This window comes from Parambassis ranga, chromosome 19, assembly GCF_900634625.1.
Source record: "Parambassis ranga chromosome 19, fParRan2.1, whole genome shotgun sequence".
NCBI classification, from domain to species: Eukaryota; Metazoa; Chordata; class Actinopteri; family Ambassidae; genus Parambassis; species Parambassis ranga.
The window spans coordinates 16,808,096-16,944,981 of NC_041039.1; the positions used below are offsets into that span (position 1 = coordinate 16,808,096).

The following is a 136,886-nucleotide window of genomic DNA, read 5'->3' on the forward strand; positions in this document are numbered from 1 at the left end:
CACAGTGGACCTGTGAATCCACGGCTCTGCTAAGAAATCATACATTTAGACAAAACCAACACTGTTCTGTTTTCACATTCTTTACACTTCTGTCAAAGGATGGAAGTGAAGAAGAATGAGGCCAACCGACTCTCAGCACTGTTCCCATGATTCTAAAAATGGATACATGGGAATAAATGCTATCACATTACACTTGAGTTATGAGTAGGAGTGTAGACAGAGTTGATAATTGTAGTTATGTGTTCCCTTGTGGCCACTACATGGCTTTGCCTGAGCCTCTGAATGTAACACGCTCACAGTCATCAGCTGCTAATCAAATAACAACCACACAAGCACAACGCACAAATAAAAACACCGACGACTGCATCAAACGATGCAGAAAACCACACTGTGTGTGTGTGTGTGTGTGTGTGTTTAAATCACACTTTTCCCGTCAGGTCTGGCTCTGACACAGCAGATCTAATGTGTGAAATATGTGGAACAAACTGGAAAAGCCTGAGGAGCCACTTCGACCATCCTGAGCAGACAGAGACCCGCTGCTTCTCACTGTATCGATCTGAGAGCACACGTGCGATCACAAACACACCTCGGCTGTGGAGCTAAGCTCTTCAGTGTGATGCTGCCCCCTGCAGGTCATGGACGCACAAGAGGCTTCACTTTTAATTTCTTGCAGAGGGAAAGAGCGTTCTACCCCCAAGGTATGGCGTTTTTAACCCTATCAAACACATGTAGGCTATTTTTCCCTCATTATATGAATGTTTTACAGAAGCTGCTACTGATCCAGCTTCCCCTGAAACAGTCCAGAGCCCTGCAGAGTCTGAACACAAGGCTCGCCATTTGTTGCAAATTTGACTTTTTTAGTGCCAGTAAATTTGTTCTAGTACCGGTAACTGTATTTTCACAGCAGTTGTCAAATCTTATTGATCTCCAGGTAAACAGCACCTCTAGTGGTGGCAAGAAGAACTATCCTCGTGTCTGCAAATGCATCCCACCACTAAAAAGTAATCTGAGTACAATAATAAAACATGTGTCTTCATTCAGAGTGTACACACCGATTTAACAAAAAGTGAAACCTTTATTTCAGATTTCAGTTTTTTACAAAAAACCCAACAGTGAACAGTTAAGTGCACACTGGAATGCTCGGTACAATGGACCCAGAGTGTCGTCATGATTGCTTGATATCAATGGTCGTCTAGTGCATAACGACAAGCAGCCACTGACAATGAATGACCCCACAGCCGCCTTCTCCAGGACCACAGGGCTGTTGGTGATAAAACAAGGTCGCCTGTGTGATGCCCCCCCCAGCTTCTCCCCAGTCCGTCCCCCCCCCCCCCCCCTATCATCCTTTACAGCAGCGCTCTCTACTCCTTGGCAACTGCAAATGGCTTCTCCACCTCGATTTTGCCACAGTCGTGGATGATGACATCTTTAAGAGGTTTGTCGCGGCCGTCGGTCTTTGTGTTCTCAACCTTTGACACCACATCCTGGAAGATAAAAGGAAGGACGTAAGTACGGCTCAGCAATGATGAACATGTTAGCTTAGATGTAGCTGCAGGGCAACATGACACATGATGCATTCCAAAGGAAATAGTTCAACGGTAGATGATGGATTGGGGGTAAGGCAGAAATGTGAGACTTGAGATATTTTACTATAAAACATGCCACTCACCATGCCCTCCAGGATTTTTCCAAAGACAACGTGTTTGCCATCAAGCCATGGAGTCTGAACGGTGGTGATAAAGAACTGGGAGCCGTTAGTGTCCTTGCCAGCATTTGCCATGCTGAGCCAGCCAGGGCCGTAGTGCTTCAGCTTGAAGTTCTCATCAGGGAAACGGTCTCCATAGATGCTCTTACCTTCATGTAGGAAAGATTCAAATGATCTGTACCATTCAAATCTCAGACATTAGCTCATAAAGTGCTGCTGCACCTGGTTTACATGTTGTAACTACTGCCACAGGTTCATCCACCAAACAAGTACAAACAGACATTTTTCCTAACACTTCACGAAGGGTTGAACTTGGCATATACGTTTTTAAATGTTGACAGCACAGGTTCTGACCTCCAGTGCCGTCTCCTCTGGTGAAGTCTCCACCCTGGATCATGAATTGCTTGATGACTCTGTGGAATTTGCTGCCCTTGTAGCCAAATCCTTTCTGTTGGGTTAAAAAAACAAATGATCAATAATAGTCATAACATCTGGAGTGACATTAGCCACAATAAATGGAAATAAATTGATTTTTTCCCACTCCCACCTCTCCGGTTGCCAGAGCAACAAAGTTATCAACTGTTTTGGGAACAGTTTTGCCGAACACACCGATGACAATCCTTCCAACTTCTTCATCTCCAATTTTAATGTCAAAGTACACCTACAACAGACCAACAAGGACGGAGTTAGAGATGAGGCAGCTCACATTTTAGGTTTGAACAGACAGGTCGGCATGTTGTAAACGTCTCCTGTGCTTGGTTATGTTGGGGGACTTATGGGGAACTTGCCACTTCCTTGTGATGCGTGATGTGTGATTCTTTGTGGACCTGAGCCAGGTGTAATGTGACTAAACCAACAGTACGTTGTAAGCAATACAATCCTCTGATGCACAGGTTTGACTGGACAATATTTGTTGCAGTGAAAGAAGAGTTGTTTCAACAGTCAGAGTCTCTTCCTACGTACTACCCCTGGATCTGCTAATGTCCACATCCACAGCTTCCTTCCCTGTGGACGTGGACAAACCCAGACACAACAAGGGCAGACAAACATGTGGGTCAGGCTGGATAAACCAGGGGGTAATCCGTGGTGTACTTTGAAGCTCAAAGACATGTGCACCAATTTATATATAAAAAACCCTGGGGCAATTCAAGACACATGAGCAGTTTACACAGTTAACAGCATAATAACTGCTGCTGTGTACCTGGAGCAATAATGGGAAACAGAATTAAAGCTAGCTCGTTCAGGCCCAGGCACTGATTTAGCAGCAGCTAGCTCTACATCGGCTGATTGGAGACAAATGAGCGTTCATAACATTCAGTCTCTGCTCTGTGCATTCATTGATACTGTAAAGATAACAACAAGGGCCATCTCTAGTATCCAACATTAGCCCTGGGCTAGCTAACGTTAGCTCAAAAAACGCAGAAGCCAAGTGTTCATATTCGGGGTTTGAGCAAAGGATGAAGGCCAAGCTGCTTGTGACGTGGCTTTACAAGCTGCAGCTCCCGGTTAGCATTAAGGGCTAGCTGTGAGGAAGAGGACCTGGTCTACAGTCTGCAGGCTAGCCGGGGAGCTAACACCTACCTTCGCTGTTACTTTGGGGCCTTTTTTCTTCTCGTCGGCGGATGAGCCATTCGGGAAAGCGAGAAAAAACAGTGATCCCACGATGACCGTGACGGCTACAAGGAACTTCATCCTTCTCTCACAAAGTCTGACCATCAACAAGCAAAAAGGATCAGCCCGAGGCGGCCTTAGCGACGAGCTAGCTTTATACGAGCCGGGGACAGAGCGCGGCTTCCGGGGTGGAGACTTGTGGCATCGGCGGCTCGAGACGCCAGCGGGGTGCTCTGCAGCGCCTCCACGACACAGGGGCGGGGCTTCACTGTGACGCACAGACGCACGGAACTCTGATTGGGTCACGTGTAGGAACGTTTCAGCCAATCAGGTGCAGACGCGTAACACCGTTTCGTGAAGAGACCCAGCCTGTCAGACTGTTCGAACTAACCAGACGTTCCTTATAGAGTTCTGACTGAGTACATGGCCATGACATGAACACCAAGACACAAAGATCGCTTCTGTTTTAAAGAGTGTTCGAGGCGTGTTTAAGTTGAACAGTTAAAATATCTGTTTTTAAGCCACATTTAAGCCCATTGACTTTAAAATGGGAAAAGTACCTTTCAAATACATTAAAAAGTTCCTGTCTTAATATTCTTTAAAAAAATCACCTGTGACAATAACAACAAGCTGAACACCTAGTGGTTAGAAAATACACCTCCGTCAGGCGTAGGATGGGCGAGCCTAGCTCAAAGCTAATTTTTATTAGCACTTCCACTACCCTTTATTGTGTTTGTACAAAGACAGCGTGAAATGTCAGCCCACCCCGTGGAAGAATAAAGCATCCATCAAATGTGCAAAATAAGCAGCCAAAGCACCTCCCTCCACACACATTTTAATGACAAACTACAGGTAAATGAAACTTGTCGACTGTTACAATAGTTAAAAAGACAAACTACAAGGTTAGAACAGATTGTACTTGCTAGAAGAAACAAAGGGGGGGTCAGAGTTGAAGGTTACATTCTGCAGGCACACCTGCCACGTTTACTAGTGCAAAGAATCAGCTCTGCTAACCAAACAAAACGCCTTTATGTCTCTCTGTATCTTGCATTAAGACTCCATAATATTGCATGCCTGTACTGGCCGTTTGAGGTATACAAACAACTTTGTTCTGACATTTTACATACGAGTGGCAAGCATGTCAAATAATGATCAATGAGGAAGCATAGTTTAGTTTCACGCCAGAATCAGGCACCCACTTTTTAGGATTTTCCAGAAGACCATGTTACATGATTACATCTTATAAGAAAGCAAACACATAGCCTGACCTACACCCACTTTCCATTTTACCTTAACTTTATTTGTAACAGAATCTTGAGCTGGCATCAGATTGTAAACCGAGTCTCACTGCATATTGGAGGCCTCATGACTCTAAATGTAACATTTCAATATTATGATTAAAAATAAAGAGTGCGGCTATGGAGGATCCAACCTTAAAACATCTGTAAAAGTCAAAGTGTTTCTGACAAAAACAGAGAAGACACAAAAGCTGTCACAGTCTAGTATCATCCTCTCTGGAGAGACTGTCAAGTATATATTTATGTCTACGTATGACGGTGAATAAGACACTGGAAAGTGTTGTAGGATAAGTATCTGCCTGGAACGCACCAACAGTTGAACATCAAGGTCAACACTACCACATGAGTCTGTTACAGAAGCTCAATGCTTCATTTCACGTTTGTTTGGCTCTGAAATGTGAATAAAATAACATCTGTGTTCATTTTCTCAAGGCACAGCATACTGGTGAAATATGCGGGTCAAAGTAACTTTGTTGAGCCGACAGAACTCTTTGGAGTCTGTGAAGATGGCTTTGAGCTGTGCCCGGTGCATAGAGTCAGGCTGCCCGCAGCTCGGTCAGATCCGCTGTCTCCTCAGTTTGTGTGTCTGCTGGAGTGTTAAAAGGAGGGAACCACTGAGAGACCGGAGGAGTCATCAGGCAGGAACTACCACCGCTGAAGATTTTTAGGAAGGCAGGCAGGAACTCCAGCCTAATGACCACAGCTGCAGGTGAGACGTTTCTCAGACGTCTCATTAAAGCGAGCCTCAGAAGGGCTGCTGTGTCTTTAACTCAGAGTAAACTAGTCCCTCTGCTGAGATGGCGTCCCCGAGCCCTACTGTCCGAAGCGGCTGTTTGCAGACCAGCACTGGTGTGAGGTGGAAAGTGACATTTCCGCGACGCCACACAGTAACGGGCTCTGCTGGGTTCAAGGACAGCCGCTCTCGGGGCTCGATGTAAGAACTGTAAAACTCCTGCGGGGCTTTGAGCTCCACTTTGCTAACATCCACCACCTGAACGCCACAGGCCTGGCTGCTGGCCACCCGTGCTCCTGCCATCACTGCTGCTGCTTGGTTCGCCCAGTGCCCCTCCACAGTAGCTAGGATGTGGTAAGCTAGCGTGTGGAAGTGAATGCGAGTGAGATCGGCTTCTGATGAGGCATCGCTGCGGCCATGCTGCTCCAGAACCCAGAGGAGGATGTCGCTAACCCGACCCACATCTGGGATGCCCTTCCAGGCAGGCACGTCCGCATGAGGCCCCTCTCCGGCCTGAGAGAGGAACAGCAGCTCCTGCTCGTTCAGCCCAATGGAGCTGACAATGGGCAAAACCTGCTAACAGGAAAGAGAAACAACACTTTAATTAAATACACAGGACTCCACAGGGACCTGAGCAAGTTGAGCACATTGTCGGCTCTTCAAAAGACGAGCGTCAAGTTCCCTGAAAAGAGGATAGGACAGTTTTCACCATGTACCTCCTGCATGATGCTGTTCATGTAGTCTTTGTCCGTCATGCTTGCCAGTTCCAGGTGGATGGGAACGTCTCTACGAATGTCAGATATGGCTGCCACAGCCTGAGCAGCAAAATGAAACAATTAACATGTCTTTCAAATTTGGAGTTGCCTTATGACCACATGGATGTTTTCTGACTTCAATAAAAGTGAAAACGTATCATACAGCTTATACAGTGAACTGGTTCATATCCACTGACCTCCTTTAGGCGCTCTTCCCACAGCTCTCTGCCCTGCCCCTCCATCATGTGGAGCCCCGACAGGACGACCAGCTCTGGCTGGAACTCCTCCAGACTCGCCACAAAAGCCTCCAGTGAGCTCATCTCCCCATTGGACACATCATGAGAGAAGATGAAGCGGTTGGCTTGAGGTGCCCGAGTTGAACCCCACTGTTCACCTGCAGACAAATACAGGAGCCCATTGAAACAACTGCACTGTGAATGAATGTGTCAGCTCCTCTGTACCTGCTTTATACTCCAGGATGAGGTGAAATTCATCTGTCTCCTGCAGCGACTCCGGGGGGACAACAATCTGCTCATCCAACAGCTCGTGCAGTTTGGGACCCACTGGCCCACACAGCAAAACCTGGTGCATACATGATATTTACACAATGTTTTTGGCATTTGGCATGTTTTTGAATGTAAAATTTGCAACAAATATGTGCTTTAATGAACTCAGGATATGACCATAAAACTGTGTTTAGATATGCTGGTGTACCATAAGATCAGGGTAGGTGGCGAGCTTCTGGCCAATCAAGGCAGCATTCCCTCCAACATACAGCTGGAAGCAGACAGAGTTTATTATGAGGAAGATCATTTCAAAGATAAAACAAGAACCAGTGAGCAGGCTTTACCTTGGCACCAGGGTACTCTGCTGCTGCTCGTGCAATCCTCTGAAACACCTCCTTGTCGCTGAAGAAGCGCTCTGCAGCCGCCCCTCGGCCCATGTAGTGGATGAAGGTTTCCTTCAAGTCCTCTTTGGAGTGCAACACTTCGTGATCCAGGCCAGTGCCAGGATCTATGGCCAAAGCCTGCAGCAGTCCTACTCCAGAGACGACCACGTCGACACAGGCATTCACCCTTACAAAGAAACGCCTGATTATTACCTAATTAGAGATTAAACTAATAACTTATATGTAACTGAATGAGATTTTGTACACACACAAGTGACCAGTGATCCTTGTGCATGTGCAACACAACTGATTTAACCTACTGCAGGCGGGTTAGCTCATGATTTATTACACAACATACACAACACCAATCACCATCACCATTAATGCACAAGCGTTTAATTCTAAAGACATTTAAGTAATCTACACAGGGGAGTGTGAAGAGTCTGGAGAACAGCGGTTCTCCACAGACCTGAGTCCCTGTATTTACACAGACATGTTCGCTCACAGCAATCAAACCACAACGGAGCGATGACATCCTCCTGTAATTTCCCCACATACATATTCTGTTTGATTCATCTCTAATTGAAGTACACCACACACATTTTTTTTCTTTTTAAATCATTTGTCAGTCTCTTGAGGGGGCTGTCCTTCAGGTGCAGCCCACCATCCTCTGCCACCTGAACCACTGATTCTGTGTGCTGGCTCTTCTGCAGCAGGCTGTAGACCTCCTATAGGCTGTCCTTCAGTCCTTCAGTCCTTCAGTATATCTCACTGACACTTCAAGCCATCTGAGCTGGGGCTGAGTCATGATACCACATTCCTTCTGTCTCTCCTCTCCATGTGCACACAGCAGAGTATCAACTTCAGCTGACAGTTTTGAAACTAAAATTGCATTGAAACAATCTGTGCAGCTCTGTAGACTCACCCTACTGCTACTTTGCTCCACTGCCGGGTCGGTAGAGTGATCAGAGCCTCCCAGGCTGTGGATATGACCTGCTCCAGGCTGCTCTGACTGCTCAGGCTCTGTGATGGTGTCGGGAGGTTTGGCAGGCTGATGTACTGCAGAATGTTCTCCGGCAGGTCTGGGCAGCCGTGGTAGAAATAGCCCACAGCAAGTGCCAGCAGAGCTGCTACAGAAGCCTTCCTCCACATGATGCCCCCACACACGCCTTCCTGCAACAAAGGACGTCCGTCAGTCCTCCCTCTCAAATGAACCATTGCCATTTGAATGATTGACTGGAGACTACCATTTATGACAGATTCCTGCAACTTAAGCAGCAGGTTATTGCCACATACTTTAGCTGTACCTATATCTATTCATGCTTAAATGACTCAAGTCAACACCAGACGGATACTAGTATGGATTGATTGGCATTAAATATTCACAGTGTGTTGGCAGTGGAAGCAAACTAAGCTGCAACAGTGCAACAGTGAACAATCAGAATGAATCTGATGGATGCTCACTCATTGGAACGTGTAAGCAACAACCCACAGGAGTCTGCATGCAGTTCACTGAATGACCACAGAGGTCATTAATAAGTTTTCTAACATGTAGAACCTTCAATGAAAGCAACTCATATGCAGACTCAACAGAAGTCAGAGGACATTTCAGAGACACTGCATAGTCCTACTGGACAAATAAAGAAGTTGGACACATTTTAAATAAGGAAAAGAGCATCATCCTGTTTTGGTATTTAAGGCTCATACTACACTGTAAGGAAGGAGCGCTGGGTGGTGCTGCCCTTCTGGGTGGTGCTGCCCTTTAAGCTGCAGTATAGGACCGTATGCAGGGGTTAAGTTACTGCTAACGTGGACACATTGCATTTGTTAGCCAACACGCTAGCACAAGCAAACAGGGTGTATCTCTGGCTACTCGAAGCTAATCTGAGAGCAGCAGGTAGCTTTATCCAGCTTATTTTAGCTCTCTGGAGGCAGCCGAGCAGCCGCTGCACAGTGAGCACATTTACAGCCGAAGCAGCTTCACACTGAGTTGTTAGCGGCACGTACCGGTACTGTGCAGGCTTCAAGTTAGTTATCAGAGGATCCTGAGTCCTGGTGAATCACATAAAGAGCACTCAGTCCGTGGAGCGGTGGATGGAGCTAGCTGAAGGAGCGAGAGTCGGTGCAGGTCACTGAAGAAGCGATGATTGGGGAAGAGCCGCGGCTTCACTCCGCCAGCAGGAGCAGCGGCTTCCGTCTACACACCCTGCGCATGCGCTGTTCCAGTGTACACGTCGCATTCACGTAATGTTTGTAACATGCGGAAAAAAATAAGAAAAACGAGCGCCGGTGGATTTGGGGACAGTTCACCTTCACAGGTTAATTCATGGTAATTCTAAAAACAAACATCGAGCCTCTGGTTCTAAAAGGTCCGCCTCTCATTTGTTTTAACACATGAACCCAAACAAACCACGTGTGAATTGGCAGCATTGACTGTTTTATTTCTGGTATTGTAATTTATTTTATCCATATGCTGGCAAAAAAACACATTTACAAATGTTCTGTGGCTCAATGTGGAACTGCATGTGGAACTAGAAGGGTGCTTTGAACTGTTACACCCTCATAAAGGCATTTTAACAGATGAGACCTGAACGCAGCAACATTCATGGTACAAACCGTTAAGAATGGGACCTTTCCTGCAAGTACAGTAAAACATTCTAACATATTGACTTGTCCATTAGACAGTGGAGCATTTCTCCTGTTCTATAGCACATATACCGCATTTATATACACATACAATGCTCCATGCTCTGATTGGTCAAAAGTTACATTAACGTCTGTAAACAAGTGGAAAAAAGTGTATAAAACAGTCCTTATATTGTAAGTACAAAATCAGTCACTATCTCTTTATTAAAAATACATCTAGTGCAACATCACTGACACAAACTGTGTGAGTCTACAAAGGTTTTGGTACTTGGTGTAAACATGATGAATGAAATGGCTGTGAGAACAATGAAGAAACAAAGCCCAGGCGATCCCTTTCAGTCCCACTGGGGTCAGTCATATAAAAACTGTCCTTTGTAAGCTGATGGCCAGTGTCTGTGATTCAGGCTTCCATAGAAGGAGCTGGGGTAGCCTCGGGCAGGGTGGGGGCAGTGAAGCTGACCCGGACGTCTCGAGGATAAAAACCCTGAAGCACCCCGTCCACCACGACATCTGGAAGATCTACAAGACAAAGGTGGTAATCTGTGTATTTTGTTTGTATTTACAGATCGACGCGAGGCAGACAACATGCACACACAAGATTGTTTAGTTCCTACTGAACTGCAAGGACTGAAACCCCCTGAATATGCTGCATATTTACTGCAAATATGCTCCTGTATATGTCACATTAGCAATTTAGTTGCAAGGGTGGAGTCTCTCCTAGGTGTGTTTGGACCACAGGGCTGTTGCATGTTGTGCATGTAAGAAGTCTGAGCTAGCAGTGGCTATGGGATGTATATGGGATGTTAGTGCAAGTGATTTAACTTTGTTTGTTGTTTTTTGAACTGATATAAAATGACTTTAACAGAATTATTTTTTTTCTGTTTCTAAATACTTCAGAATGACTTTAACACTGTTCAGTACCTGATGTGCCCTCTGACAGATAAGGATCCTGGAAGAATTCCAACACCCGCTGATGTGGTAAATGATAACTGAAGAAAACAAAAAAACAAGGTGTAATCCATCAGGCTCACGCAACAGCTGGAGTTTTTCCTGTGAAACAAGTGTTGCTGCAATCGGACGTAGTTTGGATTTTCCAGCAGTATGATCAGAAGGTGTGGCGCCTGCATGGTGGGGGCATAAAACAGGAGCAGGCTTGTCCTAGAGGAGAATGAGTCGACGCCTGGCCCTGAGCTGAGGAGCGGCTCTTAAGTGTGTCACACAGCAGCAACACGGTGCAGCCTCGCATCACCTGATGCAGAAGGACAGCGAATATTTCAGGAGCAGCTTCCTGTTCCTCAGCAGACACCTTTCATTCATTATTCCTGTTTCATTTAGAACAGCAGACGATGCAGAAGAAGACAAAAACATACAACCCTCTCTGTGACCCATGATCATACACTATATGGACAAAAGTATGTGGACAGCTTGCCACCATACATTTGCTGGCCTACATTTTTCTGCTCCCCTGTCCAGGTCATTAAGGATTCTTTAGTCTAATGATGGCTTTTCCACATCAAACTGAGAGGATCATCATGCTAAGTTCATATGCTCATGATATGCTCCTATCAGAAGAACAAGAACATTTTAGGACGTTTATCTGCAGAATGTCAGAATACATGGATTAGTTAATCCTGGACAATCAATCCATAATGCAAACAATCACCAGTCTGCAGCATTAAGAGTTCATCATTCAGAACTAAAAACCCACCAGCAGGCTTGTTGCACATTGTGTCCATTTACTTTTCTTATTACTTACTTAATATAAGTATATTGCAGATTTGTAAACAAGACCAAACACATAAAGAATGCAGTGGAGACCTTACTTGTAATCCTGACTGTCCAACTCACTGAGTGACCTGAAATTAGAGCACATAGATATGACATAAAACATACATATACAAACAATAAAAGCCTGTTTGAATGCCTCCTCCACTTACAGTACACTGTGCAGTTAGTTCACTGTATACTGTGGTTTACAGCCAATGCTGCTGCTGCTCCACCCCACTGTCAGACATCTTTCTAAAGTTTTATTATGCTGCAGCATTGCCCCCAATCCCAGAAATAGAGACCCTAAATATAGCACCATGACCAGCATCTCAGTCAGAGGCTTGGAGGACTTACTCCGTGCTGCTGATCTTGTTCCCTGTGTGGAAATGTCTGACATGGAGAAAGTCCAGCAGCACCTGTGGCACGTCTTCATTCTGATAGATGATGTCCTGGACAACAGAGGACAAATTGTATTCAAATCTGTACTAAGTTTTGTGACAGACGCTCCAGAGGAGGATGAAGTGTGTCCTCTGAGAACAGAGGGCTGCAGAGTCTGGCAGGAACAGACTGGCTGGAAAAAGGGAACGTAAACAACAACCAAGATGGCGTGTGAGCACTCGGAGTATGTAGTGTAGACATAATGTAGACAGTAATGTGACCTTGGTCCTCCTCTCAGATTTAGTCCTGTCTGGAAGTCACTAATGGCAACAACAGCACTCACAGTAGCAGAGTTAGGCGAGCCCGGCTGAAGAGAGATGTCCAATCAGAAGCATGCAGGAGAATCAGGTGAGCAGCTGCTCTCAGATCTACAGAGACCGACTCTGAGGTCAATCAGATCCACGACTGTTTTCTTTACTGGGATTTTTCTTTTTAGGTTAGATTTTTAAAGCAGTGTTTCGGATTAGTCGGCTGGTTTTAAAAAGCTTGGTTTCAGTTTAGTTTAATTTAGAGTCATTTTATAAAGGTAAAAATCTCAACATCACAGCTCACCATGTCATGTCATATTTTAGTAAACGTGTTGACCGAAGGACTTTTATGAAAATGTAATAGATGTTCATCTTCATAATGTTTCTTATCTCTCAGTGTACAGATAATTGGATGATATTTAACCACCAATATACACAAAGCACCGCTGGAACAGGCATGATTCGGTAATGCAAGTATCCTTTTCAGTGAGATCTGCTACCTGGATGTAATCTTCCAGCTCCTGCCTCCTCTGCTCTGCAGGTTTGGTCCTCAGATGTGGGCTCCTTTTGCTGGGAAAATCTGGAATCTGAATGATCTTCCTGAGCTGCAGATGTAAAGGAGAAAAACAACCTTCAAATCATCTGTAGTTTAAATGACCTGTATTTCAATTTAAATCATGATTTAGGACATGTACATACGTTTCTGTGGAGAGTCTGGAATTCACTCTGTCTTCTCAGCACGTAATGTTTCCTCTCATTAAACAAGACTTCTATTCTGAAGAGCTGAAAAGGGCGATACAGTTAGTTTAGATACAGGCTTCAGATGAACTTCAGTCATACCTCTCCCTTATGGGAGCCATGTTTGGGTGGATGAGTCTACACACAGGAAGTTGTCACTAGGATGCATAACTCCTCCACCAGGAGGAGGTGCAGGGCTTCAGACACCAGTCTGGTCTGTTGGACCTGGTCAGCTGATGCAGTCCTCTGCACCGATGTGTGAACCACATTATAAAGTCTGGGTTTACTGTGGTTTAAACCCCGTAAACCATCTAAGCAGTGGTTAGTTTGGACTCAGCTGTGTCAACAGCAGATTCTTCTGTGTGGTGCTTTCATGAAGATAAACAACATGCACTTATTGTAAGAGGGCATTCCTGTGGTGGTAAAAATCAGGAATTAAAACTGAGAAGTGCAAAGATAAAACAGAAAGGAAAATAAAGGGACTGTACCCGCGGAGGGGAACTGACAGCTCTAACTAAATAATCAGTGATGTGGACAACGAGCAGGATCTTGTGGAGCCGACTGAAAAGGAAGTGATGGAAATGTTCAGCCAGATTCCTCAGGCCAGTGTGAGCGCTCCTCTTTCTAACATGCACGTGTGAATTATTATTACAACTCCACAAAAGGTGACAACCACATACAGTTCGAATGTTCATCATTTCAGCATGATAGTAAACACCTTCCATTGAATCCAAAGGGGAGGGAGCGTGCAGCAGCCAGGACACCTTTCTGTAACCTGGAGCTCAGCTTCTCACAGCGCCATTTGGATTTTTCCTATAAGCTACTAGTGTATGTCATGGTGTAGAATGCACTCATCCATCCATTTTCCTAACCAGCTCGTCCTGTCAGGAGGGTGGGGTCTATCCTAGCTGTCAATGGGTGGGAGGCTAACCACTGCACCCCCATGCTGCCTCTGTTGTGCTTATGTTCAATCTGATTTGAGGTTTCTAACTTAAATTAATTGAGACTGAAAGTCCTAAAAACAACAAGCACATGCGAGCCTCAGGAACTATACCACAGCAAGTGGAGCGGATATCAGCAGAAAGGTAACATGGTGCATGACAAAGACAGCGAGGTAGTGAAACATTTAAAGAATAATACTCAGTGTGGGATAAAAGACGATTGGCGGTTAGGTTCCACAAAAACAGCAACAACACTATACAACCTGCAGTCACTTACTGAAGACACAACACTTTCTATCTGTGCTCAGTGTTCATACAACTGTTACAGAATCAACCCGACCCACAGGTGAAGTGATTAAAATCCGCTTCTGCATTAGTAAACCAGTTCAACCCTCGCTGCTTCAGCTTCCTGACCACAGCCAGGGAGCACAGAGGAACATGGCAGAAACAAGAAGAGGTGTACGAGCAGTCACACCGTGGAATTCTGTTTTTATCCTTCTGCTATTCAGAAACTTTTTGAATGAGTTCCTGTGACTGGTTCTGCATGTAAAAACAAATAGAAACCAAGTGCAAGCTACTGATGACCATATGACTTATAAGAAATATGAGTCAAAATACCTATTAAATGTAATAAATGGAAGGAAGAAACATCACAGTGTTGAAGATCATATAGATTATTATTTCTAGATTTTCACATGTTGTCTAATAAATAGGACTTCACTGAAGAAAGCCGAGCTGCTGATGTGAACTGTTCAAACTTTTATTAACCCCCTCTGTGTAACCAGCCGGATCTCCGTTCACTCTTCACGCAGGTCAGCAGGCACACCTGGCGTGACCGCGCTCACCTGGCGTGACCGCGCTCACCGGACAACACACGAGGTAAAATACGCGTCAACGAGCAAAATGCAGTTTTGAATCCTCAGTTAGTAAAGAGTTAATAGGTGAACAGAGCGTTGAAGTGCAGTGCCCTCACCTTTTTGGACTTTCCAGACTCATCCACTTCCCTCTCCATGGATGGGATCGACACTTCAATCATGGGGAAACCTTCCAGAACCATCAGACTCTGTGGTTCGACTGTTCTTTGAAACGGAAAGTTCGCTTCACACAGGTCTGTTCTCAGTACTCAGGAACTGAAAGAAAAAAGTATGTCCGCGTGTGTGTGTGTGTGTGTTGTTGCTCTCCGTCTCCTCCTCCCCGCGCCCCACCTACCTGCTAATTGGACAAAGCCAGCTGTCTGCGCATCCATGTATTTTAAAGGAGCAGTTCAGCTTTTATGGATGTAACAGAGTCCAGCGGGTTACCTGTCCCTCCACGGCCTGCTCACTAATTCACTGACAGGTTAGGTTTGTGGTCTAAAATGCGGCGTTCAAAGAATGTGGGAATAAAGGTGACTGCTCAGATCCATACAGACTTATCCATAGTTTCTGTCTCATAGGGGGCACTCATGAGACATCACGAGAATCGTGAAAATACTCCAAAGTCGGACAGCGGATTCTTTGTATTATTAATTATTAGAATGTTTTCGATTTAAATGATCAGAATGATACGTCATGACCTTTGACATGGAGAAAAAACACTCTTTGGAAAAGGTGATATCAAGGTTTGTGTGTCATAAAAAGAAAAAACAGTAAAGCACAAGACATATAAAAAATATGAAGTACAAAGGTGAAGAAGTCTAGACTTTAAAACCAACAGCCTTCACTAAACAAAAGTCACATGCCACTTTCAAATCCAGCTTCACTTCCTGCTGCTACTGAAAGTAAAACAAAGGGATGTAAACCCAGACCACAGCACACCACTGTACTCACATCCTCTGAGAATCCCTGCCAGACTCTCCATTCACGCCAAAACTGAAAATACATGATGCTGTAAATCTGTTTTTCCCATCATGGACAGATCATGTTTCATAAGTTTATCTCACACACAGTCACATGCTCTGCCTGTGACCCGTCATCATGGATTTATATCTTCCCTTGTTGCTCACTGTCACCGTGCTTGAATTAAGCAGTCAGATAAGCTGACCGAGGCCAGGATGTGTGACCCTATAGAGTCACAGATGGGGTTAAAAATAAGCCTGTCTGCATGTTGTCATCCTGACGGCTCATGTGAATCTTTGCCCTGCTGGTGAAGACTTATTGTGAGTGAACCCGTGCTGTCAGCAGACGGTGCACATTAACAAAGAGGAAGTCGGTCCAGTTAAAAACAGTTGACAGGTACATTTGTTATTAATGAAGCATGGATTGAGATTGTAATATCATATAAACTGATGCATCAGTGTGAAGCCAGCCAAAAGCTTCACAAATGATTCCCCTTGCAGTGCAATGTGAAGCCAAGTTTTCAGTTTGTCAGTAAATAGACATGCCAGCTGGTCTTGGGAGCGTGATGCAATTTGTCCGAGCTAGTGTGTGTGTGAGAGAGAATGAAAGAAAGCACTGTCATCCAGAATAACTGTGTTAGCTGATGCATTCTTGAGTTCTGCAGGGTTAGCCTCTACAAACTGAAGTCTAGTCCATCCTTATCATAAACTCTTCATGCACACCCAGAAAGATCCCATCTGAAGACCAACTCTGTGATTTAAGTTAACATATATGTTTTAACATTGTTAGTATAATTATCATCTTTATTTCTGTTTAACATTGGAGTAAATGCTTTAACTATATATTGAATGTGTAGGTTATAATAGTTTCACATGCTTGGCTGCTGAGCTTGTAGACAGTCACTCCTCATCACTACCACTGACCAGGATGTGTTCTGTTTCTGCAGAGTCAGCAGCTTCACAGCGAGTGCAGCATGGTGGACCATGGTTGGGAGTTCACCAACTGATTTTTCCACTATTCACACATTTCCCAATTCAAAAATCCATACTTCAAAATAACTGTGCCTGTGTGTCCAGGGTCCCCCCAGGGTGAAGCGATCTGTGGCTGCAAATACCGCCACCCGGTGTTGGGACTTTGGAACTGCAGCCATTGTAGTACAAAGACCTTTGGCCAGTCTCTGTGAAGACAATAGTCTAGTTGTGTAGGAAAATATAATTCTAAAAATATACTTTGTGCGAACAAATGTTTAATAGAAGCAGATCCTGCTGTGTGTGTTTGCACTGAAACTGACAATCATCCAGCTCATGGTATACATGTGTCCCCCTTTACTTCAGTGATGGCTGGAAAAGCTGACAAAGTGTCCACCTCCATCTGAAGGACCAGGGACTCAGTGGAGGACAACAATGTTGAGGACATTCGTCCTCTGGAAGTTTCAGCTGGTGTTCAAAGAGACAAGGAACTCAAATGAATTCTATCATCGTCATACGTGCAACGAGCCACAACAGGACAGAAGCCAATTCTGTCTGCACACAAAGAAACCCCAGCACACATGGTGTCTTATTGTGATTGTTGCATCTGTCCTGTGTCTCAGCATTGCCTGAAACAGGGTCAATGTTACACTTAGACTCAATGTGTGCATCTTCACCTCACTCAGCCGACCACAATTGCATCATCAATTACATCACAAAAAGTGAATCTGATTGGAGGAATATTTTGCAGATACTTTTGGACAAAACTTCATTTACAAACCAATCAGCTTCCTGGATTCTGAGAATTCAATGTTTGAAAAATTCATATTGTTCTGTCAACATAAGCGACTACATTTAGTCATACTTCTAATCTAATAAATCACTTCAGTGAGTTTTATATAGGTTTTTATTTTCCAAGCATAAAAACACTGAAAACCAGGTGAAAGGTGTTCACGGACTACAATCATGGCTGCTCAGCTACATCCAGGACTACAGTCCGTGCACAGATCACGTGACAACGGCCTTACCATTGCCCGGTGCCCCCCTCCCCTCTCTCACCCATCAGCCCCCCCTCCAGCGAGCATCATCTCTGGATAACGGCGGTGTGTGTGTGTGTGTGTGCGCCTTTAAGAGCCGTATATCCTGCTGCACTAAACCTCCATCGCTGCTCGGTGCGACCGTCTAAACCAAGATGTCCACCAGCTCCGCGTTCAACGATGAGAAAGGGGGCTCGTCTAGTGTCGGGGAGCCTGAATATGGCCACGATCCGGCGAGCGGAGGGATTTTCTCCTCCGACTACAAAAGGTACGGAGCCGCAGCTAAACGCCGTTTTCTCTCATTGAGGGGGGTACCGGGCGTAGCTTATGGCGGGGGGAGGTGCAGGTTTCTGTCCGTGAAAAATAGGAAGTGTGTTCGGTGGAACAAACACAGCACAGGAACTTTATTCCGTCAGGCCCGTGATTGGAGGCAGCGTCCGCGTTCAGTCTGTGGGCTCCGTGATTTCAGTAATGGCTGCCGGTGTAACGTCTTTAACACCTACATTTATGTATGTGTGTGTGTGTGTGTGTGAAGCAGTAAAAGCTTTTGAACGTGTGTGTACCTCCTGTGTGTGTGTGTATGTGTGTTCGGCTGAGGATGTAGAACGAAGGCCCGGTCAGGCCTGTGCTCCGGCTTTTCAGCACCACCACTGCCGGACAGCGGCAGCAGCAGCTCCATCCACAAACAGCGTGGGGGCAGCGTGGGCCTTCACTGGTTCACAGCAACACAGACAGACAGCAACACAGACAGTGTACCAGCAACACACACAGCAACACAGACAGACAGCAACACAGACAGCAACACAGACAGACAGTGTACCAGCAACACAGACAGTGTACCAGCAACACAGACAGCAACACAGACAGTGTACCAGCAACACAGACAAGTGTACCAGCAACACAGACAGACAGTGTACCAGCAACACAGACAGTGTACCAGCAACACACACAGCAACACAGACAGTGTACCAGCAACACAGACAGTGTACCAGCAACACAGACAGCAACACAGACGGTGTACCAGCAACACAGACAGTGTACCAGCAACACAGACAGCAACACAGACAGACAGTGTACCAGCAACACAGACAGTGTACCAGCAACACAGACAGCAACACAGACAGACAGTGTACCAGCAACACAGACAGTGTACCAGCAACATAGACAGTGTACCAGCAACATAGACAGTGTACCAGCAACACAGACAGACAGTGTACCAGCAGCCTGCAGCACAGACAGTGTACCAGCAACACACACAGACAGTGTACCAGCAAGACAGTGTACCAGCAACACAGACAGACAGTGTACCAGCAACACAGACAGACAGTGTACCAGCAACACAGCCAGACAGTGTACCAGCAACACAGACATCAACACAGACAGACAGTGACCAGCAACACAGACAGACAGTGTACCAGCAACACAGACAGACAGTGTACCAGCAACACAGACAGTGTACCAACAACACAGACAGCAACACAGACAGTGTACCAGCAACACAGACAGTGTACCAGCAACACAGACAGTGTACCAGCAACACAGAGTGTACCAACAACACAGCAGTGTACCAGCAACACAGACAGCAACACAGACAGTGTACCAGCAACACAGACAGTGTACCAGCAACACAGACAGTGTACCAGCAGCCTGTAACACAGACAGTGTACCAGCAGCCTGTAACACAGTGTACCAGCAACACAGACAGACAGTGTACCAGCAACACAGACAGTGTACCAGCAGCCTGTAAGACAGACAGTGTACCAGCAGCCTGTAACACAGACAGTGTACCAGCAACACAGACAGTGTACCAGCAGCCTGTAAGACAGACAGTGTACCAGCAGCCTGGAAAAGGGCTTCACATGTTCAATAGTTTGTTTCATCAATTCATAATTTAATCTTTAAAAATTGCTTGGAGCATTAAAGACATTTGCACTTTTGTGAGTGAGTTTTAATACCCCAGAGATGTGGGGTCGACCTGTGAATTGATTGTAATGTCATTGAAAGTACCACACATTTTTGAACCTCATATTCTTGTTAAATGTGCTGCTATGTCTTGTAACTTGAACAATCTATCCCCCGTCGTAGATTTATTTGATTTCATGCTTTATTATTTATAACAGAAAGATGGCAGCAGCAGCGCCCTGCAGATTTCTGTACTACACAACCTCTGCATGCATTTAAAGGTTTTTGTTGTAGAAAACTATCATTGTTTTGTGTGTGTGTGTGTTAGCTTGTTAGTTTCAAAACATATGTGAAAACATATATTTTTTTTGGTTATGTGTTTGGTATTAATTTGTCAGTTTTGGCTATAGTTTCTCAAAATGTTCCCAAGTGTCTCTCGTCAATAGAACCACTGGTGGTCCAGGTTGTCCTTACAGCTATGGAGCTGTTTTTGGCTAAATTCTGGTATTTTCCCATAGAAAAAACATAAAAAGTCCAATGTGGGATTGAAGTCTGTGTGATTCATAATACTTGAGTTTTGGTTATGTTGGTTCCTTTACTTACCATGAGACCTTTATTTTGGTGTTTGTTTGGTGAGCTGTAGGATTTGCCTTCTCCCCATGCTTACACCTCTGTTTAGAAATATTCCCTTGCTGCTTCATAACCCTCCAGCAGAGGGTGCTCTGTGTTCAAAGATGGCTGAATTTCAGGTTTTGTGACCTTTGGATCTGGAGAAAGAGGAGGCTGTGCCTGTATATTTGACATTACATTAGTCATTAGGTTATTTGTGGTTAAGTCTTTCATAGATTGTTTCCAGTGTGGGTTGGGCATTGTTGGTGTGCAGATTGCAGCAAAGCTGGATTAACTCATCTGTGTGTACACGACACATAAAACACCGACTTCTCTGTCGTCTCCTTGGTAACATGTCAGTTATGGAATGTTGCTTCAGTCATTGAACCATGTCAGTTTTCCTCATTATTATTGTTACCCTGAGGAGCTATGTCCTTAAGCATGGCCCCACTCTAATGGCATTAAGCCTTCACATATGTATATCTCCATAGTCCATAGTTATGTATTGTCAAAGCTGTATGAAGACAGACAACATGCGAGCTCTCCAAAAGACCAAAACACTGCCTCCTAGTGGCATGATACTACATTTATTATGCCAGTTGATGAGTTTTGTTGCCTTTAAGCTGGTTGTTTCTCTGTGCTAAGCTAATTAGGGATCTTTATTATCAGTGTAGTCATGGTAAGGGGAACACAGTAGTAGCTACCAGGCTTCTCTCTGTTGTGGGCCCAGCTGGGGATCAATATGAATTATCCAACTTTAGAATATGCTAGATGTTATTAATTCATAAACGTCTTTATATATTCTTTTTGAGACATCCTGTTAGTGTAGTCCTCCTTGATTTTGAAAGATCTGATACAACCGCACTGCACCCAAAAGCAGGAAAGAAATGTGTGAGAAGAGTAACAGAACTGCATCTTCTTTAGGATGTTTTAAGGAAAGCCTGTGACATTTAAACTGTCATTTATTACATTTTTAAAAATAGTTTGTGAAGCAGGTGCAGAGAGAAAATTTTATGCCAAAATTTGCATTTGTTTGAAGACAAATGTCTGGCAGCCCTCTTCATGACACCATGTTTTAAAAATCATATTAGTGTTTAGCAAAACGTCAACAAATTCTGACAGAGATGCTAGCGATCAAAGGAGCAGCATATGTGAACTGTGCTTCAAGGTAGTTATTTTAGTTCGAGCCAAAGAGAAATGAGTGGGAGAGAGAGTGAGAGAGAGAGAGAAATGTCCTCATCACGACACTGCCAAGAAAGCTGAGTCATGTAAGATGAGAAAAAAAACGAGGCACCACATAGAGTATTAAAAACGGACAACATAATATTTAAACGTAATGAGCAAGACCTGCGAGTCCAGGTGAAGGCAGATAAAGGAAGCTAAGATAGAGGGAGAGCTCACATGAATGAGGGAAGAGAGGTTTCTCACCACTAACGTGAGGAGTCAGAGCAGAGATGACAAGCGTGAAAGGCAGGTGGGAGGGGAAGTGAGGCGATAACGTGGCAAAAGATGGGAGAGGCTGTGTCATTGTTACAGAGCGGGGATCTAAATTTATGGACACACTGGGCACGCTCAGAGAGGCGGGTGCGGCAGCAACAGGAACCACATGAGCAGCGGGAGGAGTTGAGGCAGATAAAAGTCCACGCCCCTCTCTGCTGAGCATCCATTTACTGAGTGGCTGCTGCCTCACTGGATGTGCACAGACTCAGCAGTAACAGAAGAGGGAAAAAACCCATCTGGATTACAACACTCAGGCAGCAAAGTATATCAACCTTCCCACACTGGAGCATTCATGAAGAGCCATTGCTGTGCCAGTCGTGCAAGAAATATCCACATTGGATGTACCAAACCTCAGGGGGGGAGTATTTATAACAGAGAAGCTGCTCTTTCACGTGTAAAAACTATCTGAGGCACGCCAGGAGAATTTCCATTTAACAGCAGCGGCGAAGAATTTCTCAAGACGACCGCAGTGTGTACAATATTCTACAGGTTAAGACAATTCAAAGATGACCACCATGCAGAAGCTGCTGCAGCTGCCGGTGAACGCGGTAAACATTGTGAAGACGGTGCAGAGCCAGGTCCAAGGCCAGGAGGAGGACAAGAGCCCTGTTCTGACCCCTGATAGTGGGCCTCAGACCTGGTACAGCGCCCTCCAGCCGGATGAGCTGCGCCATCTTCGATCTGGAGGTACAGGTGGAGGAGGTGGTGGAGGAGGAGACCAAGAGGAACGAGCCCCACTGGAGGACGGTGGCGGAGGTGGTGGTGGAACTTTCCAAACCCAACCGCTGCGGTAGGATAATCTAGAACTTAATGATCCAACACCCAGCCTTTCAGTACCAGGTGTTATACATGGTAATAATTGTTAGTATCAGTAGAAATAAGGTGTTTTTCCACTGCAGGAACTACATGCCATTTCCAGATGGCCTGCACCTTTGTGCATGGTTCCACAAAACATGTAGTACATACTACTCTCTGAATGGCCTTGACAAACATTGGGGCGGGGCTTGGTGCTAATTAGTTAAACTCCCTTCCATTTAAACAATGCACATCAAGTGCAACCCTGACAACCAACAATCGGCAGGAAAATCTATCAAAGGATCAGTTCTAGTTTATTGAAACAGCCAGTGTTTACTCCCTGTTGTGGTTGGATGTGTTGTTTGATGTGGGAATTATCTGAATGGGACTGGTAGTCTAAGTAATAAGAGATGGAACAGAAATGGAAAACTGTACAGACCAGGAAGTAGCCTGTTACACTTCCAAAACAGAGAGTTTGCTTTACTATATGTCTCCATTGGTCCTTTATGCAATTTCCCCATTGTGGGACTAATAAAGGTTTCTTAATCTTATTCAGAGGCTGACCTGAGGACATTTCTGTTGGACTTTATCAAGCCCTAAAAAGGCCTTAGCCAGCAGGAACAGTGACTTTGTAGTGATATATACTAATCCATAACTTCTCTGCTCTTCCAATAAAACATGTTTCAGGATTCAGATCGACTGTAAAAACCAAAGTCCACAGGAGCTACTCTAATTAATTAGCCTGCAAACCTCTTAAATGAAAAGCTCTTCACAAGCATATGTGCTTCAAGAGAGAGATATAATTATACTTTTGAATTTTATTGGGTCATACCAAAAAGCTGCAGTCATTTATTTTCATTTCACATCTTGGGAGAAATACTGAGGAAGAGTTCTGGCTGGTTTTTGGAAGCACATTTTACATCTGTCACCGTGGAAAAACTCGAAGCGTCTCTCAGCTTATGTAAAACAGCCCATCCAGCTGCTTATGAATGCAAGCTGCAACTCTTTCCCTCGCCTCTGATTCATGCGAACACATCTTCATATCTTCTTCTTTTCATGTTACTGTTCAGTCCGTTCTCAGTGAGTAAATTGACGAATCTGAAGTTGTCATTGAACACTGGCCTACTTCCACATGGAGACTTTCTGCACACAGAGTGCTGCTGATCTCTTGGCTTTGGTGCCAGGTAACCTGACCGCCCCTGTACTCTGTTGTACCACAGCGGGTTGAATAATTCAGAGCTGTTTGTAAATTCAGCTGTTGTTCATCAGGACGGGACAAAAAAATCTAGAGAAATAAGAGAGCGAGTGTTGGTGTAGAATTACTGTGGAGCCTTCAGGCATGAACGGTATATAAACCCAGTCAGATGGTCATTTATCCTGTAGGTGCTCAAAATGGGGTTTATAATTCAGAGAAATGGTGCATTCAGTTTGTAAAAATACATCACAACCAAGCTGATAAACTGATAAACCTTTTTTTTCTGCTTTGGAATAATTTGTCCAATTCATAACTTTTCACTCATTCAGTCATTTATTCTTTGTCGTTTCTACCATGCCGTGGCAGATGGAAAACATCCCCTCCCTACCTTTCAGAGCCACGACTACTGACATGACATTTACTCCTGATAATACACTGGTCTGTGGCTGCAAACAACAGATAATCCTGCTTTGACAGCTTCAATGTTTGGCCGCAGCTACAGCAAATGTAATGAATGTTTTCAGGTCCAGATTTAATTAGATCTTCTAAAGGGTTGTTTGTCATCAAACAAGCCACATGAATCCCTGTCACTTTATTAATTAGTGAGGCTGATCAGGGTGGTTAATTAACACAAAAGCTGTAAATTTAAATTGCAGCTGTTGGTTGGGCAGTTTCTCTTCTCTTTCATTTTATTCTACGGTGTTGCTGTCACGGATGGAAGTTTGTTTACGTTGTTTAAGTCTTGGATAATTGATGGATGTATCTATTGAGGGTAACACTGGTCAGCATTTTTAGTTTTTCTGAAATATTTCAATAGCTGTTGCTGGTGGTTTGGCACAAATTTGTGGTACAAACATTTATGCTTCCCAGATGACAAATCCTAATGGCTACTGTTTAACCCTGACCTTTCCACCGTGTTTTCTATCATGCATCGAGTTGTATTTCCACTTAGCCAGCAAAATATCTCCGCATTGACTGACAAAAGGTTTGGTACAAACGTTCATGGTTCCATATGCATCCTCTACATTGATTTGCACATAATTTGGTACAAATTCTCAGGGTCCCCAGCGGAGGAATCTTAATTAATTTAATGATTTCCTGTGCCTTCTGCACTGGCCTTAATAGGTCACAATTTCACTCATCCTATTAAGTGTCATACCTTCCTCTACAGTGGTTGGCATTAAAATTGGTTCGGATGTTCATGGTTCCCAGAGGGTAAATCCTAATGAATTTACTGATATTCTGACTTTCCTGTCATGCAGGATGAATTTTAGATTTTCCATGAAATATCTCAGCATCCACTGCACTATTAGGTATAAAAATATGTTTTCATGGTTCCCAGCAGTTAAATCCTATTGACTTACAGTGGGGAAAAAAAGTATTTAGTCAGCCACCAATTGTGCAAGTTCTCCCACTTAAAAAGATGAGAGAGGCCTGTAATTTTCATCATATGTATACCTGAACTATGAGAGACAAAATAAGAAAAGAAAATGTAGAAAATCACATTGTAGGATTTTTAATGAATTAATTGGTAAATTCCTCAGTAAAAGAAGTATTTGGTCACCTACAAACAAGCAAGATTTCTGGCTCTCACAGACCTGTAACTTTTTCTTTAAGAGGCTCCTCTGTCCTCCACTCATTACCTGTATTAATGGCATCTGTTTGGAGTCGTTATCAGTATAAAAGACCTGTCCACAACCTCAAACAGTCACACTCCAAACTCCACTATGGCCAAGACCAAAGAGCTGTCAAAGGACACCAGAAACAAAATTGTAGACCTGCACCAGGCTGGGAAGACTGAATCTGCAATAGGTAAGCAGCTTGGTGTGAAGAAATCAACTGTGGGAGCAATTATTAGAAAATGGAAGACATACAAGACCACTGATAATCTCCCTCGATCTGGGGCTCCACGCAAGATATCACCCCGTGGGGTCAAAATGATCACCAGAACTGTGAGCAAAAATCCCAGAACCACACGGGGGGACCTAGTGAATGACCTCCGGAGAGCTGGGACCAAAGTAACAAAAGCTACCATCAGTAACACACTGCGCCGCCAGGGACTCAAATCCTGCAGTGCCAGACGTGTCCCCCTGCTTAAACCAGTACATATCCAGGCCGGTTTGAAGTTTGCTAGAGAGCATTTGGATGATCCAGAAGAGGATTGGGAGAATGTCATATGGTCAGATGAAACCAAAATAGAACTTTTTGGTAAAAACTCAACTTGTCGTGTTTGGAGGAGAAAGAATGCTGAGTTGCATCCGAAGAACACCATACCTACTGTGAAGCATGGGGGTGGAAACATCATGCTTTGGGGCTGTTTTTCTGCAAAGGGACCTGGACGACTGATCCGTGTAAATGAAAGAATGAATGGGGCCATGTATCGTGAGATTTTGAGTGAAAACCTCCTTCCATCAGCAAGGGCATTGAAGATGAAACGTGGCTGGGTCTTTCAACATGACAATGATCCCAAACACACCGCCCGGGCAACAAAGGAGTGGCTTCGTAAGAAGCATTTCAAGGTCCTGGAGTGGCCTAGCCAGTCTCCAGATCTCAACCCCATAGAAAATCTTTGGAGGGAGTTGAAAGTCCGTGTTACCCAGCGTCAGCCCCAAAACATTACTGCTCTAGAGGAGATCTGCATGGAGGAATGGGCCAAAATACCAGCAAAAGTGTGTGAAAACCTTGTGAGGACTTACAGAAAACGTTTGACCTCTGTCATTGCCAACAAAGGGTATATAACAAAGTATTGAGATGACATTTTGTTATTGACCAAATACTTATTTTCCACCATAATTTGCAAATAAATTCTTTAAAAATCCTACAATGTGATTTTCTGGATTTTTGTTTCTCATTTTGTCTCTCATAGTTGAGGTATACCTGTGATGAAAATTACAGGGCTCTCTCATCTTTTTAAATAGGAGAACTTGCACAATTGGTGGCTGACTAAATACTTTTTTTCCCCACTGTATATGATTCCTAAGCCTTTCTGTAGGTTAAGGAATCATTTAATCATTAGCAGAATATGTTTAATTTTTACCAAATATACAAGCATCCACTACATGGATTGCTACATTTGGTGATACAGCCAGTGCAGACATCCATGCTCACCAGAGGATACATCCTACTGATTTATCCATTATGTGTATTTGCATTGTTCTACAAAATATCCTACCAATGATTGCACAAAATTCTGTACGGACATTCATGCTTTCCAGAAGATCAATCTAAATCACCTAAATGATACCCCAGGTTTTTATGTAATCTATGACATTAGTGCTTATCACAGGGCAAGCTTTCATAACTTCGCTCTTTAACTTTCTATTTAGTGACAGAAACATGTTAAGTTCGTTCAAATAAACTACCATGTTGTAAATATAGTAAACAATATTAAAAATGTTGGCTTGCTAACATTAGCACATTGTTCCTGCTTCACATTGTTGATGCTGATAACCCCATTATAAATAAACACTAGCTGTGTTATATGCCTGTTTTAAAGCTGACATCAAAAGCATTGGATGGAGAAGGTTTCAGGCTGTGCTAAACAAACTTTGTTGATAAAAATGTTTAGAGCCATGACCAGGGGGTGCAACCCATCATCACAATTTCACAGGAATAAACCAGAGGGACTTTCATTTTCTGCTGCAAATCAGCGTTAGGGTTACTCATCCTCATGTCTGGGCTTTTTCGCTTTAGGCGACTTATTTTTGCAATTTATATGTTTATTTTATCGGTTTGTTTTTGGACACATCCTCGTATGTGTAACCAAGAAACCAGTGTCTGCTCACTGCCTGCATCCAAAAATAATCCCTACTGTCAGGTTTTATGTGATGCTCTTTGATAAATCTACGTTTTGAAGTGTGTGACAGAGTGAGCTACATCATTCTTCATTATTCTTGATGCAAGTAATTATTAACACTTTTATGCTTGACGGAGATGGAAACAGAGCCTTTTCTTGCACGTTAACGCTCGAGCGCACACAGACATTAAAATCAGGGCCGAGTCGTGATGGATTGTTATGCAGCTGCTTCCTCCTCCATTCACTGCTGACATATGACCAGAACAGATGAAATATATCATACCCCAGCAGCCTCCCACTCCTGCAGCACAGTGATGTCAAACTTCTGGCTGCAGTTGGATCACATAGTTTGGGAATTCATTTGTTTTGCTGGTCTGACCTCGCCTGGAAGTACACGTGGGATGCACTTTGTACAAAGAGTGGTCACAATCATTTTCACATACTACTTGTGATGAAGTCTTCTCACTCGTTTAATATTCACGGCCTGTTAAAGACAGTGTCATACCGCTGAATTAGGTTCTTAAACACAGTAGAGCTGTGGACTAAAACCAGAGTGAGTTTATCAAGCTATGGAGTGCGAAGGAAATGTTTTGATTCATGACTTAATGTCTTAATCAGTGCCTTCTTGTAAATTCAATGGAGACTATAAGGTTATGGCAAATAATGAGGATTTGTAGAAGGCTGCAACAGAATACGCTGCAAGTGACTGGATCTAACTTCAACCAATTAGAGCAACAAAGCACAACAAGCTGCTGAGGATCTATGACAGTTTGCATGTTGGTCGGCAGTTTCTGCCACTTAGAGAGAAGCTAGTACAGCTTAGTATAAAAGGAGAAGAAGGTTGCTCGAAGCAACGACACAAATCTAACGTGCACTTGGAAAAGGTTTAACTCTTTTTTTAAACACACATTTAGTTGGAGCCAACAAAGATTTTGACCCAAGGACGCAAGATTAACAACAGCACAGCAAAGATTTTAAATGCAGCACCAGGCCGGGCTCCTGGCTGACGACAGTCTGGCAGATTCATCTGTTATGAGGACCTGTTCCATGGGGGATAGCCCATTTTTCCCTGCGTCTGAACCCACCATCATCCACCTGTTTTGTAGCAGTGTATGAAAAGCATAAATCAGAGCCACAGTCCTCTGATCATAAGAGACTCTGGCTGAGGTCCTGATCACTGAGTCTTCATCTCTGGGCCTTTAATCCTGCACGGTAACAATGTTAGATACAGAAAATCACTTAACTTCTTTTTAATGTAATGTTTCCGTGGAAACTAGTTGGGGACAAATGTGAATCACAAACGCCTCTGAGACTCTCTGTTTGAATGAGTTGTGTGCTTCAGTCACTGTTATATCCTAAATAAACAAAAATAAATGTGAAGATTTTAGTGAACTAAAGATATATGTAGTGATTTCTCACTTGATGATTAAAATACAGAAAAAGATCACAATTTCTCTGAAAACCTCACTGATGATGAGTGTTTAACTATTCACTTAGCCCTCAGTCTGTTTTGGATTCAAGCAGCTGATCCTGAAATAATCTGCCTCTTCTGTGTAAATGCTGTTTTGCAGGTTTCTCCTGGCTGGAGTGGTAGAAAGTGTCAGTGTTGTTTATGTGTTTTTGTGGTGTGACGGGGTGGAGATGTCACTTTAGATTCAATCTCATGTTAGCTGGTGGTTCGTTGTACAACATGTTGTACAACAGTTCATTCTATTATTGCACTTATTTTATATTTTTATATGATGACATCAAGCACTTTCTTTAACTTTTACTTTTTGTATTTTTGTTTAATTGGGATGTAAAAATTCAATATATCGGCCGATGCATATATACATATGTATATATATATATATATATATATATTTTTTTTTTAAATATATTTTTCCTTGCATAAACACATGAACATGTGGCCTAGCTGAGAGTTGCTGGCTGGAGCTAGCAGAAGCTAACTGGGAGAACGGCTGGCTACGCAGTCTTCGCTGGCTGGTGTTCGCTACCGAGTGAATGGAAGTCAAGCAGCGTGTCTAGGCCGGGGCGGTGTTTCACCACTGGGGTGACTTTGATTAGCCTGCTAGCCCCCTTTTAGCAATGCGTGGCATTCTATGCTAAATAAGTAATTTTGTAAAATGAAATGTCTTGTTGTCAGAAATATTTGGACTCATTATTTGATTGATGTTTTTCACGTGACAAAGACAAACTTGCCACAGCTAGAATTGAGAGTTCAGTGTCCGTCTGAGATCTGTTGCCATAGAGCGCCATGTTAAAATGCTACAGCAGAAATAACCATTAACAGTTGTATGATCATCCAAACTTCAAACAAGTGACTTCTATTGACATATTTATAGCCCTGTATAAGAAACAAGCTTGTGTGATGCAGAAGAGAGTTCTGAGCCGCACTGTAAACAACATGTTTCTAATCAGGAGAAGCTGCCTTCACAGTTTCCAGTAATTATCTGTGAGAAGTCAGTTTGTTTTAGGGATTATGTCACTTGTCACAAAGTGTAATTTCAAAGGTTTCCATATTTTGCAAGCCAGCTTTGGTGCTTCAAAGAGAACTTCTGGGTCACATTTACAGACTTTGATACATTTTGAACCTTGAATGGAAATTGTATAACCGGTCGTATTTCTTGTTTCAGGCCTTCAGGGTCTTTTGCGGTTTTCTGTACTGCTGAAAAAATGAATAAGCCAAAAACAGCCAACTGTGAGCTCATTTTCTGCGTTTCCTACCTACAGACACGACGACTTAAAAGAAATGCTGGACAGCAACAAAGACTCCCTGAAGCTGGAGGCAATGAAGCGGATTGTGGCTGTGAGTATAAATAATGTTTGCTCTGTGATTTCACTGATCAGCAGGTGCGGCTGCACATCCTGAGTGAAGGGGCTAAGTCACAGAAATGTCAGCGTACACTCCGACTGTAAGAAAGGAAATACAGCTAAACACCTGTCATTTTGATGCCTTAATGCTCTGAAGCTATAAGACAAAGGCAGTGTCGGATAATGCTCGTATAACCTGAGCAGTCAGCTGTTAAATATTCATAATCTATGTGAGATTCTTCCCTCTGAAGCTCCACACCCATCTTTTATTTCATTATCCCTGTAGCACCGAGAAGGAAAACGAAGGGAAAAGCAGGAAAAAAGACTGAAATAAAACATTAAAAACTTCACACATCTTCCTGCCACCTCATTGTGCTTCTGGGCCTTTGTTTTCTCTGCAGATGATCGCCCGGGGTAAAAATGCATCAGATCTCTTCCCTGCTGTGGTGAAAAATGTGGCCTGTAAAAACATAGAGGTTTGTAATGAACCCAGTTTCATGTTGCTTCGTGTTTTTTTGTGTTGTTTTTATTTTTTACTTTGTAATGTATGTTTTATCTCATTATGCCTCATGGGGTGTAGCTTTATCTCACTGGAGCAAAATTGCAATTTTCCTCTCGTGTTTTTCAAGGTTTATATCATTGTTCTTTATCTCTTCACTGCAGTTTTATCTGAGAGAAAATAACTGAACTAATCTACATAATTTGGATTAATTTTTTTTTATGCATTTCCTCTCACTGCTCCTCCTCTTAGGTGAAGAAACTGGTCTATGTTTACTTGGTGCGTTATGCCGAGGAGCAGCAGGATCTCGCCCTGCTCTCCATTTCCACGTTTCAGCGAGGCTTGAAGGTACTGCAGCTTACATAAGTAACAGCACAATTAGAGAGAAAAAATCATGATCAACAGAAAATGTGTTATACTAACTTTGCTTTACTTGAGCACTAAGTTTTTTATGTTGTACATCAGCTTTTTAACTAATTCCAGACATCTCTCAATAGCAGCTTAGTATACTAGCTCCATGTTGTATCCAGCTCTGTTGTGCCCATCTTGATCATCTGTTTGCTGGAATTATACACCTCTAATGATGCTCATGAAATTCTTGTTCTGTTCATTTGCAGGATCCTAACCAGCTAATCAGAGCCAGCGCCCTGCGAGTCCTCTCTAGCATACGAGTCACAATCATCGTCCCGATAATGATGTTAGCAATCAAAGAAGCTGCCTCAGATATGTCTCCATACGTCAGGAAAACAGCTGCTCACGCAATCCCCAAACTGTACAGGTACTGCATCCACCATCAGAGCTGAAGCTCCTAAACACAATAATAGTTAAAAAACAGTCCGTCTGTAATTTTTGTTATATATTTTAAATAATAAATCAGAGTGCGGCTCTCCAGAGGTCTGATCCCCGGTCTGAGAACTGATAGAGCCAGGCTGGATGTTGCCTCTGTGAAATTGTTGCCCTGAAAGGTGGATCCCTCAAGAGCCCATTACTGCTTGAGGAGTGAAACCTATTTGTTTTATAGTTTTTATAATGATTTTCTGTTCAGTTTCTCCAATAGTGTCATGAATCTAAGTGATTTCTTTCCTTCTTTCTCTCTAAGTTTGGATCCTGAACAAAAAGACCAGCTGATCGAAGTCATAGAGAAACTCCTCGCCGACAAAACAACGGTGGGTTTTTTTCCTCTGTTCACTCCGTTGATTCAATATTTTCTCCAGCAGATTTTCTTTCAACAAAAACAAATACAATTTTAGACACCACAGAGTGCAGGACCAGCTGCTGTGCACAGCACCAGATTGCATTTGACGCTTCAGTTGTTTTAAGGCTTATCATTTGTTTAGCCAGTCACCCCTTTAACACAAGCTGCTTCTAAAACAACCAAAACAGGCTGAAGACTCCAGTCACTATTTACAAAGTTTCTTCCCAATTCAGGGTTAATAGTAGAACGTGAGTTTGTCATAATAATCTTCACTGAGTATGCAGGAATCTAATCCTGCTAAGTGTGTGTTGCAGCTGGTGGCAGGCAGTGTTGTTATGGCCTTTGAGGAGGTGTGTCCAGAGCGCATCGACCTGATCCACAAGAACTACAGGAAGCTGTGTAATCTGCTGATCGACGTGGAGGAGTGGGGCCAAGTCGTCATCATCAACATGCTGACCCGTTACGCCAGGACCCAGTTTCTTAACCCGAACATCAACGTGAGTAACAAACACAATACAGAGTAATGAAAATTAAAAAAACTGAAACACTAAGACAAAGAACAACATGACACACACAAACCACAAACTTCCAAACTATGGACTGGGAAAAACCGACTGGAAGATGAAGTGGTACTGATAAAGTGAAGGCCTGTTTAGTTTCCTCATTCTGATTGACACAAACTCAAGTAACTTATTGCTCTTTATTTATTTATTATATCAATTTCTATGCTTAGGGGTGGTGACGCTGAAACCATGCAACAATGTTATATAACATTATATGAATTTTCTTTAACCTCTGGTGACTTTTTGTGTAACACCTAATTAAGGTTAAGTCAGTGTCAATGTCAAATGTATTTATACTTTTATTCATATAGCATGATTAAAGCAACCCAAGCTGACCAATGAGTATGTTCATCATATTAACAAAAATATACACAAAGACAAGCACGCTGTAATCCACGATGTAATCCATATGCCAGGCCTTTGGGTGGAGCTGTAATGTTACCATAAACACACGCCGAAAACAGAAAAAGAGGACATGGGGCACGCACACAAAACTTGTGCGAAGTAAACAGAATAACATGGATCTAAGAACGTTATAGTTATGGTCCACTCGCTGCCGTGTTAGCAGAGGAACAGAAGCTTCTGTTGGAAAGGCAGAAACAAGCTCAGTAGTTTGTGGTGGAGTCGGTGCATGCGGGGTACGGCGTTTTCAAACGTGTCCACTCAGGGACCCTGAAGCCAAGATCACGGACACTGTCAAACATCCAAAATAAAGGGCGTTTTTAAGAGATAAAATAAAAATAAAATGCTTGCACTCACCAACAAGGATCTTCTCCACGGTGCCTGCTTATTTGAAAATAACATCCATCCTCCTTTCTTTTCTCAAGAAGACTTCCATGGCTCTGTTCACAGTGTATCTGTAGAAGCAGAAGCAGTGGACACGGGGATGTCACAGCCAGGCCGGCCAGTCCTTTCCTCTGCTGGGACAGGCTAGCTAGCTAGCACAGGGGTTAGCCGAGCTCTGCTCACGAGATCCAGCTTTTCGTGGAAAGTCCGTCTTGAAAATGGCGTCGAGTATATCTGCTACCAGATCTATCTGTTCTCCTCCGTCAGCCATCATGGAAAAACATAGCTATAGCATATAGCTGCTGGTATCGTTCCGATCTCCGGGTTTAGCTCTGATCAGAGCCGTAGACAGATGTTTACGGTACTCTGTCGCTCTGGTTCAGACATTTTGAAAAAGTGCCGCCCTTTAGGCTCGTGCGAGCCCTTATCCAATCACAGGACTCGTTCATGTCCGATTCAGCATAAGACCTTCTCGTTGGCCTTCGCTCTGGCCTTGGTGTCACTGACTCGAGATCTGATTGGCTAATGCAACTGACTGTGTCCGTGCACTTACAGCGCGCTGTGTTGATCCTGAACCTGACGACACAAGCTAGCTGAAATATGATTGGATAAAAACTCTACCATGACATCCAACACTGGAGGCAGCAAAACCAAGCATGTGGACATAATGTGTTTCTGAGCATGCTCCCTGCAGGCCTTGCTGGCCCTGATGGCCCCCCACCAGTGTGTTTACTCACTTTGTAGGTTGTTAAATGGAGCACATGTATAGACACTACTACTACTACTAAACTCACATCTGGTATATTATTCATTGTTTCATTCATAGTTGCAGCCAGGTTTATTTACTGTGTGTTGTCAGCAACAACTGTGTAAATCTGCATATAAAGTGCACATTGAGAGATGACTGTGTTACAATAGTGTAAAAGTACGTAGAACTTTTGTTTTGTTGGAATAATTATAGTTTTTCAGTCCTGCCATTGTGACAGTGGTACAATAAGTCTGTCATTGTTTTCCTTCCTTCTGTGTAGTTATCAGGTTTTTCAGACCTGTGGACTGATTTTCTTTCTCCACTAAATGAGCCATCATTGTTATGGCTGTAATTCAGACAGAGTTGGGTACTTTGCCTTCATTAATCATCTCTCCCCATGCAGGAGTCCTTGCTGGAGGAGGGAGGTGTCGGGGAGAAGACCTTCTATGGCTCAGATGAAGATGAGGATGAAGATGAGGATGAGAAGGAGAAGAAGGCAGAAGCCGCCGCCTTGGCCAAGAGGAAGCCCTATGTGATGGACCCGGACCACCGGCTGCTGCTGAGAAACACCAAACCCCTCCTTCAGAGCCGCAACGCAGCTGTAAGGCCACAGCACCTTTAAATTATACACACACCTACATCACCATATCACAGCACAGCTTATGACCTCCCTCCTATTGCCATGGCAAACATCAGAAATCCTCTTGTACATTGTTCTACTCTGAGCAGCAGGTTTACATGGGTCGATTAGGTCACATCACGACCTGTGTTGACGTCACCAAGCCTGCATCATTTAGGCATTTTAACAGTTAAGTGTCCTCAAGCAAGACACTTAATCAGAGCTGACCTCTCACTCTGAATGAGGACGAGTGACAATTTCCTCATAGGAAATTATAAAGCTTCACACTACATTAGTGCTGCCGTGGTCACCTTGGGCAGGCTGTTGAGTTCTATGCTAAAACAACCATTCATCAGCTTTGTGCTGTCTCTATGAAGCTGGTTTTCTTCTCTGTGGTGGAGCTAGCCTCAAATCTGCTGATGCATGTTGTGGAGACATTATCATGTAAACATTCAGGTAGTGACCATCTTTATGTATGTGTAGCTCTGCTGATTGAGTGCTCATAAACAAAGTCTGTCAATTGCAGGATTAGGATTATTTCTCAGACTTCTGGCTGAGAGCGGTAAAAAGGGAGCAAAGCTGTATTTGCCTAAGTTCTTTCATGCACATTCAGTACACAGGGAGAATAAATCAAACACATTCCACTACTGCTGCAACATGAGGGAGTATAAGGCAGCGACGCAGTGGTAATGGAGTGCTGGAAACGATGAATGTTCAGTGAAGAGTGCATTAGTGAAAAAGACTGCTATTTACTGTACTTTGTTTAAGATGCTCATTCTCTGCACACACAGGTGGTGATGGCTGTGGCTCAGCTGTATTTCCATCTTGCCCCTAAAGCAGAGGTTGGCGTGATCGCCAAGGCCCTGGTTCGCCTTCTGAGGAGCCACAGGTGAAACAAGTTGTCTCTTCGTATCATTATACCAGTGTATATACAAAAAAAACCAGGCCAGCCATATAAGGTCTAAAAGAACAAAAAGCAAGTTGGTGTGCCGCAGAAGAATACACAGCTGAAATGAGGGAGGAGAAATAATGACCATGAAACTCAGCAAAGTGGAAAACAGCATGACAACGCTGGAATGACAAGTGAGGGCAGTAAAACAAATCTGTGCAGCCCTGAAGCAGAACGGGAAATTAAACAGGGAGCTCGGTGGAGCTGAAGTAAACATGAAAGCATAAAGCATAAGGAGTGATGACAGCACATAGGTCGGCCTCGTGGCTGTAAGTCCTGCAGACTGTCGGCTCTTCTATTGAACAAGTGGGCTCATGGCTGTGGGTGTGTCTGTAATGGGATCATCATTCAGCAGCGACCAAACAGCAGCGTCTCTCTCTGTGTGTGTGTGTGTGTCTGTGTCTGTGTGTGTGTGTGTCTGTGTTTGTGTCTGTGTGTGTGTGTGTGTTTGTGTGTGTGTGTCTGTGTGTGTGTGTGTCTGTGTGTGTGTGTGTGTGTGTGTGTGTCTGTGTGTGTGTCCGTGTGTGTGTCTGTGTGTGTGTGTGTGTGTCTGTGTGTGTGTCTGTGTGTGGGGGGGGGGGATTTGTCAGAAATCATGGAATGTCAGAAATGTCAGAAAGTTGTGCGATATAGCCAGCAGTGCTGATGTAGCACTCTACATTTGTCTGATCTCTCCTGGCTGTGTGTCTCTTCAGTGAAGTCCAGTATGTCGTCCTCCAGAACGTGGCAACAATGACTATTAAAAGACGGGTGAGTTACACCGCGTGGTGTTTGTGTTGGTGTGTGTTAAATGATCCACACCGATGTTTTGTGTTTGTTCGTGCGTTACAGGGGATGTTCGAGCCGTACCTGAAGAGTTTCTACATCCGCTCCACAGACCCGACTCAGATCAAAGTCCTGAAGGTTGCTCTCTTGCTGTGTTTCTTGTAGTTTCTTGGAGTTTGCAGTGATCAGTCTGAACATTAAAGAACTTTTTTTTTGGTATTTGCAGCTGGAAGTTCTCACCAACCTGGCCAACGAGACGAACATTTCCACCATTCTAAGAGAATTTCAGGTACAAGAGAATAAAGGATGCTTTGAGGATGACTCTGATGGTCACTTCATGTGTATGTATTGTTTTGCTGAATCGGCAGACATACATCAAAAGCATGGACAAAGACTTTGTGGCTGCAACAATCCAGGCCATTGGTCGCTGTGCCACCAACATCGGCGAGGTGAGGGACACTTGTCTGAACGGGCTGGTGCAGCTGCTGTCCAACAGAGATGGTAAGAAGCTTCTCTTAGTGTGACACTCAGGATGCTTTTTGTGTTGAGTGTGTTCTTTTCTGAGCGACTGTTCCTCCTGTTGAACAGAGCTGGTGGTGGCCGAGTCTGTGGTTGTCATCAAGAAGCTGCTGCAGATGCAGCCGGAGAAGCACAGCGACATCATCAAACACATGGCGAAACTAACTGACAACATCCAGGTGAGAGCCTTCACTACTCACTGTGTAATTACAGCGCATGAGACGTAGCTAACATTCGTTCTGGTAATCAGTGTCACAGATGAGTGTGTTTACCTCCGGAGGCCTGTGTAAGAATAGAAATACTCACCCCACTCATTACATTTAACCTGTGCTCCTAGGTGCCGATGGCGCGGGCCAGTATCCTGTGGCTGATCGGAGAGTACTGCGAGCACGTACCTAAGATCGCCCCGGATGTTCTGAGGAAGATGGCCAAGTCCTTCACTAACGAGGAGGACATTGTCAAGTTACAGATAATCAACTTGGCTGCCAAGCTGTACCTCACCAACTCCAAACAGGTGTGACTGTTGTTCGTCACTGGTATACATATTTTTACACCATTTAAGTGCAGCTAATACATTACTGTATTAGTGTCAATAAGACATTAATACAGTAATGTCATGATGTTAAATATCTAACGAGTATTTTTATTCATTTAGCTTTTATGACTTAATGTGTAGCAACAATCTAGAGACCATAGTTGCTACATAGCTGCGCTGCTATTGCTACTCATAATACCATAGCAACCACCTTGCAGACCTCAATTTTATCATAGTAACTGCATAGCAACACTATGCCAAGTACATAGAATACCATAGCAACCACCTTACAACCAGCACCCTGGACTGATGTTATGTGGACCTTGTATGCTGTCCTTGCATCAGATGTGTGTATTTTCATGCTTCTCGTCCCCTTTTCTTATTCCTCCTCTCATTCCAGACTAAACTCTTGACGCAGTATGTTCTCAACTTGGCCAAATATGACCAGAACTATGACATCCGCGATCGGGCGCGCTTCATTCGCCAGCTCATTGTGCCCACCGAGAAGAGTGGAGCCTTGAGCAAGTATGCTAAGAAACTGTTCCTCGCCCTCAAACCTGCACCCGTCCTCGAGTCTCCATTTAAAGGTAGTGTGCACAGCCTGGGGAGCAGAGAAGAAGAAGTGGTTTCATCCCTGCAGAGTTTTATTTTTCTCTGTGTTTCCACAGATCGAGACCACTTCCAGTTGGGTTCATTGTCCCACCTGCTGAATGCCAAGGCAGGGGGCTACCAGGAGTTGCCCGACTGGCCTGAAGCCGCCCCTGATCCCTCCGTGCGCAACGTGGAGGTGAAGGAGTCTGTGCGTGCAGTGGGAACAGTAACACACAGAGACACAGGGGGCCCCCGGGCTCTCCAGGGGCCCCAAAAGATGGAGGGGAGCGAGGGTTGCTCCTTCCTCAGAGCAGTGCCTCAGAGGGGTTGGACAGAGTCGTCAGAGCCTCACATGCAATGCCACACTAACTCCAATATAACATTGATCCCTCTTTCATTGATCATCGTTCATTGACTTACAGCTCATTAACGTTGACAGTTCATCAGTAACATGCATCCTCTTTGGGCTCATCTGCTTCATCTGGATGCAGCTTAACAGCTTCATGGAGGAGAATGAATCCCAAAGGAGAAAAGAGGATTACTGTCTCATTATTAAGAGAAAAAGGCAGAGTGAAAATTTATATTTGAAAACACATGCAACATGTTGGTGGACTCAGACTCATCCTCTCTGCTGCACTTGCTTCTGTTTGGCAGCAGCTCACCCACCCCATCCAGTGAATCCGTTACTGTTGTCTGAGCCAATAGCACATGTGATACAGAGGGAACAGGTTTGAGAGCAGCAGGGCTTCAGTAATGGAAGTGTTCAGATGCAGCTGATGTTATGCATCTGTAGTCACTGCACAGAATTTAACCCTCTGAACCCCAAACAGTGTTAGGGCTTTTCTCACTGCGTGCAGTTATAAAGTTCCAGTCTTCTCTACTGCAGATCACTGGTTTTTGGAATGTCACAGTATTTTTTTGTCACAAATTTGTTGATTTTCCTTGTTTTGTTTCCAACCTGCCAGCAACTGTTGGGATTCGGAGGATTATAATCATTCCTTCAAATGTGTTAGACTGATCGTAGAGCCTGATCCCAGCTCTCTAGAGTCCCATCCTCTTCTTCTCCATCCCATTCACTCCCTGTGCCATCGGTTCATAAACAGCACGTTATAAATGAGACATAAAATCAAAACTTGAGTGTGTCTCTTACCTCAAGACTTGATTCTGCTGTCTATTGTCTGATTTTTAAGTCATAGGCACAATGTTCCATTTCATTATTAACTGTTTACTTGTGATGCAGATTTCAGGATGAGACCACAGGTGCATTTGATTTTGACTTGACTGGAGTTAGATCACAACGAGAGTTTAGCAACTGCAGCCTGCTTTAGAAGTAACTGCATCACTGTTCACCTGTGGATTTGAGACAACCAGTGCGTCACATGGCTGCTGCATCAGATTGATTTTCTGACAGCACACCTCATTACTGCAACTAGCTTTGCATTGCCTTTGTCTGGCTTTGCTTCTGTTCATGTGATCTGCCAGGGATCGGGTGACAGTCCAAGGCTATAGGTAACTGACAGAACCTTTTCCACACCCAGCTGAGCACACACAGCTCACAGAGCGTGTGGCTGGAGTTGGTGTACATAGATACAGGCTGGATTTGTGTTGCTGTTGATTGTTTAGCTCATATCTGTTTTGCAGCTTAAACATTTTTTTTTAACTTTCACCAAAGCAGGAAATTAGTCTAAAAGCCTTATAGTATTCTTTGAAAAACAGTCAAAAGTTGTAAGTATATTCTATTCTATTCTATTCTATTTGCACAGAGCAAACACAAGCGTCAGTGTGGCCCTTGAAGCTGCAGCTCGGTTGCTTTACTGGGTCATTATGAAGTCAAAGCGTCCATCACATCCACTCATGCTGTGGCTGTTGATGCTGTGTGGGTCAGTTCAGTCTCTGAAGCTTCCACATGTCTGACACACAGCTCTCTGCACATTATACACTTCCACAGACAGAGGAGGTCATAAACACCGGAGAGGGCCGGATCGGCTTGCTCGGAGACTGGAGAGAGGTGCCGGCTTCGCCACCTACAGGCTTGGGAGTGCAGTGCTGTTCCCTTTCTCTCTTCCAGTCTCTTTCTGGTTGTTAATCTCGATAAGATTTGCTCAGACATGAACCAGTGCACGTTAATTGGAGATATCTGCAAAATGACCGAGTTCTTCTCACGTAGCTTTCCAGTGCATCACATTGTCTTCATCTGCATTGACAGCTTTTGGACTTTTCCTCCATGTAGGTTGAAAAATGAAGAGAACTGATGCCGATGAAGACAGAGGTTATGTGATACAGTTTGTTTGTAGCACCTGAGTGGTCTCTGTGAAATTTGTGACTCATTTTGTGAACGTGTCACAAATACTGTGTGAGTTTGATGTGATTTATGTCCCTGCTGCTCCACCTCATCCATTATTTAAACCAGCTCCATGCTAACACACCATGCTGCCGGTAGAGCGTCACACTAAAATGCATTTCCATGTATTTTGTGATGTATCAGTAAATAGTGAATGTTAATTTTTTTTTTTTTACAGTATTATTTTTTACAGTTGAATATACAGTAGTATTAAGTTATATTGGAGTGCATCGATTACCTATTGTTTATTTTAGTCATAAGGCTAATATTACACTATAGAATGCTGTAATAAGGTTTGTTTTTGTCTCTGTGATTTCCCAAACTGTTCTCACACATTTCTTATTTGTAGACCCAGAAACCTTCCTGTGTCTGTTTCTATTGCTTTCCTGACTTTTTTCTAAAAAACCCTTTTCCTTCCTTTTCCTCATCTCCATCCCAATCTTTTCTTTTCTACGTCTGCCAGGTTTTTACGCTGCTTGAAAGAGTCACAACATTAACGAGTGTGAGTCAGTTTAGAGGCAAAGAGCCACACGTCCTTGAGCCTCAAACCCATATAGCCGCAAAAAACCCAAATGCTTTTTAACACCCTGCCTTTAAACGTAGCCGCCGTCCTGTGCTTAGCTCAGCCAAAGCTCCCCCTGAAACACAGCACCCTCTTCCTCGGTCTCTACCATTAAAGAAGTGATTCTTTTAGGATGTGCCGTCCTCCGACACGTCAAGATGCATTAGCAACCATGTTGGGTTTAAATGGGATTTGGAGATGTCCGCTCTCATTAGCAGATGGCTCTGGGTAATGAGTTTGGTCACAGAATGAAGAGTGTGGGCGGACGGCCGCTGCTCCTCGAAGACATCACTTCTCTTAATGGAACTGCTCCCTGGTTTAAATGGAAAACCATTTCTGCGACTGGTCATGAAGACAACACCTGGTGCTAACATCTATCTGTGCCAACAGATATGAGCATTAGGACTATTTTCTGTTCTCTGACTGTCAGATCTAAAAGCAGATCTGCAGCAGCGATGGCTGGCTTCATTCGGCTGCATCATGCCCAGGCAGAGGCATTCATGGCCATGCTACTGTAATCTGCCCACGTCTCTGTTTCTGTCTGAGGGAAGGTTTTATTGAGGCAGAGCTGACGGCTTTTTTTTTTTTTTTAATTTCAGGTGCCTGAATGGACCAAATGTAGCAGCCGTGAGAAGAGGAAGGAGAAGAAAGTGGAGAAGCCGTTCTACTCTGACTCAGAGGGAGAATCTGGGCCCACGGAGTCTGCAGACAGCGGTAACTGTGAAGGGCCGGCTGGCCCTGGTGGCACCATCCTGAACTCAATGAGTAGTGTCTGCCTCAGATGTGTGTGTGTGTGTGTGAGCAAGGCTGTCCCATTCTTTTGAAGAAGATACGTTTGGGAAGGGTGCAAAAAAGATGACGCACTTCCATGATGACAGCCACAGGTTTACACAGACCTGTGTATAATGGGGACCTGAGCTGCTCACCTTTGACTGGGACATCTTGTCTTCCTCAGAGTCAGACTCAGCCAGTGGCTCGGAAAGCGCCAGTGGCAGTGAGGAGAGCGGATCACGATCAGAAAGCGAAGAGAGCGAGGAGGCCTCAGAGTCTGAAGAAGAGGAGGAGGAAGAGGAGGAGAAGAAGAAGAAGAAACAGAAAGAAGTGAAGAAGACAGTACAAGAAAGTGAAAGGTGCCAATGCTCATCCTCCCTGAGCAAAGCTGACTGTTTCTCTTTGCATAGAATTAACTCTCCTTTGCTTTCACAGCGAGCAGAGCAGCGAAGAAGACAGGAAACATGAGAGGAAGAGTAAACCACGCAAGAGTGACACAGAGTCTGAATCAGATGAGGATGAGGAGAGCGAGTCTGAAAGCAGCCAGTCAGAGTCTGAGGACTCCGAGTCGGAGGCTGAGGTCAAAAAGAAAAAGAAGGTGTTGAATACAGAGAGCGGAGTGTTTTCTGACAGCATAATAATCAGTCATATTATTTATTAAAACATTTTGACCTTTTTTCAAATGCAGAACCACAGTAACATAAAAGCATGTTTCTGTCTGATCTCTTTTCAGGCATCTGAAGCTAAACCTCCCTCCAAACCTGTCAAAAAAGAAAGCAAGAAAGAGAAGAAAGAGATGTCTCTGCTCGACCTCGATGACTGTGAGTCTTCTCAGCTTCCTCCTAATATAATGCAGCTTTACAAACCAGCGCTGGTGTCTTTATTTCTGGAACTCACAGCAGGTGTCGTCAGCTAGCTCCGAGCAAGACGAGCAAACAGCAGATCATTTAATGAAAACTCTCTGACGCCTCTTTTCACAGTCGAACCTTCCCCCTCACCTCAAGTCACGCCCGTCAACACCTTCCTGTCCAACAGCCTTGTTACCGACCTGGAGGGGTTGTCTCTGTCCGACTCGGTTCTCGCACCAGCAGTAAGATTTTCACATCATCTTTATTCTCTGCAAAGAAAATCATGAGACGAACGGACGCATCTTCTCTTTCTACAGACCATCGCTCCGTCCAGCGCCCTGAAAAGCTACGAGCTCCTGCACCGGATCACAGGGGAGGGTCTGTCGGTGGAGTACTGCTTCAGCCGGCAGCCGTTCAGCCCTGACGCCAACATGGTGGCGGTGCAGATGCAGGTCACCAATAACGCCACTACCGACACCAAGAACCTGCACATAGAGGACGTGAAGCTGCAGTCAGGGATGAGGGTCAAAGAGTTCCCAGAGATAGGTGAGTGAGAGATGTGTGAATATATCTAATACCGTGTAAAAATCAAACGTATCTGAAGGCCTGTTTCGGCACGACACTCATTACAACATGTGATTGTGTTGGTGTATGTTCCGGTCGGCTCCCTGGCTGAGTGGCATTTCTTTGTGCTTTCTCAAACCTAAACTTACAAATTCTCTAAAAAGCAGTGTTAATTCATATCATATCATATCAACCATGTTCTCTCCTGAAGAGCAGGTTCGGTGCTCACTGTGGGCCGTCTCCATCTTGTTATCTTCTAATGAGGGGAGGGCCACATATACTTCCATAAGAAAAAGCACAGGGGCACATTTTCTTTTCATAAATAATAATATAAATTGGAGACCACGGGCACAGTATCTACCTTCATAAATATGCTCCTGTTTTCATCATGTACTGCTCGCTCCTCTGTCCTCTGTGTGTCCATGTCTGCTCTGAGTGTGTGCTGGTTGTTAAAACACTCTCCCGCACAGCAGCACAGATGATGTGAAGATATTTTTACAGAAGAAACCATTAGAAACTAAAAAGTTCTGAAAGTCGGGCAAGATCTGTGCTTTTTAAGAACAGATATTCCAGCTGCAGCACTGCAGCAGCATCTGAATGCCCCGTGGAGTTTCTGTGTGCTTCACTGTACAGTTCAGCATAGCCGCGCAGCATTTGTAGAAAGTTTGACTGCGTCTCTCCAGAGAGTAGATGGGATGATGCAGTACAGCAGCGTGGAAGAGACAAGGAGGGTTAGGAAGATGTTACGGGTGATGCCGTGCTGACAGCAGTGCACGGTCCGCGGGCCGCATTGAAGACGCAAGCGGGCCAGGTCTGGCCCGGGGGCCATACTTTGCCCAGGTCTGTTCTAAAGTATGTGAAAGGTAAAGACTGTTTTGGAAAATATAGATTGTCTCACCGTTGGAGTCTGTCTCTAGGGGCCATATGAGGGGGTTTTTGGCTTGTTAGCTTCATTTCCTCAGCTGCAGACTGCATGGTGGCTTTGACCTCAGAGGTTTTCAAAGTCTGACACTGTGGGCCTCACCTCAAGCGAAGCGTGCCCCTTTGTCTCCTACCTTATTTTACTTTCTTCATTTGACACCATGAAATCCTTGTTGCGTCATATTTTCAGCATCTATTGAGTCTGCATTTCATTCGATCACTTTTGTAAAACCGGCTCAGAGCTCGGTGATTCACATCACAGTCTGGATCCCAGGATGCATCATTAATCCCATAGATCAAAGAGGCAGAGAGCTGTGTGTGGATTTATTAATGTGTGTGTCACTCTAATCTTTTCTTTTCATCCCTGTGTGGACAGAGCTGCTGGCAGCAGGAGAGACGGCCACAGCTGTGATGGGCATTGATTTCTGTGACTCCACACAAGCAGCGAACTTCCAGCTGTGGTGAGATGGATTCTGTGTGTTAGAGAGCAGACTCCCCATGTGCTGCTTCCTGTGCTTCTGCAAGCTGCTTTGAACCCACTCCTTCCCCAGATCCACCTGCTGCTATTCCTGTATACACTTTCCATGTGTACATGTAGAATGGCATGGAGGTCCTAGAACACAGTTATATCACTGACTTCAGTTCAATCAGGAGAGACTCAGGGCTGACTGAGAGGGAATCTACTGCGATACAGCAAACTGGAATGTGCTCTGATGTTTTAGACACGATGACCACATCAGAAAGGAGAGGCCGCTAAAATCAGATCCCCCCCAATCAGGGCTTTAACCGGCATGGATCTGGGTTTGCCTGGGGAGGAGGAGTGCTGCCAGAGCAGCTGGAAGACAGCTGGAGAAGATACGAAAGAGTTTTCAATTTTTCCGCCAAGCCCTGATTGGCTAGGTGAGCGCCGGGCCAGCGGCTGAATGGTGAGGGAGGTGCTCTCTAACAATCACCTGGCCAGAGTGGGAGGGTAGAGAAAGGGAGAGAGAAAGAGAGGGAGAGAGAGAGAGAGAGAGAGAGAGAGAGAGAGAGAGAGAGAGAGGGGAGAGAGAGAGAGGGAGAGAGAGAGGGAGAGAGAGAGGAGAGAGAGGAGAGAGAGAGAGAGGGAGAGAGAGAGGGAGAGAGAGAGAGGGAGAGAGAGGGGAGAGCAAGAGAGAGGATGAGAGAGAGAGGCAAGAGGAGGAGGAGAGAGGGAGAGAGGAGAGAGAGAGAGGGGAGAGAGGAGAGAGAGGAGGGGGGAGGTGGAGGAGAGGGAGAGAGAGGAGAGGGGGAGAGACAGAGGAGAGAGAAAGGAGGAGGAGAGAGGGGAGGAGAGGAAGGAGAGGAGGAGAGAGGAGAGAGAGGGAGAGAGAGGAGAGGAGAGGAGAGGGGAGAGGAGGAGAGAGAGAGGGAGAGGAGAGAGAGAGAGGAGAGAGAGAGAAGAGAGAGAGGGAGGAGAGGAGAAGAGAGAGGAGAGAGAGAGGGAGGAGAGAGAGAGAGGGAGAGAGAGAGAGAGAGGGAGAGAGGAGAGAGAGCAAGAGAGAGAGAGAGGGGAGAGAGCAAGAGAGAGAGAGGGACTAGAAGGGGGGAGGTCAGAGAGGCAGAGGAGACGGCTGGAGGACGGCGTGCTGTAACCAGTGAAGAAGAGTCTTCCTGGTTGAACTTGCTGTAAGAGCTTGATTTTTTGGCCCGTAGTGATTCTGACTCTTCTTCTTTTTGCAGCACTCATGCCAGAAAATTCTTTGTGTCGATCCAGCCGCCGGTCGGGGAGTTGATGAGGCCCGTCTTCCTGACAGAGAACGAGTTCAAAAAGGAGCAAGGTGAGCGACACGCAGTGAAACAAGGGTTATATCTTCAGTGTCATGTCTGTAATCATAGAGCAGTACATGCACTCTGTTACAGGAAGTCTGAGTGTTACCTGACTGAGGGTAGCCTCAGTCTAAAGCTGGATCCATACTCCGCGAGACAAAGACATTTTTCCCCCCTGCAGACGTTACGCCCACAAAATGACGTCATTTTTTGTCTCTGACCGCCCGCTGATCCGCACTCTTGTGCACAGGGTCCGGGCCGAACTTTGTCTTTCAAGGCTGTGCGGCAACCATGCTGTGATTGGTCGGGATTTATTGTGGGCGTAATGAAAGTGGAGAAGCGCAAGAGCCTCTCCAGGTATATAGGTAGGTGTATAAACAGCACTGATTCAACAGATTTAGATAAGACCATACCGGTTTTGCATGATGAGCAATAAAAGAAAGAAAGAAAGGCAAGTAAGGGTGATTTGTCACCAATAACTCCAGACAGCCATTCACACATACTAGATGGTGACTGTTATTACCATTCTATATACTCCTATACCCGGGCATAACAGGCTCGTTAACAATGTCTGTATATCTTTGCTATTGTTACTTTTAATGTCGCATTTTCACAACTCATCGCCGGACATCTCACGCTGTTGCAGGCACCCTCTCTGTATAATGCCCTCTTGCCATGGCACACGTCCTTGTGGTGTGTTAAAAAACTCAGTAAAGTCTTTCCTTATAGTTTAGTGGGCGGGCCGTATGAGGAGTTCTGCACACACACGTCTCGCGGAGTATGGTACCTCAGTGCGGAAAAGACCTTTTTTTTTTATCTCTTACCACCCGTGGAGCGCGTTCTCCGCTCTTTGTCTCGCGGAGTATGGAACAGCCTTAACAGTCAGCAGTGATTTACACACCGACATGTGTGTGTCTGTCAGAGCAGCTACAGCCAGCATGTTTCTGTCTGCTGTTCATGTCCCATCTTGACTAACACTGAGCTCTGAGCTCTAACAAACCCACAGTGACTCGTGTCATATCCACGTTCCTCCCTCTGTACTGTCCCCACTAGAGAAGCTATTACACAACCTAGGTAAGTTGGCTTTGACAGATTTGTTCCCAGCCGTCTGTGTGCTCACCTACCTGCCTTAGAGCAAACCTCACACAGACCCCCCCCTCCCCTTGCTGACCCCCCCCCCCCCCCCCCCCCCGCTTTGGTTAGTTAGTGCACCTCCTGGTCTGATAGATAGATTCCCCCAGGCTAACCCGCCACTCACACTCTGCTGCTCCACCAGGAATGCCTGGAAATGCTCATCCACTGATCCCGACTCACTTCCAACACCATGTGAATGACAAAGAACCACAATCATGTGCTTTCCAGCTGCTGATGACCACTGAGCATGCTGGGAGTGTCACAGGGAATATTTTGGCTGGAGCCGTTTCTATTAAGTCTGGTTTAAAAGGTCAAAAGACATCCAGGTTGAAATCAAACACTTAAAGGTCGGGTAGGAGATTTCACTCTGATGCACTTTTTGTTAAATTAGTGTAACTTCTCTTTACAATCCGATAGCAACCGATTAGTTCGGCAGTTTCTCATTAAAATGAAGAATATGAATCATCTGAAGCTATAAAACATAAAAACATCAGCCAATCCTCCGGGTGGACCCTGTAGGAGTATTGTCTGGTTGTCACTCTCTTCCTGCTCTGTGCACCAGAGAGGTACTTGCATGATGGCCGAAGTCACAGACCGCAGCTCGTCTTCAGGTGATGGCGTCCATGTGATTGGAGGCGTGGCTTCGGGGTGAGCTCTGAGAGAAAGGGGCGTGTGTTTACTTTAAATCTGGCTGACTCTCACTGAGTTTTAAAACCTCCTCCCCTACCTTTAGAGCCAGTCATTCCCATCGACTGTGGATGAAGCTGGATGAATGCTCCATGCCATCATGCAGAGCAGGTTAGAGGCTCAGTGCGAGCTGTCGCCATCTTGGCCAAGTAAACATTTTTTTTTCTGAGGTCTACATGGATTGACTCACACCTGCCTCTAGTGGCCACTAAAGGAACTGCACTTTTTGGCCCTATTCCTCACTATCACTGCCCTGCCTGCTCTCTGCACTGCTCCAGCTGAAGTCAGTCACACTTGGTCATTTTTGATACTTTGAGCAAAGTTCACTGTCATTTCTATCCACTACTATTTTGGAAGGATGGCAGTGAAGTACAGCCAGTATCTGACAACTTACAACAACAAAAGAAGGACGAGAAACGTTGCAGGCAAAACAATTATATATTTGATTTGAGCCTGTGTCCAGATGTCTCTTTGATATTCTTTGACCACTTAAATTGTTGCTCCACGTCTGTGTTCAGTGGGACACATGAAGCATTTTATAGATAATCATGATTACATCAAGAGGACTGTAGATGAGGATGCTTATAGAAAGCTTTAGTGTTAAGTCATATGCACAGCACACACATGCCTAGAGCTGGCTCAACAACAGCAGGGTCTCCATATTGTAATCGGCTGCTTTGGTCTTTTTGCTGCTGTCAGAGTGAAAGTATGTTTCCTGTTCAACCATCCTGCAGGTCAGCTGATGGGTATGAATGAGATCACGGAGAAGCTCACTCTGGATGCCAAGTGCCGGAACGAACATGCCATCGTGCAGAGAGTGACCACCGCCGCCAACCTCAGCCGAGTGCCCTGTGGGTCGGACAAGGAGTGCAGGTGAGAGGACTGGAGCGAGACAAAAGCAGACATACACACTCAGCAGAAAACACGTGATGTTGCTGGTGTCTAGTGGTGAAGTGATCTGACAGACGCATGTGTGTCCCTCTGTATTCTGTGCTGCTTCATCTTTACTTCTGACCTTTGCTGCTTTGACTTCAGTCCTCCTGTTCCTCCTCCTGATCGTCCTGTCCACAGGTTTGCCGGCAGGACGGTGACCAGCAGCAGCTTGGTGCTAGTCACCGTGGCCACCAAAGAGGAAGGAGCCGCCCAGCTGACAGTCAACTGTGAGAAAATGGTGATCGGCACCATGCTGGTGAAGGACATCCTCCTGGCGCTAACACAGTGACGCGAGCTTTGAACTGGGCCCCTCCCGTCTCTCACGTGTCGTCCATGACTCATCGGTGTAGCATCTCCCTCTGCGTTTTCCTGCGTGTCAGTGAGGAGTTTCCAGAATGTGTTTGTGTTTTGTTTTTGAAATGCCACTGCTGTACAAAAACGACAGTTGGATAGGATTGAACCAGAAGTTGTTTTTATGCCACCATCCAAAAACACAACCTGGACCAAAAACCCACCTGAAGAAAAAATCACAAAAATCAGAAAGCAAATTTTCCATGTTTTTATTAATAGAATTTAAATGATGTCACACGTCCTGTTTAGCTTGTTAGTTACCTGCTTCCATACTATTTTAAGATTTAGATACTATATACATAGGAAACATAGAGACATGGGAAAGATTATGTAATCCCTCGAAAAGCTTTTCCCACGCCCCTTTCTTCAGGTCATTCCAGCATGATGTTTGAACTGAGATAACGACTACCTATATCTGAATTCTGTTCTGGCACAAGAAACATTGTTAATCAATAAGTCAGCGCTCCAGAGAGGAGGAGCTCATCTTCATCACAGGAAGTGGGGCGTCTATATAAACAACTGAAGATGTATAAGTATTACAACATGTAATACAGTACCACTATAAAGGTGTGTGTGTGTGTGTGGACGTGATGATACTGAATATTGACCCGTATGTAACACTTGATTTGAAATTGTTAAAATCAGCAGCCTTAAAGTGACATCAGAGCTCCACCAAATATTTACATTTAACCGTTATCTTTGCTATGAGATCAAAAACAAAGCAAATGAAAATAATCCAGAATAGAACATTTAAATTTAAGTTCCAACATCACAATGAAAATATTCCTACATTTTCTAGCTATTTTCTCAAGAACGTACCAATAACTCAACACCTTCAAAGTACGATGGCCAAGTCATTGTCCTTTAGGGACATGATTTAAAATGTGTATGCTGAACATGGAGCTAATGGAATTGCTAACATTTCTGTGTATAACACAACAAAGCTTCGGTAGCTTACGTGGTGTAAGAGCGGCATCTGTCTTCAGCTAATCTGTGTCAAGATAACAAGGATGGTGATTGGTTAAAAATCTCGGTTTAGGATTATAATGACGTCTTCCTGCCTCATATTCTTAAGCATCTTAAACAGTACCTGGTCCAGTAGCATTAATCCACCATTCAAATTCTTAGAAACATTAATCATGTAAACGTAGCATTCAGTCCGTGCTGATGATGTCGAACAGTTCCAACAAGTGTTCTTTGATTTGTGGGTTTTTTCATGGCTTTCTTTACAGGTCAGATGTCACATGACCTACTTTTTATTTATTTATTTATTTTGTTATCGTTGGCTCCAGCAGCTGCATGTTTCTTAACTTATGATCCGTGTATTTATGTTTTGGAAGATGTAACAACCTGCTCCCGAAGGACAGTGTTACAGTCAGATCTTCACTCTGGGCCTTTTTGTTCCTGTTGCTTTGTGTGTCGCCTGAGCACTCGCCTGACCCTGGTTCAGTCACTGCTGCACAGTCATGATGAAGAATGGAACCATCCAGTGAGAAATAGTCTGCTTGCACAAACATTCTAATTCATCTTTGGCTTCTTGTCCAAACATTCAAAGTACAGATCAGCATACCCTGTGTGTGGTTGTGAAATGTGGTCCTGAGATATTACAGGTTTATTTATTATACAAATAAAAATACAGATACAGAGCTGCGTGCCTTCTGTCTTCAATAAAAACCTGTTAACAGATGTTCACTGCTCATGTGAGGGCCTTGTTTTCAGCAGTGCTTGCAGACGTGTTGGCTCTGTGCCTGCTGGGGATCCAGAAAGGGGTATGTGGTTTTTAGGGGGGTGAACAAAGACCTGGAATGACTTTGGTACTGAAGGTGACAGTCCTGTGCCCTTTGTCTGTTTTAAAGTGATGCGGTGTCACTGGGGGATGGGCTCATTCATCAGAGGAGTGTAGGGCTAGTCTTTAATTGCAATTAAGTATTTTCATCAAATATTTGTAATCAATGATATCGGATTTTCAGACGTTAGTTTACTGGATCAATGAACCCAGAGGCAGGATTTCAAGAAACATGTCGCCACCACGCGGTGGAATCTTGCCATTACATATCTTGCCGTCTCCGTGCCTTGTAAACCAACCTTTTGAACAACCGAGACGCCCATTGGTCGATCAAAGACGTCACAACCACAACCACTTTCCTGATTGGTTGTTTGAAACCCCAACAGCCAGCACGCCTGTGCCACTTTATGACCGTTAGCTTTAAGCTAATTCCTGTGAGGAGAGACTGGCGACGATCAACAGGTCAGTGAGTGAATGCGCCATAGATGTGATTCATTACACTGAAGTCGTCATGAGTAAGTGTGTTAAGTCTTGACACACGCCCTCTGTATCTTATCCTACTCTTTCAGCTGACATCTAGACATCTAAAGCTAGACATCTTTTTGATGTCTAGCTTTGGCTAATTAGCTCAAACACCAGTTGTTTTTTAATTTTGCGCCTGCACGCGTGTTAGAGGAGCAGCAGGAACTTTCAGCGTGTGTTTCCTGCTCCTGTCCTCGCCTCTTTCCTCTCCTCTCTCCTCTCTTCAGCACATCGGTTTCAAACCTGGTGGCTCTGATCATTGGTGAAGTGACGCCGTGGGAGGCGTCGTGTCCAGCTGAAGCGAGATTATGTCGCTACGCAACCACCAATATGACGCTTATCACCGTTTCCTAAAACGTTTTTCTTGCTGGTGACGCGCGATCAGTAGACGAAGCAGTGCGCGTTATATAATATCAGTGATAAATACATCTTTGAATGAAACACGCCTCTGCTGATCGATTGTAGAGTCAGTTACCATGGTAACGAGCCACAAGCTCCAACGCTACATTCAGTTCATCGCTGGCCTTTAGCTAACGTCGTTAGGGACACGACCTGAGCCTCTGGTGTGCTCCGGGCCGGTCAGCTGTCCTCCCAGCACGTTAAAGAGGACGTGCTGAAGCCAAAGGTGTGTCCACAGGTGCTGGTAGCCCGATGAGCTCGTCCTGAGGTCGGTAATCAGACACTGACTGATGTGCGCAGTCAGTCGACGTCCTCCTCACGGCAGCAGCTGACTGTCTGAGGATCTGTTTGTGGTTAGTTTTATGTTCTATCGACGCCGCGGCTGCACTTAGCACGGTACTAATCCGCTTTGCACGTCTTATTTTAGGGATGGGAAAGCCTCCCGCGGTGATCCTCCAGCACCAGATGAGCGGCAGGTAGTGACGGTGCAGAAGCGATGCTTTGCTGCCCGGTACAATGAAGAAGATATTCAGCTTTACCAAGAAGAAGAAACACCTGTCAGGCACCCCTGACAACGGCAGTGTGCTTTCTGCTGGATATGAGCTGAAGGACAAGGACTTGGGGAAGGTCCACAAAGCTGCCTCAGCGGGGGACCTGTCCAAGCTGAAGCAGCTGGCCAAGAAGAATGATATTAACCAGCTCGACAAGGAGAACAGGTAAGGACCATCCAACCACCCGCTGCACACGGCTGGGATCAGTGACCATGAAACCTAATGCTGCAGTATTTTCACAGTGTTGCACATTTCTCAGTAATTAGCTTAAGTCTTTCTCAGGCACATGGTGTGTGTGTGTGTGTTGCATTCTTGTCGTCTTTGCCTGGTTGTTGTAAACTGTCTGTAGCAAGCTGCCACCTGTTTTAAGTACCAAGTTGTAAAATGTACATGACACCCTGCTGTTTTCTTTACTACTTATGTTTCAAGCAAAGATCGAGTTACATCTGCAGTTAGTCTGTGTCAGGAGGAAGAGGTGCAGCTGTTTTAGGACGATTTACAGAATGGACTTAAACTTGCTGCTTCTCATTCAGTCAGTGTTTATTCAGACGGAGATTAACTGATTAAAAACTGCATTAAGATTAAAAAGATGGATTAATTACATTCATCGCATGTCGAACTGACCAGGTTCATATTTAAAGAATTCTTTCTGAGGATCAGTGGAAGTCTGTTAATAAGAACAGAGGTGCTCTCACCTAAGAAAGTGTTCTCCATCTTCACAGAACTGCTCTACACATCGCCTGTGCTGGTGGCCATGTGGAGGTGGTGCAGTTCCTGGTGGAGAGCAAAGCCAAGCTTAACCTATGCGACAATCAGAATAGATCCGCCTTAATGAAGGTAATCCTGGAGGTGACACTGGACGACTCTCTGATTCTTAATGAAATCAAAGTCAAAGTTTCCCTGGTTTATTGTGCTTCCTTTCCCCGCTGTGATAGGCGGTGCAGGGCCAGCATGAGCAATGTGTCGGCGTACTGCTGGAGAATCATGCCGAGCCAAACCTGGTGGACATCAACGGCAACACAGCCCTGCACTTAGCAGCAAACATCCCGTCCATCTCCACCGCTGTCCTGCTGCTGCAGCATGAGGCGGAAATCAACGCCCCAAACAAGGTGGCGCTGATGTTCTGTCTGCTTGTTTCGTATGAGAGAGATGTGGTTATTCAAGCATTGTACAGATCATGTAGGATACAGAGACGTGTGTCTATGTTTCAGGAGGGCTTCACTCCCCTGACTGTAGCGGTCCGCGAGGATCACCTTGAGATGGCTGAGTTTCTCCTCAAGGAGTCAGCTGATGTAAATATACTGGACCAAGACCAACGGTCAGTCTAAACAGTGCCATGTTTGGTCATGTTATTATTGCCTGAGCTTATTGGCAGGTGGTCATGCTGCCAGTGATTTCTGCCTGCAGGTCTCCATTAATGATTGCTGCTGGCAATGGACAGATCAGCATGGTGCGGCTGCTCCTGCGGTTTGATGCTGACATCACTCTGAAGGACACCAAAGGATGGTCATCTGACGACTACGCAGTGATGAATGGGCATCATCCGTAAGCTGGCCTTTTTATTCAAGCACCTTTTTCTTCTGTAATTTTGTGCATATGTGGGAAACGTTTCTTATTCACATCCCTGCACACTGTCACCCTTCTGCTCTAAGGATTCTATATGATGAATTCTCTTGCAGTTGTTCCCTGCTGATCAACGAGCATGGCACCCAGAGGAAGGACGGGGCCTCGCTGTCACACCAAGGTCCAAGCAACAAGAAGACAAAGGTGTTGGGCAGCCCCTCCCAGGACGTGGAAGCGGGCTTCTCTTTGGGAGGACCAGCCACTGACAAAGATGGTGAGAACATTTCAGCACATTACAGTGGCTGAAAGTGAGCTTTGTACATGTTCGTTATTGACTGTGATTATTTTATTTATTCCTCATGCATAACCTCTTGACTGGATCTAGAGCATGGAACAAATGAAGCAGGGGGAGGTATTGCTTAGCTGAACATTCTGTTGTCAGTGAACATCATGAGCAGTAGTTCCCTGCTAATTTGCAGTTTCCCCGCTGCTCAGAGTCGCTCGTGCACCGTGCTTTTTCTGCTTTCTAACATGCGCCAACAACATGACTGTCCATTGTTGTTGTTACGTGTCCCACTGACAGGGATTTTGCTTTGTTGCAGATTTTGAAGACAATTCTCAGTCAGAGTCCCTCAGTCGGTGAGTTTCCTTCTGACAGCTTATTACAGATGAGTTCCCAGATATAAGAATTCTTCTTCCTTTCTCAGTGTTTCAAAAAGTGCTGGAGATGAATGGGCTTCATCAGAAGATGATGATGAATCTCTGTTAAATGAAAAGGTTGGTGCTCCTCATGTTTCTTAGTTTTGTCTACATTTTGTTTTCATAATAAATTAAGTGTGACGTCCTAATTTTCAGAAACCACTGAAGGTCAACCTGAGCAAGATGATTGCATCCAAGAAAGGAGAAGGTACCGATGGTCTTTTTCACTCATTAGTGTCTCCCCTTTTTAGTTTTCTGTTAGTTATGTTTCATCCCTACCTGCCCTGTAGCTCCTGCTCTACGTGACACGTCCCTGAGCGGAACAGAGTCTGACCCAGAGAGTGAAAATAGAGTCCAGAGAATCCCCTCCCTCCCGAAGGCGTTACCACCCAGCAAAGCACTGCAGCCCCCAGTACATCCCTCTCCTGTTTCCTTCCTTTCCAAAGCACCCCAGATGACCTCCTCTCCTCTTCCCAACTACAGAAAGGTAATGTAACTGTGTCCAAGCTCTGCATGTCAGTGACGTCTCTCTCTCCCTTTTCTTTTCTTTTCCGGTAATGTTTAAAACAAGCTGAGCGGGGGAAACTCTCAGAGCAGCCCTCCAGTAGTAAAACAAAGTCAGAGTCTCAAGAAGGAAGCTCAGACGCTGATGATTCTGAAGAGGAGGAAGAAGAAGATGAGGAGGAGGAAGACGAGGAAGACGAAGAAGATGATGATGATGATGATGAAGAGGATGAGGAAGAGGATGATGATGATGAAGACAGCGAAGAAGAGGAAGGGGAAGAGAATGAAGAAGATGATGAATCTGAGGAAGAGGAGGAGGATAAAGAACATGACGTGGCCACTGCTGACGTGAACACCGCTCAGTTTGAGGAAACACAGAAACCTGTTGATGCTCAGAATGTTCAGAGCGCTGAAGTACCAGGGACAGATGAGAAGGCAGAGACTGAAGGCGCCGTCATACATTCAGCATATCCAATGCCTGCAACTCTAGGTGTGGAGGAGGACTGTGTGGTCTCAGCCATTAGGGTAGAATCTAAATTTTCTGATGAAGACGACAGCCTTGGTCAAAACCGGGGTGGAGGCAGCAGGGATGGTACAGAGACACCTGGAAGTATAAAGGAGGAAGAGTCTAAGAAGGAAACAGGAGTTCATGATGATGATGATGATGATGACCCTTTGAGTTTAAAACAAGACAGCGGTGAAGCAGTGTGGAAGAACAGTGACAGCGAGGAGGATCCTCAGACAGGAAGATTTGGTCGCTGCGCTTTGGTCACTAACCAACGAAACGTGTTACCTGAGGTAGGTGTAGAAAATCCAGAGAGTCTGTCTGAGGCTGTGGATGATGCTGGATCACAGCAAGTGGCTTCCAAAGGTGAGAAACGCAGGTCTTCCTGGGGCTCTTCATTAGAGGACAGTGACGTGGACTTACCCAAAGACAACAAAGAAACAAGTCAGAGTCTCGATCACAAAAGTGACATCCCTCATTCAAAAGCCACAAAACCTGATCCACATGAAGCAGACCCAGACACCTCCTGGGACTCCTCATCACCAGTGGCTTCAAAAGGTGTCTCGCCTCAGAAAGTCATAGATGAACTCAGACTGAGCTCACCAAGCTCTCCTCAGTCCAAAAACAGAGTGTGTGCAGAAGAGTCAGACTGGGATTCCTCTGAAAAGGCAGCTTCCATCTGTAAAAATGACACGGGGTCACCAGTTCCTGAAGCAAGCCAAGAAAATAAGCCAAGTGTTGAGGGGTCAGACAAGTCAGGGGAGCCGTCTCCTGCAGTGTCACCAACACCCGAGGAGGCAACCACAGTCCAGATGCTACATAACGTCGATGTTCAAGCCATTGATCAGTCACCACAGAAGGAAGGAAAGGACTCGGACCAGGACGATGGTTGGGATGACGAAAGTGACGAGCAGATGATGAAGGCGGAGGATGTTGAAGTTGCAAAGTGTGCTGATGATGAGGTGGTTGAAGACGAAGCTAAAATAGATGAGGCTGACGGCGATGAAGACGATGACGTGGTCCCTGAATCCCTTATTGACAGAAATGAGGATGTGATGCCAGAGGAACAAACACTGGTGAATGTTACAAATTGCAGTCCCAGTAAGGATGACGAGACAAGTGACGACTCCGACAGCAAAGACCAGAAGCTGCAGTACGATGTAGTCAGCGCCGCAGTCAAAATGTCTGATGTGGGAAATGATTCCGATAAAAACGCACCATGGAACCAGCTGGACGATGAACACGAGGCTACTTTAACTGGATATGTGTCGCTTGAGCATAAGGCTGCAAATATATGTGACCCTGATCAAGATCTAAGGACGACGATGGATTCAAGCTCAGTCTCCAAAGATGCTGCTCATCACCATGAGTCTGATGAAGCGCTGCCTCAGACGGACATTGATGATGTGGATGTGGACTCGCCTGATGAGGCAGAAAACACAGACATAAAGCAGCCAGAGGTGAGGCGCAGTGAGGAGCCAGGCCTTCAGGTAAAACAGGCACAGTTCAAAGCTCAGTGTGTCCGATGATGCTGTAGAACAGAAGCTGCTCTGCAGCGTTGCTTCTGCTGGCAGCACTGTTGAACTTCTCAGCCTCATCCTTCGCTTAGTGCTTTGTTACATTTGAGACACATATTCAGCAAATAGGTTTTAAGGCACGATTTTATGTTTATACACAGAAAGGAGATTCCACTGAGGATGAGGATGATAATGAGGAGGAGGAGGAGGAGGGAGAAGTATCCGATGAGGAGGATGAACCTGAAGAAAGTGGAGAGTCTCTTGATGCTGTTCCCGAGGCAGAAATCTCCAAAGAGAAGAAAAGAGGTAATGTTTTATTTACTGAGCAGTAGGATGTGGTCCTTCACTTGTTACCTGGACGGTGGCCATAGCAACCATATGATGTGATGCTATTCCTCCGTGATGCTGCGATCTCAGTGATCTGAATCATTTTAACTTGTCTCCTAGATTTCTTGTCTGAGCTCGGCCTGGACAAAGGTGAAGAGGAGCAAGATTCATGGGACTCTGAGGTACAGCTGACACGTTTTGGAACAGTGTTCCATCAGATATTTGAAACAGCTTTTCAGAGGCTGGTGTTTCTGTTTTTTTTAGTCCAATTCTGATAATTATAATACACAAGAAGAGAAACATGCCCAGAATCAAGAAGAGTCTGCTGGAGAAGATGTTAAAGAAAGTAAGTACTGTTTTAATTATTGTTTTTTTATGCAGTCAAATCATCTCAGGCACCATTTCATGCTGCAGATACAGTGTGTTATTACACTCATTTGGTCTGTGAATGATGCTTTAAGCTTCCTGTTTTTGTCCAAATATAATGTGCAGTGCAATGTGATGGGCTCTTTCAACAATTTGTTACGTTTGTTTTGTAGATTTGTTTTATATTCCCTCGTTTTTAAGAGGGGAAGGAAGCGGTAGGATGGCAGTGCTAGAGCCTCGGAGGAGTGTAGGACTGCCAAGAGGCAGCCAGGGAGAGGGTATGACTCGTATAGGTCCAAAAAGCAGCATGTGAACCATACCAGCAGCCTGACCGTCACCCCATAACCCACAAGAGAATGCATGCGGCGTACACTGCTCCGTCATGCCTGCTACTCCCTTAGCCCCATCCTAAATAAGACTGTTTGTGTGTCAAAGGGTTTGGCTCCAATCATATTAATTCTGCAGATGTGCAGAGCGCCTGAGCATGTATGTTCATGCTGACTAACCACGTCTGCATGAGAATGCTTTTCACAGTGGACCATCCTCCATCATAATGTTAAGAACCTAAAACATAACTTCTGAAATATAACAGATGTCTTTATGCATTCCAGCTGGACCCAAGCGCTGTTCTGACAATGTAGGTGAACATGAGGATGAAGAAGAAACTCAACAGAAAGAGGTACCATCAGCCACGTGTGTCACAAGGAAGTGTGATCTGCTGCATGCACTGAAACACTTTTTCCCCTTTCAACTAGCCTGAAAAGACAAAGTGGGAGCCGCTTAGTGTTTTAAGCAAACTTGAAGAGACAGACCGAAAGACAGGTGAACAGCTCAAATAACAAAATTAAAGGCAAGGGAAGTGTTCGTATTAAGTGTTTGTTTGACTTTTACAGACTTGATGGAGGAGCTCGGCCTGGGTGATGTCGATGATCTTGAAGGTACGTTTTCTTTTCACTTCCTTCCTTTCACTTCTTTCACTTGGTGATCTTGGGGTTCTGACTGCTTTCCCCTGTGTTTGTTCTGGCTGTTCAACTGTTAAAGCTCACAGAGCAGGTCAGTGATGGGGAATGAACTGATGACTGTGTGTATGGGTAGCTGTAGTGTGTGATCTAGGTCTTCAGGTTAGTAGGTTGTGTCGCAACCTGTCCTTTTTCCTTTGGTAGGATATGATTGACCTCTGGCCCTCAGTGATGTTGGTGTCAGGTTTTTGTTGAGTGACCTTCAGCTTCTTGTGTTATGGTACAGATGCTTCAGACTGGGACTCCGCCAGCACAACCAGTAAGAGGACTCTGCCTGGCCGCAGAATGGCCTCCCCCGGGCTTGAGGAGTTCCCAGAGGGCTCCAGTTCACCTGTTAAAGAGCAGGATGAGGATGAGGCTCCTGAGGCCCCCCTAACACCTCGGAGGATCATCGGCTCTGAGGAGAGACCGCCCAGCACAGCCTCCCCACCTGTTCCCCATCCTCAGCCTCGTACGAGGAAGATACTGCTTCAGAAACCTGAAAGTGAGGAAGGTAAATATATTTACTGTGCATTAAGGTTCAGTTCAGAGACAGGATGCAGGTTCATTCTCTCTGATTTGACCTCATTCAGAATCGGACTGGGAACCAGACAAAACTGAGCTGCAGAATCAAGCTGAGCCTGCACCGAAGGTTCAGTCAGGTAAGCCTCAATGGCCTGTAGTGGGGAAATCACCTGGAAGTGTGGTATAGAGATGCTGCATGTTGAAAAGAATACAGTTAGAATGAGTGTGTCCTGAGTCAGTAGAAAACCAAGGTGGGGGCTATGTGGGAGGTGAGCGCCGTGCAGGCAAATGGAGGAGGAGGAGCTTCCAGGTGATTACTGCGCAGGCATGTAAGGGGCGTTGAGCTGAGCCAAAAGTTATCAGCCTGACCTTCAAGTGAACCCACTGACGGCATCTAGAAGGAAGGACGAGGATGAAGGGGGCTGCCCAGCAGCTAGAAGGGGGCTGTGTGGAGGGGCTTGTGCAGGCAGCTGGTGGAGGATCGCCAAGCAGGACGATTACCAGACTGACCTGTAAATAAACTTGTGAGGTGCATCCAGACTTTTTTATTGTTACTTCATGTTCAGGTGGCCTGGCTGCTGGGGCCAGAGAGGACCAGCTGAAGTGGAGGGAGAATTAAATACATAATGGGAGGAAGTGATGTAAGGATGCTGGACTGAAGGGAAAACAGGGCACCAGGTGTTTAGTAGCCCACCCCCAGAGAGGAGATGAGTTATGGTCCAGGAGGATCTTTAAAACCTTATAAAAGGGGAGATTTTCCTTTGTTCCTCATTTTCGCACCCGGTCACTGACTTTTTTTGCTGTGTCATTTTTTTGATCTGCAAAAAACGACTCTTCTCACTATGCTTTGGAATTTGCCTGTCTACAGTTGTCTTGTTGACTGACTTGGGAAGAACCAGAGTCGAGTTAAGAGCCATGCCTAAAAGATTTGACCACGACGGGCCCTTTAAGCAAGCATTCTGTTTACACATGAGCTCTATGTAATTCCCCTCTCTTGCTCTTAGGGTCCCCTGAGCACCTGATGGAAAAAGAAAGTGGCACAGAGGAGCAGCAACACAGGGTGAGTAATGCAGAGGAAACATCACTGGTGCTTTATTTGTGTCACACTCAAAAACACAAGGAAATGAGATGTATACAGTTATTTGTGGCGTTATTGTCGACCCCGCTGTGTCTTGGACAGCTGCATGTGCTGTACTCCTGTGGTTTAAACAAAACAATTAGTTGCTGTGTCATAAATCACAACATGCAACAAAGGACTAAGCAGCATTCTTGGAATTACAGTGTTTTCCAATATAAGCAGGGAGCAGCATCAGACTTTAGCATTAAGATGCTTCCATGTTTATTTGGATAAAAAGTCAAACTTGCTTTTGTTTTTGCATTCTTGTCCTGTTTTGTGTTTTTCTGTGTCCGCCATGCCATCAAAGGAGAAAGGTGATGCAGTAGATAGCCGTGGGTTAGATCTAAATTACTCTGGGCACAGAGGGTCTGACAGCGGAGCAAAGGAGCTGGAAGTTAGAGGCATTCCTGAAAACAGAGGTGAAGACATCCCATGGGAAAAACGCTACGAGAAACTTTGGGTAGAGGTGGAGAAAAAGGAGGCGAAATCCACCTTCAGGAATGTTGCTGAGGAATTAAAAGAGAAGTTTGGAGAGCTGTTTAAATCAAGACGTCCTGCAGAAAGTCTTACAGAGGAACAGGCCGCAGCTGGATCCACTGCTGCAGAAGAAGAGTCGAGTGATGATGAAGGGGAAGTGATTGTACGCCCTACAGCCAGAGCAAGGAGTGCTGTCCTTCTCACCATACCTGAGCAGAGAGAGTCTGGACTGGAGGACTCCGAGTCAACTGATGACTCCTTAAGTGAAGACAGGACGGCAGCTAGTAAGAGCCGTTTTCATGAGGAGCCAGATCTGCTCACAGATGGTGCTCTGTCTCCTTCACCTCGGGACACAGCAGTACATAAAGAGAGCGTGGACAATATTTATCCTTCTACCAGAGCGTTTTCCGAGGGTCGTGCTACACCCATTGGTATTGACCATAGCCTATTGTTGAGAGATGAGACCAAGCGACACGTGAATCCAGTCTTGAAGGACACAACTGCTAATCTGAGCCAAGCTGAAATAAACGAAGATGACTTCCAGGAGTTTACTCAAACTCGGCCCCCCTCACTCCGCAGACGGTCAGCTTCCATTCCAGGGGTTTCCGATGAAGAGCTGGAGGAGGACATGGAAAGGTTTGAATTTGAGGTAGGGATGCTGAAGGCCGTCTTCCTCGATTTGGAGAATGAAAAGGCCCGACTCCAGAAAGAGGTAGAGGATGGCCGCCCCTCACATACTTCCTTCTAGATTGCATCTAGACCTTTCTCTTTTTCTGGTTTCCTTCATGTACTGATTACCTTCTCTTGTTTTGAAGGGGCCAGCCCAGCCTCACATCATCCCTCTGTTAGAGTTTCCATTTCCACGTCCTAACACTTTTCTTTAGGTTCACTTTCATGTAGAGTTGGTTTTGCATGTGTTTTCTTCCATGTTCGTGTCACTTTCAGCATCCTTAAAGGTGCTTTATGTGAATATTTTATTTTGAAAGTTTAGCTGTTGCTGAACAGTTAGCTTGCACACGTCCCGCCTCATGTTTCTGCATCTGAACACTGGCCTCGTTGCTCTTATTGTGATCTTTAGTCCAGTGAGCTGGCTAAAGCTGGTTAAGCTCCAAAATGGAGGAGCACACCTGCAGAGACAGCTGAAGGGAAGTGGCACAGGCTGGTTAGCACCAGCTAGACTTTCAAAATAAAAGGCTTACTAAGCATCTTTAAAGAAACTGAATAATAAATAATATTTTCATTCCATTTCAGAAGCTTTGTCGCTGACATGCAGCTAAAAATATTTGCTGTACTGTCAGACACCTGTGTTCAGTCTTGTGTGTGTGTTGATGAGATTTATTTGTCATTTATCTTGCATGTATGTTGCATTCAACTATATGGTACAGTGTGTCTTCTAAGTTGCTGTTTGTAGTTGAAGTGGTGTCAGGGTTGCATGAATAGTAGCCTTCTTTGCATTGGAAAGAAGTGCCGGGTGGCATGCTGCGGCCTTTATGCTGAACAATGAGAGCCATGTGATGAGGACCGTTATTTTTTGGCCAGTTTTTTAAATGTTTGTGTGATGAAAGGAAGCAAAGCAGGTTTTTTTTGTTCTAATATTTTATGTCACAAATATAACTAAACATTAGTTATAGTCACAGCTCATCGTCCCCTTTCCTTAAGAGTCCAGGTTCATTTAGATATTATCTATTGATGCTTACTATTCATATTCAAAGTTCTGGGAATCCTGCATGAAGCATTGCAATGCATGGAATCATGCATTGTTGTAATTAAGTGAAAATACCATGTCACAGTGTCACCACACTAAGGTGTTAGGTCTCCAGAGGGAGGGGTGACACTAAATTATGCATGACTAAGTGTACAGGTATCTGCTCCAAAATGCAGCTTCAAAGGCTGGCCCAGACCCGTCACCAGCGTGAGGAAGGATCTCTCAAGTTCAGTTCAGTATTTCCCCTGGTCTTTTCAGGTTGTCAAGGAGACAAAGCCTGCAATGGAGGTGCAAGCCTCAGGTGTTTCCTGGGATACTGGTGAGGAGGCGTTGGAGGAAGTTGGTGCTGAGAAACCTGAGACCAGGCAAGAATGCCTGTCAAGTCAAGCTGAAGCCACTTACCAGGAACGGCAGCCTGTGGCCACCAGAAGGTAAGCACTGCACCTCCTTATCCTTAAAAACCTCACATCCACAGTCCACCTCACAGCAAGTGTATCATTTGAAACGCTTCCTTTTCTATTTTCTATTTTAATTCAACATTCAAAGAGTCCAGCCTACACTTAGTTTGAACTCATGCTGTGCCTCCAAAGGCCCCAGCATGCAGCTGTCACAGCTCACTGATGATCAGGTGTATTGCTCTCCATAGCACCAACAGGCCTCCAGTGCAATTGCATCTCCAGCAGCAGACCTGCAATAGGAACAATCAGGAGAAGCAAGATGCAAAGGAGCCCTCACAGCTGGAGCTGGTCAGAGGGGCCCGGTGCAGCAGAGCCCCTCAGACCAACACACATGTTAATGGAGATCCTCTGTCTGTGTTTGACGATAGCAGTTTAAGTGAAGTGTCGGACGATGAAGACAGGTATAAGCAGTATGCCGCTTTTGTCTCTGTTACTAACCCATGAAGTGCCTTCAGACTGAATGCAAAGTGAATTATACAGACAGCACAACATCAGAGGAGTGAGGAGGTGCAAGTATTCCTTATAGAAACTGGGAGGGCACGTCTTCATGCAAGTGAGAGGAAAGACGATGCAGAGACACAGGATCAACATGAAAAACAACTCATGTTTTTAGTTGTTGCATCAACCAGGGCTGAAATACACTTTACCTTTGGTCTGAACAAAGCTTTAAAACATTGGTGGTGGGCAATGATTCTTATACCCCCATTAAGATGCATGGCTAAAGTATACTGCATTATACCGCTGCACCAACAACTCCTCAGTGTCTCGGAGCTGAACAGTGTCCACACCGGTTCTCTAAATAACCCGTGTTTTCCCCTTCTCCCCCTTGTTTGCTGGGCTTTGGCTGCCAACCAGCGGACAGCGGAAAAGCAAGGTACATGCTGCAAATAATAACTGGAACCTCGTTCAGAATAAGGGGCCGAATAATGATATGTTTTGTTCGCACGTTCAGAACCTTCAAGAAGTGGAGATGGCTGAAGATTTCGATGAACTCACACAGTCATCAGACACTGCCACCGATGACATGGACTCACCGACTGCTGGATACCATCACGCTTCTGTCCTCATTCAGAAATTGGACTCTGCGACTTTGGGTACTGAATTTACTGCCTAAACAAGTTACCCATTTAACTTGTTTATGTTGGATTACCTTTAGTGTCTAGGTGTAAATCGAAGGCTCTTGACCATTTTATATCTGACAGACTCGAGGAGTGTGGTGAAGCTGCAGAACATTTTCCATGAGTATGAGCGCACCATCCAAAAGGAAAGGAGTCGACTAGGCTACCTGACGGAGAAGGTGAGCCAGCTGGAAATGGAGAAGGTGGAGATGAAGAACTCTCTGGAGGAAGTCAAAGATCTTAAGTCTGCCCTGGAGCACAATCAGCTGGAGCTCCAGACCGAAGTCACAAACCTCAAGTGAGCTCAATAGTTCCTGCAGCAGTTGTTTTCACATCGATCCTTTGACTTTGTATTTTAAATCGTTTGCTGGGTCCAAACCTTTGAATCAGTCGGTTCTGTACAGGTCAATGGTTGATGTGTTGTCTGTCCCTTTTACAGATTCCAGCTGAAACAGGAGCAGGAGAATCGCCGCAATGCCAACATGATGTACACCAACATCAAAGATAAGCTGAGGAGGACGGAGGAGCAGCATCAGTCAGAGGTCCAGGGGCGACAAGGGGTGGAGCTCACACTGAGGAACATGGAGCTGGAGATGAGGACTCTGGTCAACAACATGAAACAGGTTCCTGCTCATAAACCTTCCTTGTTTTTATGTCCAAAATAAGCACGTGGTGATTTATGAATGTTACTGGATGGTGTTGTACTAGTAATTTTATGTTTTATGTCAACCACACAGCTTGAAGAGGACCACAGTGAGACGCAGAGACTGCTGGCTCAGGAGCGCAGTGCCAGAACCATGCAGGAGAATCTGCTCAACAGCCACCTCCGCAGGCAGCAGGAAATGGAGGCAGAGCACAAGATAAACCTGAGCAAAAGCAGTGAGGTGACCTCAGATCACTGTCTTGAATTTTTATAAGATGAGATAAAACTTTATTAATCCTGAAGGAAATTGGTGAAATTTGGACTTCAAGAGTTGGTTCTGTGGTTTAAATGTTTATATACAATGATACGAGTAGTAAACTTCATCAGCAACACTGTAAAGAAGCAGCCTGTCATGTTGTTTCCTGATGTCACCAGGCCTTGTCCCAGCTCACCGAGGCCAGCGACAGGGAGAAGGAGCTGCTCCAGCAGATCTCCACCTTACAGGAGCAGCTGACCATCATCAGGACAGACCTTGAGCATTCGCAGGCAAACAGCAGCTTAAAAGAGAGCCACCTTTTAGAGGAAAATGAAACCCTGAAGGAGCAGCTGGAAGATGTCCGTCGTGACCTCAAACTCAACAGCGAGGCCTTGACACAGACGGTCTTCAATTGCAATACCCAGATATCGGCCCTAAAGGCTGAGTTGACGGTAATGACAACCCGTGCTGAAAGTCAGAGGGAGCTCCGCGAGACACTGGACACAGAGGTAGAGTCGAGAGGCATCCGCCTGGCCGCAACTTTAAAAGAGCTCGAACTTTGCCAGGCAGCTCGCACAGACGCCGAGAAAACTGTGCTGCATGAGAAAGAAGAACACCAGCGTCTGAAAGACAGACTGATGGGTGAGCTGGAAATCAACTGCAAACAACCACTTCCTCTGAAGCAGTCTTAACATGCATTTATTTCCACAGGTGAAGCAGCCAGTCAGCGTGAGGCCGTCAGCGGCCTGTCCCAGAAGCTGGCCAAGGCAGAAGCTCATGCAAACAGTATGGAGAATGAAGTCCATCGGGTCACGCTGCAGCTGACTGAGAAGAGCCTGCTGCTGGAGGTCCTGCAGCGCGAGAAGGACCAGGCAGCTGCTCGAGTCAAAGAGCTAGAAACGGCACTGCAGGCCGAGAAAGACCTGGTCAGCCGTGCCGGAGCCCGCCAAGAGGCCACACAGGAGCGTCTAGCCCAGGCTCAAAGTGAGGGCATGTTACTACGGCAACAGCTGGAAGAGGCCCAAAACAAAGGCGTCGCAAAGGAGCGTGCTGTGACGGATGCCCAGGACCGCTTCAGTGACATTCTGTCCAAGCTGCGGTCGGACTGCGAGGAGAGGGTGCAGCTTGTGGAGGACAGAAACAAGGAGCTAGCCAGCAATGCTGCTGATCTGCGCGATCAGATCTACAAGTTAGAGGAAGAGAAGAATGAAAGAGAGGTAAGATTAAGGTGGTAAAGGTTAAGAGGATTAACTGACCCTTTCTCCAAACCTAATTTTAGCCTTTCTTCCACATGCCAGTTAAGGATCTTCTTTATATCTAATGCTCTCCTGCCTTCTCTGGATTCTCTCTGCACAGACTTGTCTAAGGCAGCTGCAGCAGGAGCTAGCCGACTCACTCAAAAAGCTGTCCATGAGTGAGGCTTCTCTGGAGGTCAACACACGCTATCGAAATGACCTGGAAGAAGAGAAGGCCCGGCTGCTCAAAGACTTCGACAGGCTCAAAGGAAAGGTGCGAACAGGAAAACAGAGCCACCGCGTGGCCGCACATTCTGTAGTCATCCAGCAGTTAGTCGGGATCCTGTGTGATAGTTACTGACAGGTTAGCTGACTGTTGATGTCTCGGTCATGCAGCTGGAGGAAAGCGAGGATCAGTATGTGCAGGCGGAGAGACGCATCACCAGCCTGAAGAGCAGCCTGGATGAAAAGGAAAGAGATCTCACCACTGCTGCTCAGAAACTCCAGGAGGCGCTGTCTGCTTCAGCAGCCTCTGGCATCACTGTCAAACAGCTAGAGGAGGCTGTGCAAAGGTATGAACACACACACACACAGTAAGATAAATTCATGAAATTAGAATATGAAATAAATCATGGAAAATAAGTTTTCTTTAAAACTGTAAAGTATCCGTTTAATGTCACATCAGGCTGGAGATAGAGAACGCCCGACTAGAAGCTGCTGCAAAGCAACAGTCCAATAAAATAGAGGCGCTTCAGAAGGGAGCCCAGGATGCTGCTATGGTGAGTACTGGAAACTCTGCAGGATCGTTTTAGCACCATGTTGTGGCTCAAAGGGTGCTGATGCAGTATTATACTCAATGTTTACCCTGACCTTACATTATGAAGCCATCATTGTATTTTAAGGTATGCACTCTGTTTCCAGCTGTCTGGCTGCTCGCCTGGAGGAGGGGTTAGTACTGTGATGTAGACTTAGTTTCTTTGTGTGGGTCTGATTTAATAATAATTCAATGATATGAATTAAAATCCTGCTGGGCTGTGTCGGAGGTTTAGCACAAACTGCTAGGGAGGGAATCCAGACCCTCTTGGGGTTTTTCTTGGCGATGCTTCCTGAAGCCTGATGTTGGTGTGTGGGGTCTATCACTGCTTCCTATCCTGAGCTGCATAATGCATGATATTCCTTTAGTCTTTTTCTCAACTTGGAAAATTAAAAATATAAACATAGAACAGCAGCACAAACGTGCCCTTGTGTGTTTCTCTTTTATGACTCTCCTCTTGTTTCTGTAGGTCCGGAGTCATTTGGAGGACCTGGTTACAAACCTCCAAAGCAGTAAGATGACTTTGGAAGACCAGCTCAGTAGAGAGGTTGGTGGCATGTTTCCACACTACTAAACCTTATATTCAGTTTGTGCTCCATTCTTCTTTTGTAGCCTTTGCTAAAAAATAAAGAAATAGCCCCATGAGACTGAAATCACAAGTTTCTTTTTAATGGAAACCTTCCCTAACACATGATTGAAAACAAATCCTGATCTCACTTCCACACAGCTGAGGCGAGTCTGAACTTGATGGACTTAGGGATATTCTCCTCCTCATGTAGTTTTTTTTGTCTGTGTATATTTTTTCTTCTCTTAGGTGCAGAAGCAAAGCGTGCTCTCCCACACCGCTCAGGACTCTCAGGCCATGTGGGAGGAGGAGCTGAAGAGCCGCTCAAAGTTAGGACTGCGCCTGGCAGAGCTCGAAAAAGAAAAAGGAGAACTGAGCAGCCAGGTGATCACACTGGAGCACACGTCAGTCCTTGTAACAGCACTGACTCGGGTTTCAGCAGTTAATCATCCGTCTGTGTTTTTAGATGGAAATCGAGAAGAAGAAAGCCAAGAAAGTAGCTGAGCAGAAGAAGGCTGTGGACACTCGTCTGGATCAGGAGATGAAAAGAAACACGGAGCTTCAAAAAGAAATGTACAGGTGACTCCTAACCTCCTCCTCCTAACTCCTCACCCCTGGCAGCGCCTCCTCCTAATATTTAGACACTGCTAGTATCCAGTAGAGGGCAGTCTTCCCCGGCTTTTGTGACTGTGGAACACCAGGGTGCAAAGATGTGGTTGTATAAAAGTCTTTCTGTTCATTTGTATGATTTAATGCTAAAAAGCATTTAAAGCATTACACATTTACATGTTTGAAGACTGGCTTTGTATGTTACTGTGCATGAAATGTGTGTGTGTGTGTTTAGGCTGCGCACTTTGTTGAAGACTGCAAAGAAGAAACTACAGAATCAGGATCCTGGTGGAGAGTTCAGCTCTCCTCTGGGCAGCTTACGGATGGACCTGGGCAGACACAACCAGGCAGACGGTTCCTATGGAAGAATGAAAGAAAAGGTTTGTCTAACATCCCTGTGGTGGTGCATGACACTCGTCTGTCCCAGCTTGGCCTCAAACACGCCCCCCTGTCTTAGGTGGACGATCTGCAGGTACAGCTGGAGAAGGAAGCCTCTCGTCGCAGCCAGCTGGAAAAGGTGAACGGGGAGCTCAAAGATCAGATGGCCTCCCTGAAGAGCATGAACCGCAGCAACGACCAGCTGGAGAGGAGTAAGAGGCAGTTGGAGGAGGAGGTGCTGGACCTGAGACGACGATTAGAGGCCGCGCAGGTGGAGCAGAGCCACTTGGAGCAGTACCGCCGTGATGCAGAGGAGAGAGCGCGGCAGGAGATACAACAGAAGCTGGAGCAGGTCAACCTCTTCCTACAGGTGAGAAGTTATCACAGGAACTATGGGCAGCAGTGGCTCAGTGTAGAGCAGGGTCGTCCAATAACTGGAAGGTTGGTGGTTCAATCCCAGCTCCTCCCTAGTCCTCCATAGTCCTCCCTAGTCCTCCGTGTCCTTGGGCAAGACACTTTACCCGCACTGCCTCCAGTGCACTCACTGCTGTGGCGCTCCTTGCTGGTCATTGTGTGACACTGCTTGGCAGCAGCCTTAATGGATTATTAAAGTACCTAAAATAATGAGACAGAATAACTGACTGTTTTTTTCTCCCAGTCCCAGGCAGCTTCCCAGGAAGCCCTGGATCAGATTAAAGCAGCTAATGAGGCTAACCTGCGCTCACAGCTGGAGGAGAAGATCCAGAAGCTGGAGGGGGAGCTGGGCCGGGCCCGCACGACCCAGCAGGACAACATCACCCAAAGAGACTCTGCACGCACAGAGCTGGACAGGTTCCGGCAACTCTACAGAGAGGAGCTGCACCTCCGCAAGTCCCTCGCTGCTAAACTAGACAGGTCCGGACGCCTCGTGTCTCTAAGCTCGTTCCATCACCAGTCTCTGAAATAAGACAAAGCAACATCACGGTGGCTGTTTCATCTCCTGTCTCCCATCCTCAGGGCCAACAGTCGCCTCTCAGAAGCCAACTCCAAGCTGCTCAATGAACGCAGCAGGTCTCTGATAACCACCAACATCGCAAACGGTACTCTGGGCGGGCCCCCGCTGGACATGGGCTCTTTGGGATCCACAGCAAACTATGGGGCGTCACTGGGGCCACTCAACAGGAGTCTGGGCCTGGGGCTGTCCCTCCTCAGCCCTGTCACTGACGCACAGAACAGCAGGGTGGAGGACTACCTGGCCAAGGTCAGTAGAGTTAGTTTACTCACAAGTAGGTAGATATGAACAGTGTGTATGTTTGTTGTGTTCATTTCCACAGCGTCATGTCAGCGTTGTTGTGTAACGGCTGTATCATCATGGGTTTCAGGCATTTACATGTGAAATGAAAGAACATATTACCAACATAAGAGCCGTTTCTCCTGTTCAGGTCTTCTCCTTCTCCTCCTGCTCTTTGTCTTCCTCTCCTATAGTGCATCTAACCAGTCTTCTTCTATTTCTCACTCTCAGCTTCTAGCTCAAAAGTCTGTCTCTCACCTCTCCTCTCTTCAACCAGACTCATAACCAGGTGTGTAGATGTGTTCAGCTCAGTGTCTGATTGGCTGCTGTTCCCTTTTCCCTGCATGTGGACTGTCCCCTGTTCACATGTGAACGTTACTGTTCAGAGATCACAGCTGTTTGTCTGGCTGTAGGTCTGAGCTTCCTGGTTGCTCAGAGGAGTGCAGGATGTCTTTACATGATTATGTTTATTATTATATATTATAATATAGACATAGGCATAGTGAATAATGTGGTTATATTATTTTAATGGAGGTGCACACATGATGCATTCATGGACCCTCAGAAAAGAATGTCAACGAGGTTTGGAGTTCAGGGTTTAAAATATAAAAGTACAGGAGGTACATGTGTTCATCCAAGAAAAGTAGTTTTTTATTAAAATATTAAAAACAACTTTACAACAGGAGGTACAGAGGCGCTTCAGCTTATTGTAAATGTGTTTTGAACATGAAAATAATTTATAATAAAAAGTGAATGGCGCTTTATGTGTGTTCATTCTGCACATTTAAGAGTGGGTTTATAACAAAGAACATTCTGGAATTATTACGTTTTCCTGATAAAAAATATTTGCATGTAAAGCTTTATCATATTTTGTGCAGATAATCCCTGAAAGCCATTTTAAGATTTGTTTAAAATGCAGTTTGTTTGTCATTTGTGGCGACATGTGACCTCATGCTCGCTGCATGGACTCAGTGTTTAATGCTGTTTAACAGCAGCCTAGTGTTACCAGTGTTGAGCAGAGCTTGCATGTTCGGCATGTCCTGCTGTGTTTCACATCGTTGTTCTGCAGTGTTTAGTGTTGTGTTGTTTGCTGGTGAAATATCATCCCTCTGTAAATAAAATCCTTTATGCGTGCACAGTACACTGGACGTTAGCTCCTGTCTGACTGCAGCTTCCTTCTGTTCCTTCCAGATGCAGAGTGAGTTGGATAGAAACATATCGAAGGAACTGAGCAGCGGTGAGTGCAGTCATCATCCCTCCTTACGTAGATCGCATCAAGCAGCGGCTGTGGCTGTAACTCTCTCTCTCTCTGCTCGTCCTCAGCCACAGCAGAGCTGGATGCCACCTCGGCCCGCGTGTCCCCTGTGGGCGCCGCCTCCAGAGGTGAGCTGGACGCCGTCAGCCGGGCGACGCAGCAGTACTTGGAGGTGCTGAAGAAGAACTACATGATCTGACCCCAGCCAAACATGAGGGTGTAATCTGCAGTCGTTGCATTACCTCTGACATGCAGCCATGTCTGATTATTACGATGATGGCGTTAACTCCATTAACTCCTCCGTCCTGTCAGGGTGAGGGCAGACTAGACACTACACCACTACAATCCTGACCCAAACCAGCTAGCTGCTCAGTATGTCAGCTTCCTCCAAAATATCCACTCATAAACCTCTTTACTTCCTAAATAAATGTGGATATTATTTTTAACTATTACAACTTTAAACTCTGACCAACTCTAAGGCCAAAAGGTACCTGAACGTCCCTCTGTTAAAGGAATATACTATGATGCACGTTGCACTTAACCACTCAGGAGCAAAGGGCACGAGTCATGTGTCATGTATGACACCATGTGTATATTGTGTTGTTGATGGGTACGGTAAGAAACAACCTTAGAAGTATTCTCAGTAATCCTGTTCTCTATATATATCGAGACACGGTTTGGGTTTTTAGTTGTGAAAATGGTGTTGCTAAATTTGTATTGTTTGTCTGCATCATTCATTTTGCCCAGATGTTTCATTTGGTACGTGCCATCAGATGGTGCAATGTCTGTCTTGGTCGACACTTTTCAGTGTGGTGTTATTTTATTTATTCTTTTTTATGAACACGATATACTTGAAGGACGAGCTGGAACGTTCTCTGGCAATAGGAACAGGGTCACTACATCTGTCTCTTTAACCACCAAAAACTGATGTTTGTCCTTATTCATAAAAACTGTAACAGCTCTCGATAGCTGAGTGATGTTTAGAGGAAGAGTGGTGACTCCACATTTTGTACATTTGAGGCATATTGTGCTATTTTTGTGATGTGTAATATAAAATCTTTGCAGATAATATTAAACATTTACGATTCAGATTAAGATTAAGATTAAGAGAACCTTTATTGTCCCACAGTGGGGTAGTTGTGTTTAAATCGAGTTTGACCTCAGAGTTTTCCTTTATTTTGCAAAATCACTATAGTTTGTGGCCGTATATCAGTTAACATGAGCCGATCAGCTGGTGTCTTTATTATTCATGCAGCTGCATGAGGGCTCCGTTCAGTTGTGTTTATGTAGCACAATCACAACAGTCTCCAGAGCTTCACAGAAACACAGAGGCTGAACCCCCAACAAGCAGACAGTGAGGAAACCTTTAGGGGCCCGGCTCACATGGGTGAAACCATCCTGCCGAAAGCCGGCCGGGTGAAGGAGGAGAAGCCGATTTACACATAAATCCTGAGAGTGTCGCACAAACCCACCGCACATGAACTGCTTCAGGTGCTTCCACCAATTCAGAATTCATTGTTTCATCAGTGCTAACAAGTCGTCCTGGTTCACATGCAGCAGCACAGGCCCAAGCCATGATACCACCCCACCATGTGTAGCAGATGGGACAGGTTCATGTACTGGAAAAAGTATTAGGAAACCTTTTGTCTACACACCCAGAGCTGAGTCTTTTATTTGTGGATTTTTTTAACTATAAGGAGTCATGACTGGCCTCTGGAGGACCCAAAAGGACTGGCCCCACTAAGGAAGCACCCTGGTCTTTGAGAAATGGACTTCCTAAGACAAATACTTCAAAACTAATACTAAATATCAAAGTGATGAAAAATGAAAGCTCCCAAAGCCTTGCAGGTTATATTGTACCTGCTGTCTTAGACTTTTAAATATATTAGTTCTTAGAGTCCCAGCATCTGAATAATCACATTCACATGAAGAACAGTGTGGAACTGTAACACTAGTGTGTGTACATGTTGACTTCTGGCCCCTGTATGTTGAACTTTCTTTATTGTTGTGTGCAGAACTCACTTCACATTCCTGGAATCTTATCATACATTCAAAATGCAGCTTGCCATCAATACTGCATGATACACACTACCCCAGCCCTCATTAGCTGTGTTTTGATGTACATCACACCCCCCCCAACTCTCCAAACACACTTTACTTGACGCTGCTTCAGAAACGTTTCCCTCACTTATTGAAATGAGACGATGTGTTTATGATCGCCCCCCTCTGCTGTGTCTCTCGTCCCTTTGATCCGTCCTCTCTGCGTCAGCCTCAAATGTTAGATATTCAAATCTGCTTACATTTATTTTGGTTTCCTTTACAGACGATGGGCACATCTGACAGACTGACTGTTACTGTTATTACCCCCCCTCACACACACACAGACACACACACACACAGACACACATAAACACTACACTACACACTACACATAGAGCTTGTTTTGATTGAGGAGGTTACAGCCATTGTCATGAAGCTTTGGAGGCAGAATACAAACAGACTGAATTAAAGAAAAGTGTTGAAGAGCTGTTTTTGAAAAGTGGCTCAGTTTAAAACAAGCCGCTGCTCACAGGTCAGTGCTGCTGCTCAGACTGCCAGTAAGAAGACAAGGTGTCGGTTTCAAACCTCGAACCTCCGACGAGTGACGGGTGAACGGGCCGCTGTGTTTATAATAATCACTGCAGAGAGACCAATGTGCACATGTCTCTGTCTCTCTCTCTCTCCCTCCCTCTCTCTCTCCCTCTCTCTGTCTCTCTTTCTCTCTCTCTCAGACTCTGGCACCTAAATGAAAGCATGACACTAAATGAGAGCTGATGACATGTGAAGCGTGCTTACTGATGCATTGATGTATTCCTTCCTATGAAGGACAGGGATGGATTTAATGAGCATTTAATGAGTATTACTCAGTCTGGACTGTATTAACAGTGATTATTGAAGAACCCGGCCTCTCACCCATAGATACCTGGGATAGACCCCATTACTGTTACTGATGATGATCAGATTGTACATGATAGATAAACCAGTGAACGGATTGCTGGATGGATAAAATTATGTGTGTTAAACCATAATCACACCATGTGATCATGTGATTATAATGGGTTTTGTGTTCAATACTAAGTCCTTAATGAGCTGAGCTGCAGCAGGTGCTGCTGATGATCAGGGCTTGATGATCTGATCATCAGCAGGTGTGCAGACCTCAGAAGCAGAAGTTTGGGCAGGTTGCTGCTGTGGAGCGTTCAGGTGACAAGAGGGAACCACAACAAAAACGCACATTTGTGAAACAATGTCCTGTGAAGCGAGACCACCGTGCAGTGTTTTGGGTCTTAATGGTCCCCACCAATCAAACAGCATTTCAGCAGAACCCCCTCATACCCACTGATGGAGGGTTCTACAGCCACAGGACCTGACACCTGGCAGCTGATAAGATGATCCAACAGATGTGACTGACGTGATAATTCTCAGGGATTCCTGGAGTGAGACGATCATTCCAGCACTATTTATATTTTTAAATATTTTAAATAATGAATATCTTTTAATTAATAATGTGCGTCTGCCTCCATATGGACAAAAACAGCAGGGAAATAACGAGGGAGCGCGACCTCAGTCTGATGTGGGCGTACATGGGCCTGCAGGTTAGTTTTAATTATGAATTCATCAGCATTAATAAAAGAAGTCTTTTTGATGTTACAATTCATTTTGACTCCTTCATAACCCTGCAGACCACATGTTAAATAACTCCTGATCTTTCAGCTGAAAGCAGCGTGTTAGAGGCCGGGGTCCTCAGAATGACTTCTTGACGTGCAGAGACCGTCCTCTTACTGCATGTGTGATGGTGGCAGTGTGAGCTGTGTGTGTGATCTGTGCTGTGGGTGAAGGGTGGAACAAATCGAGAGGGACAAGTGGAACAAACCTGAGTGTTTATTTGATGGTGCGTGCTCGCCGTGCTGTAAATTAGACGTCGCCGCTGTTTCCTGTCAGCAGCAGCATCCAAACGTGTTTTGTGGGCAAAAGAGATACTTAAATTGGATTTACTTGCTCTAACATGATTTAAATGAGCCTCTTGGCTCGCCCCGGGACAGATTGACAGCGTTGTCTTTATCGCCACTTTGTTTTATTTTTGGTTGTTTACTCTGCCTCTGTGCTGTCATCTGGGCACGTTACGTCTTTAAGAGGAGCCGGCTTAGATCTCCTGAGATGAGGAGAGAACGAGCATCCTTTTATATTCTAAGCGCTTCATATGACAAATATGAAAAGAGATTGAAGAAAGAGCTGACAAGTCTTCCACCGCCCCGTTCTTTAGCTGCAAAGAGCGGAGCAGAGAGAAGTCAAACCTGCACTCTTTATAACATAAGAAACGGAACAAAGCTGAGCAAAGAGGTGCACCCCTCTGGTTCAGGGTCAACGTCAATAAATGCAACTTCGTGTACAAACAAAAGGCTTTTCATGGAATAAAGTCTCGAATGCAGGTTTTTCTCTATTTATATATAAATGTATTTAAGTCAGTTTGGCATTAACAACCCTTAGGAACAAGAATATCGTGTTGTTACCGGGTCACACTCTGGTTTCAGTTCAGAGATTTAACAGAAGAAATGACCTTGATGAATTAGTTTGAATATTTGAAGTTTCTATCTATCTATTTTTCATAAAATCACTAAAGACATTAATAATACATGTAGTCCTTCCTGTACACAGCAGTGGGGGAACTGCATGCATTGAAGAAAGTGCATTGAATCCACTTAAATTCTCCATTGAACAGATTTGTTGTTTTTCATGTGTGTGAATTGTGTTACCATGAAACTAAAGAGGTGGGAAAGGGTGAAGGATTTTATTCTGCACGGTGTTAACATGCAGTGTGTGTTCACATATATAGAAGTGTGTCCCTAACATGAAGTGTTCAAGTGTATATTACTTAATAATGTGATTTTCATAGTGTGTCATATAACTTTGTTTCCTGCAGTTCAGGCTGTGGCAGATGAGATCAGTTGTTCTTCTGCTCTCTGGAGCTCCATTGGTACGAGATGGTCATAAATTCAGACTAAGAACAGCAGTACGGTCACCCCCAGATTGGACTCACAACCTATGAGATTTAAGGAATTGGGGCTTTACCTTATTAGACAGTAAACACTAATGGTCTATTCGCTGTATGGCCCAGGGTCTGCAGGGGGGGCAGTAGACGCCCCTGTGGGCCGGCAGGTGGGAACGCCCCTGGGGTATATCAATGTGTGAATTCCATGTCCAGTTGTTGTTGCTGCGTGGTTGTTGGTTGTGTTGGTTGTCCTGTTCTTGTGTTGTTCTTGTTTGGTTCTTTGTGTGCAACAACCCAGAGCTCTGTGACTCAGAATCTGCCTCATTAATATCTTCAGACCAGAATTTATCCGCTCCTTCCTCACAAACCAACTCGGGAGGTGATCAGAAGAAACAAGGGGATTTCACCCCGACTGTTTGCTGTAGCTGACATTGTAAAGGTGCCTACATTACCCATAATGCAACTCAAACCATGTTAGAATGTTGCTTCCTTCATCACTGTGTGTACATTCCTCCACACATGCTGCAGTGTTCATCCAGACACTCACCAGGTGGGTTTTCATGTCTGTTATCGGTGCAGAGTCTCGGCCTTTGTTTCCTGTCCTAGCTGCGATGGCAGATCTCACAGCATTCCACACAGAACTCCAGGCACTCGGTGTGCTCGCAGCAGGACTCGAAGAGAACCGAGTGGCAGTGAGCGTGACAATTGAGCTCTTCCACGGGCGCGTCCTGGATGGCCGAACAGCAGCGGGCGCAGGCGCGGCAGCAGGAGGAGCAGAGGCCACCAAGGCAGGACGAGCAGGCCTCCAGCAGACCCAGCAGCAGCACGGAGCACCGGCAGTCCAGGCAGGCCAGCAGCAGGTGGAACCACGAGTCTGCAGGCGACACAGCAGTGAATCAGATGATGAACTGAGGTCACAGAAGAAGCTGCTGGGTGTTCTGAAAGCCCGTCACCCTCCTTCAGAAGCGAAGAGAAGAGATTAACGACTCCATTAACCCTAAATTAATCTCGCACATGTTTGTTTGCAAGGCCGAGTAGAACTTGAAAGACAAACTCCTCCGCTGCAGTGATCAAGTGTGATTGTGTTTACTTAATCACAGAGCTTTGTTCAGCCCTCCAGGGAAAATAAAGAAGGCCACAGAGGCTGCCAGTGATGAACAACAACTGGGAGGAAGCTGTCACATGATAATTGCTCTGCTACCCAAATTAGGTGCAGAAGAAATTGCATACATTAACCTTAGCGGTGCGTTGCGGTGCATCTCCTGCGATCTTAACCACTGTATTCTTACGAAGCTGCTGTTTTCATCCTCACAAGCACCAGAGAGAGTGAGCTGATGCAAATGGAGCCGTTTTATCCTGTTTACTCAAGGAAATAAATGAAAAGGAGACGGCAGCGTTCCCTGGGGAGTGGGGTCCGGCGTTCTCCTGCTTCTGCACCCCCTCACATATAACTTATGCTAATGTCTGCATGCAGATGAAAAAGTGTGGCTACTGTATTGATTTAATGCATAACAACATGAGAACAATGATAAACAAGGAGTGGCCCGCCACACACTTTGATAAAACCTGAAGAGAAGCAGCAGTTTGAAAGACTTCAGGAGAAACTTTTAAGAGCCGATCGCAACACATACAGCACAGTCACGTTCAAAAGCCAGCACCCTCTCCACACAGTCACCTGATCATAGTGGGTCTCAGCATCGGGCTACTACAGCTACGATGAACAGAGATGAATAACTTTTTTCACTTTATCTGTGGATGCTCATCCAGGCCATAGTCATTTCCAAGAGTTTAAATCGAGGCAACTGGACTCAAGGATTGTTTCTCGAAGACGTTTCGCAGCTCCCCCAAGTGGCTTCTTCAGTTCTGCTGCAGTTCTTCTTCTGAACTGAAGATGCCACTTGGGGGAGCGGCGAAACGTCTTCGAGAAACAATCCTTGAGTCCAGTTGCCTCGATTTAAACTCCTGAAAACTTCTTTCACTGTACCATTCTTTATTTAGAAACATGAAGCCAAAATGAAACGTGAATACTCAGATCACCTCATCTCAGCAGCTTCTGGATCCACCGTTAGCAGTAATAACTTGACGTAATGGTTTCCTCACATCCTTGTGGAGGAATTTTGGTCCATTCTTCTTCACAGCGTTGCATCAGTTCACTCAGGTGTTTGGGCATTTCTTTCATTGGTGCAGCTCTCTGAAGGTCGCACCACAGCATTTTAATTGGATTGAGGTCTGGATTGTCTCCAAAACCTTGATTCTTTTAATGATTTATTGGAGATATTCTGAGATTCGCTGCTGTGCTTTAGATAACTGTCCAGTTGCATGACCCACACTGAAAAAAAAATTTTTTGGCCCTGTAATTATTACTTCAATTATATATTTAATTCTACAAAGAAATAAGAATTTATTGCTTTTACTTTAAAATAGCAGTTTTTGATGAAGTGATTTACTTGGTGATTGTTTGTAATTATGTGTACTCAGTTTTGTATGTAAATTTAATTCTTCAATCCAAGTAATATTCACTAAAGAACGTCATTGGATTAGTTACTAGATGTTTCTAAGTAAAGTGTAATGGGGTGAACTGAGTGAACCTGGCAACCTTCCCTGCACTTGGAGCATGACGTCAGAGCCCCTCCCCACATTTGAATCTTTCCGTCAAACAGTCCAGAGAAACTACAGTTGAACGAGGGCGGCGGACTACATTGAATACATTTGGGAATTTCATGGATATGGAATCATAGAGGTGAGTTTTAAGCAAAATTTCTGTACTTTCTGTGGCTCATTGTTTCTGCACTGAGAGCAGCGGCGCTAGCTAATAGCATGTATTTTCCTGCTAGCTAACTTTGCTATCAGAGGCACGTCCTTTTGTCCTGAGAGGCCCCGTTAACATGAGGTTGTGTTTTTTATCAGCGCTGGATATGTTCACGAGGCTGCTGACTAGAAGGAGTGACTTGCATATGGTATATAATGTGACATGATAAGCGTTTTAGAGAAAAGCTGTGCTGCTTGCACTGCTGCCTCCTCTCCTCCACCCTTCATGCGCCACACCTGCGTTGCCTCCCTCACATCGTTAAGAACTTCACGTTGAGTCCGCACTTCACATAACAGAATACAGTTGTAGACTTCCCCATATAGCGTTCTGTTTACATGTGTATGTGCTGTTATGTGTTGTTGTCTGCAATAAATGTTCTTCTTGTGTGTAACAGCATCAGGTTGAAGGCAGAAGGAAAATAAATATCTGTTGCTTGGTGGAGAATCTTGGAGAGAGTGGAGAGGAGCTGAAGGCTATCAGGTATGTGATGGTCACAATGACCATATGAAGATGATCTTCTAGTAATTGTCTTGTGCTAACATAAGATCAAAAATCTAATTGTGGCTTATGTGTTTTCACAGGATGTCAGCCAAGAAGCAGTGACAGAGGACTGCAGGAATCACATCATGAAGATCGCTGTCATCCATCCATCATGGCACAGAAAACCAACAATACTGTGTTATTATTGGACAGTTGATTTGATGTTTTTACTGTTCATAAATTTAGAATTAAGTCAGATGACTACATTTTTATGTTTGTGGTTATAATAATATGTACATATTTTAAATATATAAGTGTCAAATAAAAACATGTATTTCAAACATCCCCTTGCAGCAAATGTTTTGTTATGTTTTAGTAAATATTAAATTATTAAATTCATATTAGGTAGTGTATTATATACTATTAAATTTTACTTCATAATTACATAGACTATAACAAAGAAAAGGTTAGTACAACAACACAGAAACACCAGCAGTCTTTACTTGGGTTTTGTAATTAGATACAATAGTAATCTCAGTAAAAGTTACAAACTATCAGTGAGTATTGCCAAAGAAATTTACTTGGGTATTTTTTGTAAAAATAATTGGTTATAGTAAGTAAATGTTACTTAAGTAAAGATTACAAGCATTTTTTGAGTGCAATAAACTTGCCACAGTTTTCTTAAGTAAATGTCACTCCAAATTTATTTCAGTGCAGGTGGCCTGGCCATGGTTTCCTGGGGCTACATGACGAGCACACATCACCACCCCTCTGCAGGCCTCACTGAGATCTAGCTCTTGTCCTTTTTTTTGTATTTCTCTGAGCATTGCGGTCTGATCTTTCGCTAGATGTTGCAGAGATGTCTGTTGAAAACAGTCTGGGCTCCACACAGTACAACAGGAAAGCTGTGCAGCCCAAGCAAAGTGTCTCTCATCAACAACCACGCTGTGTGATCATCTCCTGAAAGAGCTGTTAGTACGTAGGCTGTGTGCAAGCTAACAAACTGCAGTCCCTCAACTGGCCACTTGAGGCCAACACCAAAAGTCAATCACCATGGACGCCATGCAAACATCAAACTAAGGTGCAAGCAATCAACTCTGTCCAGAAACAAGTTTAAGGTTCAGGCCCCTCTGACAGTCTGCTTGCTTACCAGCAGGTGTAGCAGCAGGTCTATGAGATCCAGACACACTGCTCCGGCTCCGGCTCCTTCTGCTGCCGCCGCTGTGCACCGACAGCTTGGAGCTCTGCAGCTGGCTTGAGGACAGCGGTGGGAGTCTGGGTTCTGGAACTGTGAGGCCACATCGTGGGCATGTGGGTGTCTGGAGGTCAGGCTGAGTCCTCTCTGATGCGTGTAGGGCTGCAGCAGGCAGAGGCTGCTCTGGATTAAACATGAGAACCGCAGAACAGGATCATTTGTTCAATATCATGCATATTATGTTGTAACTGTTTACATTCAGTTCGTTAGTTTTTTAAAACAAACAAAGTGTGTGAACTTTGGGTGTGTATTGTTTTCTCTGGTTTTCCACTCACTGCTGATGAGGTCAGCTGGGATGGTATTTCCTCTGCTAACAGGGTCACACACCAAAAGGATTTCCTGGGCCGATTTCAAAGACACATTACCTTCAAACACATAAAGAAAGTCACGAATGTTGAAAAAATGAACAGATAAACGTCGTGAAACAGGTGATGGACTCACAGCAGAGACTCCCTGACCAGGTCAGGTGGGCCTGAGCCTGCTTTAAACGCTTCAAGCCCTCCCTGGATTTCCTTTTTTATCGATGCTTTCATCCTCAAAATGTTCATTATACATAAAATAAATACAAAAACCTGAATGACAGCTCCAAAGTTCAGCTGTTGTTCAGTGGTTAAAGCCTAAAACATTTCTGACCATCACTACTTTTACCTTCGCTCTGGTTGCTGTGATCCGCCCTCTGATCCACAGATAAATCCTCACTCGGTAACATGTCTGGCAAACATAGCTGCTCAGGATCTTTGTCACGCTTTGCTCACCCGACCACCTTCTTCACCCTGCTGCTTCTGTCCACGCCGTGGGGTCAGGAAGCCTCCAACAACACCCAACATGACGGCATGAGTCACCCGCTCAGGAGACTGTGAGCTGTCCTGTGTGTGTGTGTGTGTGTGTGGCTGAATAACCCTCCCCTTTCCGAGCAGATGTCTGAGTGGCCACTCTGAACATGCTGATGACAGAACAGGCTGACTTCTCTGACTTCAGGCCGTTGCTGTCTCTGTGCTGCTTTTAGTCCTTTAACACAGTGGAGACACATGCCCCAGCAGTGTGTCAGCTCAGGACTGCATATATGCAAAGTGTGCCAGCCTCTTACACACACATGCATATTAATTATATACGCTTTAACATCTGGGCTGTAGTTATGCTTTTAAAATCTCTCAGATCGTGCAGGTTTGCTTGTGCTGAGTCTCATCGGGCTGAGTTCTCCTGCAGAACCAGCTTCCACATTGGTCCAGGAACCACACAGCACCTTCAAAACAACAGAAACATGTTTTCAGATAAAGATGCAAGGGCTGCTTTAAACTGAAGCCTCAGCGTATGGAGACGGCCGGAGCCTCATACAGGAACTCAATAAACACGTCTCTTCAGACACCAACTGGTGACATCATAGACAGTCTATAGGTTCTAACCCATCATCAATCAAGTCTGTGTATGCTGAAGTGTTATTTGTTTTCCCATTGAGGCAGAACACTGATTGAACACAGGATGAGCGGAGACCAGCCCTTCTGGCGGGGCTGTTGACTAAGTGCTGTCAAAAGAGCTACAGTAAAAAGAAAACAGGTCGACTTGGCCGCCTGGCAGTGAGTGTGCAGCACATCAAAGCAGCACATAAGTGAAGCTGTTGAAGTTGTCTCACACCATGCTAACTTCCAGCACGCCACACGGAGAGGCAATCAGAAGAAAATGTCATCTAATGGGCTGACGGCGAATCAAAGCAAGCCCTGAGAGGCAACAGCAAACCCAAAAAGCAAACACTTTATCAGCTGAGACAATTACTGACATTAATCCAAACAGGGAGCTGGAAGTCTTTTGTTCTCTGTTTGGTTGTGAAGTCGCAGCTTCACTCCGTCAGCGTGAGGCAGCCTGTTTATTCATCCTTTTTATTATTATTTTAATATCTGATGTTTTAAATTAGGCAGGAAGGGAAACCAAAACCCTCTCCTCAGTGATCACCAGGAGACAAACACAATATATCAAAGAAAAAATCAGCTTCATAAAAACTCTGCTCTGGCTCATATGTCGCTGTGATGCTCATATTTCAGTGCTGTGCCGCCATACAGCCCCAGTTTAGGTTTATTACATTTAATTAAACATTATTGCTTCTGTAATTCAGTATTTTATGCACAATTGTATTTATTATGTATGTTTAATATATTTATATTGACTGATTTATTTTTCATAATATTAAAAAATGATCTGCTGCACAATCTGATCCATAAATCATTGTACTAACTAATAATATGTCACCATATATCTGGGTTATGAAATGTGTGCATGTTTAAACAGACATGAAAAGTATAAAATAAATATAAAATTATGACAAAATTGACCAAATTAGATAAAAAATGCAACAATAAACATGTTTACATGTATTTATTTTTGTAATAATTAGACACACACTTTAATTAAAGAGGGAACTCTTCATTTGAAACACACGACTGGAACAAAGTCACTTATGAAACATTTCTTTGTACAGAGCTGAGATTATTACACACATCACGCTTATTTTGTTACATGTGCACAATCACAACAGTTAAAACATCATGAAATATAAAAAACATTTTTTATTATTATTATTATTATTTGTGGCTTTAAGAAGCATGTAGTGATTGGTACATATAATGTGAGGTGCTGGATTATTTACACAATATTGATATTAATGCTTCATTTGTAAATATTACAGTTATTGTACATATCTGGGCTCTGTTGGAACATTTGATTGGTCAGCTGGCACCACGGGATGATTAAAGATCTGAACTCAAAGGTAAGATAAGATAAGATAAGATAAAACTTTATTAATCCCGAAGGAAATTCTTGTGCCAGAGGTATCAAGTTACATTAAATGCAGTTAAGTACAGAGTATAAGAGTATAAGTGTCACTATAATCCAAAATTAGAGTACAGTACAGGTCATCGTCACAGAGGAACTCACAGCATTGCTTTAACATTGTAAACTGTCAGATCTATGTCCCTGCATGGACGATGCAGAGCTGCTTATTAATGCGTTTAATGCCAAAAGGTCATTCAAGGTCAAACAAATGCTCTTCGTCGTTCTCCGGCACGCTGGCGTGCTGCAGGCTGACCGGATTCACCGGCGGCAACACGCACTCTTGGTCGCTCACGTTCAGCTCTTTGTCCTTAAGGAAAAGAGACCTGCAGGATGCACAATGACACCTTCATCAATATTTAGAACACGGCAGCCATTGATCTTTTTGGAGTTAATGACGAGCTCAACTCACGGCTGGACTTGTCCTGGAAAGTTTGGGTTTCTGCTGCCGACTCCCACTTTGTTCTTTTGGGTCCTGGAGTTCCTGCCTTCCTTCTTGAGTCCTGGCAGTGCAGCCTACAGAGGGGATGGATCAAAGTCATCACTGCTCTGATCAAACACAAGCTGTAACACGTCCTCTCACCTGTAAGGTGGCATTCAAAACGGTCCCAAAGGCTAAAGGAGAGGACACGTTTTTCATCAGCGACGGGCTCCTGTGGAGTAATGAAGGGGACAGAGTGACATGTCTGATTCATGGCAAATAAATCAATACATTATAACAAGCACAACAGGGGAAACAGCAAGAGCGTGAGGCAAGGTCGGTACTGATCAGGACATTAGAGACGCTGCTGCCATGTTTACTCCATGTTTATCTATGAGACCAGGAGACTAAGGCGATGAACGCTGTGGACACAATTATCAAATCCTTCGGCTCATACTGGACACAGGGAGCACACGAGGCTCACGTTCACTTTAACACGACCTTCATGTGTTTGAATTATTCACATGCTTCATGAAGTTTTGTTTGTTCTTATGTCAGCTGACACCCTGGAGGACGTCCCGTACCCGGTCATCCTCTGCGATCTCCTCCTCTGGTACTCCGCCTCATCCACCGTCCACACGGCACCTTTCACGTTCTCCACACGCACGAAGCACTTGTGCAGGCTCAGGTTGTGGCGAACTGCATTCTGGGAGTTAGGCAGATTATTACTGAATGCATGCTGCATAAAACACACACACACAGTGGGATCACAGACTCCATCATGTCTGGGCGGGATGGTACCTTCCAGGTGGCGGCGTTGCGTCGGAAATAAGCAAACGTCCTCGTGAACCAGCTGTAAATCTCGTTGAGTGTCAGCTGCTTGTCTGATGCCTCCATGATAGCCTGGGGGGGATAAAATTAAAGCCTGTAATCCAAATTAATCCATATTAATCCATATTTTCAGACTACTTTTTGCCTTTTTAGGCAGTTGTTGCCCCTCAGGACTAATGCAACATGAGTATAATTCTAAATAATTTATTTAATCTTTAATATATATAATAGTTCAAAAACAATGACGAAACAGAAGAGGAGGATTGAAGAAGATCATCACACACAAGTCAAATAATATATTTATACTGTTTTTGGTCGTACCTGTCGTATCAGTGTTGCATAGGTGAATGGCGGTCTGATGTCAGTGTTTTTGTAAAGCTCGTATTCGTTTTCTAAAACAGAGCAAAGAGCCATCAGCTGCTGTGTGTTTGTTGTCTGACTGATCGGGTGTGAGCGCGGCTTCACCTGAGGACAGAGAGAAGACCAGTGGGTGATGACGCCGCCTCATGGCCCCACAGGATGGGGACGCCTCGTTCTCACAACATCCCCTGGATGGAGTGCGAGCAGGATCCAGAGGCAGGGGGGAAACACTCAGCACCGAGTCTGACGGGCTGAGCTGAGAGAGAGAGGAGACGATCCAAGTTTGTAACAAAGGAACAAGTGGAGTGAAAAGACTGACAGAGGAGGGTTTTATTTAACTGGGTGTAACAGAGCGATTGGATTCGCCTCTTCAGAGGTGATTCCACTAATACTGCAATAAGAAGGAAGCCAATTATTGTTAATTATAGGGTGAAATTGTTTGGTGGGTGGTGCAATATTTGCAAGATTAACAAATGATTAGCTTCCATATTATCAGAGCATGTCTGAAAACACAATGGCAGCCCTCTGCTGCCAACATGGAGCTCTGTCTGTCTGCTTCAGTCTGACATCATCAGACCTGTATCTCTCCTGTTTAGTCATATATATACAAACAGAGAGATCAGTGGCAGCACCTCCATCAGTGCTGCAGGTGATGTGGGTGGTGTTGCACCCAGACACTTGCTATTTCCACCACAGATTTGCAGTTTTACTAATGCCACAAACATTTACGGCTCATTTGCTCTGTTGTCCACACACACAGATGTCACCGCACACCATCATCTTACCTGCAGGCCGCACGGGTCAACAACCGCATCAGACTGGGGAGACGCCGCAGAGCCGGCGAGCGGCGGAGCTTCTAAAGATGGCAGGTGCAGGTGAGCCATCATCGCCTGCAGACGCTCCCGCTCTTTGGAGAGCTGTTAGAGGAAGAGGTAATCACAGAGGAGGAGGTCAAGTCAGCATCACACACAATACTGAACACACACACACAGACACAGACACACAGACACACACACAGACACACACACACAGACACACACACACACCTCCTGCTGTAGATATGAAAAGTGAAAAGGTGTCAGACGGTGAGATGATCCTAAAGTATTCAGATGAATCGTCTCAAACACTCTGACAAACTTTGCATCACATCATTATTAATCTACACAACAACAGAAACATCCATAAATCAATGCACATAACAGATTATTTCCCTCATGTTGCAAAGCATCAGTTCGTAGTTGATCTCATATATAATGAATATATAATAATAATAATGCAATGTTGTGCATTCTCAGTGATGTTTGCTGTTTTAATTCTGCTGGAAAACATCAGATCCTACCTGAAGCTCCAGCTGCTGCACCACCTGCATCTGGACTCTGCACTGTGCAGTGCTTCTGTCATCCAGTGTGTGTTCACTGCTGATGTGCCTGAGATACAGAGAACATGTCACAAATGTAGCAAAGCATCCATCAAATGTAACTCACTGCCACAGAGACCTACCTGATAAACTGGCTGAAGTTTTCACAGATTGACTCACAACCAGGCCAGTTGCACACGCCATGCCCGAAGAGAGTGTGTGTGCGATCACCTTTGACAGTGCTGAAGAGGAGGAGGAGGAAGAGGAGGAGGAGGAGGAGGAGGACTGACATGATTTAAAAAATACAGATATTAAAACATCAATAAAAGAGATATCAGAGTGTTTTGTTTTGCTCTCGAGTAGCAGAAAAATAAAGTGTTTACTTTTGATTTGGGAAGGTGAAGTCATGTAAACTGTTCCTTCAGGTGGAGGAACACAAAGCAAACAAACAATACAAAATATAACATCCCACCGGGAATTAAAATGAAGCTTCTGAATCGAACAACATCTCCAAACTTATGAGCCTCTGATGTTCTCAAACAGCACGGATCACATGCAGTCTGCTGTTACAGCGGGCGGCTCTCACCGTTCAGCCCTGCGAGGAGAAAGATCAGGATCCTGCTGGTCAGCGCTCTGTCTGCCTGGGACTTGGATGGACGTGGTTTTGTGAGCTGGAGACTCCTGATCGCCTTTGACTGTGTTTGTCTCTTCACTTATTCTAACTGTGAGCTCCTTCCATAACTGCAGCATCTCTGCAGGGCTGAGACGAGCTGAACGAGGAACAGAAACCATGCTGGTGAGCAGGGCATGGTGCAGCTCTGTATACTTCTGCTAGCAAAAAAGAGGAGTGACCTGGAGAGGGGGCAGGAGAGGACGGCGAGGGTCTCTGTGCCTGCAGGAGCTGCTGCTGCTGGAGCTGCTGCTGGAGCTGGAGGAGCTGCTGGAAGACCAGCTGCTGTGCAGGGAGCTGGAGGAAAGAAGTCATAATCCCACTGTAAACTTTCAAAATAAAAGCTACATCTGAAGCAGATGTTAGCCAGGCCATTGACAGTAAAATGTGCTGTATGTATAAATATAAAGCACAATAATCGAAGTGCTTCACCTCCTTGATTTTCTTGCTGCACTGCTGCTGCTGTAGCTGCTGAATCTGCTGCTGCTGCTTCTTGTAGAACTCCTTCAGATGTTGCTAGAAATCATCGATATTTACACATTTATAAAATAAATTCCTCACATATATATTAATAAACTGTGTGATATAAAACACATTTATATTTTATTTAAAAGCCAAATAATGGAAAAAATTGTGAAAGCTTTTAAATGAGAAACTGTAGGAGCGCAGCGCTTATCAATATAATTATATATATATGTACATACATCTGGGTATTGTCACAGTATAAACTTCACCCAGGGGTCTTGAGTTTGTTTCAGCCTCGTTTGAAACGCTTCATGAGTGTGGGCTCATGGGTGGGGGTAAGATTAGGTCTTATAATAAATTATATTTCTATTTACTGGGAAAAAAGGTCAATATTTGAGTCCTTGAAAATGGAACATGTGCGTATTTCTCCAGGGGCATCTGTCATCCCTTCCCTGATTTTTGATGCCTAACTTTAACCAGTGTTTTTTAAAATGCCAAATTTAACACAGACTAAAAACAAAACAGCTCATGGTGTCAGGGGTACTTGAACCCCAGACTCCTGCATTGTCTCCTAACACCATCATATGTTCTGTTAGGGTAAACCTAAACTTACGTCATGCAATATTTTCGGATATTCTGTTAGCACCAATATAACCATGTGTCGTATGTGGTGGACGTCTGACCGATCACATGTGGTATTTATTTATGATGTTTTTTTGTGCTGTTAAAACGTGTTGACTGCTAAGCTATTGCCAGGAGGTCCAAATAAACTGCCTTTTCACTGCTGACACAGGCTAACTAGCCAAACCACCACCTGCAGAACAGGAACCTGCTGATTGGACCAAACCACCTGTGGCTCAGCCAAGATCACATGACATGAAGTCTGGTCTCACAAATAGCACAAGAATCCAGCTGCTCCACGTGGAGAGGTTAAAGGAACACACTAAGAAAACACCAGATGAGGTACAGGTGTTATGTCAGTGTGTGAAACAAGTTGAAATACCTGCTGGAGCAGGAGGGCTTGCTGCTTCTGGTGGATCAGAGCCTGCAGCTGGTTCTGGGACAGAAGCTGCTGCATCTGCTGAGGAGCCATCATCGCCAAGAAGACCTTAAAAAAGAAAGAGGAGGAGGAGGAGGAGGAAGAGGAGAAGCATGTCATCATAAAGTGTCACAATCCACAGAGTGAAGTCAGGAGGGGTGAGTAAGACAGAAGGAAAGCGCTCAGGTGATAAACTAACAGCCGTCAGATGGAAATCTTTCCAATTACACCACAGCGTTGTCAACCCTTTGTGAACATCATCATGCTGGATTGTGTCATTGACCCTAAATGAGATGGGAGATAGGCTGACCAGTTAATTAGCAACACAATTTCATGCTTGTTGTGGCTCCTAATAGAAGTGTATGGGTATTAATAAAGGCAAACACTCCCAGAATAATAACCGGTCCGCACTGTTACTGATGGAGCGACAGATAACACACTGATCGTCTCCCTGCTCCGACAGCAGCCAATTCACCATGACTGCATTAAAAGAGCAACAAAAGGCTGCGGACATATTCGACACATGGTTTTACAAACATTTATTTCTACGTGTGAATGATTTACAGTATTTATAAATATAACACATGTGGTGTGGACAGGTGCAGAGAGAGAGCTGGGGTAGTTTAGAGGAGCCTCAGGGTTGTAAAAAAGAAAAAAGTAAAGCTTTGAAATCAGAAATTAGACACAGGCGTGGTAAAGATCTGCATCAGCTGTTAGGTTATTAGCAGTTATTAATATGGGTTGTTTTTATTATTTAATCCATAGTTTCTTGATTCCACCCCTGAAAGGAGAAGTATAGAGCTGTGATGGAGTTAAAGTCAAGATAAATCCTAAATGTAAATATAGATATTTAGATATAAAAATGCAGATTTCCAAACATGTCCTAGTGAGCCGGCTTTCTTTAATTGCATCATGTGCATCTGGCTTTCCAGCTGGTTCAGTTGGAAAAGGAGGAGAACACTCCTCTAATCCACAGTGGTCAACTCATCATTATATTCTGAGGACTAGAGTAGTGTTTCCACTGTGGTGCTGTGACAATGTCACTTGATACAGTTACACTATGTTAGCTGAAAATAACAAAAAAGTCCCATGTTTAAAAATGCACATCCTGCGGTTACAGTGCTGGCAGAAAGCCGGCAGCTCACAGGCTGCACTGAGGCAGACACTGAATTAACAGAAGAGAAGAAACGACATAGACACGTCATTATCTCAGATCCTTCATCCCTTCAGATTAGGATTACAGGGGGTGGAACTGCAGGAGATGCTGCCTGAAAGTGATGTTGGTCGTTGCTTATTTGCCTTTCACTTGCATGTGTTTGACCCAAGTCTGCGCACAATTATTCCTCCCACTAATAATGAAGGACAAACAAGAGTTGTGTCAGCTCCCACCTCAGCTCAGATCTTATATGAAATCTCTGCCACTGTCAACACACCGGCTCCGGGTTTGGGGTCCTGTCAGAGGATATCCACTATGGAGCTATTTCTCTTGACATCTGTTTGCCTAAGACTTATAAAGAGGGAGAGGATGGGTTGAGGGATGAGAGGGGGAGAGATAAGGACTAGCAGGATGAACGTACCTGTTTATGGTGGAGACTCTGCCAGTTCTCAGCACTCACTCCACTGCAGGAGTCCCCATTAGCCAGTCTCTCTTCTGCACCGCTGTCTGTGTGACTGAGGAGGCTGCTGGCTGGGGTTTGACGGCTTGCCGTGGGACTGAGAGGAGACTCAGGCATCTCAGGTCCTGAAAGAAAACCGGCAGCGCTAAATAAGCCGTAAGTTAAATTAAGACTTTTGTGTCACTTTGCACCAAGAAGGAAAACTATTTATTTATTTAAAAAAAGAGTGAAATAGAAGAATGTCAGGCAGTTTGAATGCTTTAAATACAACACACAGAAGCACAAGAGAGGCGATATGTTCAGGATTTAAGTGTAAAATATCAGAAATAAATTCACATCGTTCACAAAAAACATCAGCTGATTTTAGTCCTTAAATGAAGGTGTCCATATACTACATTAAAAAGTACTTTGCTATAAACAGCAGTCATTTATGCACTGTTTAAGTTTCATGATTTCAGATTATCACAATTGAAATGACTGTTATTGACAGTATATTTAACAGTGGCTCATCACAAGCACAATAGACCGGCTGCAACTCACCCGGCTGCTTCACAAAGTTCAAACAAAGCTTAAAAAGATCGAAAACCTACAAACAGTTACTGTAATTATACAAAACCTTTAGAATAAAAAGTCAGAATTCTATCAAACACACACACATACCTTTTGAATTCAGAGCCAGGCAGGCAGAGTTGGTCGCCTCCAAGTCAAGCAGTTTGGACTGAGGATGGGAGAGAGCTGATGGAGTTGTGTGTCTACCTGAGTGGGAGGAGTCACAGTGTCAGTCAGTGAACAGCCTGTGAGACGTGGAGCTGGAGCCACAGATCATTCATCACAGCCTGACTCCGTCAGCGTCCCGTAAAGGTTCCTCTACGAATCAACGCTTTGTTCACATGTAAACTCAAACATCTTCAACAGTGTTCATCCTTCTGTGCAGGAACTTCTCTGCTGACGCACACAATCCAACAACAAAATATGAAGACCAGTCAAAACAAGCACGATTTATTGTCTCAAAAAACAGAAACAAAGAGTCTTTTAGAGACGACAAGTTGTCTGTGACTTTATTTAGATTGGAACAACAAAAAGAGCTGTGTAACCACACAGCTGTCAAGCTGTTATCAAAGAGCCTGGCACAGTTGTATTTGAACAGCGCATCGGTACATCTATTAAAAACAAATAAAAGTGCTTTAATTTAGACTGCTGATGAATGCGCTGTACCCCAGAGTGCTCAATCATCCGCATTGACAAACACCTGAAATAACTCCAGTTTTGTTCTCTGCTTATCGTCCTTTGTTTCCAGAGCTTGGTGTGTGTTTATTCTGTTTGATAATTTTTGTTTCTTTGTCATCTTTTTTCTTCTTCTTCTCAGCATTCTCCCATTATTATACACATGTCCTGGTGTGTAAATACATGATGAAAGAAGAGGAAAGAAGAAAGAAGAAAGGCCAGACTGCTGCTGCATCAGGAGTTATGTATTATTTAGTGAGATACAGACAATGTTTCTCAGCACGAGAGTGAAGAAGAAATGTGATAAAGTGAGGCTAATACAGGTTAAATATGGTTACAGTTATACTCACTTTATCATCAAATGTGAATTAGTGCTGTATTGATTTCTGTTATCATGAAGTGAGAGGAGTAGTAGGATCGATTAGTGAATTGTGGATGCTGTTACCAAGGTAACTGTCTGCCACCTACTGGATTAGTCTTTACCTGCCCTCCAGTTTGCATCAGAGATACTATACAGATATTATGTTTTTGTTCTTATTATAAAAATCACAAACTCTTGGACAGTTCAGGTGCTAAATTAAACTTTGTAAGCGAATGGATTTATGAACTCTTTGACCCCTGGAGACATGCAGCAGCAGCAGCAGCAGCAGCAGCAGCAGGGTGGAAACCTGAGGGCCTGCACTTGTGATCCTGTGAACCTGCCGTCATATGACTCTGCCATGCCTCTCAGTACTGGGTGGGTAATCTTCCCATAGTGCACTCTGGAGGTCAGGGTTTGTCCACCCTGCCTTCTCCCAGCTGTGATCTTGCTATTTGAGTCTGCTGCTCTTTCTGTACAGTAGTAATGTCTCATCCAGCTGGGGGTCCAGTCCAGAGAACTCATCTGATTCCTCCTTGGTTCCTGCAGAGGGCATCGTGGTCCCAACCAAGCCAAAGACTCTGATCTGTGCTCACAGAACCTTCTGAGGAAGCAGCTGGTCTCCATCCAAGCCAGACAGCCTGCTGCACCATCATCCCTCTCCTTCCTCCCTCTGCTGGTCCTGTACCTCTTGAAGTTCCCATGCTGGAAATCTCTCAGATGAGCTTGGTGGACGCCCCAGTAGTGCCCCCGACCATCCTCGCAGCGGCTCACCTTCACAAAGCAGTCGTTCACGGACAAGTTGTGTCGAACGCTGTTCCTCCAGCCTGTGCCGCGGCTCCTGAGGTAGGGGAACTGCTGCTCCATGGCTCTATAGATGGACCCCAGGTTGAGTTTCTGGGAGGGGGAGGACAGGATGACCTGGGCAATCAGGGCGATGTAAGAAAGCGAGGGCTTAGAAAAGGCCTGGCTGTCCTGAGAAGAGGAGCTGGAAATGTTATCTGGAGGGTGGGTTACCTCAGAAGTTTTGACGGCATCTGACACCATCTTGGAAGTAGTTGTGAAGCGACATCCTGTCTTTTCCTCTTGAACAGGGTCCATTAAATCTGGTCTTCCCTCCTCTGCATTCATTGTTTTGCAAGCACAGCAATGAAACTGTCCGACATGCTCCGACAGTCTGAACAAGAATCCCAACCGGCCTTTACGTGCTTTTATATTATTCTCATCCAGATGAGGGGAGTGCTCACCTGCAGTCTTATCACTGTTGAACTATGTTTACTCAGATTGAGGTCTAACCACTGCTTGGTCACAGCTGGGAGATAAATACAGGAAGTGCTCCACAATGCATAAATAAACTGTATCTGCAGGTATGGCAGATAAAAGAATATGTGGAATGATTGTTTCACCTTTGTTGCATCATCACAGTCATTGATTGGTCAGGAGTCAAGGCCTACATATTATGGAAAGGCCGTTTATTCTGGTTTAAACCTCCCAGAAATAGCAGAAGCTGCTGTCTGCACAAATAGAATTAGAACTCTTTGGGGAGCAGTTAGTGTGCTTAAGCAGGAAAGATGTCCACGAAACCTCAGCAAGCTTTTCAGTGAGAAAATCATATATTTGGGAATCACTTGGCCTCAAAGGTTGATAGAGCCTCCTCCTGAGCTAAGACTACTGTACATAGTTTAAGTCCCTTCAGGCCTATTTATAGAGTTGGCCCTTGCAACAATGTCATCTGTAACTTGACTCCATCTGTTCAGTCAGAGCATGTTGAATGTCAGTTGCCAGAAGCAGAAGCACTGCAGTTCATTTCCCGCTGACTCTCTCACAGAGAGCTTCATGGAGTTCGTGGGACAGCCAAGTCCTTCTGGGGCCTGCAGCTTTTTAGGAGTCCCAGGCCTCAGCTGCTTGGACGTGGACGATGATGAGGGTGAGGTGGTCATCGGCATCAGGCCCAAATCCTCTCCTCTCCCACGGAGAAAGAGCTCTGTCACTGATGAGGACTCCGAACCTGAGCCTCCCCCGTGCGGCTCCAGGAGAGTGTCTTTTGCAGACGCCAAAGGCCTCAGTTTGGTTCAAGTGAAGGAGTTTGACACATGGGAAGTACCCAAACTGCCAGGATATGACTCTTCTGAAGGAAACGGTAACAATGCAGAGGAGTACTGCCTCTCACCTATTACTTTCACCCTTCCGTTAGAAACTAAGGAGCTGTCTGCCAAAGTCCGGGATCAGAAAGTAGAACTGGAGTCAATTGAGTTACTTCCAGGGACCACAATAGTAAAAGGAGTCATCCGCGTCCTCAACATCTCCTTCACTAAGGCAGTGTACATCCGAACCTCTTTGGACTCCTGGTCCACCCACTTTGACCTCCTGGCAGAGTACATTCCCAGCTCCAGTGATGGTCTGACGGACTGTTTCTCGTTTAAACTCACATTAGTGCCACCGTTCGGGGAGCAGGGAGCCAGAGTTGACTTTTGTCTGCGGTATGAGACTTCAATGGGGACATTCTGGGCTAACAATAACAACAGGAACTACGTGCTGTTCTGTTACCACAGAAGAAAAGAGGACAAAGAGAAACCACAGAAGGAAACAGTGAACAAGAAAAGCTGCCTGAAGGCTGTTGGGTGAGGAAACAGATCAATACTGATTATGTCAGCAGACATGACTTTTTAGGAATGCACTCAGTTGTCCAAATTGGCTTTTTACAGCAAAGGGTAGTGGCCAAATTGTAGCCTTGAAATAACAGGATGATCATAAAGAGGAGTCATTTAGACGGTTTAATATTTGTATATTTCTATTGCAAACAGTCCAGGTTGATTGTGGAAGATTTCAGGATGTAGGTATGTCAGCATATTGATTCCAATTACAGACACGAACAATGAATGTGATTGATCACAGTTTCTTCACTTCACAGTCAGAACTTCTCCTCTGAGGAAACCGTTTCTTCACCACAGGAAAATATTTCAACAGGTAAAACATGAATTTGACAGTAGAGACATTATTTAATAGTCACATTCTACAGCCATAATATACATGTAAAAATGTCTCCTTTCCCAAGATAAGCCCCAAAAGAGCCTGGAGGGAGATGATGTGAAAACCAAGAAAAGTCCTGATGGTCAGTCAGAAACATCAGAGGAAGGTAGAGAGCAGCTACTGGTGAGTCCAAATAACACAGCAGCTCCATTTGTGAAACAAAGTGTTTGGTCTGATGTATTTTTAGCCACGAAGGACTTAAAGACTCCCTGCTGTGTGTGTGAGATACAGAAAGAAGACCTCTTGTGCTCTTTCTAAAAGAATGTCACATGACTAGAGCTTGAGTACCACCAGCATAACATCATGTACCATGACCCAAAGGACACTGAGTGCAGCTCGACTCCGTCAGAGTCTCATATTTTGGCCTGCATGCTGCAGTGGCTGTTCTATGTTGCTCCTCTTGTATCAGTCAAAAAAAGCAGAGTTATTGTGTGAGTAAGCTGAAATGAATCTATCCCTGTTCCAGATGGAGAACAGACAGAACAGAAGGAGAAGAAATCGCAGAAAGGCTGCACGGATGGCCCAAGTGAGGCAGTGCTTTGCCCAGAGGGATGCAGAAGCAGAAGACACTGAAAGATCAGCTCCAGAAATAAAGCAGGCAGCTGAAGAAGAACCCAGGAAGGAAAAGCATGCAGATGTGCAGTCATTTCCTGGACGGGACAGCAAGTCAGATGATTCACAGTTTGTTTCTCAATCTGTAAAAACATGCAGCCAAGCCAGCCCCGACGATCTACCTGACACGTCACCGGCACATGACTGCAGCTCAAACAGTCAGCCGGAGAAATCCGAGAGTGCCGCTTTGGCTGACTCGGTCACAGACACAGGAGGTGAGAGCGCCACAGACATCTCAGACAAACCTCCAAGTGATGAGCCTTCTCCTGCAGAGCAGCAGAGTATCCATACATCTGTCAGCACAGCTGAGGAGAGCAGTCAGAGCAGTGAAAGCCTCGTTAGCCAGAGCAACTTCACGTTTGGAACGGTGGTGGCACCGTTGTATCATCAGCTGTTTGGCAGAGTGGGAAGTGAAAGTCAGAGAGAATGTGAAAATCCTGTGAGTGTTGTCAATCTGCTCTCTGAAAGAAAGCAGAACAGCTGCACTGACACTCCGACAGGTGGTGGTCCGGACTCAAACCATGCCACACACAACAGCGCTCCCACTGAAGAAGAGACCAGTTTGACTGTGACAGTAATCGACTGTGCAGAGAATCCCAGTGAGATGAAACATTCTGAACGGGGGTGCACAAATTCACCTGAATGTCCTCTTTTAGGAGACACATTAGAACATCTTGAGCCCGTAAATATACCAAATGAGAGTTTAGATCTCCAGAGAGAGAGAGCAGAGGAGGATCCAACCCAAACACAGTGTCAACATACACAAATAAAAACCAACCTCGATGAAACACCTTCACAAAGTGAGGCCGAAGAAGTCGGGATCAGTCTGCACTCATCTCTTCGGCCGTCTCTGAATGCATCATGGCAGATTATTGAAGAGCAAAACAGCAGCGGTACTGAAGAAACGCGTAAGAATATACATGCATCTGTAAAGGAGGACGAACTGTTTGAAATGCTACATGATCTAAACTCTAACCACAACAATAATTCTCTCCCAAATGAACCTGAGAATTGCATTTCTAGCTGTGAACTTGTGAAGGAAACACCTGAGACATGTCTGGAAACTTGCAACACAGAAAGAGGAAATAACTCAGTGGACAGTTCAGAAAAACACAGTGAAATGAATCCAATCCAGGAGTTAGTTGAATCCATGATAGAAGAAGCCATGAGCGACGTGTTTGTGCGACTCAATGAAAACACAGAGCGTTGTGAAGAGGAGGATGAAGATTCCTGTTTAGCAGAACTTCCTGAAGAGAAAAACTGGGAGATGATGGTTGAAGAAGAGGAAAATGCGATGTTGACACATGAAGAAGAAGGCGAGCCGATAAAGGTGGAGGCAGAAGAAGCGACAGACTCTACAGAGAAGAAAAAGGAGGAGGTCACAGCTGCAGGAGCAAAGGAGGCTGTGGAGGAGGAGGACATGGAGTGGATAAGAGAGGGAGAAGAAGAAGAAGAAGATCAGACAAATGTCACAAAAACAGCTGAAATAAAGACAACAGAGGGACCAGAGGAGACAGAGCTGCAGACAGAGAAACACTTTGCAGACACACAAGAGGTCATTATTGAAAGGAGAAACATCCAAGAGGAAGATGAGGAGGAGGAGGAGGAGGAGGAGGAAATGGGAATGACTGATGAAGGTGAAACAGGTGTGAAATCAAAACAGGGAACTAAAGAGGAGGAGATTCCAGATTACAGGGATGAAATCCAAGCTGATGAAGCAGGAGAGATTATCCACACAACAGAAGACGGAGACAGTGAAGCGGAGTGTTTCCCAGAGAGGTCAGACATCACACAAAACAAGCACGAGGATGGTGTATCTGCTCCGGTGAACAGCAGGCAGGATGAGACGGTGACTGCAGGAGAAGGAGGACGTGTGCACGATCAGACTCAAACCTGTGTTTATGAGCAGGGTGATTTTCAAAGCAAAACACATGACCGCTCAGGAGCTGAGGGCGGATCCTCTGCCGCAGAGGGAGCTGTGTGCGTGTTAACAGATGAACCTGAAAATGAGCAAACAGGCCGTGACAGCGCCTCAGCAGAGTCTGACTCAGACGACGAGGTGGAGCTGTACATGCACTGTCTGCGGGCTGTTCACATCGGAGCCCAGGCCCAGAAAGATGCAGGTTTCACTGTGAGCAAAAGGCCCCCTCCTGTCAGCAGGAGCAAGCTGCTGTCCACTCCCATGCCGTCCATCAGCGAGTCTGTGGATGAAGAGCAGCACCTCAGTGATGGCAGCAGCTGCAGCCTTCAGGAGGACAAGAGTCAGGAAGACGTGAAGACAGCTGCAGGTCAATCAGCACTAAGAGCACAGGAAGGCATCCGTGTTTCATGGTGGAAAGATGCTTTCTCCTGCAGAGGTGTCTCAAAAACTCTGTTATGCAGCACCTTGTTAGTGGTATTTTTAGTTGTGGCATACCATTATGATTTTCTCGCCTGCTTTGGGCTCTACTTGATATCCGTGGTGTGGCTGTGCTGTCAAGGAGAGAGACAACCAGTTAAAAACAACAGAATGGGCTGAATTCCCACAATGTTTAAAATGAACTAATGTAGAAGGTGCTGCCATTGTTTTTCTACATACTCCTATAACATGATATTTTCTTAAATATCTAAAGGTCGGGTAGGAGGTTTCACTCTGTTGCACTTCTTGATAAATTAGTGTAACTTCTCTTTACAGTCTGATAGCAACCGATTAGTTCGGCAGTTTCTCATTAAAACGAAGAATATGAATCATCTGAAGCTATAAAACATAAAAACATCAGCCAATCCTCCGGGTGGACCCTGTAGGAGTATTGTCTGGTTGTCACTCTCTTTCTGCTCTGTGCAAAGAGAGGTACGTGCATGATGGCCGAAGTCACAGACCGCAGCTCGTCTTCAGGTGATGGCGTCCATGTGATTGGAGGCGTGGCTTCAGGGTGAGCTCCGAGAAAGGGGCGTGTGTTTATTTTAAATCTGGCCGACTCTCACTGAGTTTTAAAACCTCCTCCCCTACCTTTAATAAAACATCTGCAACAGCTTGCAATAGTAAAAAAACAAAATATATATATGGGCATTATTACAAGTATGACAGAATACCTGCTGTATATTCCCTATGGGATGATGTTAACTCTCTGTTGTCAAGAGTATGAACCAATTTTCTTTATGCTTCCACTGCAGCCAGCAGGCTGTGGAACAGCTCTGCATCCATCCTTATAGCCAATGAAACTCATCAGTGTGCTGTGTGTGTGGCTGCCACCAGTCTGAGATTTTTAATAACAATAAAATGAATAAACTGCACACATGATAAATAATCCAGCGGGTGTGGTTGGTTTTATTCTGTTGTTTACAAAGTTTAAAGCTTCATTTTTGTGGCTTCAAATAAGATAAGAGGTGAAGTTGTTTTGGGATTATTGAGGTAACTGAACTGTGCTTCACTTGGAATGTGTTTCTTTTCCTTTCAGATAGTATTGGTGCTTTTCAGAAAAGACGAATGCCATCAGTGGCATATCAAACACAGAGCCCAGATTATGGCCTGAACTGGATCCTGACGTGTTGAAATGCACTCTGATGAAAGATATCAGCCGTTATCAGTTTTAAAATATGTTTGGCATCAAGCATTAATCATGTGTCATCGTCACGCTTCCATCCAGCATGTAGTAAGATCTACACAGAGGACAAACATCGACCAAAGTCCGTGTTCATTTCTGACATTCTTCAGCAGTAACTCTCACCAAGCAGGCTGCTCTTTCTCAGAATGAGGGAGTGAAAATCAGTCACTTGACATTTCTAACCCTGTGTGCTCAGCAGCGGCCTTCACACTGCTCCACTGAGAAGATGAACACTTTTCCAGAACATTTTAGACAAATGAGGCAAACAGAAGCCTCTATCTGTCTGAAAGTGACCCTTACTGTACTCAAAGCAGGTCTGTGACTCGATTCCTGCACAGCCCAGCTCAGGCCTGACATTTTGGAAGTGTCTTGTTAGAGTCTCTGTGTGTTCACCCTGTTGTGGTATCCTAAGTGATAGGTGTTGCTGTCACAGAACAATTATTAATTTTTATCACCTGCACCAGTAGAGCTTGAGCGGAGTGTTGGCTGAACTCTACATCACACTGCAGTGTTTAACTGTCTTTATTAGACTCTCTGACCTCATTCCAAGGTGTTTTTATTACTGTCATGAATCAAACGTGCAGTAAATGGATCCATGTTTAATACCAGGGAATATTCTGTATATTTTACAAATACAGTTTTTATTGTCATTACATTTCTTAAATTACTTCATGAGTAGAAAAAAGCCACATGATAATATTGCATAATGTCCTTTAAATCGGTGGTTTTTAAGGACATATTATCCCTCCAGAGAGTATCACAGTGCATCCAGCTAAATAAACATCCAGTAGTCACCATGTGCTATGAGTTATTTTGGGAGAGAGGAATAGTTACGGCCAAAGGGGTTAAGAAAGCTTTAAATACAACTTATTTTTTACTTCGCGCTGAAACACTGATACAGGGTAAATAACCCTGAAACCATTGGGTGGCAGCACACACACACACACTGCATGTGTTGGCAGACAAAGAGGTTTTGTAGGCATTCAGTCTCAGAATACATTACCTCAGTTCAGGTAATGATTAAATGTGTAGGTTCCTAACAGGCAGACCACTCCTGTAAACAGCGGTGTTGTTTCATAACTGCCTTGGCAGGCCGCGGTTTACCCGGCTGCCTTGACGACAGTGCATTGTTTATATGATCCTCAGTCAGGTTACTACACCAGATTGAAATGTTCTCCATCACGTTTATTTTTCCAGGAGAACGAATCCCTCACTGATGCTCACATGCTTTAATCCGAAGGACAAAGATGTCCAACGTGTGTCCAATGTGTTGAAAAGTTACAAATTATGTATGTAAGCTTTCCAAGGACCTCTTCTCACACTGCCCCCTCCTGAGGGGTACAAAACCTTGTGTCCAGTCATACTCTCTCAAATCTTTTGGGCAGATTACATCCCGTTTCTGGACCTAATCAGATTACCTCACTTCACTTGCTGAGGCAGTTATCCAAAGGTCTGTGCTGGCTGTATATCTGTGCCAAACACTGCTGGATTTATGAGCATGTTTTTGTGCTGGACTAGACATATTAGTATACATGTGAATGAGTTGTTTAAATAAATACATTATTATTTAATGCAAAGTGTAAAACCACAGCAGGGTGTATGATTTTTATTGGCTTTTAATTAATGGATTAATAAATTTTAATCATTCCTGTTGTGTCATTTCAGGCTTTACGGAATCGTGGAATTTACAAATGCACCTAAACGCCTCACGGGACGCACGTTCTCTAGAGCAGCCTTCCTGGATTGTGATTGGACGACGCGCTGTCAGTTCTGAAGCATGCCTGTCAAATGTAGCCAATCAGCGTGCGCGTTGTTGGCCGGTGCGCCGGTTCGCCGGTCGGGTTTGCAGCCTGGAAAAGGGGAAGCGACTGGCGGAGGCAGCGCATCGGCGGTGCGGTGCTATGGACCCCAGGGACAATGTCGAGACAGGGGAGACTGAAACCCAGCTGGACGTGTTCTACGTGCCGTTTCCAGAGGAGGCGCCGTGCAAGAAGGAGCAGGAGAAGCTGTCGGGGGTCGTCAAAAACGTCCACAGAAAACTGCGCAGGAAATACAGAGAGGGTAAGCGGCGGCGGCGGCGGCAGCCTCCGGTGGGCCCCTGTGTTCCTGTCTGGCCCTGCAGCCGAGCAGCTAACACCTGAGCTCAGAGATACTAAACCAGTCCTAACGTTTTCATTCAAAGCTAACAGCATAGCTCACGGTGCTATGGTGTTAGCCGTCATAGCTAACGGGCTCGTTTGGAGACCTGTTAGCTGTTAACATCGTCAGCAGCAGAGAGCTGTGTTCAAGGCCTTTAAAGATCTTTAACAATACACTGTAGATGTTACTGTATGAGTTCAACCTGTCAACATGTGTCCAGACCTTTAATAGGTTACTAATGAGACACAGTAAAGACCTATCTGACTTACTACTGCCAATAAAAGATAACCTTGTGGACTGAACAAACATTGGACACACATTTTACTGCTCAAATACTTTTATTTCCAAGTATTCCTTCAACCAGACCCAGACAACTAAAGTAACTCAATAGTTTTTACTGCAATAAAGTGCTCTACAGACTTCTGCAGCTGGTTTTACTGTGTTCACCTGCTGAGGTGAGAGGAAGAGGAGGATAGGGTCTGTGAAATAACTTAAAACCAAAGCAACTGAGATTTTATGAGAAAGTAGAATAACAGGTAATGACAGGTAACTCTAGAATGATGAAACTGTGTATAAAATATATAGCAGACAAAGCAGGGTTAGATCACACTAGTGATCGCTAGTTGTAAGGGTTAATTATTTTTTCTCCTGATTATCTCCATGTATTGTGTGTGTATCAAAATAATGCCCAACTCAGCAGTTTGCATGTCTTCTTAGGGTGGATTTTCAGATTTGGGGAAGTACAAAAAAAGAAGTACCTAATAGTAGCTGTGTGTATTTTTGAGTCTGTGATTTCTCAAATCAACCTCATCATTTCCGCAGCTTTTTGTAAATACCCTGAACAGCACTATACTTCATGCTGCAATGCAAAAAAATACAAAATAAGATACAAAACTGAAGGTTGCCATCTCATGTGATGTAGTAAATGAAAGAGAAAGGAATTAAAGGTCGGGTAGGAGATTTCACTCTGATGCTCTTTTTGTTAAATCAGTGTAACTTCTCTTTACAGTCCAATAGCAACCGATTAGTTCGGCAGTTTCTCTTTAAACGAAGAATATGAATCATCTGAAGCTATAAAACATAAAAACATCAGCCAATCCTCCGGGTGGACCCTGTAGGAGTATTGGCTGGTTGTCACTCCCTTCCTGCTCTGTGCACCAGAGAGGTACGTGCATGATGGCCGAAGTCACAGACCGCAGCTTGTCTTCAGGTGATGGCGTCCATGTGATTGGAGGCATGGCTTCAGGGTGAGCTCCGAGAGAAAGGGGCGTGTGTTTACGGTACTTTAAATCTGGCTGACTCTCACTGAGTTTCAGAATCTCCTACCCTACCATTAATGGGTCTTGTACAACTACAAATACTGTGCCGGGGTTCCGTTTTCCTCAGTGTGCTCATTGATATCTGTCCTGAGAGCGAAGAATAAACTGTGCCTTGGTGATAATAAATAGACGGGTTGGAAAATCTTTTTTACAAATAGTAACAGCACTAAAAGTGCCGTGTATGTGACGTGAATTCAAAAACTTTGTGCCATTTTTGTCATTGCTTTCTACTTTCCCTCTCTGAGGAATTGCAAAGTCCTCATGTGGGGACTGTGGGAGTGGAACACACAAAAAGGGCCCGAGGAAAATCAGTATCTGGATGAAAAAAATAACATTAGCATTGGAATCTTATCATTGTAGCAGAGCAGTGTGTAGGTTAAATGCTACAAGTGTTATGATTTAGGTCGTCTCCTGCCTGAATGCCAGCCTGATTTGTTTCTTTTGACTTCTTCTGAATCAGAAAACTTGTATTTAAACAATGTCAGTGCACAGCAGAAAGAAAGCAGAGAGCCCTTCAACTGGTTTTACTTCTACTCAGCTGTTTAGTTAGCAGCAGTGCATAAAGAGGTCATGGTTTGCTGTTATTTGTGTATTCTCTGCCCTACTTTCCCACCTTGCAACACAAATGAGCTTAGATCACTTCATGCTATGAATAAAGCATAGTAAATCTGAGAATGTTTAGCATCATAAGAGGCTGGGTGGTTGTTTTTGAGACTAGAATAGAAGTCTTCCTGCTTGCAGACCTCATGATTGGTTAATAAGTAAAGCATGATCTGGTTCAGGCTTGGCATTGAAACACAGTGGTCATGCTTTCAGAGCCCTGCTGTTTACCACCACTCCTTGTTGTCCTTTCATTTCTGCAAATCAGATGCAGAGTTTTTCCTTCTGGTCATGGGTTTTCTCTCTTATCAGCATGTTTGCTTACGCTACAGGCTGTCAGCTTCTGAGCAGCAGTGGAGATGAACTAACAGGAATTGTTATGAATATTATTATTGTGAAATGGCCGTTTGAGGATGATTTTGTTCTCTCTCTCTTTTTTTGAGTTCTGCTTTTGTGCTGGCAGAGACAAGTAAACTTAGGCAAAGTTAAAGATGCAGAGTACCGACAGCGACCTGAGATTTTTCAGAAGAATCGCATTTTGGTGCTAAAGTAAATGACCCAAGTTAGCAAGTAGGTTGTAAATGTTTGCTCCTCTGGAAGTATTTTGTGTGTTGTGTTGTTTTTGTTAGTCCCGCCCTGATTCTATGTTTGTTTTCCCCAGTGGGCGATTTTGAAAAGATCTGGCGTGAGCACTGTGAGGATGAGCAGACACTGAGTGAGTACGCTGTTGCCATGAAGAATCTGGCCGACAACCACTGGACCAAAAACTGCGAAGGAGAGGGCCGCATCGAGTGGTGTCGCAGGTACAGCAGATTTCAAATGTTGCTTGGCTGTATGTCGTAGAGATTTAACTTCACATGAGGGTGAAACATGTTTATACCTGTAGGATGAGTTTTAAGTTTTGATTTCACTTCTACAGTGTCTGTCAGGAATACTTCTTGGACGGCGGAATGAAAAGAATGTTAGAAAAAGATGAGAAGAATGCTGCACATGCTATGGGGCTGACTGCAGCATCTGTGAATACCCAGCCCTACAGCACCATCCCCAGGTGAGCTGAAGAAGGACTATGGCCATGTGGCCCGTAGATAATTACTAATACATCTCTAAGTGAGTCTGTGTTTAAAACAGCCACGGCTTGAAACTACGGCTCTTTCACACTGACCCACTAACTTCTGCTTTTACCTTCAGTGGGAAAGTTTACAACAATTTGAACATATTTCCCAGTGCACCTGGTAAATTATAACAGTCACTGGGCTCCATACTAATGTGTCTTACCCTGGGCTCCATGAGTTCCTCGTGGTGTGTATATGATGACTTACTTGTGGGGGTAAAAAGGTTTATCACCCGTTTTAATGTGGGTACTGTGTCGTCTTCTACATGGTAGAAAGAGTATATAATGCACAATACTTTTTCTTAGTTCGATGTCTCAGCTGGGGAAAATGCGCCTTCTGGATGTTGGAAGCTGCTTTAACCCTTTCCTGAAGTTTGATGAGTTCCTCACAGTTGGTATCGACATAGTGCCTGCAGTTGAGGTGAGAGTGCTTGATTATCAGGAGGTTTTACATTCTTGTTGATGCATATAAAGGAGGTTTTCTTGCTAAGTGCTTGCATTACAAAGCAAAAAAAAAAAAGCTCCAGAAATGACTCATGCAGGGGTATCATCGCTGTGGTTAGAGACTCTGTAAACACATTCAGCAGAAAGTGGAACAAAAACTCTGCATTCTGCAACTGCAACTAATGAAACGGAGTCTGTGGCATGTCAGTGGTGTCACATTTGAATCTTTATTTCTGCATAATCTTCTCTTCAGAGTGTGTACAAGTGTGACTTCCTCAACCTTCAGCTCCAGCAGCCTCTCCAGCTGGCAGGTGATGCAGTAGAGGCCTTCCTCCGCCAGCTCCACAACCCCATCGATGCTCTGCCTGCTCAGCTTTTTCACGTGGTGGTCTTCTCCCTGCTCCTCTCCTACTTCCCCTCACCGTACCAGCGCTGGATCTGCTGCAAAAAGGCCCACGAGCTGCTGGAGCTGCACGGCCTACTGCTCATCATAACGCCCGACTCCTCCCACCAAAACCGCCATGCCCTGATGATGCGCAGCTGGCGTGTTGCGGTGGAGTCACTGGGCTTTAAGCGCTACAAATACGTCAAGTATTCCCACATGCATCTCATTGCCTTCCGGAAGGTGTCTGTGGCCACCACCAGCGACCTGGTGTCACGCAACTACCCCGAGATGCTCTACATCCCTCAGGACTTTAACTCCAATGAAGAAGAGGACTGCGCCGATGTCCCGGTGCAGGTGCGCTCCGAGTTTGAGGATGACCAGCTGGCTTGGGGCTTCACGGAGCTACCGGACACGCCTTACGATTCAGATTCTGGGGAGAGCCAGAGCAGCTCTGTGCCTAGCTTTCATGAGCTGGAGGATCCCATCCTGCTTCAGAGCTAGGCTAAACCAGCAACCCCCCCCCCTTTTTTCTCTACCTGTCACTTCCCCTTCAACTGCTGTGCTGCCAAATTTAACCTGCTGCATTTTTCTCCCACTTCTCCTGCCTCTTCAAAAAAACTATGCTGTTTGCACAGTGTGAAAGAGAGAAGTTTACAGATTATTTTCTCATATCCATGCTCCTTAGAGAGTACACACACACACACATACATGCACACACACACACACACTAAGATGGATATATTTTGATAAATAGCTAGGTTTTATAAGAGTTGGAAATTGAATGCCCTTAAGATAATCTTAACTCCCTGTTCCTAGAGCTCCACCCGATCTTACAATCAGTTACAAAGTCAGCTTGTCCTCATTCTGTGCTTGGTCTCCGTTTGAATAAGCTAGTGTCACAGGCTGCTTCAGTATAAAAGCCAAATACAGCAACCCAAGCAGTCCTGCAGGATTTGATTGCACTGGAGAGACTGAGGTGGAATGAGTGGACGATGGTACGCTTGCTTCTGTCACAGTCATGCAGCTAGACTTTCTGAAAATTCTTGGTGTGCATTTAGTTTTCCAAAACAAACAAACAAACAAAAAAGAGACAAGTTTGTTGTTTTGAAATTATATATATTCTCAGTCAAACATTGGTGTTGTCCAGTGTGAAGTGTGGCAATGCCATTTTAACTATGGCATCTTCTGAATGACTTGTGTATCTTTTACAAGAAAGTGGTATGTTAAGCATTTTCAGAACCATACAGTAGGACTATTACTAGGTTTACTAATGTGAACATGTAACCGTTTACTTATTGTGTAACAAGGTACGAGTGCAAACATAGTTATTACACTTTTTATCCTCCTCTTGTTGGCCTCAGAAATTTTAATTCTAATACATTGTTCTTTTTTTTTGGGGGGGGGGGGGGGGCACTGCAAGTCGGTGACACATGACTTTAGACTTTGAATAGCACACACACAGTTAACAGATCTGTGACAATTTACAATGAAGATAAAAACTCAATCTGACGAAACTCACCTGATGCTGTGTGTACAAGAAGTGAGGATGAAGAGGAGGGAGGCTTTAGCTAAAGACACTACCAGGTAAATGTTAGTGTGTGAGTGTGGTTGGGTATGTTAGTGTGAATGAAGGAGTGAGTTTACATTCATGTGTTTTTTCAGTGGCACTTTATCATTGATTCTACAGGGTGTCACAAAATGTAAGTATTTCCCCCTGTTCAAAGTTTTACAACCAACGTGATGGGCCCACATAACGATACCGATGAGTACACGGTGCCTTCTTCACTGCTTGAAACTGACGCTCATTAAAATATTCACACCTTTTTTTTAAAGGAGCAGTGTGTAGGATTTAACAGGATCTATTGGCAGGAAATGATTATGGTGTGTATATAGTTTCCATTGGTGTTTAATTATTAGTCTTTCGTGGAGCCATGTATTCAGAGTACAGACCGGACAAACCAAGCATCGACTATAGAGGGGCTTCTTCATATTTTTTTGCGCTGAGGTAATTTCTTGTACACATTTTGAGAGCGAGGGGTGTTCTGTAATCTGCAGCCTCACCACTAGATTCACTAAATCCTACACACTTAAATCAAAACTATATCAAGCTTCTTTGGCCCAGACGGTACACACACAGTCCAGTTCTCCTTTGTCATATTAATGGAACAAGAAGCATTTCCAGTGTTGGTGTAATACAGTGTGTTGTTGGAAGTCTCATATCATCTTAGCAGTGAAAGCACATCTATTTCCTGTTTTAACAGATTCGAAACGTTTCACAGATGTTCTGAAAAAGTGTTTTGTGATTTGTCTTCCAGTGTTTCTTTTTGATCCATTTGCATGAGCTGGTTCATCTTTATCATTATCAACATTTTCAACAACGCAGAACAACGTGTGCTTATAGTTTGGTTGTTTTCTCTTTTATAAATGAATGTAAATGTAAGATGGTACTGTGTGTGTGTCGTTACTTTTGAACTGTATGTCATGAAGGGTTCAGTCGCCTTAATATATGCATACAATATCTGTCCTTTTAAGCTAAAATTACATGATACCTTCTTAAGCCTAAATGAGTAAAACCCAACAGCACAAAATAACAAGCAATGGGAAAATAATAATTAGATTTGTACTTTGTTTCTTTCACATACAGTGGGTTGTATTATCAAAAACAAAACAAAAAATGTCATGGAAGGTGAAAAAAAATAAAAATAGGTCATTTACCTAGTCACAAGTAAGGCTGTGTATTTATTGTCAAATGTGTAAAACGCGGATGTTGGCTTTTTCCATTGTTACTTTTGAGCCTTGGTACTTGCTGTAGGTGACGCAGCAATATGGCGTCTGTCATCTGAGTCGAAAGTTTATACGTGATAAACTTTTTGAACTGCTATGTCTTTCTCACTCCTGACAACTGGATTCAAAGCGCGGCGTATGCAAACTTTAAATCTCGTATCGGATATCAGATGAAAGAGTACGACGTTCAAGATGTGAAATGATTCGTTGACCGGCGCTAAGATGCTTCGCTGACGGCTAACTACAGCTAAGCTAGCCGCTTTCAACAAGTTAGCCAGCACCAGCAGGCTAACTGAAGTAGGATTGATCGTCGCTGTGTTTTAAATGTCATAACGGACCTTAACCCGAGTAGAACTCCTCTAAGTGCCTGTTTCCGGCTCTGGGCTGTCGGTTTACTTTACAAAAATGTGTCGTTTTCTGCGTTACTGTGTCAGTCACTGCCTTCACGCGGCGATAACCCGGCTGGAGGAGGTCAATGGAGAGGTGAGCATGTGGTCCTCTGTCCGGTGGCTGGGCTACCTGTCCGGTCTGAACCTGTTAGTGGCCCTGTGTCTGGGTCTCTATGCCCGCTGGGAGAGAACAGCAGAGTCCACTCTTCTTGTCATCTTTGTTTTGGCCCTGTTCGTCCTCGCTATAGCGAGCGTACTCTACTACTACTTCAGCATGGAACGGGTCAGCCTCAGCCTCCTCCACCTGTGGTTCGGGTTTTTGCTGGGTCTGCTCTGTTTCCTTAATAACCCCGCTTTGGAAAGCGACGTCAAGGAGCAGGCGGCAAACTACCTGCTGCTGGCCAGCATGGCTCTGAGGACGCTGTGGGCGCTGCTGGAGAGGCTGGTCGGATGTGCGCGGTACCGTCCAGCCTTCCTCACCTCGGCAGAGCGGCTGGAACTGGCCGGCTTCGCCACTGCCAGCACGGCGCTGCTCATCCCAAAGTCCCTGAGCGTGATGGTGCTGGTGGTGGCGCTGGCCACGGTCATGATTGGGCTCCGGATGAAAGCCGTCCTGGCTGTTCCCAACCTGGTTTGCTTTGCTGTCATCACCGCCGTCCTGTTCTTCAAGTCTCTGAACATCACCATCAACCCGTTCACACTGGCCTGCTTCTTCAGCCAGCTCATCTGCGACCCTCTGCTGGATGTCTACTTCAGCGGGCTGTCTGTGACTGAGCGCTGGCAGCCCTTCCTGCTGTGGAGGGGCCTGTGGCGCCGCCTGTCCCTGCTGCCTCTGCTGGCGGTGGAGATGACCTTCATCATCCTGGCTGCTCGGAAGCTGGCAGACCTTGACCAGTGGTACCTGATGATCCCAGGCTTTGTGGTGTGTGTGCTTTTCTGGGCCATTTGCCATTTGGTGTTTGTCATCACCGTGTGGGGTTTTCACACCAAGCTCAGCGACTGTCAGAGGCTTCGCCTGTCACAGGGGGCAGAAGTCACCAGTCTGGACAAAGTTATGGCATCAAAGGGCATGAGACATTTCTGCCTCATCTCTGAACGCCTGATGCTCTTCACGCTGGTGTCAACGGCTGCTGTTGCTGCTCTTTGTTGGCAGGTAAGATGCTACAGAATGGGACTGACCCATTGACCTGATTGAACAGCAGAGTCCTAAGCTCGATTAGGTTAGATTCTTGTAACTATTCTAAATTTATGCCACAGTTTTGTGGAGAAAATGATGATAAAGTCCTTGTTTTGTTTCCAGCTTTACTCTTACACTTATTTTCCAGCAGCCAATTGTCTCTCAGTGACTTGTGAATTTGCGCTGCAGGCCTCCAGCAGTGTCTTTGTGAGCACATTTCTGCTCATTCTCCCCCTGGAGTCTCTCTTCCATGGACTCTTCCACGAGCTCGGAAACACCCTCGGAGGAACCTGTGTTGGCTACGCAGTGGTCATCCCCACCAACTACTGCAGGTAGTACTGTTCATAACTTCCTGTTTAACAGGGAAACGTCTTCCAGTCAGACTGCATGGCCTGACAACCTGATGAACGTGATTTTTCTCACCCCTTCCCTGTAGTCCTGATGGGCAGCCGATGCTGCTGCCTCCGGGCCAGGTGCACGAGCTGAACAAGCGCTCCACAGGCATGTTGAACAACGTGCAACGTCTCTTCGCCCACCATCTGATTGAGACCTTTGGCTGCGACTACTCCACCAGCGGGGTCACCCTGGAGGCTCTGCAGGCCAAAATCAAATCCTTCTTGGAGCTCCGCACTGCAGATGGACCTCGTCATGACACCTATGTCATTTTCTACAGCGGCCACACACACCGGACTGGCGAGTGGGCGCTCGCAGGTGAGAGGGGAATCGTGCAGATGCAGTTATGATTAGTAATAGCTGATTGCTCCCTTTATTAGTGATATCACACTTCAGACAGCTGAGAATGATCCTCCTCTTGCATTGTTTTTGTGTTCATCATCAGGAGGAGACACTCTTAGACTGGATCAGATTTTGGAGTGGTGGAGGGAGAAGAACGGCAGCTTCTGTTCACGTCTCATCGTGGTGCTCGACTGTGACAACTCACTGCCCTGGGTTAAGGAGGTCAGGAAGGTCGAGGGTCTTTACGTGGCATTGCAGGGAGCAACGCTGGCCAGAGTGACGGACGTTGAGCTGCAGGACCCTCCGCAGCTGGGAGACTTCACCTGCCAGTGGGTGGAGTATAACTGCAACGCGAGCTGTGACATCCAGTGGTCGGAGAGGGGCAGGGCGGTCTCTGCTGTTTACGGAATCTCCAAAAACTGGAGTGACTACACGCTGCATCTGCCGACGGGAAGCGACGTCACCAATCACTGGAGCATGTACTTCCCACGTATGACCTACCCGGTGGTCCAGCTGGCGCTGTGGTGCGGCAGCCTGAACCTGTTGTGGATCTGCAGTGCCTGTCTGCGATTTCTCAGGAGAGTCAAACTCAACTGGTTTCCACCAGCCATACTGGACACAGGGCAAGGCTTGAAACTGGTAAGATCATAGAAATATGAAGAGAAGCAGATTTGTACTTTTATACAGAAAATTTCCCAAATTGAGTTTTTTTAACCCTAAAAAAGGCAGCTATGCATTTATTGGATTGAAGTAGCCAGCATTATGTTAAGTTTGATACTTACTTTATTGATCAGTTACTGATGCGGATTGAAGACGTTTGCCTTACAAATATTTCCAAGTTTTTATACTCTGTTAATGTGTGCTTTTAGATTTGTCAGCTGAGACATAGATGGCAGCATAGATACGGGAGAGTCCTGTGTTACAGGACAGAGCAGGTTTAGAAAATGGACAGATGGATGAGGACTGAGCACACGTGACATATTTTGCACATTCAACATCATATTTACTGTTAGATCTGATTCCTAACATTCACACTGTGCCTTTTTACCTTAACAATCACAAAACATGATCTTAAAACCAAAGTGGCCACGGTACATATTCAGAGGAAGATGTCGGGCATATAAGATGTACAGTATGGTCTACCCAGGATTCCTCTATCCCCCTTCTGTGTCCACTCACAGCTTAGTGTAGCACTCGTGATGATGCGCTGCTTTGTTGCAAAATGTTTGGACGCTTTTGCAGTTGAGATTTCACTCCCAGCTGCTTCAGGGAGTCCAGAGTTTTAACTGTGCTCATGAATGCACTACAAGCACAGATGTATGACAGCTGCAATATTTAACTTACAACAAACTGCAGGAATTAAACGAGATGTTTTTTTCCTGCGGTTCATTATAGTTTACTGGCCTATGCAAGTTTATACTAATCAGTTTGTTGTGTTTGTAAGAAAACCAGGTGGAAAATGGAACTATGCAATAAAAAGGTGAAAGCTTGCCGCTCAAAATGTAGATTTATTAATATATTCTGCCAAGAAACAAAATAAAAAATGAAACAAATCTGAGCGTGGATTAAATGTTTTTAGATGGTTATTATTTCTGAAGACAATCTTAAAGGATTCTTTAAATATATTCATGTGCTACTATTTATATGTTTATGTCTCATTCACGGCTTCTCATAGACGGTGTTAGTTTAGACCTCTATGACTAGAAGCCAAAACAAATCACTCCTATCATCAGTGCACTTCCTGTCCTACCACCTGAGGTGTTATTCAAGCAGCTAAAAGTATGAGGCAGTTGTGATTTATCTAAAATAAGGTTCACACATGTTACAAAGTGGAGCAGAATTTTATCACAAAGTCCTCAGCTTAATGCACTTGTTTAACCTGTTTTCCTTGCATTGAAGCGTGTGTCTCCACGGTAACAGGACATGTACACATCCAGCTTGGATACAGCCTCTGTTATAGAAACCGTGAGCCTCTCTGTAAGGGAGAATAGTTGTTGGAGAAATCAGGCGGTCAGGTTTTTGGTTGGTTTTATTGAAAACATTATAAAATGATGTGGTGCAGCAGCATTTTTCAGTTCTGATGATCAGCTCACATTTACACAAACCAAAATGAGATTTACAGCAAGTTGTTGTGTTTCACTGTTGAGGAGACGAGACTGCACAAGGCAGATAAACAACAAAACATCTACCTCCCCCATGTGGCTGCAAGTGAGACTACACCAATCCCACAAAATAAGTCGGATTTTTTTTTTGGGCCAAATTCACATTTGGTTTAGAGTTTCTTTTAAGTTCAGTCTTCAACAGCTGATGTGCAAACTCATGATTTGGGAGTTGTTTTAAGTAGAGGTACACAGTGATTTAAAAGAAACAGACAAAGCGAGTTTGAACAGCACGTCAGTTAAAACATTAAAGCTGCACAGCCTTCAGTGTAACATGTGAGAACAGCTGGATCAGAACGAGGATAAGCCTTACAGGAATGACAAATGTCCTCTTAGCGTTTGACAATATAAACCATCCAAGCCTTTCATATGCAGATTCAGTTACATCCACAAAATGACTGTACAAACATCAGCCTAGTTTACAACAGGACAACTTTGGAGCTAGATTCACAGTTGCCGTCTACTTGGTCATCAACTACATAATACAGAATCACTGGGCCGCATGAGTAACATTGTTTACATTGACCGCTGACAGGATGAAGACTATAACTGTGGATGTTGGATTATTGTTGGTCTCTTGGTGAAGTGTTTTATATATAGTATTACAGCTAACATCTGCAGATTGTCTTTAAACTAATCACTGTTGTTCCACAAGCTGCTGTTAGCATCAAACTCAACCAGACCATGTTTGGCATCAATCCTTTTATCATAATAGCTGCTTATTTGACTAATAACCTACATAGAAAGAGTTTTAAACTGAAACAGACATGTTTATTGTTCAGCTGAATTTGGTTTCAGTTGTAATGTTTGTAACAAAATAACATTATGCAGACATGATCCCACGAGGTTTAACAGCAGGTTTTGGTGGCATCTGTGGTTTAGCAAAAATGAGATCGAAGCTTTGGCTGATTGCATGTGCAACATAGATCCGTCCCTCAACCAAAACCTAACCTTTAATTTCCCTAAAGTTAGTTCTCCGTCATCAAAGTCAGCATGAGTTAAATTAAAAAACACAAAAAAAGTTGTGAAAGGAATCCGATATTAAATCAATGTGCTGATGTGTGTGGATAAGTCCAGTGTCTAAGAGCCAGCAGGTCCATCAGCTCTGTATCCATGTGATTGTCATGAATGTGTCTCTGTACCTCATTTCACAATGTCAGCACAATCTAGTGTTTATAATTGATTTACCCTAAAGAAATTATTGTGACGATAAAACAGCTACAAAACACCCAAACTAGTATACCCCATATACCAAGTATCATGTCACCAGTTGAATAACTACATCATTTTACACCCTTTTTTTTTTAAAATACAAAAATGTAGTTCTTTTAAGAGAGAGCTTCCTCTGTCAGTTCCTTAGCGTGGACCCTCCAGGCTCAGTGCTTCCAGGAAGGAGCCCAGGTTTAAATGCAAAGCTTCAATTGTCTCCTACATGTAAACAAAGTGTCATGTACCTGGGACCAAACCCACTTTTAAACTGTTAAAACTGCATGTGAATGTAGGCGTGAACCGAAAAACATAAACCTAATTTTAACCGAAGGGTAACCACGATCCCAGGCTGATACAGAAGATTGCATAGCAGTGGACAATACATGGAACCTAGCTTAGTCTTTACACCTACAGAAACTTGGAACTGCCCCTGTTTTCTCAGCTGCACTGATGAGACTGCAACGACACACAACAAAGCATATTTACAGTGACGGACATGTTCCTCACGCTCATCTTTCCAGTGCAGCTGAGAAAAAGGGAAATTGCGGTCGGTTATGGGTTGGAGTGTATCTTCTACCTCCGTCTGCTCCACCTCTTGTTGAGTCAACTCTTCACCTAACATTCAAATATCAGTAACACAACAAAGGATGTTGTCTTGTGTATAAGTCCCCAAATATTCTTGAAAAATAGAATGAGGTAAATCCCTGTAGTATGACAACAACTACAACTACTATGCACCAAATGAAAACTGCCCCGTCGCCCTTTGCCTCTGTGTAATGACTACTTGGTTCATGTAGGCACAAGAACAGTCTACACAGCAGATGTGTGTCCATCGGGTTGCCTCTACGCGTCTCTTTGTGTCACAGTTCTCCTTCATCGTTTCCTCCCTCCTTGTCCCTGCCAACCGCTCCACCGGCCGGTTGGTCTCAGGACTTCCTCTGCCTCAGCGTCTCAGAGCTGCCGTTCAGTTTGCTCCGCCCGGACGGAGTGGCCGTGCTTCCGTTGCCCAGAGGGCGGTCCCTGTCGGTGGGGGCTTCCTGTTTGCGCCGACGGGTCTCTTTGTAGCGGAGTGTGATGTCACTATGAGAGGGAAGGAAGGGAAGACATTACTAATACGAAGTCACTGTTGGGAACATTTCATTTCCTCTAACGTTCATGTCTTTTCCACCTTTGTCCTTCAGCCTATGCAGTATTTGCTTTACTATCTAGGAGGAAAGACAATATAATAAAACTTTATGATGCTCCACTGGAGGCTCCTAAGGCAGATCTGTTCTTTTTAAAATGAGTAAATCTCTAGAATATGTCAAATCTAAGATACACCGCCACAGTCACGTGCAAAAGTTAGACCCCCCCTTTAATTGAATGTTTTTGTGGGTTTTAGTATTAGGCAAATACAACCTCAGATGAACAACAACGTCATTTTTTTCACCGTGCCATTATTTTTTTCACCATGCCATCTGTCTGACAGTTTGGCTTGGTCAAACTGGGCCATTCAACAGGACATTGATCCAAAGCAGGGCAGCAAATCCACATCAGAATAGCTCGAAAATAAAAGAATCCAAAGTTTTGGAATGGACTAGTCCAGAAAGTCCAGACTTAAAATGAATTGAAATGTTGTGTTGGGACCTTGACAGGGCTGTGCACAAATCAACGCCCCAAAAAACTCAATGAACTGAAGCAATCTTATGAAGAAGAATGGACCAATATTCCTCCACAGTAATGTGAAAGGACTGATACTCACAGGAGACCATTACGTGTTGTGCTGCTGAAGGTGGATCTACTAGCTGTTGAATCTTAGTACTGATCATATGATCGCATGTTTTTACCCTTAGTGCCATATTCATTTAGCAGAAATGAATCCTAACATGTTGTTGGTCTGAGGTTGTATTTGCCTAATTCTGAGGCCCCCCTACTACTGTTTGAACATGACTGTAAGCAGATCAGTGACACTGACCCTGATATAAGGTCAGGCTTTGTTCCATTGTTTAGGATTCAGATATACGATCCTTTAAAGTTATTGAGTCAGATACAGCTTGACTAACATGCATGCTTTTAGTGCTTGATGCACTGTACAATTGGAGGGAGGTGCCCCATGAGAGCAGCTGGAGGTGGTCTGATTGGCTGTAATCAGGTGATGGACAGATCAGCAGAGGGAGTCAACATGCTGACTCTGGCAGTGTGTGTGTGTGTGTGTGTGTGTGTCTGTGGTGAGGGGTGTGTTCACAGTTCCTCTGGGCTTCTTTCTGCTGTCTCAGTTCAGCAGTGTCAGCACAAGCTGAACGTCTCCAGTGTCATAAAACTGCCCGCAGCAGTAAAGATTTGGAATGATGTGCAGGGGAGTGAAGACGGTCGTATTCACCACAGTGTGAGTCTGTGAGGTGCCATGCAGGATCCATGAGATGTGATATGGATCCATACAGTGATGTAACAGGGAGGAACACACAATACTGATGATTGGAAGGAGTGGACATGGTGAGGCATATATGTCTCCTATACCTACCTCTCTTGACAAGGACATTACTGCATTACTGCTGAGAATGAGCAGCGATGAGTTGGGAGGGGGAAAAGGAGGGAGGAAGGGTGAGAAACAGACAAGAAGCTTAACATGCTGGGACAGGGCGGCACCCAACAGGAACACTGCTCAACGGCAGGTGAAACAAACTAAATCAGGTCGGTGCTTGAGGTCAGGAGGAAAATCCAGATCAAATATCAGCTGCTAAGCCTCACACAAATGAAACATGAAGTCTTTTGATGATGGTCATTAGACCAGAACTGCAGCAGAAACAGTGAGCCAGGATAAAGCAAACAGAACGTCACCGCACGATGTGCTGAACAGAACAACATGTTTAACATATCAACAAACCCGAACCGGAACACAATTACTGTAATATATCATCTGTCCCCGCCCAGCTGAAGCCCCAGGTTTCGGTCTTGTGGTGACTCTGAAATGAGGAAGCTGTCTGCAGCTGGTCCTACATTCCTTTCCCCCATTGCTCAGTGAACCACTCCACATTCTTACCGGATAAAGAACCGCCACAAAGTCCAGATAAGTATGAGGAAGATTCCCAAAAACCAGCACTGCATGATGAAGAAGGGGATGGGCAGCATGATGGTGTTGGGGTCATACTTGACCACTATGAGGAACTCAGTCACTGTGATAGCTGCCACCAGCCACGCCTGCTGACCAAGCTTCTTGTGGAACTTCCTGTTGGGAGAAGTACACTTTGTGTCATTATACAGGCAGCTTGAAAGGTGGAGGGCAGTCTCAACGCCAAGTGGACCAGTGATGGCACAACATGGCGTGCTCGGTTAGTCTTATGTGGGGTCTTCACAGAAAAATGAAGGCGCAACGTTTGGGCAGAAGAGGCGTCTCTGTTGAACTTTAACTACTCACGGGTCATCCATGAAGTCGTAGATCTCCCTCATGGCTACGCCTCCCACGTTAACGAAAAAGACGAGGCGGAGCAGCACCAGGTAGTGTTCAGGAGGCATCCACAGCACAAACTTCAGGTAGAAGGTGTTCAGCTCTGCCAAGAGGAACTGACGAGGGAGGAATTTTGGTACAATTTCAGTAAAAGGTTGAAGCCTTTCGTCTCATATTAGTAAATATTTCTCACCATGAAAATGATGCCTAACACGGCCAGCCAGCGCCGCAGATTCGAAGCGGGCTTCCACTCAAACTTCACCCAGCTGTACGGGGTGAACTGGAACACTATGCGCTTTATCTTCCCCCTGGGAGGTAGAGATGAACAAATGTCTGTCTAACACAGCAGCGCTGCACTCGATGAAGACAGTAGGTGCAGAGTAGTTAAATGACATTTTTCTTCTGGGGTCTGCAGCTGTACATACTTGTATGTAGGAATGTTCCAGAGGCCCTGCCACTGGTACGGCTTCATCGACAACCACGCCAGCGTTTTCATGCCGCAGTAGATCCCCAAACCGTTGCACACCAACACATCCATGATCCACTACAGGCAGGAAGCAGTGTTATTTAAAGGGTGAATGAGGAACAGCGACGCGCCTACACAGCCAGGATCCACCTACACAGGCTTGTTGGATTAGGCCTTTTCTTAGCACTGTGTGGGAGTGAAGAGTGCATGCCTGAGTAACATCAGTCAGATTAGCTGTCGTGTAAGGGATGGAAACTCGGGCTTGATCTTTTTTTAAGATTATAAAGTTTCCCCCTCCAAACACAACTGAGCAGTCTAATCCATATATTTACTATAAATAAGCACTCAGCTGTCACTTCATCCTGCTGCAGCTATCTAACTGTGTTATTGGTTTTTAATGACGCTCCCTTGGTTTTCCCTGCTACCACAGCCAGCAGTGTAAACACGCTTCTGGCTAAGGTTTGCATTATTTGAAAATGAGCACTGTGATGTGGTTTGGTGCACAGTGGGAGCATTATGTCAGCAATAAACACATCACAGCTGGGGTTCACTTTTCTTTATGTGTGTGAGGAGAGAAGAGTGGAAACACATACATGGTCCCACCAGCACTCGGAGAAGTTTGGTAGCTGATGTTCCAGGCTGTACTCCAGGAACTCGAACATGACGCTGATTATCATGCACATCCACCAATCTCGAATCATGAGCGTCTAAAAGAAGAAAAACCCATTGATTTGGAGCATGAAGCAGTCAGCAGCATATCAGAGAAAGAAACTAAATAATACTCATGTTTGCTTCTTTATTTATTAACCAGTCCACTGATGTTATACAGATTAAATGTATTCAGGTCTGAGTGACACACACTCCTATCATACCTTGATATACCATCCCAGGAAGTGAGCTGGAACAAAGCCATCCATCTTGTCCTGAAGATACAAATCAGCATGTTAACTGCAATGCAAACATTCCCAAATTTCATTGTATACTCTCAACGTTAGGTGAAATGCTGCGATAAGGATCAGTAAATAAACAGTGAAATTAGTCCTTTACAACTGACAGCAGGCAACGAGGTGATCCCGTTTAATGAGGAGAGTTGCTGTACAGCAGTTGCACATCAGCCTTGTTTGGTTTCAGTTGTGAGCAGTGGTACGACTGAGTGTGTATTCATTAACGCTCCTAGGTTTATGTTTCAGTTGTGCTGCTGTGTGATCCAAAAACAACAAAGCAGCCACTGCTTGTGGTTCTGGTTGGGCATTAAAAACAGGGCCCTCTGTGCTCTAAAGCACCACAACTAGTTCACATTGGTACGAAGGAGAAATCAGCACAGTGAGTACTGGGTCACAGAACAGGACACGACTTAGCAGGCATCAAAATAAACACAAAAATAAAATCAGCACAGTGCTGTGGCTGGTTCGGTTCTACAGCTGAACGTGCTATATGTTGGCTATGGGGGTTCAACAGGCTAAAATCAGGCTAGTTACAGATGAGGTCTGGGTCATGACAGCAGCAGCAGCAGACTGCTTACTCGAGGGAGAAAGAGGCCTGGTTCTGCTGATGGGCTGAAATCTGCACCAGAAACAAGCCTCTGGAGCCACAGACTGAGTCTGTGAGAGGAGGAGTGAGAGAGGAAAGGGGAGAAGAGAGAGAGGAAAGGACATTTTGTGTCAGGGAGTGTGAGGAGATGTGGAAAAGAAACTGAATAAAAAGGGAAAGACTGCTTTCATTCAGTTTGGCAGCAGAGATGTTTGGACTGCCACATCCTTGGAGAACTGGGTCACTTCCTTATTAGTAATAATTGAGGACGAAGCATGCAGCATTAAAACTGCACAGCTGTCAAAAGATTCCTGAAAGGAGGTCTGTATGACACACATACAAACATAAATAAAGGATATTCTCCTCACCCAGATGTTGTGGAAGGGGTCCGTTGTGTTGCCTGGATCGTAGATGAGGCAGTTTCCTCCATAATCACGCTCAGGGAGGGGAACCCCCAGTTTGGGATCAATGTACTTCATGAACTGTCGTCCATCGTGCACCGTCTGGATAACGAGGTTCAAATAATAATTACTCTCCTCCCACAGGTCCAGAAAATAAAGAGTTAGCATGTCTAAACCTTTATATTTCTAAACAGGCCTGATTAGATACAGTACAGTTTAGAGTCTGCCTCAGTGACGGACTTTTTAATTAAAACTGGGAAAGAGGCTTCAGGGATCACAGCAGAGTCACAGATTGGAGCAAAGATCTGACAAAAAAATCCCACATTCTGGCGTGTGTTTAGGCATCCTTAAGATGCCTCAGTGGACTCCATCTGGTCTGTGGTTAGTGGACTCTAACAATCCTGGATTTAAACCACAGGTCAGTATAAATGTCCAGAACATCCCCTCAGTGAAGGGGTGGTCGAGTAAAGCAACAAAGAAAGAGCAGCTGGCTGTGGGGTAGTCTCTATGCTGACATCTGCATTATGTCAGTGTGATCACCTGGAACAGGATGAAGATGAGGAACAGTTCATAGACGACAGTGACGCACAGCCAGAACCGCCAGTACGCTGCAGAGAGAAAGAGAGAGCAGCAAGTTACCAACAAACCCAGAAGACATGTCAGAGAACATTCAAACAGAGTCAGGTTATCTCTGTATATGAGGTGAAACTTCGTACACCACAAGCATGTGTGTGGGCTTTTTTACATGTATTGAAAATAATGAGAAACTCTGCTCATCTCTGCTCCATGTAAGGAGCTACAGCCGATGCAAAGCTGTGACTACTGACAGGATGCTGACATCACATTTACCACTGAGGACAACGTCCATGTGTTATTTATTTAACTGTTCCACACTGTGAGGCTGCTCCAACAAACTGACCAAGAAAACAGAGAAGAAGCTGTTTCCTGTCACGTGGCTGACAGTGAGTGTTATGTTGTCACAACATCAGTGTCATGGAAACAAATCTCAGGTGTGTGGCAGCATTGTTTTTATGGATGATGTGCTGCTGGTCCGCAGTGAGGATGGTGGTGGGTTTAATAACGTGAACCTTTTAAAAACAGACAGCAGCTGCTGTAATTTGTTTGACTTCATGCGTACATGAGCTCGTTTGTTGAGACACTCCCGAGTCAAACGAGAGTTACAGGCTGCACACCTTAAACCCCTCTGGGTCTTTTTTCCCAGGACGCCAACCTGTGAGCGCTACAACACCAGAACCTACTCGGATGGCTCGACGGGTCAGGGAGGGTGACGCAGGCTATCCACACACAAACAAAAAAACACTGTCTTCCGTCCATAAAAGGAGATTGTCCCTCTCCTTTTAGGCAGGCACACGCATTGCAACCCAAATTCTTGGCCGGCCCCTTTACGCCTACAAATAAACAACATCAGATTTGAGTCTGCACTTCCTGTTATCCTCCTTCCCCCCCTCCCTCTGGAGTTCCTTGTTGTGTCTCATGTGGCAGATGAAATGTGTGTTATCCATGAACGCTCTGGTTAAAAACCTACAACCTACTTGATGGACAGTGCTGTTAATGACATGTCCTGGATTTAAAAACAAGGGCACATGTCAAACTAATGCAGTCTTATATACTGAACAACAGTTTTCCCCAGGGGTTTTTTATATAACTCCCCTCTCTAAATGCTATTAAGGCTTGAAGTTATGCATATTTCGGCCGATCTTTGAGGGACAGCTGCTGTCTCACACCGTGTGCCACCTGCCTACATGGTCCACTGCTTTTGTTTGTTTTTGGATGAACTGAAAGATAGGTGCCAAGATGGCGCCTGTCGAAGCTTCAAAACCTGATCTAGGTGACATCAAGAAAGGTTATCACATGCTCCAATGAGCACACACCTCACGGGTGTTTAGAAGGTTCTCGCTCTAACAGCAGCAGCAGCAGCAGCAGCCATATTGCTTATATTTCCAGTCCAATGCAAACTAAGGGATCAAGTCATTGCAGGCAGTCTTGTGTGTGATTTCAACCTTTTCTGAAGGCACCAAAAAGCGTCACGCTGACACGGTTGCTGAGCTTTTATCTTTACCTGGATGGGGTCTGGTGAAGGGTCCGTCTTTGGCCTGGGTCACTCCAAAACATAAGAACACCAGGATGCTGGCCACAATCCCCCTGCAGGAGCAGAATCAGAAGAAATATAAAACTCCATGTTCATATTTCTACTTAAGTGATACGGCCAATCTAAGTGGAGCTGTTAGGATCAGCTGACCAGTGGCCACTCAGAACTTACATGTACCAACACCGGGATTAAGGGACTAGATATACAAAGAGATTACAGCTCGAGCCTGCCAACATGTGTGGAAGCATGAGTGTGTGTAACTGATTGATTATGTGTGTTCGGGGGGGGGGGGGGGGGGGGGGGGGGGTTTCTCTGCAATTTTTTGAAAAACTTTTTAATAAGTCTTTCATTATCCACCTTTTAATTTAAACGGAAACGTTCATGCCAAAGAATATGTCTACAACTTCGAGATATTTTAAGCCTTCACGAGGAAAGGCGGCTGCTGCTACCGAACCTGATGATGCTAGTCCGGAAAAGGACGCCGTACAGAATGCTAATCTGGAAAACATCCTTGCTGAAGTGAGTAAAATGAGCTCAACGCTCCAAACAGTGGCGTCTGATGTGTCAACGATTAAAGGGACTACTGAGGAACTGAAGAATGCCGTGAAAGTCATGCAGGAACGGATAACTGAGGCGGAGGGACGAATCTCTGACTTGGAGGACTCTAACCAGCTGCTACTCAACAACCGCGAGCTGCAGGGCAAGCGCATGGACTCTCTGTGGAACCGGGTGGAGGATCTGGAAAATAGGAGCCGCCGCAATAATGTCAGACTGCTGGGTTTAAAGGAGGGCCTGGAAGGTGGTGACTTGATTGCATGCGTTGAAAAAGTACTGTCAGAGGGCCTGAATATAGACGTTGACGGCGAATTCGAAATAGAAAGGGCACATCGCTCCCCCGGCTCACGTCCAGATGATGGACAACCTCCGAGACTGGTAATGGTCAGATTTCTACGTTCAACCGCGAGAGATAAAGCACTAAGAGCTGCGAGGGAAAAAGGAGGCGCGGTGTGGAATGGATGCAACATCTCCCTGTTTCCAGACATGACGAAGGAGTTGGCCGAGAGGAGGAAAACTTTTACAACAGCAAGACAGCTCCTCCGCGACAAGGACGTGAGGTTTCAACTGGCTTTCCCTGCAACGCTTCGATTCACATGGAAAGGGAAGAACCGAAGATTTGATGCTGCGACAGAGGCGGTCAAGTTTATCAAGCAGCACGTTTCTACAGGAGAATAAACTGAGACGCATCCATCATTAAGGAGACTGAGATATGATGAGGCTGGATAGCTCTAGGTAGCCGTTTATAGCCGAGTGGGCGACTCGTCACTCCACGACCTAAGTTAAGTTTTGTTTATTTTATGGATTTTGATTTAAAGGTAAGAAAACCTCCAGCTGTTTGTTGTACAGCTTTTTATTGTCATGTTATGTTTTTTCTCCCCTCTGATGCGGAGGGAAGTTTTTGGTTGACCAGTTTGGTCTTGTTGGTTAGAATTAAAATGTTAGGCTTCCTATTAATGCTCAGTGGTACAAAATCTATAGCTCACGTTTTTGTATTGGGATGGTCAGATGATAAGAGACAACATGTAGGCCAATACTTTCTTTCAATTTTTTTTTTTTTTTTTATTATGTGAATGGCTAATAGTGCTTATGTTAAAGTAGTCTCCTGGAATATTAATGGTTGTGGGAGTCCAGTGAAGAGGAAAAAGGTGCTCCTATATCTCAAACATAAACAAGCTGATATCGCATTTATTCAAGAAACACATCTAGAGGAGGATGAAGCTAAAAAATTCAAGAGGGACTGGGTTGGTCATGTTTATTATAGTTCATTCTCCAGTAAGCGTAATGGGGTTATTATTTTGATTCATAAAAGATTGAACTTTTCTATGTTGAAGGAGTACAAGGATGGTAATGGTAGAACTATCTGTATAGAAGCCAACATAAATGGGGGAGAAATAACACTATGTAATATATATGCTCCTAATAAGGAGGATCCATCTTTCTTTCATGGGCTGAATAGTATATTAGGTAATGCTCAGGGACAAATAATTTTGGCAGGAGACTTCAATCAGGTTTTAGATGGGGTATTGGATAAAAGTAAATACACAGGTATTTCAGCGTTGAAGGATAGAGCTGCCATTCACATGATGATGGAGGACAACGGCTTGGTGGATATCTGGCGTCTGGTTAACCCTGGTAACCGAGAATACACATTTTACTCCCACCGCCACAAATCTTATTCAAGAATCGATTTTTTTTTTTAATTTCCCGGAGTCTAGTTAATGCCACCATGGATAGCACTATAAATGCTATTTCCCTGTCAGACCACGCTCCAGTTGAACTTGCTGTGAATATACATTCAGACGGACTTAGACGTGGCAGGTGGAGGATGAACACGTCGTTCTTACATGATGAGGTGTTTTCTAAAGAACTTGCAGGGGATTTGTCCTCATTTTTTGAAATTAATATGGGCAGCACAGATAGCGTGGCTATGGTATGGGAAGCATCTAAAGCTTACATTAGGGGCAAAATAATTGCTAAGACCTCAAAAAGGAAGAAAGAGCAGAATGACCGTATTAAAAAATTAGAAGCAGAACTCAATAGTATGGAAAGGGATCTGGCTAGACATTATTCTGAAAGTTTATTTAAAAACATTTGCAAATGTAAATTTCAAATTCATGATATTTTCAGTAAAAAAGCAGAATATGCTATGTTCAGACTTAAAACAAAGTTTTATGAGTCAGGGGAAAAGACTGGCAGACTGTTGGCCAGACAGCTAAAAGAACAGAGTTCCGCCTACATTATCCCAGCAATAAGAGCAGGAGGCTCGCTTATAACATCTTCTAAGGGTATTAATGAGGTCTTTAAGGGCTTCTATGAGAACCTGTATAGAACATCTGGTGCTATGGATGAGATATTAGCTAAAGATTTTTTCTCAAACATTAGGCTTCCAACTTTGTCTTCTGATAGAGTGGCTCTTCTTGATGCGTCAATTACACAAGAAGAGGTTAAAACTGCCATTTTATCCATGAATACGGGGAAATCGCCAGGATCTGATGGGTTTCCTGTGGAGTATTACAAAGAATATATTGACATAATTACTCCAATATTGACAATGGTGTTTGAGGAAGCATACCAGAGCGGCTCGCTTCCGCCGTCTCTTACTGAAGCTCTAATATCTCTAATACCTAAAAAGGGAAGAGATCATACAGACCCTGCAAACTTTAGACCGATCAGCCTCATCAATGTAGACAGTAAGATATTAGCTAAGGTATTGGCCCTAAGACTTGAAGCAACTTTACCACACATCATACATGCAGATCAAGTAGGCTTTATAAAAGGTAGATCTTCTACCGAGAATCTGAGGAGACTTATGCATTTAATATGGTTAAATGCCTCTAGCACTGTGCCCGTGGCGGCTGTCTCACTTGATGCTGAGAAGGCCTTTGACAGGGTCGAGTGGGATTTTTTGCACTCGGCCCTGTCAAGGTTTGGTTTTGGCTCTGGATTTGCAAAATGGATTAAAATAATATATACTAAGCCTAAAGCATCGGTTTTGACAAATGGTCTTATTTCACCCCTTTTTGATCTTTCTAGAGGAACACGACAGGGATGCCCCCTGTCGCCTCTCCTGTTCACAATTGCGTTGGAACCCCTGGCAGTGGCTATAAGAGCAAATCCTGCCATTAAGGGCGTAGATGGCGGGGGGAGCGAACATAAATTAATGTTATACGCTGATGATATACTTTTCCTTACCAGTGATCCTCACAATTCCTTACCTGCACTAATGAACACCATTGATAAGTACTCTAAATTATCAGGTTACCAAATTAACTGGACCAAATCTGAGGCGATGCCCATATCCAAGCATTGTCACCCACAAATGTTAACCCAGTATAATTTCAGATGGATTCCCAGAGGCATGATTTATTTGGGTATTAAATTAACCCCTGAGATAGGTGAGATGACTGCACTAAATTTTGAGCCTCTCCTTCAAAGCATTACAACGAACCTGGGAAAATGGGGAAAGTTGAATTTGAGCCTTTGGGGGAAGATAAATGTTATTAAAATGGTAATAGTGCCTCAATTTAACTATATATCTATGATGTTGCCACTTAGTACGCCTGATCACATCTTTAAACAATATGAAACCATAATCAGAGACTTTTTGTGGGCAGGACGAAAGCCAAGATTTAAATGGAGCAAAATGTGTGCACCCAAAGAGAAGGGAGGACTCGGTCTTCCAGATGTTAGGATGTATAGTTTGTCATTTGAGATGGCCAAGATAATTAAACACTGGAAGGGTATGGGATCTGGATTAGCGTGGGCTAATATAGAGAAAAACCTGGCAGCGCCGTTTCGTCCAATAGTTGTCCTATCACAATGCTTAAAAAGTAAAGGAAAAGATATTAACCCAGTTGTTAGACATTCTCAGGAAGTTTGGGCGAAGGTTCACAAAATGCACAAGATTTCCCATTACAAACAACCGTATGCTTCACTCTGGCTTAACCCTGAGGTGAAGATTGGGAAGCAGGAGGTTTTCTGGAAAAGATGGCAGGACAAGGGTATACACACTGTAAGGGATCTCTATAAAGAAGGAACATTTATGTCATTTAACGAACTTGTTCAACAGTACCAGTTGGAGGAGAAAGGTGATTTCTGGAAATATTTACAAATTAGACATTGCATAATAAATAAGTTTACATCAGAGAGGCTGACCAACCCGATAGTTGATTATCTGGACAACCCTCTTACTCATAAGGCGTCGACATTCTATAAAAACTCAATCTATTTAATTAGTAGTTCATGCGATAATTTGAGAATAATCTGGCAGAAGGACCTTAACTGTGAGATTAGTAAGGATACATGGAGTCAAATTATAGCACAAAATGGCAAATACGTAAAGGATGCTAGAGGGAAATTTATCCAGTATAAGATGATGCACCGGTATTATTGGACACCTTGTAGGCTTTTCAAAATAGGTCTAACAAGTAATAACTCTTGCTGGAAATGTGCAAAAGAAATGGGAACCTTTCTGCATCTTTTATGGGAATGCCCTATGGTTGAGCCGTTCTGGCGCAGTGTGCTTAAATATCTGGAGGCATGGGCGGGAGTGGGCCTGCCGGTTTCCCCGCGTCTGTGTCTTCTGGGAGATAAAACAGAAACCCCAACTTTAACAAAAAGTGTATATTCTGTTTTGATGGTGGGGATAGCCTCAGCCGCCAGAATCATATTAAGGCACTGGAAATCACCCACATGTCCAACACTACAAGAGTGGAAAATCTTAATGAGTGAGACCACATCTTATGAAGTTATGTTAGCAAGAATTGAGGGCAAAGGTCCTGTGGAACTGGGAACTTGGGATTATTTCATGGAACATCTTACCTCTAATTAGAACCATGTTGGTGAAGCTTGATATAAAAGTAACTTGTCCAACTCATTTCTTATTGCTATTGTAATATTGATATTTGTATAATATATGTGTCTATATATTTTATTGTATTTATTTTGTGCTGTTGTTGAACTCATTTTGACAGGGACTATCTAAGCTTTAACAAATGTGTCTTTTTATCAATGGCCCTCTTGTCTTATGTATGTACCACTGTGAGCTTTTGTGTGTTTAAATAAAAAATTTGAATTACAAAAAAAAAAGAGAAGCAATAATGTGTCACAATTAAATTATGTGCGACAAAGTGATGACGACAGACGACGATGCTGAGTCGTTTACAGTTAGAGTGTAGAAGCGAGGACACAAGCAAGACTCAGGCGGTGTGTGTGTGTGTGTGGGTGTGTGTGTGCTCCACTGACAGGAAAAAGCTCCAGGGTCTTTATCCCGACGAGCCGGACTGCGCTGACGGCAGCAAATCCTGTTAAGAACCGTCCCACAATCCCTCACAAACACCAACATATGCACAATCACACACCCTCTCCTTCACAAATACACACACCTCATTGATACAGTCTGCCTGCTGCAGGCTTTCCTTGACTCTACTATCAGCCTTCTGCAGGCCGAGCCGGTGGTCCACAAAAGCAACGTGTTTAGTAAACTAAGACATGACGGACCCAACCTAAAAATACAGAAGTGCCAACAGTTGTCTTCCTCAGCCACCTGTAGCTGTTCCACAAATGTCAACAGCTTGGAAGCAGTCAGGCTAAATATCTGTCTCTGTCTCTGTTTGGAGCAGCCCAACCATGTGGTGTTGTTCTTAATTCACAGAGACACAGTTACAGGGCAGTACGTGTAGATGAATTAGATTGTCACGCGTGCTGTGGATACTAGGAAGCAGCCTCACCTGGCATGAGCTGGGTTTTACTTTGAAGTACTCGGAATTCCTTGTGAAATCATTATTTCTGGAGAGCTGCCCTTTTCCTACACTGTGGAGCTCAGAGTGCTCGGAGTGCCAGTTCCTGGTATTTCATAAAGGGAAACTCGTTTTGCACTGGAACGCATGTTAAACTCCAAGAATGAGCCACAATTGCGTAATCTAATTAAATTGTGACCTTTTTTTTTACTTCTTGACCTGTTATGCTCTGATTTGTCAGAGCCTGTCTGACGTACCGCTGTCAGTGTGTTGCGTGCCAACAGTGTAAATAGATGGTTGTTATCCGACCTCCTACTGTGGTTTTATGTGACAATGTGACCCGGGAGAGATTGACAAACACAGGCTCTCCTGCAGTTTGACATTTATATTAGAAGACAACAAAAACATGTCAATAGAGGGCGAGGTCACCTGACAAACAGAACAAAAGGACATTTGTAGTGAGGATGACTACTGATGAAGACCAGACCCCGTCAGTTTCAGATTTTATTTTTTGGTCTGCCTCCATGGTCCTGCTGGGCTTTGGCTTTGAGGAAGTGACAGCTCACTGACCTTTTAGTGTTGTAGGTCGTGTCCTGAGGAGTCTCTTCCAGCAGTGTGACGTACACCAAAGCACAGGTCAGAATGAACAGTACTGTCACAGTATGAGCTCGCCTGTGGAGATAGCAGGAAATAAAGGACAGAGAGAGAGAGGGAGAGAGGGCTATTATTACCATTTATAGAGAATAAAATATAAAGAGCACAACAGGAGAGGAACAAATGCAATCTGAGTGAACACACTGGTTATTACCGGAACAATGTTTCACATCCTGTTCTTGTGACTGAAACATCTGAGAAGTCTCTCATCAGAAAATGTAAATATCTGAAGCCAAAGGGAGGGAGTCAGGAGAGGTGGGATAAAAACAGATGTCTGCTGGGAAACTGGGTTACTGCCGCTGAAAATCTGCCGCGCAACAAACTTCTGTTCAAACTTTTATTTAACTTCAAGGAACAAATCAAAGTGGAAAAACACCGTGCCGGGTGTCCACATCGCCCACATCACCCAGCGGTGACATATATTCATGCCGTCTCTGGGATTATCCCAGCTGAGGGGCGACGTGTTGTTGGAGGTGTCCAAACAGAAGATCATTTGTAATTAATAACCCCACTAATTCTCACTTTTACAGAGGTTAATGGACTGAAGCTGGTGTGGGACTTGGAAAGATCCCTGTGGTATAATCTCATCCGTTACACGTAGAACGATGGACAGTGGCATTAATATCACAACCACACACCAGAAAGCTTTGTGGGCTTTGCAGGTATTCTGCAGCCTTGCTGGGAGTAAATAAACAGCAGCCCGCTGCATTTATTAGTCTAATTATGTGGCAGTATGCACCAGTGCCTGATGCATGCACCACTGCTTCAGGCAGAGAAATATACTGATTTTACATTAATTCCAGTCACAGTTGCTCTCATGTAAAGCCCCTTAGAGGACAAATACAGTATTCTGTGACTTTGTATGCTTGTTACTTATCAGGCAACTGATGTGTAAAGAAAGATAATAAGACATATTATTTAAGATGATGCAATGGTTTTGAAAAGTGCGTTTTTGCAGTTGAGGTCACTGCTCTCCATCCAAATAAATAACGCCACCCCCTCTGCCAGGCCTTTGGCTCAGAGTCTGAGTCACAGATGACATGTCAGGTGTCATTAGCATTCCACCTTCTTATCCAACCTGTTTGGCAGGAGACGCAGGGGAGCGCCTGGCTTGTCTCTTGCCTGACAACCACATAACACCACCGGGAATGAAAAGACACTGCAGAAATAGCAGTCTGTAACTGAGAGGCGGCGCGAGCTCAGAAAGACAGATCTGTGGGCTGAAGGAGGAGCATCCAGATAAAACAGGCCACAGGTTAAGATAGAAGCACCAGAAATGACACAGTATAGAATCATTCTGACTTTATCAGCCTATAAAAACTATTAATAGAGCCACTGTCTCTGGTTTCTGAATCAAAGCTACTCTGGGAAAACCTATAGAAAGCCTATGTGAACTATTGCCTCCTCTCTTGGAAAAACAAACACACTTATTCAACTCTGAACTGAGCCAACATGGAGGCTGCATGCCACAGGTTTATCTTTAACAACCAGAGGAAGGCTCTACGAACAGTTCTAACTCTGAAGGACCTGGAGACTCCCACACAAAAGCAAACGGTGCTCTGCTGACTCCCCTGTCGGAAATTCACTCAAAAGGATCCGTGTTTTCCTCACGTCATGTATGAATGTGCTCCTCTGGGCTTTAGACACATCACATCTCTTTGCAGTAACTGGTGTCCTCCTTGTAGTTCAGTGTGTTAAGGTGGTCTGCGTGACTTTCAGTAGATCTCAGTTTGAATGACCCACATTAAAACAGAGTTCACTTATTTCTTGCAGAAGCATGAATGTTTAAGCTTGTTATTGTCGTGTGGGACGAGCTTGGACCAGGAGGCCGCTGCTCCACACCCTTTGCACTGAAGCAGACCTCTGTTGATCATGGGGAGATCCTTCATGTAAACACTAACAATCCTGATCTGACTTGAACTGAGTGTTTTCAGTGAGTCTGTGTGTTGTGGGACCCAGATCATTCAGAGACCAGCCTGGGTTCAAGGTTATGTTCATATAATAACTGCAACACAAAGGTATCCTAGCATTGTTGCTCCTGTTAATGGCCCCACATCTAGGAGCTGCTTGCATGCCAAGGCTGTAACACAATAATGAGAAATTCTCATTAAGGGAGGAGCAGTCCCCTCTGCTGCCAAAGATCTGCTGGATTAAAATACCCTTCGTGACTCTTGCTACATGCACAAAGAGAGGAAAGGCACCTACACCTCTTCAGGCAGAAAACATGAACCGTAACAGACTGAAGGGACAAAACCAGGCCGCAGTACAGGAGACAGGCAGGAGGAATGCCACTCTCCTGGACTGACCGCATTTCCTCATTGTGTGTCTGAACAGGGTGTCACAGATCTCTTTCTGTGAAGGTGTAGGTGGCAGCTGTCTTTAAACACACACCAACTCACGTCTACACACTGTGACCTGCTACTTGTTGAATAAGTCACTGCAGCAAGGTCACAGTCTGCTGTGGTTAGTGGATGTCACTCTGCTGTCTTTTCAGTTCACCTTGGAACCCTGCTGCTGTCTTTCAGTTCACCTTGGAACCCTGCTGCTGTCTTTGCTACTCTCTGCATTATTTGATTTGGTTTCATATTTAAAGCACTCACCAGAAAAAGGTGTTGGTCCCGTCATCATAGACTTCACACTCCATGTTTCTGCGGTGCAGACTCTCCCTGGAGGTCTGCTTTATCACCTTGGCTTTGATCACTGCGCTCTGATCCGGACAGTCGGGATCCACGGATCCGTCGGTGACCTCCTCTGCGGCGGATGCGGCTGTGGCGCACTTGCCGGTGTTGCTGACTGCGGTCACGCCGCTTCTCTTCGCCTCGGGTTTGGTCATGGCTTCATCGAGCAGCCAGCCCAGAGAGTGCCTGGTCTTCACGAGGACCCGGTGCGGGTTTTATTGCTGAGCGCTGCTCCTTGCTGCTGTCATCCGCGTCAGCCCCACCCAAGCGACAGGCAGCATCCTGAGGTGGTCGGAGGTAAGCAACGTTACTGGGATGAGAACAGGGAGGAGTAACAAACCTGGGGATCAGGTCTGGGTGATCTGGGCGGACTGATGCGGCTTCGACTTCTTTGACACCGCCTACCTACATCAAGTCCTTTAAAAATAACACGCGGGTCAGAGCTGTCAGCAATGGCGCCCAGGTTCCGACAGACCCCGCTGTGGGAACATGGATCTGATCGATGATCAGCAGCGGGAGCGGAGCCGATCAGCGGAGTGCGTTAGCTACTGCTAGCTGTTTCTGTCTGACCTGGCCGACAAGGCTAAGTTACATGAAACCTTGTTATTAACCGAACCGACGTGAAGACACAATCATTCAGGAGCGTGTTTCACCGTGTACGTGCAGACCGTGTGTGTATCTGAGCTGTCTGTCCTTAGAAATTAAGCTAACTGTACATACCGCTCAATCTATGGGATTACAGTCTGTAGTCCGGGGAGCTCAGAAGCCGCTACATGAGTACGAAGCGGTTAGAATCCGGTCTGCGAGCAGGAAGAACCAGGTTCTTGTGGAGTGTATCGCACGTTGTCCGGACAATGCTACAATTGGACAGATCGCTCAGACCATCAGGCGTACAGTCCACACACGCGTCACATGGGCACGGCGTTAGCTTTAGCAACAATGTCTTTTCCGATCTAGATTTTCAGAATAAAAGCTTCTGCTTTAGTTATAAATCTAACGGGTTTTACTTCACCGGAAGTCGGACTTCTTCTACAGTCTGTAATGTTGCTACTCTGACAGCCTGACCCGTGTGGCGGGCAGAGCGTCGATGACGCTAAAATAAATGATAAGATAAATGTTGAAGTTCTAAAAGTCTCAGAGCATCGGCAGGTTGAAAACAAAGAACTCCACCACAGTATAGTTTTTAAAGGGTTAATCAGTACAAACACGAATTTGTATGACATGTTTTAAGGCATAGATGTGTATGGGCGATTGTGATGTCGTCACTTCCGGTCTCACGATAAATACGGAAGTGATTACAAAACATACAAAAATAAAATGTAAGAATTTAAAAATGAAAAAAAGGGTTAAATCCGATCGGTATTTGTTCAATTCATTTATGTACTAATTTATTTATTTACATTTATGTATCGTAGTTGTACACTGCAGTGATTTATTTATTTATAAAAGCTGCTTAAGGAAACTTGATTATAGGCCAAAGCCCAGGACTCTGCCACAGCGTGGTCCTTGTTTCATCCACAGATGACTCATGCTGAAAACCAGTGAAAGGCACCTTCTGCTCCTCAGCAACGGTTACAAAGCTTTTAGACCTCTACGCTGTTAAACAAGTACAAGCTTTGCTAAGACTTAATCACCACATTTATCAAGTCAAAGACCTTTCAGTGGATCCATCCTCGAGACTTAATTTTCCAGCTGGGAAAATCCCTCAGCTGACAGCACAAGGAAAAATCACACTTACAGTATCTCTGTCTTATGTAACCGGACTTTGGAGACTCCAGAAGGTCAGCGGTGAACTGGCACTTTTTGAGTTGAGTCATAAAACCACAGCTTAACTCTGCATTTATTTTTCTCACCTGTGTGTGTGTGTGTGTGTGTGTGCTATTGTTATTGTATACAACCCACAGCTAAAGGCAACGCTCTCTGCAGGCTGGATGAGACACACTGAGGCCCAACAACCCTAATGACCGCTGTAGATCATAAACTGCGGAGACACAAGTTTGTATTTGTAGAGCTAAATGAATAGCAGCATGCCCCGGGGTCTTACATTGGTTTGTGTTTGACTGCATGGCACAGGTCTATAAAACTATTAGCATTCAGAAATAATAAAAAGCCTTTGAAGATATTTATGGTTCCCACATTTAAAGATCATTCTTTTAGCATTTGTATGAGTCCAAGCAAAGCATGCTGCTCTTTAATCACCATAATTATGAGACTTTTTAAAAGCAGCCATATGGAAAGACCTTTAAAAAGAATACAGCTAAAATAAAGGCAGCTAAGGGTGAGCGGTGCTCTGTCTGCTCAGGACTTTGTAAGTTGACATAGAATGTTTGTTGATGTAATATGGAAACAACACAAGCACAAATCACTGGGTCCTGACAGAAATGGCCCTTTAATCCTCTTCAATAGACGTACATACAATGGTCAAATTGTCGACTTGTGTGAATCCTCTATTTAGTAAATTATCGGCTGCACAGCTATTCTTTTTCTCTGTATGATTTGGTGCCACAGCTCATTAAATAGGAAATTGTTGCTAACTCATCCAGGAAATCGGCCGGGTGTGTCGCATGAATCACCAGACAGCATGCTGGGAAAACTGTTTTATAGGTGTTGCATGGGATTGTGGGATCAATTGACCAATTATCCCCACCCCCGCCACTCCACCCCCTGCTTTAAAAAAAAAGTGGCCCAGTGGTGATGCCTGCAGCCCCTCTGTAACATCAAAAGGATCAGTTTGTTCAGGTGAGAGGGGCCGGGTCTCAGTGGGGGCAGGGACAGACAGCAACACCCTGGAAATGACAACAGAGCACAGAACACTGTTTTCCTTCGTGTTTAAAACAATGTCCATGCACACATGCTCATTTTTACTGAATGCAGTATATACACATGTTGGTGCTTTCATTGATCAATAAAAAAGTAAATTGCATGTATTTTTTTGCTAATAGTTGGAGCACATTCAGACACATACACACTTACAAACCTGTTTTTATCTCCACCTTTCATCCCTCTTAGTTCTGTCTGGAGTCTGGTCTCACACAGAAAAACCTGCTCCAGACTGTCTGAGAAGCTGGTGTCTGAGCAGAGTTTGAGGTAGACAGAATATCTATGATGATACGATGTAATGGCTACATCTTACCACTAGATGGCGCCAGTAAACAATACATAGAGTTCTCACAGCTCGGAATGGTCTTCGTGTTTCTGCCGTAAACATGTCCCATGCAACAGATAGAAAAGCAAATTTCCTAAAAACATGTAGACGTTTATTTATTTACTTTTATGTGAAAGATGATGAGGGGATTTATAGTCAGATCTTTATAGATGGATCACGTGGTGTAGCAGCTTCACCTGAGCTCAGGTGGAACATGTGAGTGAGTCCGTTAGGCCGACACTTCTCCTGCATCCTTCTCTTCATGTGACTGATGACACTCACATGCAAACTGTCATCAAGGTCACCCCTCATGTGACGTCATGGAGGTATAGTTTTGGAAACTGTCCTGTAAACGAGGCCTCTTGGTTATACCAACAATAAATCCAAACAAAAAAAAATCAGACACAAAAACAGGACACACAATGATGTGTAGAGACGCGCCGAGTGAATTGTGTTATGAACTATTCTCCTACTTCTACATTTCGTAATTAAAATGTGAAAATGCAGCAGAAAGCAACTCTTCGAGGAGCTCTCACCCAGACGAGCGATTTCGATGCAGTTTCAATGTTGAACCACTAAGGGTCGCTGCGAACCGTTCACCCACTGCAAAGGCGTTGTCCGTGTCGGATCTGAGGACAGAAGGCCCCCTGCAGGCAAAGTTATTGATGTTATTGTTCTGGTATTATGTGAAAAATATAATCCTTCTTCTCAGTTATCTGAATTTATACATCATGATTCCAATAGGAAAACAATTAAAAGCACCATCACAGCCAGTCATACTCCCCAGCTCCATGAAAACCATTTTTTCCTCATGACCTTTCCTCTCTTTATTGTTGCGTTCTGCTGTGCGTAAAACCCCCCAGCCACTCCGAGCTGAGTGAAATCACTACAAGCTCATCGACAGTGTTGTTGTGGCGGCTGAGAGGAATAACTGGAGTGGAGACGAGTGTGGAAACAGAAACAGAGCAGGGCTCGAACATATTAGTAAAAACAAAGGGGGATGGATATAAACTATGGCGAGATTAAGTTTCACTGCCATCATTTGTCTGTATATATTTTTATTTTTAGTAGAGCTCTTAATATAATGTGGCATGTTCTTCTCTTTGCCTGTCCTTTGAACGACCTGTACCGAGTACACAACACAACACAACACAACACCGAGAAAGACGGGCCGTGTCTGAAAATGTGCAGCTTGTGAAAGTACCCGACTTAAACAGAAAGGATTCAGCAGCACCTTCCCGCTGACACCGGGAAAGTCCACTCAGCTCTATCGGAGGGTTGACACGGAGAGAAATCAAAACGCTGCGCTCTGCTCGGCGCACAGCCAAACGCTCACCGGGGGTCGATGGGAAATCAGGGTGGGGGTTGTCTGTGTTTTTTGGAGAGGGTTGGACTTAAAGGGACCAATGAGAATGCCGTCCGAGGTGCCTGCTCTGACTTACGACTTGCAAGGAGGGTATATACTGAGGCTCACCATGAAAGGTACATTTAAACTGAGTTGCGTGGTGTAGGGAGATTACAAGAGCGCGGAGAGGACAAGCACACGCACGCACTTCAGGCACGACGACAACAACAACAGCTGATACTCTCTGATCAGGGGTCGATCAGCCATCTATTCAGTCATTTTAAGGCTTGTTCGGGAGGATTCTGGAGATGTCTCACGTCCAGTTATCGAGCAGTGCGCTGGAGAGGCTGGTGGCCCGGAGAACCTTCCCTCTCCACAGACGCACCAGCGTGTGCCGCAACCTCTTCGGACCGGTGGACCACGACGAACTGAGCCGGGAGATGAAATCGTCGCTGCGCGAAATTTCCGAGCGGGACCAACAGAGATGGAACTTTAATTTCGAGACCAACACCCCGCTGGATGGGGAGTACGAGTGGGAAAAAGTGACCGTGGATAAGACCCCGACGTTTTATCAGGACTCTGTACAGACCGGCAGGTCCCGGGTGCCTGCGACGCCCGTGAAGCAGAGGCCCTCCTCGGAGTCTGCTCTTCCGGAGACCCCACGTATGGATGTACTGGAGCGCTTGGCTGTACCTGAAAGCAGCAGCACCGCTCCCTGCCCGGTGGAGGTCAACCAGGAGAACCGCACAGACAAGCTCAACTCAGGGAAGCAGACTCACAGACAGGTCCCGTGCGTCAGACGCAAGAGGACGGCCCCAGCTGACAACACACACATTACAGGTAAATAATCCACCGACACTCACACTGCTGCGGGCTCTTCATCCAGAGCTGCGCCCTTAGGCTCCGTGTGCAGGTCCTCTCAGGTAGACCTGTGTCTAATCGTTTTGTTTCCACACAGACTTCTTCGTGAAACGAAAGAGGCCTGCTGATAAAAAACCGGCCGATGTGAGCGCCTGCCACCTCTCCAGGTCTCCAACCCCCCTGGAACAAACTCCACGAAAAAGGATCCGTTGAAGGTACGGTGGTTTCCTGACTTTACTAAATTTAATCTTTATATTTAATTACAAAAAGCATCGGATATCAGTGTGTGTGTGTGTAATCTGTGCGGGATTATTTCGAGGTGTTTCCCTGGTTTACGTGAGCAGCGCAGACAGGCTGATCGGGGGGGGGGGGGGGGGGGGGGGGCAGTAGTAGTGATAGTAGGAGCTGGAGTAACCCTGCTGGCTGGGGGAGGGGGATGTGCGTCACCATGTGGCGGGAAAAGGCTCGAGTGAAACGGTGACGCCCACTGCTGCGGTCGGGCTCTGGTTTCCTCAGAAAAGCTGAGTCTCCTCTT

At 44.8% G+C, this 136,886-nt stretch overlaps 13 protein-coding genes and 1 long non-coding RNA gene across 22 annotated transcripts in view; 6 read left to right on the plus strand and 8 right to left on the minus strand.

The window, feature by feature from the left end:
- Window positions 1-1,055: 1,055 nt before the first annotated feature.
- ppib (peptidylprolyl isomerase B (cyclophilin B)) lies at window positions 1,056-3,547 on the minus strand. The gene is made up of 5 exons (XM_028429966.1): window positions 3,287-3,547; window positions 2,253-2,366; window positions 2,060-2,153; window positions 1,670-1,854; window positions 1,056-1,484 (listed from the first exon to the last, which is right to left on the minus strand). Exons 1-5 carry the CDS (start codon window positions 3,419-3,421, stop codon window positions 1,362-1,364), a joined length of 651 nt encoding a protein of 216 aa, XP_028285767.1. The 5' UTR covers window positions 3,422-3,547; the 3' UTR covers window positions 1,056-1,361.
- A 564-nt stretch (window positions 3,548-4,111) lies between these two features.
- On the minus strand, window positions 4,112-9,185 carry adpgk (ADP-dependent glucokinase). Of its 3 annotated transcripts, none has more exons than XM_028429964.1 (8): window positions 8,999-9,185; window positions 7,917-8,160; window positions 6,953-7,178; window positions 6,817-6,879; window positions 6,564-6,684; window positions 6,300-6,496; window positions 6,064-6,162; window positions 4,112-5,923 (listed from the first exon to the last, which is right to left on the minus strand). In XM_028429964.1, exons 2-8 carry the CDS (start codon window positions 8,141-8,143, stop codon window positions 5,360-5,362), a joined length of 1,497 nt encoding a protein of 498 aa, XP_028285765.1. In that variant the 5' UTR covers window positions 8,144-8,160; window positions 8,999-9,185; the 3' UTR covers window positions 4,112-5,359. The 3 variants fall into 3 exon arrangements, with proteins under 3 accessions (XP_028285765.1, XP_028285766.1, XP_028285764.1); XM_028429965.1 differs by having other exon boundaries at window positions 4,112-5,920; window positions 7,917-8,164; XM_028429963.1 differs by having other exon boundaries at window positions 7,917-8,164.
- A 222-nt stretch (window positions 9,186-9,407) lies between these two features.
- Window positions 9,408-14,971, minus strand: snx22 (sorting nexin 22). The gene is made up of 7 exons (XM_028429967.1): window positions 14,743-14,971; window positions 12,790-12,873; window positions 12,591-12,695; window positions 11,759-11,853; window positions 11,461-11,493; window positions 10,559-10,626; window positions 9,408-10,156 (listed from the first exon to the last, which is right to left on the minus strand). The coding sequence occupies exons 1-7, from the start codon at window positions 14,824-14,826 to the stop codon at window positions 10,038-10,040; spliced, it is 588 nt and encodes a 195-aa protein (XP_028285768.1). The 5' UTR covers window positions 14,827-14,971; the 3' UTR covers window positions 9,408-10,037.
- A 2,675-nt stretch (window positions 14,972-17,646) lies between these two features.
- ap3b2 (adaptor related protein complex 3 subunit beta 2) lies at window positions 17,647-50,260 on the plus strand. Of its 5 annotated transcripts, none has more exons than XM_028430625.1 (28): window positions 21,813-22,392; window positions 30,122-30,197; window positions 30,604-30,678; window positions 30,954-31,049; window positions 31,319-31,479; window positions 31,801-31,867; window positions 32,211-32,393; window positions 34,397-34,594; window positions 35,404-35,501; window positions 36,257-36,311; window positions 36,393-36,464; window positions 36,553-36,615; window positions 36,695-36,827; window positions 36,915-37,024; window positions 37,183-37,359; window positions 37,781-37,967; window positions 38,049-38,179; window positions 41,474-41,588; window positions 41,830-42,004; window positions 42,081-42,243; window positions 42,379-42,466; window positions 42,626-42,735; window positions 42,811-43,039; window positions 44,355-44,439; window positions 45,680-45,777; window positions 46,820-46,840; window positions 48,322-48,460; window positions 48,659-50,260. In XM_028430625.1, the coding sequence occupies exons 1-28, from the start codon at window positions 22,109-22,111 to the stop codon at window positions 48,807-48,809; spliced, it is 3,540 nt and encodes a 1,179-aa protein (XP_028286426.1). In that variant the 5' UTR covers window positions 21,813-22,108; the 3' UTR covers window positions 48,810-50,260. The 5 variants fall into 5 exon arrangements, with proteins under 5 accessions (XP_028286428.1, XP_028286429.1, XP_028286426.1 ...); XM_028430624.1 differs by having other exon boundaries at window positions 38,049-38,167; window positions 48,623-50,260; XM_028430627.1 differs by lacking the exons at window positions 21,813-22,392; window positions 46,820-46,840 and adding an exon at window positions 17,647-17,859.
- A 769-nt stretch (window positions 50,261-51,029) lies between these two features.
- ankrd26 (ankyrin repeat domain containing 26) lies at window positions 51,030-72,128 on the plus strand. The gene is made up of 43 exons (XM_028431288.1): window positions 51,030-51,119; window positions 52,006-52,294; window positions 52,852-52,966; window positions 53,065-53,238; window positions 53,341-53,447; window positions 53,537-53,674; window positions 53,809-53,966; window positions 54,295-54,331; window positions 54,400-54,469; window positions 54,548-54,599; window positions 54,682-54,878; window positions 57,079-57,223; window positions 57,365-57,426; window positions 57,509-57,590; window positions 57,784-57,888; window positions 58,222-58,289; window positions 58,366-58,432; window positions 58,504-58,548; window positions 58,856-59,122; window positions 59,202-59,270; window positions 60,138-60,193; window positions 62,691-62,863; window positions 63,079-63,291; window positions 63,746-63,764; window positions 63,843-63,984; window positions 64,093-64,306; window positions 64,448-64,631; window positions 64,746-64,892; window positions 65,087-65,549; window positions 65,619-66,124; window positions 66,264-66,416; window positions 66,539-66,714; window positions 66,828-66,921; window positions 67,064-67,090; window positions 67,426-67,503; window positions 67,771-67,905; window positions 67,988-68,100; window positions 68,366-68,510; window positions 68,588-68,878; window positions 69,167-69,402; window positions 69,505-69,748; window positions 70,970-71,015; window positions 71,102-72,128. The coding sequence occupies exons 2-43, from the start codon at window positions 52,095-52,097 to the stop codon at window positions 71,230-71,232; spliced, it is 6,144 nt and encodes a 2,047-aa protein (XP_028287089.1). The 5' UTR covers window positions 51,030-51,119; window positions 52,006-52,094; the 3' UTR covers window positions 71,233-72,128.
- A 4,286-nt stretch (window positions 72,129-76,414) lies between these two features.
- Window positions 76,415-81,457, minus strand: LOC114452390 (myoD family inhibitor domain-containing protein-like). The gene is made up of 4 exons (XM_028431675.1): window positions 81,252-81,457; window positions 80,879-80,968; window positions 80,499-80,726; window positions 76,415-76,933 (listed from the first exon to the last, which is right to left on the minus strand). The coding sequence occupies exons 1-4, from the start codon at window positions 81,310-81,312 to the stop codon at window positions 76,662-76,664; spliced, it is 651 nt and encodes a 216-aa protein (XP_028287476.1). The 5' UTR covers window positions 81,313-81,457; the 3' UTR covers window positions 76,415-76,661.
- A 2,159-nt stretch (window positions 81,458-83,616) lies between these two features.
- LOC114451691 (forkhead box protein P2-like) lies at window positions 83,617-90,937 on the minus strand. The gene is made up of 14 exons (XM_028430487.1): window positions 90,843-90,937; window positions 90,144-90,307; window positions 88,531-88,635; window positions 87,495-87,578; window positions 86,979-87,223; window positions 86,536-86,634; window positions 86,375-86,462; window positions 85,821-85,952; window positions 84,997-85,140; window positions 84,646-84,747; window positions 84,429-84,550; window positions 84,007-84,076; window positions 83,836-83,939; window positions 83,617-83,749 (listed from the first exon to the last, which is right to left on the minus strand). The coding sequence occupies exons 2-14, from the start codon at window positions 90,297-90,299 to the stop codon at window positions 83,617-83,619; spliced, it is 1,584 nt and encodes a 527-aa protein (XP_028286288.1). The 5' UTR covers window positions 90,300-90,307; window positions 90,843-90,937.
- A 477-nt stretch (window positions 90,938-91,414) lies between these two features.
- Window positions 91,415-92,930, minus strand: LOC114452434 (forkhead box protein B1-like). The gene is made up of 2 exons (XM_028431751.1): window positions 92,782-92,930; window positions 91,415-92,661 (listed from the first exon to the last, which is right to left on the minus strand). Exons 1-2 carry the CDS (start codon window positions 92,893-92,895, stop codon window positions 91,984-91,986), a joined length of 792 nt encoding a protein of 263 aa, XP_028287552.1. The 5' UTR covers window positions 92,896-92,930; the 3' UTR covers window positions 91,415-91,983.
- Window positions 92,931-93,550: 620 nt separating this feature from the next.
- On the plus strand, window positions 93,551-98,177 carry ppp1r3ab (protein phosphatase 1, regulatory subunit 3Ab). Its single transcript, XM_028431040.1, has 4 exons — window positions 93,551-94,385; window positions 94,676-94,731; window positions 94,820-94,917; window positions 95,261-98,177. The coding sequence occupies exons 1-4, from the start codon at window positions 93,601-93,603 to the stop codon at window positions 97,922-97,924; spliced, it is 3,603 nt and encodes a 1,200-aa protein (XP_028286841.1). The 5' UTR covers window positions 93,551-93,600; the 3' UTR covers window positions 97,925-98,177.
- Window positions 98,178-100,808: 2,631 nt separating this feature from the next.
- samtor (S-adenosylmethionine sensor upstream of mTORC1) lies at window positions 100,809-107,433 on the plus strand. Of its 2 annotated transcripts, none has more exons than XM_028431967.1 (5): window positions 100,809-101,051; window positions 103,710-103,851; window positions 103,968-104,096; window positions 104,466-104,580; window positions 104,857-107,433. In XM_028431967.1, exons 1-5 carry the CDS (start codon window positions 100,892-100,894, stop codon window positions 105,487-105,489), a joined length of 1,179 nt encoding a protein of 392 aa, XP_028287768.1. In that variant the 5' UTR covers window positions 100,809-100,891; the 3' UTR covers window positions 105,490-107,433. The 2 variants fall into 2 exon arrangements, with proteins under 2 accessions (XP_028287768.1, XP_028287769.1); XM_028431968.1 differs by lacking the exon at window positions 100,809-101,051 and adding an exon at window positions 103,192-103,618.
- A 371-nt stretch (window positions 107,434-107,804) lies between these two features.
- Window positions 107,805-111,626, plus strand: tmem168b (transmembrane protein 168b). Its single transcript, XM_028432163.1, has 4 exons — window positions 107,805-109,314; window positions 109,528-109,670; window positions 109,775-110,049; window positions 110,177-111,626. The coding sequence occupies exons 1-4, from the start codon at window positions 108,178-108,180 to the stop codon at window positions 110,722-110,724; spliced, it is 2,103 nt and encodes a 700-aa protein (XP_028287964.1). The 5' UTR covers window positions 107,805-108,177; the 3' UTR covers window positions 110,725-111,626.
- A 461-nt stretch (window positions 111,627-112,087) lies between these two features.
- On the minus strand, window positions 112,088-131,907 carry ptdss2 (phosphatidylserine synthase 2). Of its 2 annotated transcripts, XM_028430289.1 has the most exons (13): window positions 131,721-131,907; window positions 130,923-131,282; window positions 128,239-128,340; window positions 121,343-121,425; window positions 119,803-119,870; window positions 119,230-119,364; window positions 118,204-118,254; window positions 117,925-118,038; window positions 117,291-117,409; window positions 117,059-117,173; window positions 116,836-116,981; window positions 116,461-116,646; window positions 112,088-114,521 (listed from the first exon to the last, which is right to left on the minus strand). In XM_028430289.1, the coding sequence occupies exons 2-13, from the start codon at window positions 131,153-131,155 to the stop codon at window positions 114,368-114,370; spliced, it is 1,506 nt and encodes a 501-aa protein (XP_028286090.1). In that variant the 5' UTR covers window positions 131,156-131,282; window positions 131,721-131,907; the 3' UTR covers window positions 112,088-114,367. The 2 variants fall into 2 exon arrangements, with proteins under 2 accessions (XP_028286090.1, XP_028286089.1); XM_028430288.1 differs by having other exon boundaries at window positions 130,923-131,907.
- A 1,543-nt stretch (window positions 131,908-133,450) lies between these two features.
- Window positions 133,451-136,478, minus strand: LOC114452722 (uncharacterized). Its single transcript, XR_003672303.1, has 4 exons — window positions 136,354-136,478; window positions 134,682-134,792; window positions 133,978-134,491; window positions 133,451-133,786 (listed from the first exon to the last, which is right to left on the minus strand). It is a non-coding gene; the product is annotated as an uncharacterized LOC114452722 (long non-coding RNA).
- Window positions 135,591-136,886, plus strand: part of LOC114452721 (cyclin-dependent kinase inhibitor 1C-like) — a 2,043-nt gene continuing 747 nt past the window's right edge. Inside the window, exons 1-2 of the mRNA XM_028432228.1 lie at window positions 135,591-136,330; window positions 136,449-136,566. Of these exons, the coding sequence (XP_028288029.1) occupies window positions 135,799-136,330; window positions 136,449-136,564 (648 nt within the window). The 5' untranslated portion in view covers window positions 135,591-135,798 and the 3' untranslated portion in view covers window positions 136,565-136,566. The remainder of the gene's footprint in view (window positions 136,331-136,448; window positions 136,567-136,886) is intronic.

What these genes read in the sequence shown, in the direction of transcription:
- ppib (XM_028429966.1), bottom strand. Translation starts at nt 3,421, where the DNA reads ATGGTCAGACTTTGTGAGAGAAGGATGAAGTTCCTTGTAGCCGTCACG. An exon ending in TTGCTCTGGCAACCGGAGAG is followed by an intron (nt 2,154 to 2,252) that starts GTGGGAGTGGGA and finishes TTAACCCAACAG; the next exon opens with AAAGGATTTGGCTACAAGGG. An exon ending in CAGAGGAGACGGCACTGGAG is followed by an intron (nt 1,855 to 2,059) that starts GTCAGAACCTGT and finishes TCCTACATGAAG; the next exon opens with GTAAGAGCATCTATGGAGAC.
- adpgk (XM_028429964.1), bottom strand. Translation starts at nt 8,143, where the DNA reads ATGTGGAGGAAGGCTTCTGTAGCAGCTCTGCTGGCACTTGCTGTGGGC. An exon ending in CCACCTACCCTGATCTTATG is followed by an intron (nt 6,685 to 6,816) that starts GTACACCAGCAT and finishes TGTATGCACCAG; the next exon opens with GTTTTGCTGTGTGGGCCAGT. An exon ending in CATCCTGGAGTATAAAGCAG is followed by an intron (nt 6,497 to 6,563) that starts GTACAGAGGAGC and finishes ATTTGTCTGCAG; the next exon opens with GTGAACAGTGGGGTTCAACT.
- snx22 (XM_028429967.1), bottom strand. Translation starts at nt 14,826, where the DNA reads ATGGTTCTGGAAGGTTTCCCCATGATTGAAGTGTCGATCCCATCCATG. An exon ending in TCCAGACTCTCCACAGAAAC is followed by an intron (nt 12,696 to 12,789) that starts GTATGTACATGT and finishes TTACATCTGCAG; the next exon opens with CTCAGGAAGATCATTCAGAT. An exon ending in TTGGACAGTCAGGATTACAA is followed by an intron (nt 10,627 to 11,460) that starts GTAAGGTCTCCA and finishes TGTTTTCTTCAG; the next exon opens with TTATCATTTACCACATCAGC.
- ap3b2 (XM_028430624.1), top strand. Translation starts at nt 22,109, where the DNA reads ATGACCACCATGCAGAAGCTGCTGCAGCTGCCGGTGAACGCGGTAAAC. An exon ending in CAATGAAGCGGATTGTGGCT is followed by an intron (nt 30,198 to 30,603) that starts GTGAGTATAAAT and finishes TTTTCTCTGCAG; the next exon opens with ATGATCGCCCGGGGTAAAAA. An exon ending in GCAGCGAACTTCCAGCTGTG is followed by an intron (nt 44,440 to 45,679) that starts GTGAGATGGATT and finishes TTCTTTTTGCAG; the next exon opens with CACTCATGCCAGAAAATTCT.
- ankrd26 (XM_028431288.1), top strand. Translation starts at nt 52,095, where the DNA reads ATGAAGAAGATATTCAGCTTTACCAAGAAGAAGAAACACCTGTCAGGC. An exon ending in ATTGGACTCTGCGACTTTGG is followed by an intron (nt 63,985 to 64,092) that starts GTACTGAATTTA and finishes TATATCTGACAG; the next exon opens with ACTCGAGGAGTGTGGTGAAG. An exon ending in ACCTGAGCAAAAGCAGTGAG is followed by an intron (nt 64,893 to 65,086) that starts GTGACCTCAGAT and finishes TGATGTCACCAG; the next exon opens with GCCTTGTCCCAGCTCACCGA.
- LOC114452390 (XM_028431675.1), bottom strand. Translation starts at nt 81,312, where the DNA reads ATGTTACCGAGTGAGGATTTATCTGTGGATCAGAGGGCGGATCACAGC. An exon ending in TCACAGCAACCAGAGCGAAG is followed by an intron (nt 80,969 to 81,251) that starts GTAAAAGTAGTG and finishes ATGTGTTTGAAG; the next exon opens with GTAATGTGTCTTTGAAATCG. An exon ending in CCCAGCTGACCTCATCAGCA is followed by an intron (nt 80,727 to 80,878) that starts GTGAGTGGAAAA and finishes TGTTTAATCCAG; the next exon opens with AGCAGCCTCTGCCTGCTGCA.
- LOC114451691 (XM_028430487.1), bottom strand. Translation starts at nt 90,299, where the DNA reads ATGCCTGAGTCTCCTCTCAGTCCCACGGCAAGCCGTCAAACCCCAGCC. An exon ending in GCAGCAAGAAAATCAAGGAG is followed by an intron (nt 87,224 to 87,494) that starts GTGAAGCACTTC and finishes CTTTTTTGCTAG; the next exon opens with CAGAAGTATACAGAGCTGCA. An exon ending in AGATCGCAGAGGATGACCGG is followed by an intron (nt 84,077 to 84,428) that starts GTACGGGACGTC and finishes ATTACTCCACAG; the next exon opens with GAGCCCGTCGCTGATGAAAA.
- LOC114452434 (XM_028431751.1), bottom strand. Translation starts at nt 92,895, where the DNA reads ATGAATGCAGAGGAGGGAAGACCAGATTTAATGGACCCTGTTCAAGAG. An exon ending in ATGCCGTCAAAACTTCTGAG is followed by an intron (nt 92,662 to 92,781) that starts GTAACCCACCCT and finishes TCCCCCTCCCAG; the next exon opens with AAACTCAACCTGGGGTCCAT.
- ppp1r3ab (XM_028431040.1), top strand. Translation starts at nt 93,601, where the DNA reads ATGGAGTTCGTGGGACAGCCAAGTCCTTCTGGGGCCTGCAGCTTTTTA. An exon ending in AGCTGCCTGAAGGCTGTTGG is followed by an intron (nt 94,386 to 94,675) that starts GTGAGGAAACAG and finishes TTCACTTCACAG; the next exon opens with TCAGAACTTCTCCTCTGAGG. An exon ending in AAGGTAGAGAGCAGCTACTG is followed by an intron (nt 94,918 to 95,260) that starts GTGAGTCCAAAT and finishes TCCCTGTTCCAG; the next exon opens with ATGGAGAACAGACAGAACAG.
- samtor (XM_028431967.1), top strand. Translation starts at nt 100,892, where the DNA reads ATGGACCCCAGGGACAATGTCGAGACAGGGGAGACTGAAACCCAGCTG. An exon ending in CCCTACAGCACCATCCCCAG is followed by an intron (nt 104,097 to 104,465) that starts GTGAGCTGAAGA and finishes ACTTTTTCTTAG; the next exon opens with TTCGATGTCTCAGCTGGGGA. An exon ending in ACATAGTGCCTGCAGTTGAG is followed by an intron (nt 104,581 to 104,856) that starts GTGAGAGTGCTT and finishes TCTTCTCTTCAG; the next exon opens with AGTGTGTACAAGTGTGACTT.
- tmem168b (XM_028432163.1), top strand. Translation starts at nt 108,178, where the DNA reads ATGTGTCGTTTTCTGCGTTACTGTGTCAGTCACTGCCTTCACGCGGCG. An exon ending in TTGCTGCTCTTTGTTGGCAG is followed by an intron (nt 109,315 to 109,527) that starts GTAAGATGCTAC and finishes TTTGCGCTGCAG; the next exon opens with GCCTCCAGCAGTGTCTTTGT. An exon ending in ATCCCCACCAACTACTGCAG is followed by an intron (nt 109,671 to 109,774) that starts GTAGTACTGTTC and finishes CCTTCCCTGTAG; the next exon opens with TCCTGATGGGCAGCCGATGC.
- ptdss2 (XM_028430289.1), bottom strand. Translation starts at nt 131,155, where the DNA reads ATGACCAAACCCGAGGCGAAGAGAAGCGGCGTGACCGCAGTCAGCAAC. An exon ending in TCATCTTCATCCTGTTCCAG is followed by an intron (nt 119,365 to 119,802) that starts GTGATCACACTG and finishes CTCGTTATCCAG; the next exon opens with ACGGTGCACGATGGACGACA. An exon ending in ACCCCTTCCACAACATCTGG is followed by an intron (nt 118,255 to 119,229) that starts GTGAGGAGAATA and finishes TTGTATCTTCAG; the next exon opens with GACAAGATGGATGGCTTTGT.